Source organism: Notamacropus eugenii, chromosome 3 (genome assembly GCF_028372415.1).
Source record: "Notamacropus eugenii isolate mMacEug1 chromosome 3, mMacEug1.pri_v2, whole genome shotgun sequence".
Classification (NCBI taxonomy): Eukaryota; Metazoa; Chordata; class Mammalia; order Diprotodontia; family Macropodidae; genus Notamacropus; species Notamacropus eugenii.
This window is the reverse complement of record NC_092874.1, coordinates 332,135,321-332,257,216: the sequence shown is the minus strand read 5'-3', so window position 1 is coordinate 332,257,216 and position 121,896 is coordinate 332,135,321. Positions and strand designations below refer to the sequence as shown.

Sequence of the window (121,896 nt, the reverse complement as noted above, 5' to 3'; positions counted from 1 at the left end):
TTTCTTCCCCCCTGGGAATGTTATGTTCCTGGCTCAAGTTTCCTAATCTATTAAATAAAACTTCTTTCCACAGAGCATATATGATAAATTGGGCTCTGGGTCATTAGATTGTGTAGAGTGCTATGAGTTCAGATATTTCTGTATGTAAAGCTAAATGACTTAAACAGGGATAGGATCCATGCCTTTGGCCTGGCCAGTATTGGGAGGTCAAGTGTGTCACCATCATGTCCTTTCACATCTACTCCAGGCCCTCCCACCTTCCACCCTGTACCTTGGTTTCACACACACTCTCTCACACCATGTTGCACTGGAATAATATTTATTTTTTTTTCTTGGCAAAAGTCAAGTGCTACATTTTTAAAAACAGAGAATCCCCAAACAATCAAATGCATTCCCCATTGCAGAAGAGGGTCAGGCAACAGGACAAAATACCGTACTTGATCTTTTTTTCTTTTTTTTTTTTTTGTTACAAGTATTTTTTTTTCCTTTAAAGTGATAGAAGTTCTTTGAGAACTAAGTAATCTACAGCCTGTAGTTTAATACTAGGAGAAAAAAAACAAATTAAGACAGTTAAAGATTTGTAGCATCTAGCATTTTGCTTAATTCCCTGTTGATAGCACCTATTTCTCTAGGTTAGAAAGGGAAATTTCCATAACCAGTGGTGTTTCTGTCATGTCATGAAGTCAGTGTAGACTTTTAAGCAAATAACTTCACCTTCCAAGCTCCCTGGGCACAGAGCATCTCTGCAGCCTCCCCTCATCAACTCGGATGATTCAGGGAGAAAGGGAGATGACAGCTTATTCCCAGGAAAGGTTTCTGGCGGCTAATTGGAGTAAGTGCTCAAAGGAAAAGAGGGAATCATCAAATCAGGGGAACAGCCGTTGTTTGCAACATGATGAGTGTAAGAGCAGGGAACAACAGGATATATGGCAAGTTTGTCACTGCTACATTCAAAAAAACTTGGAGCCCAAACATACAAATTGTGAAGGTGGGGGAAGGGAATAGGAAGACTATTCCCATTTACTAATGACATCAATGCCGCTACATGCACCACACTGCTGGCCAGCCCCTCTGACCCAGGCAAGCACGAGGAGCACTCAGGTGAGTTGGACCTCAGCCCGGGGACTTGGGGGCCAACCCCCTCCCCCACCACACCAAGAGACTACTATTTTACACACGAGGCACACACTACACACAGATACTCAGCCCCATCCCCAGACTGAACTTGCTTCAAAAGGGAAAACCAAACCAAACCAAACCCATCAGGGTGATCAGAAGAGGGAAGGAAAAAGGAACAAAGACTTTCCCCAAAGCCAAAGGAGACCCCAGGTTCCTCTGGCTGGCTGCAGGCCTCCAATCTGGACCTGTTCTTTTTTGTTTTTTTTTAGAGGGGGAAGAAGGAGGAGAGCTAATGGGAGGTAGGGAAATCTGGCATAATCCAGTACTTGAACTTCTAACCCTTTTCTAAAAGCTCCATCAGAGGCCTTGACATTCTAGAGACGCAACAGCAGGCCAGGGGAAGGGGAAGTGACACATGGGAAGAAGCCTTCTCCTTAGGGAGCCATAGGGAAGGGAAAGGAAAGGGAGCATTTACCCCCTCGAAGACCCTGGAAGCCCTAGGAGATAGGGGAACCCCAGGAAGGAGACCCTGACATAGGGCTCCAGGGGATACCTGCAATCTTTCTCAATGGTTTTTCTGGGTGATGGGTTTTTTTTTTTTCTGTTTTTGTATACAGTGTCATTAGACTTGTACTTTAAAAAATAAGATAAAACCAGTCCCAAAGCTGGACTCTGTGGATAAAGTAGTTTCTTTTATAAATATTTTAATTACAAGTAATCCTCACTCCATGTAATTTCAATGACACACATAGTACCTGTGCGCGCACACCCACACCCACACCCACACACACACCCACACACACACAGCCCCCAAACTTTCACAGAAAGTCTGACAGCAACCACATAAGTATAAAGGAATCCTACCTCACAACAGCAAAGTAGGGATGAGTATGACTGTGTCAGCCTAAAGCAGAAGCCAAATAGGGGAAAGTGTGTGTCACTTAAAAAGGAAATACAATATGGGATTAACAAAAAATCCTTTGGATAAGAAACAAATAAAAAGCCAAAAAAAAAGGATTAAAGCACAATTCTGATTGCCAAAGAGGGGAGAAAAGAAAAAGCCACTTTAGACCAGCGTACGGAGCCTGTGTCAAAGGCCCAAGTCCAAAGCAAATTCTGGTGTTCCAATAAGACAAGGGCATCACACAACTGAAAAATGAAAAGAAGAAACAAGGAAACTGAAGATGGAAGTTAGTGTAAATCTCTGCATTTCAGAAGAGTTATTCATTAGCTCCAGAGCCCGGCATAGTTCCCATGGAGCCCTGAAGGGAGGGGACCTCCTGCCACAAAGAGCTTCGTTCCAGACGAGTCGTAGCAGTGGGTGTAAACAGCATTGGGGAAGAAGTCAATGTCTGAAAAATAATTCCTCCAAGTTTCATCATGATTCTGTTGGGAAAAGGAGACAAAGAAGTGTCTGTTAGCTCCGATGCCTTGGTAAGGAAGTACAGTCACAGGCGACGTATCATATTGCATTCAGAACTGAGGCCAGGAACCTTGGCCTCAGAAGAATGAACAGGAATGTAAATCCCATTCCTAACTTTGGTTAGGAAATGGGTAAAAAAATTCCAATGATGGGGCCGTCTTATCATTGCTTTATAGCAATGCTCATAACATTTGTTTCCTCAGATCCACCAGCGAATGGCTGCCCCTGGGTAAAGCATTTAATTTCACACACCTGTAAGATGGAGGCAGTAATCTCTACCCCTAACTTGACCACAAATATGTAAAGGTAAATCAGAGGATAAGATGACGGGGCCCAGCCCACCTAGGCTTTTTGCTCCCATGTGAACCAGTTGCATAAGCAAAAACGTTCATCACAGCAAGGGAGCTATTTTCCTGCTGCTGCCCAGGCCTCCCCCAGTGCCTGCCTCTCAATGGAGGCACACTCACCAGCCAGCCTTTACCAGTGGTCAGCTTCAGGTTTTCCCCTGCGAGCTTGGGCTTGGACCCATAGCAGGATAAGTGCTTCTCTTCCAGAAACCTCTGGGCCCGGATGTCGTAAAACAACAGGGAGCCCTGCCCTGTGCCCACAGTGATGATGTGCTCGTAGAAGCTCACCGAGCGGATGCCTGGGGCCAGGGGAGAGGAAAGTGATCAAAGAGAGACCCGCAATCATCTTCAAACAAGGCATGGAAAACCCGTGATGGTTTTCTCCTGTCTGCTGTAGCAAATGTGAACCTTATACTGTGGCCTTCTAAGATCATCGGAATGTACCCCTGAGTCAGCCCAAAGGGCCACCTGGCCACTGATGATGGTCCTAGCAAGAAATCAAGGGGCTCTGTGTCGGAATGTGGTGACAGAGACTCTTAAAAAGTCTCACATTAAAAGTTCCAGTCACATCTTTGACTTTCCTTAGTAATTCACAGGCTGACCTGTGTTTGGCTCCAGCCTGAACGGCCTTTCAGGTTTATGAATCCTCCACATACTCTGTTCACCGTATAAAACTGTGATGTTTAGTTGCCACAAAACTACTCTCATCATGCTTCTAGGGAGTTGTGAATATAAACTAATGAGAATGATTTCTAAAAACAGAGCTTATACATTATTCAAATGAGTACCCTTCAAAGCAGTGCTCCTGGAAGGCAAGTCATCATTTATACATCTATTCCCGTGATGCTCTCACTTAGGAACTCCTCTTTGGGAATTGCTTTAAGGGGTCTACTTACAAGCCAGGCAACAAAATCAGATATGACAATTATGCCTTTTTTATGATAAAAACCGGTATTCTCTAGCTCAGTTCCCTACTTTATATATAGAAAACGGCTCTAAGTAACTCACGGCATTAACTAAAAACTGAACATATTTTCAGAGGATGAAGATTTCTTGCCACTGAGGCTATTCAAAGGATGACTCCAAAGTAAATTCTCAGAAAGGTCCCAGAAAGGTTTGGAGCAAGGGCAATAACACTGAGTTTGTGGCCTCCCCAGGAATCAACAAGGAAGGACAACACTCACTTGGATAAAAAGTTCTTTCATATTTGTTTAAAAAAACAAAACCCTAGAATGATATCGCTGTCATACTTCTTATATTTATTCACTCAACAACTATATGATGAATGGCAACCAGGTACGAGATGTTATCCTAAAAATTAGTGCTGGGAGGAATAGACAGACACAGAAAAAGTCATGGTTCCTGAAATTTACAACCTAGTTTCATGAATTGCCATGGCAAAGAATTTATCACGTAGCAGGTCAGCTCACTGGTGGTAAGCTTCTCTGTACAAAGCTAGGCTGATCTTTGTACAGCAGAGTTAAGTCTATTGTTATGACCACAGGGGAGAAAATTGATGAACATAAATGACTAAAATAAAAGGTGATATGTCATAAGTGCTGTTAATTATGCCAACAAAGTGCTATAGCTTAGAATGGGAAGAATCCTTCAAGATGAGTTGCTCAATCCATGAACGCTTCTAGAAGGATATAACATTTGAACTGCATCCTGAAGGTAGAATTTTGGCAACTAGAGATAGGAAATAATGTCATGTCAGCTAGATGAAATGGCACAACCCAAAGCACAATACTGGAGAAACTAAAAAGGTGTTTGGGGAAAGGGATAATCCAGTCTGACTACAATCAATGTAAGCATAGAGGAGAGATAAGGCTAGAAAAAACTTGGGATAATTTTGTGGAAATCTTTAAAGATCAAGTTAGGGAGTCAGGACTTTAATTTACAGACACTAGGTTCTTGTGCAAGAGAGTGACATAATTTGAGAAGTGCTTTGATCTGGTGCTTATATAAGATACTACAAAGTGGGGGGAGTAGAAAGAGGAAAACTAGTTAGGAAGTTCCTGAATGGGTGTTCAACAATGAAGTCAATAACAGATATGAATAGAAAAGAATAAATGGAAGTGATGAAGAGGGTGGAAAAAAGCAAAGAGATGGGACAAGTCAAAGAGAACTCTTAGGTTTTCAGCCTGGGTAACAGAGAAGGGTGGTACCACTGACAGAAAGGGAAATAAGGAAAATGAGATGATTTTGTGGAAAAAATAACAAGTTTGGATTTTAAATAGACTAAATTTCAGATGCCAGATGGATATGAGGTAGAAATGTACTTTGAAAATGTGAGACAAACTTGGAAGATGGTTCAGTGATGAGGTCTATTTATCCAGGGAGTTATCCACTGAGGGGGCAATAGCTAAAGTCATGGGTACAGATGAAATCACATTTAGGGGGCATGAAGAAAAGAAGGCAGTTGGAAAGGAGAATGTGTAATAAGAAAAGGTTGTTGGATTGATACTGAGGTCACCAGCAGCTTTTGAAGCTAGGTTATATGGAGTCAAAAGCATAGAAGTTAGACTAGATAGGATCAAAGAGTGAAGGGGTAATGGAGAAGAGGTAAACATAATCTAATCTATGTTTATAGATTCAGGCCACATGTTCCCCACCCCTGGATTAGACTACTGATTGATAGACTACTGACTAGAGACTGATGACCAGAAGGAAAGACAGGACAGTAGCTAGAGGGAAATTCATTTTAATTTAATTTATTTAGGATAAACTAGAGGGAAGGAAGGCAGTAGAGCGCATTTAGACAATAGAGTAGTCTCAGAAACAACGAGGATGTGAGCACAGGAAAGGATTAGCCTTAGAAACAGTTCTCTTAGACACAGAAGGGAAAGATGAGTTAACACAGAAAAATTTTAAGATGAAGAAGACAGAGCTAAATTTGAGAGATGGCCTAAATGATAGTAAATTAGAGGCCATTTGCTTTAAATAACGGGTATGAGGGAGGGAGATGGAGTTTTGAAGAGCATGTTAGGAGTTTCAGAAAGTTACTATATTAACAAAAATGCTGCTAGCAGTGAGATTTCAGTTGGGGTAAGAAATCTTGAAATTATGTCAAATGAACAGTTCAGAAAATGGGGCTCTTTAGTCTGAAGAAAGGACTTAAAGGGGAGAGGACAGCTGTTCTCAATATCTAAATGACTATCTCGATGAAAGAGGCTTATTCGGTTTTGTTCCAGAGGGAAGAAGTAGGACCAGTAAGTAGAAGTCACAAGGTAGAAGACTTCAGTCCAATGTATTTTCCAGCAGCTAGTAAAAGCTATAAAAAATGGAACAAATTGGAAAAAAATCTCCTCTATTAACAAGGTAATTATCCAGCTTCTCCTTCAATATTTGTTCAAGTGAAAGGGAATTTATGTGACATAAAAGGTGACACAACAAAATGACAGTAACGATTCATACAGCGCTTTAAAGTTTGCAAAGTGCTTTACACACACTAACACCTCATTACGGGGCGGTTTATACACTTCTGGACAACTCTTATTATGGGACTCTTTTTAACATAGAGCTTAAGTCAGCTTCCTTGAAATGTCTCCTGACTAACCTCCGGTGGGCAGCTGAGTAATACAGCGGATACAGTACCGGGCCAGGAGTCAGGAAGGCTCATCTTCTGGAATTCAAGTCTAGCCTCAGACACTAGTTGGGTGGCACTGGGCACGTTACTTAATCTCCATTTGACTCAGTCTCCTTAACTGTAAGGTATAACAACAGAACCTATCTGCCAGGCTTGTTGTAAGGATCAAACAAATAGCTGTAAAATGCACACCGCCTGGCACATGGGAGGCCCTTAGAAAACGCCGATTTCTAGGGCCCTTCCCTCTGGGCTGAACAGAATAAGAAGTTCCCCCTTTCCCATGGCAGCCCTTCAAACATTTTAAAGCAGTGGCTTTTCTTCTCTCTCCACTTTAAATCTACTCAGTTCCAGGCTAAACATTTCCCCTCGTTTCTCATATGGCATTTTGGCCATGCCCTTTCTCAACCTGTCTGTACTTCAATTTGTCAATGTCACCATTGAAATATGGCACACAGAGATAAATGATATTCCAGCTACAGTCTGACCACTCCTGAATGGGATAGAACTGTTACCTCCCTGAAACAGACACTAAACTTTTATTCAGTTTTAAAATCCTTGTGTATTGCTTGCTCATAGCGAGTCTGTGGTTGACTAAAGGTCTTTTCACAGGATTCAGCTTGTGCTGCCGACTTTTAAAAACTTAAGCGCAAGCAAGCTATTGTATTTCTTCTTGTTAACTTTCACTTTGTTAGCTCTGGCTAGTTGTTTCAGTTTACTGAGATCTTTTTGAATTCTGTCTTCCAAGAGTATCAGCTCCTCTTAGGTTTGGATGATGGTTCACAGTCTTCATCTTTCCAGGATGAAGTATTTTTATAGCCTGTCCTTCAATGGCAGCTGCTCCACCCCTCTGGATTATTTAAAAAAAACCTCTTGGGGACTTGTTACAGTCCTACGATGTCTGAATGATAACTGGAAAAGTCCACAGTAGTCGAAGTTTGTATGTACAAGGTAAAGATAAAATACTATAACAGAAAGAATGCTAGGCTTAAAGTCAGAAGACAACTTAAGTTCAAATTCTGACTCAACGCTAATTAGCTATGAGTTCCTGGGCAAGTCACAACCTCTCTCAGCTCTGATATACCTCACGTAAGATGGTTTGGAGAAAGCCCTTTGCATGCTCAGTATGTGAGCCATTGTGTTACACGGAGAAGTTTGACACAAGAGTAAGTTGCTGTGGCTTTGTTTCCAAATTCTTTTCTGAGTATTAATACCCTATGGCAGACCTTTTTGGTTGTATCAACACATACGACTGAAGTCTTCTGAGACATCAACAACTATGGATTCTCTTCCTGGATTGTATCTCAGAACTACCATTCACTACATGTTATAATGTTTCAAAAAATCTTAAGTTGTTAGAGAAGACTTTGAAAATCATCTATCTATTCTTTTGTAGTCTGCCCGATCATTTGCATAATTATGCAAATCTGTACTTATACTAAATACCTGGTTTGTGAAGAAACAAAGAATCCTGCTTGCCTACAAAAGCTAAGATTTAAGATTGAGAAAACCAAAATTAAAAAGAGGAGTTGATTGTAAAGGTGGGGGTTGGGCGGAGAGAAGCTGTGATAGAGGACAGGGAAAGATAAAACGTTTTTGATCAGATAAAGACTACAAAAAGGCTAAACAACAGCCTTTCACACAGCCAGAAATAAGTGAGTTCAACTTCGGTCAGGGTGAGATCTGGCGGAGTCAGGGAAACTGGATTCAACCAGAGCTATTACAAGGCATTTGTATGAACCTTTCTGCTTCAGAGAGAAGACTTTAATGGCAATGAAAAAATGCAGATTTCTCTCCCTGTACTGTCATCCTTAGTTTCACCTCACAGGCTTACATTCTCCTCTATCCATGCGCTCCATTCTATGAATAAACTTCCCCTTCCTCTTTGAACTTTTCACTTCACAGACTAGCTCCTAACACTCATGGAAGCCTGGCTTTCCTTTGAAGATACTATCAATCTCTTCACTGCCATCCAAACTTCTCGTTGGGCATCTAGGCGGTGCAGTGAATAAAGTGCAGGGCCTGGAGTCAGAAAGACTCATTTTGCTGAGTTCAAATCTGGCCTCAGACATACACTAGCTATATGACCATTGGGCAAGTCACTTAACCCTGATTGCCTCAGTTTCCTCATCTGTAAAATGAACTAGAGAAGGAAATGGCAAACCATTCCAGTATCTTTGCCAAGAAAATCCCAAATGGGGTCATGGAGAGTTGGATACAACTGAAAATGATTCAACAATACCAAAAAAATTCTTGTTGCTATCACTGATTTATCAAACTCCAGAAAACCTTTCAACTTCCTTTAATTACTTCACCACACTACTAAAAGTCTTCCCCTCCACTCTAACTCTTGTTATTCTCCTTGGTGGCTTGGTGATGATCATGAATTTGTGCTGATGAGTATCTGCCTGGCTTCTCCATGATCTCTTGCTATATGCCATCCCAGCCACCCATGGGGGCAGTCCTCCACTTCAAGACCCTGAACTCTTATTAAAGTTCCTTCTCTGATCGTTATCTCTTATATTTCTACCTCTCCCACTGGCTCATTCCTGAATCTGTCCTCTGTCTTCTTCATGGCATCTGTCCAAACCCCTTCTGACTTTATTTTTTCCTTCTTTAGACCTGACCCTGTAGTCAGTTATCTCCACAAAGCATGGCCCTTTACTCTAGAATTACTTGCCCCAGTGTTCTTGGTCTATTCCTGGCCTATTAATACCCAATCCTAGCTTACCCTTTCCACCTTTTCCTGAGCCACTAACTGAAGAAATTAAGAATCCTCTTTGTTGACTAGGTCCACTAAAACTCATTTCTAAAAATAGACAAAAAAATGATACATTTATACAGTGCTTAAAAGTTTATAAAACAATTCATATATATTATCTCATTTGATCCTCACAATAATACTTCAGGGTAGGTAATATTAACTAATTGTTAAGATTTTTAATTTTTAAAAGAAGTAAATTGAGGTTCAGAGAAGTTCAGTGGCCTGTCTAAAGTAACACAGGAGCAGATGTTTAAGGCAGGAGTTCAACCCAGGGCTTTCTGAATCCTGATAGGACCTTCTATCCAATATATACACTCTCTCAGCTCTGCTGTAGGGTTATTTTATTCATCTAACATCAACTCTCCTGGTTCTCACTACAGCCACTGCAAATGTTCTCCACTCCGTGCCCTTAAATCTAAGTGATGATGACTGATCCTGAGCTCCCTTCTTCCCTTCTTCATACCTGAGCACCTTCTCTGTCTTCTTTCCCTTTGGTATGGTCACAGAGGATGAAGTGAGCCAGCTCCTTGTGAAATTCGTGCCCTCAATCTCAATCCCGGCCTTGCTCAAATTTCCACTTGAATCTTGTTCTTTTGACCTATGAACACCTCCCCAAAGTCCTTCCCCCTCCTTGCTCCCTTACATCCCACCAGTCTTTCTCCTGATCCCTTCTCCTCAGCCTACAAATAAGCTCTGGGATTCTCCATATTAAAAAACAGAAAACCTTCTCAATCCAAATACTCTGTCAAACTATGATCCCACATTTCTCCTCCCCTCAAGTAAACTTGTAAAAAGAGTTGCCTATAGTATTATAGTATTGAGGCTTACACCTTACCTCCTAGTCACTTTCCAAATCCTTACAATCTGGCCTCCCAAACTAACCACTTTCTTGATATTAACCTTGCCAAGTTCCCCAGGCTTCATTTATTTCCAGTTCCAGTGACCTTTTCTAAGGCCTATTTCAGCACTGGACATTGTGGATCAGCCTCCCCTGCATCTTTTCTCATCCACTCTCTCTGGTCTTCGGTAGCACTGATTGCTCCTGGTTCTGCTGCCAGCTGTCCAACCATTCTTTCTGTTTCTGGTATTAGTTGGTCTTCCTCCTCTTGACTTCTAAGTGTTGGCTGCTCTCAAGTCACTGTCTTCAGATTTCTTTCTACAAATATACTTATTCCCCCGGGGAAATGTCATGTCATAGATTTATCCAAATGAGTACTTTAATCTCCTGGGAGCACCACTATTGGATTTCCAATTACCTAGGGAAGATTTCTACTTAATCCTACCAATACCTCAAATCAACAGGTCCAAAACTGAATTTAGCCTCTTTCCCTTAAAACCTGCCCTTCTCCCCATTCTTTCTATTTGGGTAGAGGGTATCACTATTTTTCTAGTTACACAAGATTAAAACATTAGATTCATCTTTTATTCTCCCTTCTCCTTTACTTTCCAAATCTTATTCACTTTATCTCCATAATATTTCCAACAACCATCTCCCCTTTTTTCATCTTCATTCTTATCCCCATCATTAGGGTCTTCAGCTATGGACTATTGTAACAGCCTCTTAGCTGGCTTCCCTGCTTCTGGTGGTCTCCCTTCTCTACGCCTTTCCTCACATAGCTGCCCAACTAATCTTTCTACTACATAGGTCTATGCATTTACTTTCTCAAAAGTAATCTGAGCCTCGCACTGAAAATCTTTCCCAACCTAATTTTGACCTACTCTCCTTGCAATCCATTTTTTTTTTTTTTTGCCAAACTGGGCTACTAGTTATTTTATATCTTGCCTTGCTGTTTCCTATCTCCTTTATAACTGGCTATACATTCTATATCCTGATTACTATACAATTGATATAGTATACTGAAATATTTCAAGATCCAGCTTCAACGCCTTGAATGCCAACCCTTCCATAGAGCTTTAGCCTGATACTTTCTTCTGGTGGAGGTGATCTTTCTTTAAATTAACTCATAGAACTATGTCTAGATCTTGCCTTTGCCCTTATCACATTCTACCACATACTGTAAATATCTTTAAATATATCTAATACATTTATTAGACCATAAGCTCCTTGAGAATAGGGGCTATTTTTAATCTTTGAATTCTCAGGGTCTTGCACAGTGGGTATTTAATAAATGTCTACAGAAGTGAATGAAATTACTTTCAACTCGGAATTTAACAGCATCTGTAGCCAAGGTATTCATCACACTGAGGGAAAACAGAAAGTACTGTTTCTAAGGCTGACTATTTCTTGTACTCAAATTTCAGACCTATGCTCTGAGCCTGTAATTATTTATCTACCTGTAGTAAAAGTTTCCTGTTTGTATTTAAGAAACCTGGCCTGAAGATGTACTGTCATGCTCATTTACTATAAGGAAGGGGAATGGAAATAAGGAAGGGCTATGTTCCTAAGGCCGTAAATCACAAAGGTGAAGTCAGAGCCTGAGAATGTCAGTCAGGTACTGTGCTAACACACACAGTTTACATTATTTTCCTCTTAGGTCACACATATCATAGCTCTGGAGTTGAAAAAGACCCGAAAGGCCATCGAGTCTAATCCCTTCATTTTAGAGAGAAGGAAACTGAGGCCCCAAGGTCACACAAGTAGTAATAGTCAAAGATGGGAACTGAACTCAAATTTTGCCTTTAGAGATATTGCTCTTTCTACAATACTATGGGGTCTTCCTTATATAAGTGTATTACTTGACACTTGCACACACTGAAGTTCACCTGATACTTTTCTGCCTACTCACAGAACTTTGAGAGATCTTCCTACTGTTTTCTTAGTATATTCACCATTTTCACTATCTGAAAGGGTCAAGTGTCCTTGGCAGCCTTAGAAATTTCACCATGTATTCCATTTTCAGTATGAAAATGGGTAAGGACTACTTCCTGGGGCACTACCACCTCCCAACCGGTAGATGAATACTTTTTTGGAGAGACAATAATTATCCTGATGTTAGGTTTCCCATAGTTAAGTTCTCTGAATATGGAAGAATATATCCGAAGGTCTCTACCATAAGTTAGGATTTTTTCCCCCACAATCACCTTTGCTGTACAGCCTTTGGTGTCATGGTTTTGTAATACAACCCTAAGCTTTAACTACCCATATTATGGAGAAGAACCATACTCTCACACCCTACATCCCATGGCATCATTAAGTCAGTACATAGACCATAAGAATCACAGACTGGAGTTAGGAGGCTTTATTCCATTCCAACCTTTTCCCAAATGATCAATCCTGACTTTAACATTGCTGAAAATTGGTCATATCGATCCTGCTTTTAGACCTGCAATAACCAAAAGGTCAATTACCCTCCAAGTCACTCCTTCCAGGTCTGGACAGCTCTAATTCTTAGGATGTTTTTCCGTGCATAGAGCCCAAATCTGACTCCACTAACTTCTTACCACTGTTCCTAGTTCTCTCTTTTTTATAAAACAGACCTCCCAAGAACTTGAAAGGAGCTATTACTGTCTCTCCCAGGCCTTCCCTTCTCTTCCCCAGTTTCTTCATCTCATTCTCATGTGGCAGAGTTTCAAGTGCCTTTACCATTCTGGTCGTCCTCCAGCTTGTCAATGTCCCTTCCAAATGTGGTACCCAGAACCATACAGAACACTCCAGGTGTGGTCTGACTAGGTCAGAGTACAAAGGGACCATCATCTCCTTGGCTCTGGATGCACTACCTTTTATCAATTTAATCTAAGATTACATTAACCTCTTCTGCTGCCACTTTACAGTGCTGCTTCGTATTGAGTTTACAATTCACTAAAATGCCCAGGTGTCTTTCATATGAATATCCTGTGCCATCTCTTTCATCCTGTACTTGTAGGGTTTTTAATTTTTTTAAAATACAAATTCAGGACTTTACATTCATTCCTACTTAGTTTCATCTCAATATCTTCACTATACAATCCCAATCTCTTTCTATCTAAATTTAATTCAATTTATTTAACTATTTCTATCAACTTCATGTCATTTGAATTTGTTTAGAAAATATATGCCACTTTCGCCATCATCCAAGTCAGTGATGAGGAATAGGGACAAGGGCAGATCCCTGGAGTAGGGTACTCCAATAAGGAACCACCATTCAGCATGACATCAGTCTACTGAATTGTATGTATGTACACCACTCAGTAAACTCATTCTGAACCAACCTAACTGAACTATCACCTAGTCCACATCTCTCCATCTTGTCCACAAGGATATCATGAGAGACTGGGTTAAACACCTTGCTGAAATCTAGATCTACTCTGTCCACTGCATTCCCCTGATCAACTAGTATAGTAACCCTGTCAAAAGAGGAAATGGGTTAGTATAGCATCCCTAGTTCCTAATGAACTCATACAGGTTTATTACCTATTCCCTAAAAGTTCAAAAATCCTGTCCTTTTAGTACCTTGTTCTAGAATTTTCCCTAAATTTATATCAAATTCATTGGCTTCTGATTTGAAGTATCCATCTTCTTTCAGGTTTTGAATATCAGGACAATGTTTACTTGGCTATCTCCATTCCCTTGGCATCCTCCCACCCCCACCTCCCTTTTCTTTGTTCTTTGAATCACTGAGAAGAGTTTGGTAGCCACATTTGCAAGCTATTTCAACACCTGGTATCCATTTTCAGCAGCCAGCCATTAGCACTATGCTATAGTGCTAGTGAGGTCCTCTGAACCTTAGCTTTCCCATCTATAAAACCACTCACATATGAAACAACTTGTCTCATACAAGGTTATTATAAAGTTCAAATGAGATAACATTTGTGAAAATGCTTTGATAGCTGTAAAATACATATAAATGCATGGTAGTACTATGTTGTCATTATTATGGTTTCTAAAATACATTAGGAAGGGGGAAAGAGTGAGAACAAGAGTGGGACAGAAAGATAAAGATAGAAATGGCAGGGAGTGGGGAGGAGAGGACTTGTTTATTCTTCACTGAAACTGAGGATATTCTCCAAGCAAGAGTCCCAGGTAGAGGAAGAACAGATGTTCCTATCACTTGGGGCTCTGAATATAACAGAATTAGAAACTGAATTTGTCCTGCTAATCCAGTGTCAATGAGAAGCAATGTGGCACAAAAGAAAGAGAGTTGGCTTCAGAGTTAAGAAGACCCAAGTTCAAGTCCACCTCTTACACACATACTGGCTGATGACCCTGAGTAAGAGATCAACCTCTCTGTACCCAAAGCAATTAAACAGTTATAGTTATGGTCTTAAGCAAGACCATAAACTGGAGGGTAGGTATGGATTTGTATTGGTAGAAAGCATTTCCTCAGTAGGCATTTCCTACACCAATGAAATCACAGGTCCAATAAAAAAAAAAAAGGCCAGTATCTCAGTTAAGAATGACAACAATATTTAACCCAGGAGTCGGGAACCTGTGGCCATGAGGCCACATGAAGCTTTTTAGGTCCTTGGGTGTGGCCTTTTGACTGAGTTCAAGTTTTACAGAACAAATCCTTTTATTAAGGAGATCTGTTCTGTGAAGTTTGGATTCAGTCAAAGGGCTGCATTGGAGGATCTACGGGGCCACATGTGGCCTCAATGTTGCAGGTTCCCTACCCCTGAACCCTATTGGTCTCAGAGGGCTAATACTGAAACAACACACTTACTGTTTGCTAGTTTACAACACGGCTCTGAGTATGGCTTTGGATATAACATGATGTTTAGAAATAGTTCTTTTCTTGTTGAAGTGTGGCTGTGTTTCACTGTCACACCATAAACCCGCCTAGTTTACTCACAAAGAATAGTATACTTGTATTTCATCACCCTGAAAACTCAAAACATATCTGCAATATTTTTGCCCAGATGTCTCTTGGCCTCATGGCTATGCTGGCCAAATAAGGTAGAGGGCAATAAGGAGTGTGAAAGCTCATATACATGTGTATGTTGTGGGCAAAGCAAGCATGCCCACACCGGGGTTCTCACCACTGCCTCGTTCTCTGGAGCAGACTGATTTGACATTGTGTGACGGTTGTCGTGGGTCCAAGAAGGAAACATGAGCTTGGGAGCCCACTGCGTACACAGACCACTCATGGCCATAGGCCAGACACACATTCTCACGACAGTATGGCAGCTTGATGGACAGGAGCTGAAAACCAACAGAAAGATGATGAACATATGACCCAAAGAAATGGCAGACAACCCCTGATCCCAACAACTTCAAAGGGCAAGATGATCAGCAGGTAAAAATATAAACCATCAATGAAATAAACCCATAAAAACTCTTTCTTCTGTGTCTCTAGAGAACCAGTCCTCAGAGTTCCAGAAGAAAAAGCATGTGATCATCTTTAAGAAATGAAAATAGCTGGATATTGGTGAGAATAAGGCAGGAAAGAAGACAAGCCTTAAATCAAAGTTTAGAGGAACCTGTTTTCCTACTCAGAACGACCTTTCTCCTCATTATAGGATAAATACAGCAATCTCATTGCCTTTAACCAAGTCATTACATTCAGCAGAACTTCTAGGACAGACTAGACTACAGAAGGCAAATCAAAAGGGCAGTGTATGTATGGGAGGACAGGAGAGTAACCCATTCTATCCCCTTTTACCCTTCAATAAGAAACTCACTGGAATCTTGCCAGATTCATTCATTCATTCACATAAATTTTTATGGAGTACCTGTCTAAGTGAAGCACTGTGCTACCATCCTGAAGAACAAAATCTTGTAAACTTGCTAAGAGAAAAAGGACTTTCTGAAGTGCTGCTTCCGCCTGAGAAGTAATTACAACACAGAAGTTGCAAGCAGCAAAGAATGTCTGATTATGGAATTAAGAGGAAGATACTATTTCAAATATAAGTGAATTTAATTCATTCTAGAAAAGTTGCATGTAAAATGAATCCATCTTCCCATTGATTTACATTATTATTTCAAAGACATTTTATCTTTATTTATAATTGATATTCACTTGCCATTGGCTAACACTTTATTTGCCTTCAGTGCCTTAATCAAGTAGTTAATTATTTATAAACACTTAAATAGATTAGGAAGGCTACTATTTAAAAGAAGATAGCAGTGAAATTTTTTGTAACATTAAAAATTATCTTCTAATTGGGCCATTTAACATCTAGGATTCTCAAAAAGAAGGATACACTTGGATTCGAATGATCCAAAAGTTAAATTCAAGTGGTTTCTACAATTTCCTCAAGCTCAGTTGTAGGCAAAAAGGTACCTAGAGATTTTCTATAGCTGAATATCTCCAAATTGATTAGGAGACTAGGAAAAAGTCATGAAGCACCATGGCTACAAGGTTAGCTGAGTTTCATACAAAGTCCCAAAGGAAGTATTGTGATCACACCTTGGACAGTGTATGTTCTGCTTTCCAGAGATGAAAGTAGCCATCAAGGGACACTGCTCCAAGCTCCTGGAAGAAAAAATGAGAAGCAGGTTAAAGATACCTTGACAACAACTCATGTCCCATAAGCATTAAAGGCAGAACTGGGTGAGTGGTGCCTAGAACTAGGCAGCCATGATTTCCCATTCTGGTCCCTCTACCCCTTATTAAGGTTTTTGCTTCACCATGGAGAGGTAATATGGCCTAAGAGAAAGAGAGTTGGGCTTGGCGAAGTCAAGAAAAATGGATTTGAATCACAGGTCTGTGACTATGGGTAAAACACATTTACCTCTGAGTCTCAGTCTTCTCATTTAGAAAATAAGGATAATAATAACGATATATTTGATGATATTATATATATAATATATTATATACAGCATATACTTATTATATATTGTATATAATAGCATCTCTCTTTAAGATTTGATAGGGTAAAAACATTTTGTAAACTTTTAAGTGCTACAGAAATATGTCATAATAATAATTATTACTACTAACTGCTTGGTCCCCACTTTTGAAGACCTTTGTTCTTCTTATGATTCTTCTAGCTTTGTCCCATGCTACTGCTACTTTATTTCACGCTTCTGACTTGGAAGATCTAAGTCAGCTTTGGAGTGTAAGTCATCAGACAAGGAAACAGAATAAGGAGACTGATGGCTCTTAGGGTCACAGTGATGGGGAGCTTGGGTAAATGCGCTTGGACCCCAATTCTAAAACCACATTTCTCTTTAAAAATCACATTTCTCCCTAGCCTCAAAACACTACCCCAGGCAGTTTCTCCCCAGCCCAAGGACACAGTCTGCCCCAGCAACAACCGTTATCTCCCTTCCTGATACAGCAGCCAGCTGCACCCAAAGAACTTATTAGACTGAACTAGCTGAACTGGCTGTGCACTGGGTCATAACAACATTTGCTACTCACTGACCAATCATATGCATCCTAGACTTAGACATACGCATACTCCTTTACATTTATCTTGTCTAACAAGACACTGACGAGAGCAACCTGGTATTTCTGAGCCAGCCTTGACTGCTGGGTGACTTAGTGATGTTTCAGGCCTAAAACTACGCCTCCAGGTAGCCCTCCTTGGGCTATTTCCTGATGAACTGATGAATAAAATATCTGTGCAGTAGATACCAAAAGTGAATGTTCCTTTAAGAACTGATCACTCCTTAACCACTCCCTAATCTCACCCCAAAACACCTATTTGTGTTTTGTTTGGCACATGTTTCCTATAGAATATCCTATATAAATTTTACCTGTCCCCCTTTAAGATTGCAGGTTCTCTAAGAACTCCTGCCTGCTGAAAAGCGTAATAAATCTTTATCTTGACCTCAACAATGCTTGAGCCCGTGAATTCCTTCCAGGCAGCCTGCCCCTGGTCTTTGTGGGGGTGTCTCATCACACCCCTCATCAATAGTAATAATAAAATATTACTGTGAAAATTTGTCTAAGAATAGACTATAGCATTAGCGAGAGTTTATATCTAGAGCAGGTAAATGAATCATCAACAAAACAAGCACGTACTTGTGCATGTACATAAGTAAGTCCACAGGACTCTGGGAAAACAGGCACCAACCAAATATAAACTACCTAAGGCAGGGACTGCATCAGGGAAATGAGAGAAGTACCAATACAAGTCTTATTTGCTGATTTGTGCACTATTTCAGTTGTTCCCACCTCTCCAGGCTGGACTTATAACTTTATTATTATTTCTGGCAAATATTTCTCTTCACTTTAGGGAGAAGCAACCCAATCGGGCACTGCTGGGAACCCGGAAAGACCCAAGTTACTTGATTAGTACTGACTCTAGCCCAAGATGTAGATGCGTCCTCATCACTGGAAAGCTGGTGAAGCCTGCTTTTAGCCCTGTTCATTGAAAGCTGAAGAATAAAGGAAATGTTTCCTAAATTGTCGAACAATAATAAAAAGCAAAAACAGATTTCAGTCATTTAAACTTCCCAGCAGCACTGGTATATTCCTGTAGTTTGTCTACACTGGTCCCTGGACATGCTCCTCAGACCCCTGCAGACAGCATGCAAGCGTGCGCATGCGCGCACACACACACACACACACACACACACACACACACACACACACACACACACACACTTACTTTGTTTTTATTGTTGAAGGCCAGAGCCCGGACCTTGCAGTTGTCAGGATTAGTATTTTCCTTAGGGATGTCTTTTAGGGCCCTATGTGTGATGTGAGCATAAATAGGGACCCGGGATACATTGTGCCTGGCATCGCTTTTGGTCAACACATCTTCTGTCACCTCCCAAAGTCCCATGGAACCATCCCGTGAGCCTGCAGAGGAAGCAAGTACTCAGTTTGGACAAACACAAAGCACTGACTAACCTTCCCCTCAACCAAACGGTGGGTTTTACTAGTTCAGTTCTGCAGAAATGAGGACAACTTCCTATCCCCTACATAAATGTTTCTACTCTTAGAGATCTTGTGATGTAAGGGGTAGGTTGCTGTGCATCTGAACTAGCCAGGAATATATGAGTTCAAATCACACCTCAGACACTTCCTAGTTATGTGACCCACCAGTTTCTTCATTTGTAAAATGAGGTAACAGATTCAATAGCCTCTAAAATATCTCTCAGTTTTAAATCCTTTGTCCCTTCTCACACTCACTAATATCCTAGTAAGAGTCTACCAAGAATTCAGAGTCCTGAAATGGGATTAGTTGAGGGCCACAGTGTTTTAATTTGCATTGTCATACAAGCCTGATTTCCTGACTGCTTTTTCCTCAGGCCTTGATTCTGTGCTAATTCTTATAAACAGCTAGTCTAGTCTAAATCAGGAACACCAAAGGAGAAAACCAATAACATGTGAGCCTCACACACAGTTCTGTCATATGAATTCACAGCAAGGATCAATGCTAAAGGCCTCAGTTCTGAGGGAACAGGAATACCTACAAAACACAGAGCTGATGTGGAAGGGAAGGGCCAGGTGTGGGACAGAGAATGAAAGAAACAGCCTCTGCGGGAGGTGAGAAACTGTTACTCCGAATGATGAGGCCCTAGAAAAGTTCTGATTCACTTTCATTTTGAGAGCCTCAATTCTAGTTACAGGTAGCATAACGATCCTGACTGAGACATGTGCATGGGTACAAGTCACAGCCTCTGTGATCCTCAGGGTCCTCATCTGTATAAAGGTGATGATTCTTAAATACTAGTCACCTACCAGGGCTACTGTTAAGACAATTCCTTGTAAACTACAATATTGTAATGCATTACAAGTGTGAGTTGTTTGATACCTAGGGGTAATAAAATATCTTACATTTAAAAAACTGCACTAAGAAATTGCTTTTGAAATAAAAGGCTTTTATTTCAAGGAGTAAATTATCTTAGAGATTTTTAACTTAACACAGCCAAAACCAGGAATGTGGCATAGGACAATGTCAGTAAGGCTTACTTTTTCCTACTCGAGACTCTTACGGAACTGTTAACACCATCCCCATTTTTACTGTCTATTCTTTTCATAGAAAGGGGCCACATCTGAGTCCCCATTTAGTTTAGATTATTTTTCCAGTTGCTGAGATGGATACACATTTATTCATTCTCACTCGGACCCATTTGTGACCATCAGCACAGGATTAGTGCCACAGTTTTGCCTTATTCCATGGCTATGAAATGTCTTCCAATATCCTCCTTGCTATGCTTAAAGGGCTTTGTAAAAGTAAATGGTTCTCTTTTTGCTTGTCTACTCTTTCAGTCTTCTTTGCAGGTATCTTCCATCTACTTCTTAAACTTTGGTATCCCCAAAGATCCAGGCCTGGGCTCTCTTCTTTCTATATCTTGCTCATCTTATCAGCTCTACCCAGACGATGCACCAAACTATACATCCGACCCTAGCCTCTCTCCTGAATTTTAATCTTGCGTAGTCAATTGCCTGCTAGACATTTCTAATTTGATGGTGGCATCTTAAACTCAACATAACCCAAACTGAATTCATTATGTTTCTTGCTAAACTGGACCCTCCTCCAAAGCTTTCTTATTTCTCTAATAGTTATTTATCATCCTTCCACCCATCTACTTTCATAACCTTAGATTTAACTTTGACTCTTCCTTCATCCCCATGTACATCAGTAGCCAAGCGTTATGGAGAAGTTCATTACCACACCCTTCACACCCACCCCTTCTCTACACTCACACAGTCTGAGCCTTAGTTTAGACTTTCATAGTCTCCTAATTGGTATCCTGGTTCTGTTCTCAAATCCTTCCCAAATCTATCCAAATGGAGTTGCCAAAATAGTCTAAGGCATGGGCTTGACTGTTTAGTCTCCTCGTTCTTACTGGCCTTCTCTTGCCTCTTGGCAGTATCCCCAGCTTTTCATTCAAAGCCCTCTATAACCTGGCTCCAGCCTATCTTTCCAGATGAATTTAATATTATTCTCCTCCCTTAACTCTATGTTCTACCTTAAGAGGCCTACTAGGTATTCTGTAAACTCTGAACCACAGTCTGTTCCACATGCATGGAACACAGTCCCCTGCTCCTTACCTCTGTCTCTTAGACTCTATATACATTCAAAGACTAACTCAAGGACCACTTCCCTATGTAAGGTAGCTTCACCTCCCCCAGTTAGAGATCTCTACCTTCTCAAAATAACATGCTTTTATTCAACTGCCTAAAAAAAGTAAACCTCCAAGAGGATAGAAAATCCCCGAGGTCAAAGAATATTTAATTTTTGTCTTTGTATTCTTAGTGCCTAGCACCGTACCCCATACAGAAGCACTTCAAGCAATCAGTTGACAAGTACTTAAAATGGGGCAATATTTCTATTCTACTTGCTGCCTTTTGTCTTTGTATTCCCAAACAGTACTTGCCCTAAGGGGGTTACATTCTACTGGAGGAGAGAAACAGCACATACACATGTAGGTATATATAAAATATATGCAAGATAATTTTGGAGAGGGAAGGCACTAACAGTCATAGAGATTAGGTTCATGTAGTAATGTATAATAAAGCTTGAAAATGTAGGGTGGAATTAAATTTCGAAAGGTCTTAAATACCAAATAAAGGTGCTTGTACTTGATGCTAAAGGTTAAGAGGGAGTTACTTAATTGAGTAGAAGATTGGCATGGTCAGATCAGTGCTTCAGAAAAATCACTCCAGCAGTTTTGTGGAAGATACATTTGAGAGGGCAGAGCCTTGAGGCAGAGACTACTGAGTCCAGGTGAGGGCCTGCACAAAGCTGGTGAGCTAGTGATTAGACAGAACAGGACAGATGTGAGAGATATTGTGGATGTAGAATTAAGACTTGGAAGTTGTTGGATTGTAGGATAAGGGAGAGTAAGGAGCTGAGGATGATTAGGAGGACATAAAATTGGTATTCAGGTAGCAACCTAAATAAGCTTCATGTCACTTTCCTTCCTTAGGGATAAGACAATGAAATTCACCTCCTAATCACCTTAAGTAACATCCTTAGGTGCTACTCTTCTCACCTTAGCACCTAGGTTTGGAAGAGACACAGGAAGGCAAATAATATTTAAGAAAAATGTGAGAAATCAATAACTCAGACCTTGGTAGGTCTTAGCCTCAGGTAGGGTCCCAAAGGGAGACAAGGATTCTTGTATTTGTGCCTATACTTCTTAGTAATCTGGTATAGAACTAGGTCAGTGGTTACTGCCAAACTCAAATGAAAATGTTACTCCTGGCTAAAAACAATGTATGTAGGATTGTGAACAGAAAGATGAAGTTCTGGGGATCCTTTGCTTTCCTTTTTTGAGTTTGCTGCTGGCAATATTAAAATAAATACTTGACTAAAACATTTTCTCTATAAGTACAACTTCTTTCAAATGCCAGAGCCTGAAAATCGCATAGCCCTAGATTCTCTCCTATATTTAAATCCACTTAAAAAAAAAATCCTGCAGCTTCCTGAAAGAAAAAATTTTGTCATACAACCAAGGAAAAGAGTAAAGAACTGATCCAAAGAGAATCTTCTTTCCAGTCTCATTGTACCCTTTTCCTTCCTCTTTGCCAACCCCTCAGCCTCAGCTCCAGCCAAGCTGACCTTTCCCTTGTTCCTCCCAGGCAGTGCTCCACTTCTCATATCTTGTCTTTGCACTGACTCCCCAATTTGCCAGGAATGCACTCCCTCCTCATCTTCACTTCAGAGAAGGCTGCTCTTCAAATGCAGTCAAGCACCATCTTCCGCATGAAGCCTTCCTTGATCCCCTCAGCTGCTAGTGCCTCCCTCTCAAATTACCTTATATTTACCTAGTTTGTATTTATTTGTACTTATTGCCTTTATACTTTTTCAGTATATAATGACAAGGTCCTTGTAGCCATTAGAATGTAAGCACCTTATAAGCTGGAATGTTTCACCCACTGTATTTTGTATCCCATGGTACTTGGCACACAATAGATATTTAATAAGTACTTGGTGATTCACTAATCACTCGCTCAAGTCTTCTGGATCCTACTCTTATATATTCTTTATTGACTCTACCACTGATAATCCTACTCAAAAATGACTCTAAGGAAAATGTACAGATTATATCCTACTACTTTATTTAGGCCTCTAAGCTCTTCCTAATCAAGCATTCTGTAGTTTTTATCAATTGTGTGATGAGACTCCCTTAGCCAGAAAGTTTCAAAAGATCTTACAACATAGAAAATCATCTTAGAATATGATAACTTTACCAGAAACTGCCATGGTATCGCTGATCCATGCAATAGAGAATATCCAGTCTTTGTGTCCATCCTTGAAGCAGGGGAGAGAAGAAAAGAAAATCATTGAGGAAAATAAGGCTCATCCCACTGATTCCATTATTTTGAGTCTGTGAGTCAGCAAAAGAAAACCTACAAATCAATCTGCTAAAATCGCAGCTACGGAAAATGGCAGCTACGGTCTACCTTGAAACACATCTGCAGAAATGATAAATGTAATAACATTCTAATCAATGGGGGCTGACACAAACATCTCCAGATCTCTCCTGAAGCTGAGAGGAAATCCATTCTCTTAAGTAAATGGAGGTGTCTGGGAATCAGTAAATGAGTTCAGCTGGCATTTATCTCAAGTCTTTGTTTGATTCTCCCTTACATACTCCCAGGAGAAGTGTTCATGTTTCCTAAGCAAAAACATAATAACAAAACAAAGTACAATGCTAATAGCCTCATTATTCAAAATTAATTATTTATCTTGACCAGAAATGTGTGGTTCACAAAACTCTGGTTGAGAATATAGAACCAAATTAAAATGCAATAAATAAATAATTAAAAATAAATAAATAAATAAATAAATAAATGAATATTATGGTACAATATAGATAATGGTAATTTGTGGTTTTCTAAGTCATATGTGGCCTATAGGAATCTGTTTCTATTTGAGTCTGACACCACTGATCTTGACTATCACCTCATTAATAATTGTTTCCATTTATATTAATACTATATTTGCTTACTTAAAGCAGAAATTTGCCTCACATTTGCATCTTTTATTCCTTGGGATAAGCAAAGTTAAAAATAGCAGGATTATTAATAAAAGCTCTCATCCCATCTAAATCATCCAATCTAAATTCTGTATGACTACCTAAAGTCTGTATGACCAAGAATGACCTCATCTTCTTGAAGGGTCCTTAACACTGTTTTCAGATTTAATTTCTGGTCCCAGAACTTTTTGAGGATCAAGTGAGTGTTTTAAATGGGATGGAATGGGGAACTTTCCAGAAAACTCGGTGAAAAGTGGAGAGAGAAGAGGAGCTGTTGCTGCCCCAGCTCCACACAAAAGAGCTCACCCCACCCTAATTTTCTCTTTTCTCCATTTGCTCCCCCCAAATCCTATATAATTCACTGGAAGTCCCTTTTCTACCCCCAGACACTGACATTTTGACAGTGGCATATCCTAAGCATGGCTCTCCAACCATAGAAAATGGGGTAGAAAGAGGTATTATGATGTTTTTTGGAGTAAAACCCAATGTCTCCCAGAAAGACCTAAAAAAGTTATATATAAAGGTATCCTTGACATATCACCTAGATAAGAATTCAAATGAAGGAGAAAAGTTCAAATAATTCTCAGCTTATGAAGTACTTTCTGATGCAAAGAAAAAAGACTTATATGACAAAGGTGGAGAAGAAGCCATTAAAGAGGGTGGTTCTGGTTGTGGCTTTGGTTTTCCAGTTGAAATATTTGATGTTTTTTGGAGGAGGTGGAAGAAGGAAAAGGAAACAGAGAGGTAAAAAGGTTCTTAATCAGTTGCCAGTGACCTTAGAAGATTTATATAACGGTACAACAAGAAAGCTGGCTTTGAAAAGAATTTGATTTGTGATAAATGTGAAAGACAGAATGGTAAGAAAGGAGCTGTAGAATACTGTACCAAATGCAGAGATACTAGAATGCAAATAAGAATTCATCAGAAAGGACCTATTCAACCAATTTGCTTGGAATGCCAAGGGCATAGAGAATAAGTCAATCCTAAAGACAGATTTAAATGCTGCAGTGGAAGGAAAATTGTTCAAAAGAAAAAGATTCTGGAGGTTCATAATGACAAGGGCAGTGAAGATGGTCAAAAGATAACATTTCATAATGAAGGTGACCAGAGGCCAGGGCTTGAACCAAGAGATATTAAGATTGCTTTGGATCACAAGTACCACACTCTACTTACATGATGAACTGAGGACCTTTTCATGTGTACAGATGTGTTTGGAAATCAATATCAACTCTTGACAAAAGACCTATACATTCATTCCTTCTTGACCTGATCAGACTATTAAATGTGTGCTGAATGCAGGCATCCCGATTTATTGCCGACCTTATGAAAAAGGGATTCTAATAAGTGAACTGAAGGTAAACTTTCCAAAGAATGGCTTTCTTTCATCACATAAGTTATCTTTGTTGGAAAAGTTAGTGTTTGAAAGAAAGGAAGCAGAGGAGACTGAAGAAATGGATCGAGTAGAACTAGTGAACTTTGACTCATCTCAAGAAAGAAGATGACATTACAAAGGGGACTAATAGTGACATTTATAAGGAGGTGTTCAGTGCCAGACCTCTTAAGGGGAGCCAGTGAATATTCTTTGTTGTAATGCTGGCTTTTGTATGCAATAATGCAATGAAAGACTACAATCATCTTAATATACTCACTACTAGTCATTGTTTTTGTTGTAATATTCAACAATAGTTATGTTTTGTTATGTTGGTGTTAATGAAGAAAGTTAGTAATATAAAATACTGACTTTGCAATTTATGATGATCAGAGTGCAAGATAGTTTAACATTGTTAATTATTTCCTTATGGTAAAGAAGCCCCCAAGCAATTTTTCATGATTTGTTTCAAAAACCTTTGTTTCAAAGTGTATATTCAGCGGCTTAGATTGGGGTTTAATTCTTGACTAAAAAAAAAATACATGAGCATTTATAATGGTTAAGCTGTGAAATTAAATTTTCTACAGAATTTTTAAAAGAGCAGGATCGAACGAGACAGGTGCCTGTGAATCATTATTGCGGACTCAAATGCCTCTCACCAGCAGGATGTTATCTTGCTCTAATTTAAGTGTTGTATATAGGATTAGATTTTGGATTTGACTTCAGTGCTTTCCGCCTGGTGCCACTGAATCAGTCCTGAAGGACTAAGTTTACCTGGCCTATTAATTCACAATATGAACAAGAAAGTTTTGCTCCCTATAGAAGTAATAAAGAAGTCAGTTTGGCTTAAGCCTGAGTTCTCACAAAATGAGATTTTTAATAAAGATGGGGAAGAGGCAGGAAAGGACAGATAGGAAGAGGAAAGACTGGAGATCAAGGAAGAGGATGGGACACCTTTTTTTGGGCTTAAATTGGAAGGTCAGGAGAAAGCCCTATGCTAAGAAGGCTGCTTAGGGTTAATGCCAAAATGTGGGAAGAAATGAAAAGAGAGAAGTCTTGTAGAATCATTAGATTGTAGAACCACTAACAAGGCTTATTTCCTTGTTCTCACCAGAGAGGCGGGGGACAACTAGGGGAAACTACAACTGATATATATCATCAGGTATGGTCATGATACTGGCTAGCTTTGCTTAACTGTTTTTCTTGATTACAAGAGAGAGTTTAATTCTCAGAGTGGGTGGAAATGATGGATACAAAAACAAAATGTATTAATAAAGTCAAGTTGTCTTTTTTTTAAAAAAGGCTATTTTTCTTCCCTTGTGTAGTTCTGTCATTTTCTCTGCCAATGCGATCTACTTTGGGAGAGAAAATTGGGAAAACAGAGAAGAAGTTTGCCCCTTGGCATTGACTCTTCACTCAATCACACAAGGCTTAAATGATGTAAATGACATGCTACGACGGCTGCATCTTTCTAAGAGGGCACAGAAGCAGAGCCATGCTCTCACATCTATCAGATCAGCTAAAATGATAAAAGGGGAAAATGACAAATGCTGCAGGTGATATGGAAAACTTTGGACACTCATACATTGCTGGTGGAACAGCAACACTGTTCAAAGAACAAGTGTGAAGGACTAAGTTTATTCTGAGCGTTATAAATACTCAAATCAGCTCTAAAGGACTTAGGACAGAAAGTGCTATCTACATCCAGAGAAAGCACTGATAAAGAGACATATGTGGTTTTAACATATATACATACACACACATACGTACATACATACACACATATATGGAAGCACAGAAAATGTAGCTTTGAAAATTATGTGGAGTATTTATTACATAGTTTTTGTAAACAGTATGAAATGAAGATTTATGGTTTCATATTGAATCCTCCCTTTGTGTTGTCCTACGTAAAAGAAACTGGTTTTTGTCTTTTTCCATTTAAGTTCAAAATGAATTTTAAAAAAGAACTTGAATGGGGCTAGGAAAGGTTATATTTTGCCAAAGTGGCTGACTGCTCTAAGTCTGACTCTGCTAGACAACGAAATGCCGGGCATTATTGGGGAAGCCTGGAGACAGAAAACAACTGCACTTAGAATACAATGTATAGCTTTGGTTGCTGTCACATAACAGAGCTGGAGAAAGTCCATAAAAACAACCAAAATGATCCGGGGTGAGAGGGCTGGATGAGTTTTTTTTAGAAGAGAATAAAGCCCTTTAGATTCTTCAACATGGAACAACAAGGGAGAGATAAGTCTACAAAGTTATGAATGGTATGAACAACAAATCCTATACCCAATCCCAAAGTATTAAGAAATACCAGTCATAGCCACACCCTCAGAATCTGAAATAGATAAATTTACACTTAATAAAGAAAAGGAGAAACTGATACTTAATGAAGCAGGAAGTAAAATAATGGAATTCATTTAATAAGTAGTACTGCCTAATAACACAAAAGATCCAAGATAGGGCTCAATCAACTCCAAAATGAGATATTAAAGGAATGCTTAGAGTTATGCTCCAAACACATTTTAATGTTCATTCAGAACAAGTTCTCGGTATCATTTTATGGTTCCTCAAAGAAAAAATTGAAACGGGACAAAGTGAAATAAAAGTCTATAGCCTGGGCTCTACAAAAGCCAAGAATCAACTGATTTTAGATGATTCTGAGATTAAACTGATCCTGTATCATTTTCTTATTGATCCCATTTACAACTAATTGGTTTTGTTCTGTTAACTGTTTTTGTCCTGTAAATGGTTAAGTCATGACTCTTTGTCTCTAAACTTATTAGGATGTGGCTGGCCTGTAATGGGTTAAGTGTAAAAATCCAGCTCTCTTACTAATCACAGGTCTATTTGTTCCTCAAGGGACTTAGCTGACCTTGGGGGATACATGTGAACACAAGGGAGTTGTGTGTAATAGCTTTACATCCAAAACTATCCTTTAAGGATCTTTTGTTTGTTATCTTGCACCAGGAAAGAAGGAGGGGCTTGTTGCTAGGCCCCATTACTTCCAACCAATCATGCTGTTCCTTGCCCCTCAGCTCTATAACCAATCATGCTATCCTCAACAGTCTACCCTGTTCTGTATTCCCCAAAACCTGTAAAAGGGAAATTGTCCTCTTGCTGGGAGGTCTTTGGCAATAAATGAAGTCAAGACATTGACCCATTTGTCGACAGGAAGCATGGCCCTACTAATAAATGTTATTTTGCTTGGAGGACTGCCTCAGCTTACCCTTTTGTTAAATTCCACTTGCAACAATTCTAACTTGAACAAGTTACTTGCCACTTGGGGCAAATTCCAAATTCTAGGAAATAACTCCCAATTAATAATGACAAATTAAAAAATAAAAAGTATTTTAACTTAAAAATATTCAAGGGTTATTAAATTCTCCCCAAGATCTGGAAATCTGTCAATCTGAAGGTGTAAAAGAAATCTCTAAAGTCATGGATTGAGAAGTTGGATATATCTTCATCTCATGCACATTTTGGCAGGAATTCCAAAAGGAATTAGAGTTTGTGAGTAAATGCAGTAACTGTAGATTTTATTATCTACCACCATCTCTTCAATAGTATGTGACAGCGTATAGCTAACAGTGGGATTCTTCATCCCAAACATATGACTGTACAATATCATCCTGAAAACCCCGAAGAAAACCATCATGTAAGGCTATGTTTGTCTTGCTGGTTTTTAGCTGCAACTTGGGGTAAACCCTGACTTTCCTAGGCCCATACTAAGTGAATGGAGCTCAATTCTAATACTGCCCCAGGGGGAAGGGGGAAGGGAAGATGGACTGCATACCAGAGGAAGGTCCACTCCACAGAAATACCTTATAAGATCATCTTTGGATCCTTCATTATGTGGCTACCCTATCTTGGACCACACAAGGGAGCTTATTTTCTAAATTCAGCTTCTAGAGCAAACAGGAACATGGTGAATCACACGTGTATAATTCCATTCCATATCCCTCTTGGATATTTTAAACCAGGTGCCCCAATCATCATGCAGGCATATAAGTCCAAGTCTGATGTCAAAGTCTAAGTAAACCTCAAATAGATAGCCATTACAATAGCTGTTTCTTCTCCCTCCTACACAATATGAAAATTTAGGCAAACTTCAAATATATGACCATCACAGTAGCTGTTGCTTCTTCCTACTATATATCCCCAGTTACACTGAGAAACAACTTACATCTCCTACACACACAGGATCTAACGTAGGCAGCCGATAGATCGCAAGGCTGTTGGGGTTGTCTCCTCCAGTGGCCAGTAGAGTTCTTGAGGGGTTCAGCTCGATGGCATGGATACCACAGCCCTGCTGGGTCACCACTCCAGGTTCTCGATCTTTCAGAATGGGAATCTTGGTGATCTGGCCTGTCTGGACATCGACCACAAACAACTAAAAGAAAAAAATGGGACAGGGAAACACCATAAAAGAATAAGCTTAGCAAATGTCTTATTTTTTCAAGGTTGTAGATTACAAGATCATAGCTGCATCAGAAAGACCTGCTGGGTGAAATGCTTTCAAATAACATGCTGATACAAAAAAACCCTTATTGCAGGTCTTTTTGTGGTGGCAAAAAAAAAAAAAAAAAGAAAACCAAAGGGAGTACTCCTTAATTAGGGAGTGGCTAAACAAATCATGATGAGTGCAGTTTTGGAGAAACATGGAAAGACTTGTATGAACTGATAGAGTGAAGTGAGCAGAACCAGCAGCACAATTTATGTAACATTGAAAAGACGAACAATTTTGAATGACTTAAAAACTGACCAATGAATGCAATGAGAAGCCATGACTCCAGATGGCCTTATGATGAAACATGTTACCTACCTCCTAAAAGACAGACAATGAACTTAGACTGAGAATTTTGGTTGATTATGCAGATTTGTTACAAGGGTTTTGGTGGTGGTGTTTAAATAGGAGAGAGGTAGTAGGAGGGAAAGGAATTTTTTTGCTTTTGTTAATTGAAAATTTTTTTAAAAAATCATGATGGTAATGAACAGATTCTCCTCTTAAGGTAATCCTGTTCAGACTCAAGTTCTCTCTACCACTGAGGTTATAGTATTTGCCTTAACCAGTCAATATCAGAAAACTTGGAGTCCAAGTTAGTCTTGAACATGTTCATTCCAAGTGTCCTGCTGTGTCACCTGAAAACTCCATAGGGACCAGCAAACTATGGCCTGAAGAATGGTTTTTACATGTACAGTTTTGTTTTATTTAAAGCTGTAAAAATAATTCTTAGCTCACAGGTCAGACAAAAACAGGTTAATCACACTGCAAGTTGAAAAACTCAGAAACTCACACCCTTCAGCACCCCTTGATCCTGGACCTCTTCCTTTTCTCAGGCTGGAGAGGGCAGGAAGTAAACATTTGGAAGTTGTTTCTTGATCTTCCTCATTTAAGGATGGCACTCAGGGGATTTTCATCACTTGCCACCTAGCTACTTTTCTGGACTTCATCATCTTCAGAAACTCATTATTTTGCAAGATGAAATCACTTCTGAAACTAACACCTCCTCAGGTCATTTCCCTCTCCCACTGCATGACTTTATCATACCCTGTGTCAGGTAACCTTTTCAAAATTCCCCTTTTCAGCTTTTTACGCATGGTCTCCCTTCTCATTGGAATGGGAGCTCTTTGAGGGAAGGGACTATCTTATGCCTTTCTTTCCATCTCCAAATCTTTAGCACTATGTGTGACACAGAGTAGGCACTTAATAAATTGACTCTGACTTGGGATTTGTTCTTTGGGCTATTGTTTGCCATCTCTGACTTCAGAAGGCTACAAAAAAACCATATTAAAGATCTAGTTGGATAGAAGTGGAGTAAGTCACAAAGTGTAGTCCTGCACCATAGACCATTTCTATCTCTGTTCAGTTCAGATTTCATTAGAGGGAAGAAAAGAATGAATGACTGCATGCTCCAAAAAGTCCACATGTCCTATACTCGCTGCCATTTTCTGAATGGCTAATACAGAGATCTAACCTAACAAATGGGACGTTTCCTTCCCTTTGTCCCACCCAGCCTCTTGTCAGAACCCTTGGCCTCCCTTCATTTAGAGAGAGGAGGAGATTAACAAACACTGCTAAGCACCAGACATGGTATACTCCAGAAAACTTCAGAAGTAGGCAAAGGAACTCAACTAAATCAGGTCACATAAATGGCCTCAAAACCAAGGAATGATAATATCAACAAATAAATATACAACAAAATATTGAGTAACTACCATTTACTGAGCTCCCTCCACATGACAAAAAGTCCAAAGTGGAAAGTGAGAACTAATTCAAACACATATTTAAGCTCCACCTAAACTAGGCACTTGGGACATAGAAGGTCATGACATACGTATAAGAAACTATAATATACAATATTATGAAATACAAAGAGAGCACACAACAAGGTGTGCTCTGAATTCTCTTAAAGACAGGCAGTCATGGAACATCAGGTAAGGGTTCATAGAGGTTTGCTTCCATCCAGACTCTGAACTTTCTCCATCATGCCACAAGAGCCTTTGCTACTTGGAAAAGCACTCAGAGTCTGCAGCCTTCTCACCCCGCAGTGCACCCTGGTCCTTTGTATCCTCACTCTAATTGGTTGGTTGCTCCCAGAACCCTTACTTTGGAGAAAGTGCTCAAGGCATTCACATCTTCATTCATTCCTCTCCGGGCTCAGTTCCATTTTCCCTCCCTCCCCCCAGAATACTCCCTCTTTCTTTGGATTGTTTTTGTATATGTGGTATCTCCACATAAGAATGTAAGTTCTGAGGGCAAGACCTCTCTTTCTGCTTGTATATATATTTCCAAAGCTCAGCACAAGAATAAGCACTTAAATGCTTGTTAACTTGAGGCATCTGAGTTAGTCTTTAGAAGAGGGAAGGGATTCTAGGAGGTGAAATGGGAAGGAAATACTAAGCTCCCACCCTCAATAAATTTACTGTCTATTCAGAAACAACATACAGCTATAGGCATAAAGCATGTTAAGAGAAAGCAGAGCCAAAATGGCAGAGTAGAAACAGGGACCTGACTGACCATTCCCCCCAAACCCCTCAAAATACCTGTAAAAAAATGACTAAATAAATTCTAGAGCAGCAGAAGCCACAAAATGACAGAGTGAAACAGATTTCCAGCCCAAGACAATCTGGAGGCTGACAGGAAGTGTATTGCAGCAGGCTTGGAGTGGAGTGCAGCCCAACATGGGAGAGTGGAGCAGGCCTCAGGGCACTGAATCACTGGCAGTTGTAGTGGATTTCAGACTTCCCAACTCACAAACACCAAAGATAGCTTTAAAGGTCAGTGGGAAAACTCTTGCACCTGGGTGAGAGAGGAACATGAGATTTGGCCCCAGGCCCAGCCCCAGGGCAACAGCAGCTACTGCTATAGTCACAGCTTCTTCTGGAATTCTCAGCCTACAGACTGTGGGGGAATAGAGCAGCTGATCTGGGTGGCAGTTCCAGTTAGAGGAGGAGTGCTGGCATGGCAGAGCAGCTGGCAGCTGTGGAGAGGGAATCCTACTTGCAGTTCCAAGGCAGAAAAGAATACTTGTGATTGCTCACAGAATAGAGCACAGACCAAGAGAGGAGCAAACACCTCTCCTTTGATCATACCACTTTGGAGGAACTGAGAATTTACATCTCCCTAGAGATATCCCTGAAAACAGCTGCACAAAACCCCTAAAACATGGGGCAATACACCCTCCACTTAACAAAGAGCTCAAAAGTCAATTAATTGGCTGGGAAAATGACCAAAAGGGGGAAAAATAATACTATAGAAAGTTACTGTCTTGTTGAAAAGGTATTATCTTCTGATGAGGAAGATCAAAGCATACAACCAGAGGAAGACAGCAAGGTCAAGGCTCCCACATCCAATGCCTCCAAGAAAAATATGAATTGGTTGCAGGCCATGGAAGAGCTCAAAAAGGATTTTGAAAATTAAGTAAGAGAAGTAAAGGAAAAATTGGAAAGAAAAATGAGAGTGATGCAAGAAAATCATGAAAAATGAGTCAACAGATTCAAAAAAATGCTGAAGAAAATAACACCTTTGAAAATAGACTAAACCAAATGGCAAAAGAGGTCCAAAAAGCCAATGAGAAGAATGCCTTAAAAAGCAGAATTAATCAATGGAAAAGGGGGTCCAAAAGCTCAGTGAAGAAAATGATCCCTTAAAAATTAGAATGGAGCAAATGGAAGCTAATGAGTCCATGAGAAATCAAGAAATTATAAAACAAAACCAAAAGATTGAAAAAATAGAAGACAATGTGAAATATCTCATTGGAAATACAACTAACCTGGGAAATAGATCCAGAAGAGATAATTTGAAAATTATTGGTCTACCTGAAAACCAAGATTAACAAAAAGAACTTAAACATCATCTTTCAAGAAATTATCAAGGAAAACTGCCCTAATATTCTAGAACCAGAGTGTAGTAGAAATGGAAAGAATTCACTGATCACTTCCTGAAAGAGATCCCCAAAGTAAAACTCCTAGGAATATTGTAGCCAAATTCTAGAGTTCCCAGGTCAAGGAGAAAATATTATAAGCAGTCAGAAAGAAACAATTCAAGTACTGTGAAAACGCAATCAGGATAACACAAAATTCAGCAGCTTCTACACTAAGGGATCAGAAGACTTGGAATATGATATTCCAGAGGTCAAAGGAAATAGGATTCAAGCCAAAATCACCTACCCAGCAAAACTGAGTACAATACTTCAGGGGGAAAAAATAAAATTTCAATGAAACAGAGGACTTCCAAGCATTCTTGTTGAAAAGACCAGAGCTGAATAGAAATTTTGACCTTCAAATACAAGAATCAAGAGAAGCATCAAAAGGTAAACAGGAAAGAGAAGCCATAATGGACTCATTAAACTTGAACTGTTTACATTCCTACATGGAAAGATGACATTTGTAACTCATGAGACCTCTCTAAGTATTAGGGTAGTTAGAAGGAACATATATATGTGTGTGTGTGTGTGTGTGTGTGTGTGTGTGTGTGTGTGTGTGTGTGTGTGTGTGTGTGTGTATATATATATATACATACATACATGTGTATGTGTGGGTATGTATGTTATATATATAGAAATATGTGTATGTATATATGTACATATGTATATATGTGTATGTGTATATACGTGTATGTGTGTATATATATATACATACATATACATATATATATATATATATATATATATATATATATATATATATACAGAGAGAGAGAGAGAGAGAGAAAATTAAGTGTTGACAGGAATGTACTGGAAGAAACAGAAAGTGAGAGGTATAATGTAGTAAATCATCTCATATAAAAGAGGCAAGAAAGAGCTTTTACAATGGGGGGGAAGAGGGGGCAGGTGAGAGGGAATAAGTAAGCCTTACTCTCATGGGATTTTGCTTACAGTGAGAATAACGCACATTTAATCAGGTATGGAAATCTATCTTACCCTGCAGGAAAGGCAGGGGTAAGGGACTAGGAGAGGGAGGATAGCTGAAGGGTCAGCAGACTGGGGGAAGAGGTAATCAGAAGCAAACATTATTGTGGGGGGACAGGTCAAGGGAGAGAACGGAAGAAATGGAGGATAGGATAAGATAGAGGGAAATCTGGTTAGTCTTGACTGTTATGGAAGTATTCTGCATAGCTACACATATATGACCTAAACTGAATTACTTGCTTTCTCAAGGGTGGGTGGGGAGGGAGGAAGAGAGAGAATGTGTAACTCAAAGCTATAAAAATGAATGCTAAAAACTGTTTTTGCATGCAACTGGGAAATAAGTTGTAGAGGCAATGGGGTGAGAAAAGGGGGGGGGGGTAATAGAAGGAAGGACAGATTGGGGAAAGGGGTGGTTGGGGTACATGATGCCCTGGGGGGGAGGGGAAAGATGGGGAGAAAAGTTGGAATTCAAAATCTTGTGGAAGTGAATGTTAAAAACTGAAAAGAAATATATTTTTAAATTTATTTATTTTTAGTTTTCAACATTCATTTCCACAAGATTTTAAGTTCCAAATTTTCTCCCCATCTCTCCCCTCCCTCACCTCAAAATGCCTTGCATTCTGATTACCTGTTCCCTCAATATGCCCTCCCTTCTATCACATCACTCCCTTCCCTTATCCCCATCTTCTCTCTTTTCTTGTAGGGCAAGAGAGATTTCTATACCCCATTACCTGTATTTCTTATTTCCCAGTTGCATGCAAAAACAATTCTCAATATTTGTTCCTAAAACTTTGAGTTCCAACTTCTCTCCCTTCCTCCCTCCCCACCCATCCCCACTGAGAAGGCAAGTAATATAGGCTATATATGTATAGTTTTGCAAAACACTTCCATAATAGTCATGTTGTGTAAGGATAACTACATTTCCCTCCCTCCTATCCTGCCCATCTATTCTATTCTCTCTTTTGACCTTGTCCTTCCCCAAAAGTGTTTACTTCTAATTACTCCCCCTTCCCATTTGCCATCCCTTCTATCATCTCCCCACTCCACTTATCCCCTTCTCCCCTACTTTCCTGTAGTATGAGATTTTCATACCAAATAAATTTGCATGTTATTCCCTCCTTAAGCCAAATGTGATGACAGTAAGCTTCACTTTTTCCCTCTCACCTCCCTCCTTTTCCGCTCCACTGGAAAAGCTTTTTCTTACCTGTTTTATGAGAGATAATTTGCCCCATTCCATTTCTCCCTTTCTCCTCCCAATGTATTCCTCTCTCACCCCTCAATTTTATTTTTTTGGATATGATCCCTTCCTATTCAACTCACCCTGTACCCTCTGTCTATATGTATATAATCCCTCCAACTACCCAAATACTGAGAAAAGTCTCAAGAGTTAACAAATATTATCTTTCCATGTAGGAATGTAAACAGTTCAACTTCAGTAAGTCCCTTGTGATTTCTCTTTCCTGTTTACCTTTTAATGCTTCTCTTGATTCTTGTGTTTGAAAGTCAAATTTTCTTTTCAGCTATGGTCTTTTTATCAAGAATGCTTGAGAGTCCTCTATTTCATGGAATGATCATTTTTTTACCCTGAAGTATTATACTCAGTTTTGCTGGGGAGGTGATTCTTGGTTTTAATACTAGTTTCTTTGACTTCTGGAATATCATATCCCAAGCTCTTCAGTTCTTTAATGTAGAAACTGCTATATCTTGTGTTATTCTGATTGTAATTCCGAGTACTCGAATTGTTTCTTTCTGGCTGCTTGCAATATTTTCTCCTTGACCAGGGAACTCTGGAATTTGACTTCAATATTCCTAGGAGTTTTTCTTTTCAGATCTCTTTCAGGAGGTGATCAGTGAATTCTTTAAATATTTATTTTACCCTCTGCTTCCAGAATAGCTGGGCAGTTTTCCTTGATAATTTCATGAAAGATGATGTCTAGGCTCTTTTTTTGATCATGGCTTTCAGGTAGTCCCATAATTTTTAAATTGTCTCTCTTGGATCTATTTCCCAGGTCAGTTGTATTTCCAATGAGATATTTCACATTGTCTTCTATTTTTTCATTCTTTTGGTTTTATGTCTTAATTTCTTGGTTTCTCATAAAGTCATTAGCTTCCATCTGCTCCATTCTAATTTTTAAAGAACTATTTTCTTCAGTGAGCTTTTGAACCTCCTTTTCCATTTGACTAAATCTATTTTTTAAAGCATTCTTCTCCTCATTGGCTTTTTGGGCCTCTTTTGCCATTTGAGTTAGTCTATTATTAAAGGTTTTATTTTCTTTAGCATTTTTTAGGATCTCCTTTAGCAAGCTGTTGACTCGCTTTTCATGAATTTGTTGCATCACTCTCATTTCTCTTCCCAATTTTTCCTCCACCTCTCTTACTTGATTTTCAAAATCCTTTTTGAGCTCTTCCTGAGCTCAATGGCCTGAGACCATTGCATATTTATTTTGAAGGTTTTGGATGCAGAAGCCTTGACTTTGATGTCTTCCTCTGTTGGTATGCATTGTTCTTCCTCATCTGAAAGGCTGGAAAAAAATACTTGTTCACCAAGAAAGTAACCTACTATAGTCTTATTTTTTTTCCTCTTTTTGGGCATTTTCCCAGTCAGTTACTTGACTTCTGAGTCCTCTGTCAAGAGGAGGGTATACTCTGGGGACCTGTAAGTTCTTAGTTCCTCCAAGGTGGCACAATCAAGGGAGAGGAGTTTATTCCTCTCCTGGCCTGTGCTCTGTTCTGAAAGCAACCACAAGTTTTTATGTACAGGATCTAGGAGTAGAATTCCCTCTCCAGAGCCTCCATCAACTCCATCAACCAGGGCTCCTCCTCACCTCAGGGTGGCCACTCAGGGCTGAGATCCAGATCAGTGGCTCAATTCCCCCAGGGTCTTTAGGCTGAGGGCTCCAAAAATGGCTGCCATCATCTGGGGCTAGGATAGGACCCTGCTCCCTCCTCACCCAGGTGAAAGAGCTTTCTCACTGATCTTTGAAACTGTCTTTAGCATTTGTGGGTTGAGGAATCTGGGAACCACAGCTGCTGGCAGTGGCCCTGAAGCCTGCTCTAGTCTTGTCCCTACTGTGCCTCGTGCCCAAGGCTGGACTGTGCTCTGAAGGCTGCACTCCACTCAGAACCCAGTGTGATAAACCTGTCCTGTCAGCCTTCCAGGTTGCCTTGGGTTGGAAATCTCTTTCATTCTCTCACTTTGTGGCTTCTGGTGCTCTAGAATTTGTTTAGAGTAATTTTTTTACATGTATTTTATGGGCTGTGCGTGGACAGCTTCTACTGGTCCATCCTTCTACTCTGCCATCTTGGATCCTCCCCCGAAAATAAATAAATATTTTTTAAAAACATGTTAAGAAATGGGTCTGCACCATTTTGCTAGCATAATTAGAATACCTCAAGGCAGATGGAGTAAACTCAGGACAGTCTTAGTGGAGATGAGTCTTGGGTAAGGAAGGATATGGTATCCAACAGGAAATAGAGGCAATTACAAAAGGTAACATATATAACTTTAATTATATGAAACTAAAAGCTTCTTCATAGAAAAAATTAATTCACTTAGGGAAGGAAAGGAAGAAGTTGAAAGAGAAAAAAGTTCTCAAACGAATTCACAACCACATAAAAGAATACTCCAAATGACTGAGAGAAATGCAAATCAAACAACCTTGAGGTTTTACCTCACAAGCCTAAAAACTGGCAAAGAAGACAAAAGATGGCACATTAATCCCTTATTAGTGGAACTGTGAAAAAGTACCATTATTTTGGAAAACAAATTTGGCATTATACAAATCAAGTGACTAAAATGTCCATAGCTTTCAAAAAGAGACTCCATTGCTCGGTCTTTACCCCAAGAAAGTCTTTGGTAAGAAGAAAGTCCCCATATACACCAAAAATATTTGTGCACCACTTTTTGTGATAGCAAAGGGTTGGAAAACAAAGTAGATGCCCATTGATTGGGAAATGGCTAAGCAAATCATAGATTATGAATGTAACTGATTGCTACTATGCTGTAAGAAATGAAGTATACAATGCACACCAAGAAGCGTGGAAAGTTCCATATGAATCAATGAAGGATAAGGTAAGCAGAACCAAAAAAACAATGTGCACAGTAACTATAGCAAGATAAACAGAACAATCACACACGTAAAAAGAGTATGTAACAAAATAATAAAGATCAAACGAATAAAATAAGAAATATGGGAGGATGTTCCCAATCCACCCCTTCATGGAGGTGGGAAGTTCATAGGTGTTACACACACCAGAGTGTACTACATGTTACTGTACTTTTTCCATTATTGATTAGAAATCCCTCCTCCATTTCTTTTTTGTCTTTAAAAAATATTATTTCTCATATAGGATGGCTCTCTGGGAGAAGGGGAGGGATATCAGGAATTGCTATGACTGGAAAAAAAGATATCAATTAAAACTTGTTTTTTAAAAAAGGAAGGATATGGTTTGTTGAAATAGAGGCACGTGCACTATTAGCAAAGCTGTGGATTGGTCCAATCATTTTGGAAAATAATTTGGAATCGTATAAGTGAAGTTACAAAACAAAGGGCAGTGACTCAGCAATTTCCTAATGGCATAAAAGACAGAAACAAAGGTCTCATATTAAAAAAAAATTTCGTAGCATAATGTTTCACAGTAGCAGAACAGGAAGAAGGTAGGTGCTTATAAAAGAATGGTTGAAAAAACTGTAGAATATGAATGTTTTTATTATGTTATGGTCTTTAATATGCTGTGCTTAGCATTTATGTTTTTTTACATTTATTTAAAACTTTTCCATGCTAAGAGCCAAGATTTAGTTTTGCAAATAATACTATGTAGTTTAGAAAAAGATATTCTTTAAGGTTCTGATTCAAAAGATGCCATATATGTGTGGGTGTGTTTATGTACACACACATTTAGTATTCATGCAGTTCTTTTTTATAAGTACAATTTTCTTATCTCCCTTTTATGCTGTGAATTTTTATTTTTGCTTTGTCTAACATAGGAGTTCTTGAGATCCATGAAATTGATGTCTTGAAGCATTTTGAGAGCTATATTTCAGCACTCTTGGCTTCCTTTGTAATGTTGTTTTTCCTTTATAACGCTATACATTTTATTTTATGCACTAAAAAACATTATTTTGGTCCACAGATTTCAAAAGATTGCCAAAGGGTTCCACAACACAAACAAAGATTAAAATCTCTGGTCTGACACTTCTGTTTTACGCTCTCATTTTTCTTTTACATGCCTTTATTCTTAGATGTTTCTTGTACAGGCACTTCTCAGAGATCCTGTGGGTTCTGTTCCAGACTGCAGCAATAAAGTGAATATTGCAGGAAAGCAAGTCATGAAATTTTTGGTTTCCCGGTGCATATAAAAGTTAAGTTTACACTATATCGTAACCTAGTAAGTGTATAATAGTATTATGCCTAAGAAAACAATGTACATATCTTAATTAAAAATTAATTTTATTGATAAAAAATGTTAACTATCATCTGAGCCTGTGGTGAGTTGTATCTTTTTGCTGGTGGAAGGTTGATGGCTGCTCTGATCAGGGTGATGGTAATGGTTGTTGTGGCAATTTCTTAAAATAAAACAATGAAGTTTGTTGCACTGATTGACTCTTTCTTTCACTTGAATGCTTAGAGGCCCCTGTATTAATTGGCCTCATTTCAATATTGTTGCATCTCAAGGAGTAGAGAAGCCCAAGCCAAGAAAAAGAGATGGGGAATGGCTGGTCAGTGAAGCAGTCAGAACACACACAATATTTCTTGATTAAGTTTGCTGTCTTATTTGGGCATGGTTTGTGGAGACCCAAAACAATTCCAAAAGTAACATCAAAGATGTTACTGATCACAGATCACCATAACAGATATAATAATAATGAAAATGTTTGAAATATTGCAAGAATTACTAAAATGCGACACAGAGACACAATGTGAGTACATGCTATTGGAAAAATGACACAGATGGACTTGTCTGATATAGGCCTGCCACAAACCTTCAATTTATAAAAAACAAAATGTCTATGAAGTTGAGCACAGGGAAGAGCAATAAAATGAGGTATAACAGCAAATTGTTGGATTTTCTTTTTCTATCTAGCATGTCATTCTCATTTTATTGTATTACTTCTTAATCCATTCACATTTAAGATTATAATTGTTAGGCTTAGACTTCTTCATTTATTTCTTTTATATTGATTTTTAACTCCCTCTTTTAAATCAGTACTTTGTCCTGGCAATTAGTTCTGTTTTCATGACTCTGATGCTGCTCAATTCCCAAGGCTTTCTCCATGTTTCCATTCACCTGACATCCTAAGTTCCTGCAATTTACTTAAGTTAGTTAAATAAATAAAAATTATTTATTTCTTCCCCTCTTTTGACTCATCCCTTTTCATAGAGTATAGGGAAAAGTCTTCCCTCTGCTCATTACCATCTTATTTACCTGACACTTAGTTGCTAGGTCCTTTTCTAACAAGTTTTTCTTTGCTTTGTTCTCATTTCTCTTAACTTCTAACTATTCTAACCATTTTCTAATTCAGGGGCTATAGTCTTTCTTATTATGCATCCTTCATGAGCAAATAACTTAAGTATCAAGTTTGGCCTCTTCTATTCCATTTCTATGTTCCTGTATTTTTAAATCTTATTACAATCCTCCTTATTTTCTACTCTGCGTCACTATTAGAAATATAAATTAGGACTTCAGAAAAACCTGGGAAGACTTATAGGAAATGATGTTGAGTGAAATGAGCAGAAACAGGAAAACACAGGTTGTACACAGTAACAACCACATTGTGTGATGACTGATAGACTTAGCTGTTCTCAGCAAAGCAAGGATCTTAGACAACTCCCAAAGACTCACAATGGAAAATGCTGTCTACATCCAGAGAAAGAACTTTGGAGTCTGAATTCAGATGGAAGCATACTATTTGTTCTCCTTTTCTTCTGTTGCTTTATTTTGTTTCTTCTCTCTTGTGGTTCCTACTATTATTTCTAATTCTTCTTTACATTATGACTAATGTGAAAGCATGTCTAATATGAATGTATAAGTAGAGTCTATACAGATTGCACACCATCTTGGGGAGGGTGGAGAAGGGAGAGAAAATTTGAAACTAAAATATTATGGAAGTGAATGTTGAAAATTAAAAATAAATAAATTTTAAAAATTAATATAAATTAATGAAAGAAGACTTTCAAATAGAAAACAATGTCTTATGTTGGTAATCACGCTTGTGTCCAAAATTGAGTCTACTCCTACTCACTGCTCTTACCATAAGTTGAGAGACTAAAAGAAATTATTAACCTTTATGTATTCAATTATGACTTGAGATAAGTGGAGGATAGAGGTGGGGAAGAGACACATGCATTGGTGGCTTTCCTTTGCCTTCCCTCTTCCCTTTCTTGAAACCTCCCACTATGTCTATCATATCTTACAAACAATAATGACTCACTTAAAGGGAGTAATAGGATTTAGTCCATGAAATATTTATTTCTTCCTTCCATAAAACTTGTCTTTTAAGTTCCAATTAAATCTTTAGCCTTTCACATAATTGTTGATTCCTCTTCACTGGCCTTCCATACAATTTCTTATTTTTAAATAGCCTATGAGAGAATTTATTTCATTATTTAATCTTTTACTGGTAATTACACTTTTCAATCTTTCCTGTACTTTAATTGTATATATGTTTACAAGTTGAATATTCTTTTCATCTTTCACTTTAAAATTTTTGGCAGGATGCCTCAAATTTGCTCCTTCAAACTGCTTTCCCTGCTTCCCTTTCTTACAAATGTCCAATTTTCTTTACTGATAATTAAGCTAACTTTTGCAGGATGAGTTATTTGGGGTTGCAGCCTGGGTTTCTTTGCTTTTTGGAGTATCTATTTCTTCTGATTTCTCATGATTCTGGGGCAACTGTGGATTACGCTTTGGCCCCTGAGACTTCCCAGGGAAAGGTGAATTAGTTTTAGTTTCAGCCCATAGTACTCCTCCTCTCCCTCCTACCCCAAAGACAGTGGCCTCCTTGTTCTTGATACTTCTAGGAGAACACTGTATGTAGGCTGCCAACCTGTGATTTTTGTTTTTAAGCCCTGAGACTTCCCAAGGAGCACTCTGTGAGCTTCAGGTATAGCTTACCTCCCCATGGCCTCTTTGTTCCAGGACCTTCTCAGTGATCCGGTTATTCTCAGACCACACCTGCCTCACACTGCCAGCTCTTGCCTCATGTCCAGACTCCCATGGTCATACTTTGTCTGAGACTGACTGTTGTAAAGTGGACTTTGTGGTGCTTACAAGAACCATCATCTGCCATAAGGCTGGACATCAATGGAGAACTCTGAACAGGTCAATCAACTTCATTCTCCAATGTCCTTCTTTCCAGCCACTAATAATCTTTTTGTACTCAATCCTCAATGGTTCATATTTTCACCCCATCGGACTCTTCCCTATTCTGTTGATTCTGAATCACCAGCTATCATTATGCAAACCTCATTCCCTACCCCCATGACCCATTCCCTTGTTCCCACCTTCCCCAATCTAACACACCTTTTACTAATGTCATACTCTAAAGCTACTCACTCCCTCCCCCCCACACCCCCCATTATGCTCTCTGGAACATCTCTTCCACAATTAAAGGTATCCTTTTCCACTCCCTTCATTTTTTGGCTTTCACTGAAACCTGGTTCCCTCCTGATAACACAGTATTTCTGGTCCTTTCTGGTACTGGTTGTACTTTCTTCTTTTTCTTAAAAGTAACTTTTATTTGTTTTGCAGTTATGAATTCTCTCCCTCTCTCCTCTCCCTCCCCCACTCACTGAGAAGGTAAGAAAAACAAAATGAATTACAAATATGGATAGTTAAGCAAAACAAATTCTCACACTCAATTCTTCTATACAACATGATTAATGTGAAAATGTTTAATACGAATATATATGTAAAGCCTATATTAGATTGCAGGCCTTCTTGGCGAGGGATGGGGAAAAGCTTAAAATTTATGGAAGTAAATGTTGAAAACTAAAAATAAATAAATTAACTTAACAAAAAGGAAAAAAGATTTGAAAAAAAATCTCACACTCAACATTTCTGAAAAAATAAAATATGTATAACACTGCATTCTGAGTCCATCAGCTTTTTGAGGTAGATAGCATATTTCATCATGAGACCTTTGGATTCGTGGTTGATCATTGCAATGATCAGAGTTCCTAAGCTTTTTTGGAATTGATCAACTTTACAGTATTGTTACTGGATATATTATTCTCCTGGTTCTCCTCTTAGTTTTAATAGATATTACTTATCATTTTAAGGAAAGGTCCAATTATTCCTATGCTTTCTAGTGTTTTTAACAGGAATGGTTGCTGGATCATCTCAAAAATCTTTTCTGTATTTATTTCTGCATCTACACATATTTATAGATATATCTATTAAGATACAATTTTTATTATTAATGTTCATAATTTTCCTAATATTTAACCAGTACTGCATTTCTAGTCAAATCAAGATGGTTTGCCACTCATGGTCAAAGTGCATTATCTTTATAATACATTGTTAGTTTCAATGCTCATATTTTATTTAAAATTTTTGCACTGATATTCATTAGAGATATTGGTCTCTGGTTTTCTCTGTTTTGGCTTGGATTTAGGCAGCAAAATTTGTGTCATAGAAATAATCTGTCAGGACCCCTTTTTTTCCTACTCCTCCCCCCACCCCCAGTTTACAGATTATTGGAATTAACTGCTCTTTAAATGTTTGGCAGAATTTACTTGTAAACCCATCCGGTCCTGGGTCTTTCCCTGCATTGGGAAATAATTTGTGTCTTGTCCAATTCCTTTTTTATAAGATTATTTTCTTTTAAATTTATTTATTTAACATTCACTTTCACAAAATTTTGGGTTCCAAATTTTCTCCCCACTTGTCTCCTCCCCCCACCCCAAAACATCGAGCATTCTAATTACCCCTATCACCAATCTGCCCTCTCTTCTATCATCCCTCCCTTCCCTTGTCCCCATCTTCTCTTTTGTCCTGTAGGGCCAGATAACTTTCTATACCCCATTGTCTGTATTTCTTATTTCCTAGTAACAAGAACAGTACTTAACAGTTGTTCCTAAAACTTTGAGTTCCAACTTTTCTTCATCCCTCCCTCCCCACCCATTCCCTTTGGGAAGGCAAGCAATTCAATATAGGCCATATCTGTGTAAGTTTTGCAAATGACTTCCATAATAGTCGTGTTGTATAAGACTAACTATATTTCCCTCCATCCTATCCTGCCCCCCATTGCTTCTATTTTCTCTTTTGATCCTGTCCCTCCCCAAGTGCTGACTTCAAATTGCTCCCTCCTCCCATTGCCCTCCCTTCCATCCTCCCCCCCACCCTGCTTATCCCCTTCTCCCCTACTTTCCTGTATTGTAAGATAGGTTTTCATACCAAAATGAGTGTGCATTTTATTCCTTCCTTGAGTCAAATGTGATGAGAGTAAACTTCATGTTTTTCTCTCACCCCTCTCTTTTTCCCTCCACTAAAAAGTCTTTTACTTGCCTCTTTTATGAGATAATTTGCCCCATTCCATTTCTCCCTTTCTTCTCTCACCCCTTAATTTCATTTTTTTAAGATATGATCCCGTCCTATTCAATTCACTCTGTGCACTCTGTCTCTGTGTGTGCGTGTGCGTGTGCATGTGTGTGTGTGTTATCCCACCCAGTACCCAGATACTGAAAAGTTTCAAGAGTTACAAATATTGTCTTTCCATGTAGGAATGTAAACAGTTCAACTTTAGGAAGTCCCTTATGGCTTCTCTTTGCTATTTACTTTTTCATGCTTCTCTTCATTCTTGTGTTTGAAAGTCAAATTTTCTTTTCAGCTCTGGTCTTTTCATCAAGAATGCTTGAAAGTCTTCTATTTCATTGAAAGATCATTTTTTCCCCTGAAGTATTATACTCAGTTTTGCTGGGGAGGTGATTTTTGGTTTTAGTCCTAGTTCCTTTGACTTCTGGAATATCCTATTCCATGCCCTTCGATCGCTTAATGTAGAAGCTGCTAGATCTTGTGTTATCCTGATTGTATTTCCACAATACTTGAATTATTTCTTTCTAGCTGCTTGCAATATTTTCTCCTTGACCAGGGAACTCTGGAATTTGGCCACAGTGTTCCTAGGAGTTTCTCTTTTTGGATCTCATTCAGGTGGTGATCTGTGGATTCCTTGAATACTTATTTTGCCCTCTGGTTCTAGAATATCAGGGCAATTTTCCTTGATAATTTCATGAAAGATGATTGTAGAGGGCTGAGCTCTGGACCATGGCCCCCTGGTGAGCCCGGAGACGCCCGGGGGTGAGAACCCACCTTCGGGTGCTGGGAACGCCCCTTCCAGAGTTGAGCTCTGCCTCCAGGGCGGAACATGGGAGGAGCTATGGTGGGGGTATATAGGGGGGAACACAGGAAGGTCGGGAGGACTGGGGTAAGCAATAAAGTGCAGTAAGCAGCCTCCTTGGGTATACTGTTTGGTCATTCCCCTCCCCCACAGGAGGGGGCCGGAACCACTGGAAGACTGGTATAGTGGGTGGCTTACAGGAGAGGTAAGCTTTTAGGCCATGGCTCGGGGCAGGCCCTGTGCAGATGATGTCTAGGCTCTTTTTTTGATCATGGCTTTCAGGTAGTCCCATCATTTTTAAATTGTCTCTCCTGGATCTATTTTCCAGGTCAGTTGTTTTTCCAATGAGATATTTCACATTATCTTCCATTTTTTCATTCTTTTGGTTTTGTTTTGTGATTTCTTGGTTTCTCATGAAGTCATTAGCCTTCATCTGTTCCATTCCAATTTTGAAAGAACTGTTTTCTTCAGTGAGCTTTTGAACCTCCTTTTCCATTTGGCTAATTCTGCTTTTGAAAGCATTGTTCTCCTCATTGGCTTTTTGAACCTCTTTTGCCAGTTGAGTTAGCCTATTTTTCAAGGCGTTATTTTCTTCAGCGTTTTTTTGGGTCTCCTTTAGCAAGGTGTTGATCTGCTTTTCATGCTTTTTTAGCATCTCTCTCATTTCTCTTCCCAGTTTTTCCTCCACCTCTCTAACTTGATTTTCAAAATCCTTTTTGAGCTCTTCCATGGCCTGAGCCCATGGAATATTTATTCTGGATGTTTGGGATACAGAAGCCTTGACTTCTGTGTCTTTCCCTGATGGTAAGCCTTGTTCTTCCTCATCCGAAAGGAAGGGAGGAGATATCTGTTCACCAAGAAAGTAACCTTCTATGGTCTTATTTTTTTTCCCCTTTTCTGGGCATTTTCCCTGCCAGTGACTTGACTTCTGAGTGTCCTCTCCACCTTTTATAAGATTATTAAAGCATTCTATTTCCTGTTCTATTAATCTGGTCAATTTGCAATTGTATAAATACTCCTCTATTTATTTCTTATCAATTGGTTGTGAATTCACCTTTTTTATTTTTGATACTTGTACCTTGGTTTTCTTCTCAATTTCTGAAAAATCAAATTAGCTAATGGCTTTCTATTTTATTGTTATTTCCCCCCTACCAAGAATAGCTCCTACTTTTATTTTTTCTTTCAAATGTCAACCTCTCCTTTGATTCTCAGGATTTCTATTTTGGTATTTAATTCGGGAGGAGGTTAATTCACAGTTTTCTAGTTTTTAGTTGCATGCCTCTTTTATTGAGTGCTCTTTCTTTTATTGATGAAAATGTTTCAAGATGTTTTCCCCCTACACATTGCTTTTGCTGCATCTCCAAAATTTTAGCAATGTGGTACACTGTTACTATCTTTAAGAATGACTATTTTCATGATTTGTTCTTTGACCTACCTATTCTTCAGGATTAAGTTATTTAGTTTCCAATTAATTTTTAATCTCTGCATCAAAGACCCTTTACTGAACATGATTTTTATTGCATTATAGTAGGTAGGAAATGACTTTAATATTTCAGTTTTTCTGCATTCTGAGGTTGATTTTTGTGAAGGCACTATGCACAGCTAATAAATATCTTTCTATTCCCATTCAATATTCTCCAGATATCTATCATAGCTAACTTTTCTAAAATTCTAATCAGGTCCTTCATTTGTTTTCTGTTTAATTAGATTTATCTATTCTGAGAGAGGTAAATGGATTTTTCTCAGTACTAAGAGTTTTACCATCTATCTCTGCCTCTAGTTTAACTTTTCCTTTAAAAATCTGGATACTATGTTATTTGGTACACATATATTTAGTATTTATAATAATTCATTTTCTATGGTACTTTTCTAGCAAAATGTAGTTTAGCTATTTGCCTCTTCAAATTGGGTCTATTTGAGTTTAGATAAATGGAGTTAATAGCACCTAGGTGGCATAGTGGGTAGCATGCCAGGCCGCGAGTCAGGAAAATTCATCTTCCTGAGTTCAAATCTGGCCTCAGACACTTATTAACTGTGTGGCCCTGTTTGTCTCAGTTTCCTCATTTGTATAAATGAGTTGAAGAAGGAAACCATTCTAGTATCTTTGCCAAGAAAGCTCCAAATCAGGTCAAAAAGAGTTAGACATGACTGAAAACCACTGAACAACAACGACAACAGTCACGTTAGAGGGTTGTGAAGATCAAATGAAATAATATTTGTAAAAGTGCTTACTTAACACATGGCCTGGCACAAAGTAGGCACTATACAAATGCTTATTCCCTTTCTTTCCTCTTCTCTATTTTTGCTGTTCCTATGTCTGAGATCATGATTACCCTTACCTTTTATACTTCAGTTGAAGCATAATAGATTCTACTCTAACTACTTACTTTAACTCCATGTTCATCTTTCTGTTTCAAGTATGATTTTTGCATATGACATACTGTTAGATTCTGGTTTCTAATTCATTCAGCTACCTTCTTTCATTTTATGAGCGAGTTCATCTCATTCACATTCAAAGTTATGATTTTAATTATTTTAATCCATCCTATTTTCTTATATTTTTCCTTGTTTTCTGCTCCCTCTTTAAAAGTATGCTTTGCTTCTGACTAACCCCCTACCCTCAAATCTACCCTCTCATTTATTCCTCCCATTTCCCTCAACACTTTTCCTACTTGTTTCCCTGTTGGGTAAGATGTGGTTTCTGTGCTCAACTGTGTGTATGTGTATATAGTCTTCCTTCCTTTAGCCAGTTAAAGTAAGATTCAAGAGTTAACCTTTCCCCCTCTTCCTGGTTGTACTTACACACTCCATTTATGTAAGATGATTTCCCCCATTCTTCTTCTCCCTTTCCAGTGTCTTTACTCCTACTCACATGCTGCTCAACAGAGCTGGAGAAAATCAGGAAAATGTGTTGACTAGGTCCGTCACAATTTTATGTTACATAGTCTCAACTAGAACCTCAGTGAGGAAAGGCAATTCCTGTATTTTTTAATAGTATTTTATTTTTCTCCCAATTACATGTAAAGATAGTTTTTAACATTCATGTCTGTAAGATTTTGAGTTCTCTTTCCTTTTCCTCCCCTCTCCCCAAGATTGCAAGCAATCTGATGTAGGTTATACATGTGCAATTATGTTCAACATAGTTCCACATTAGTCATGTTATGAAAGAAGCAATAGGGCAAAAGAGAAAAACCCTACCAAACCCCACCCCCACAAAAGTGAAAGTAGTATGCTTCAATCTGCCTTCAGATTTGCAGAGTTCTTTTCATGGACATGGATCATATTTTCCATCATGAGTCTTTTGGAATTGTCTTAGATCATTGCATTGCTGAGAAGAGCTAAGTCTATCATAGCTGATCATTGCACCATGTTGCTGTTACTGTATACAATGTTCTCCTGGTTCTGTTCACTTCACTCAGCATCAGTTCATGTAAGCATTTCCAGGTTTTTCTAAAATCCAAGGCAATTTTTTATGGCTCCATAACTGATTTGCTAATACACTTACCACAATTTTTTTTTCCAAACCTTCTCATCTCTTCAAATCTTTCACGGCACCCCCTTTTCCCACTCCCTTAGCTGAGAGTCTTGACTCATACTATATTGAAATAAATAAATAAATGAGGTCATCACCAAGAGCTTCTCTTCTCCTTTCCTCATCTCAGCTATCTTTCCTTTCTATCCCCCTCCTTTACTCATGTCACATGAAGAAGTAGCCCTTCTCCTTTGCCAAGGTCAGCTCCTTTACATGCAGCCTTGATCCCACTCCATTTCAGCTTCTACAGCAGAATTCTTCCTTTATCATCCTTATTCCTCACTAATCAATTTTCTCTGTCTATTGGCTACTTTCTTACCAATTCCAAACACACTTGGCCCACTTTTCCTCATCTAGGCATCATTCTTGACTCTTCACTTGCATTCATCCTACATAGTCAATCTGTTGTCAAATCCAGGCCTTTCAATCTTTGTTATATCTCAAATTCATTCCCATTCTTCCACTTACATAGCCATCACTGTGATGTAAGCCCTCATCTCATGCTTGGACTATTCCAATAGCCTTCTGGTTGGTTATCTTACCTCAAAGTCTCTCCCCACTATTCCAGTCCATCTTCCAACTTGGCTGCCCAAAATGATCTTCCCAAAGTAAAGGTCTGACCACATCACTTTACTAACTCAATAAACTCCAATGGCTCCCTATTGACACCAGGATCAAATATAAAATCTGTTTGGCTTTTAAAATTCCTCACAACCTGGCCCCTTCCTATCTTTTCAGTTTTTTTAATACCTTTTCCCCTTTCACATATTCTATGATTCAATGACACTGGCCTTCTTAATGTTCATCTCACATAGCACCCGGTTTTCTATTGTCTTTTCAATGGCACATGACTACTGTGCTTTCCCTTTTCTCAGCTCATGACTTCTTTGGCTTCCTTCAACTCTCTGGCAAAATCTCATTTTCTGTAAGAGGCCTATCCTGTTCTATTATCCCCTACCTTGTCCCTCAACCTCCTTATTGTTTTTTCTCTGAGATAACCTCTAATATTCCCTGCATATATCTTTTAGAATGTGAGTTCTTGAGTTCAGGGACTATTTTTGTCTCTTTCTGCTTAGCATAATGCTTGGCATATAGTAAATATTTAACATATGTTTGTTGAAGATTTTTGTAATAACACAAGAACTTCTGAAAAAAAAAAAAATCCCAATGGTGGACCTCAAGGCAAAATGCCTTCCACACTCAGAGAGAGAAATATGGAAGTCACTCACATAATGTAGCAGATCATGTTTGTGTATGTGTATCTGTTTGTGTATCATGTTCTGATTTGTTATACGGATTCTTTCATTTATCTTAGTCTGACTACATAGCATGACTATAGTGAAAATATACTCAATAGGAAAGTATATGTAGAATCTATACAGAATTGTATGCAGTCGTGGGGAGGGAGGGAGGTAGTGGGGGGTGGGTGGGGAGGGATAAAATCGCAATTGTATGGCAGTGATTGTTAAACATTAAAAAAATAAAAAAATTTAAAAAAAAAAACAAAAAACAAAAAACATATGTTTGTTGACTTGACTTGTCTGTTTTTAAAAGCTTTTGCATGTATTCTTGTATTTTTTCCTACAGTATGTTTATACGGGTTTGGTTGGTTATATTTGTCTGGGAAATCTTTAAGTTATCTCTGTGCTATTATTATTATGTTATAAGAAATGACAAGCAAGATGACTTCAGAAAAATCTGAAAAGACTTAAATGAACTGATGCCAAACGAGGTGAGCAGAACCAGAAGAACATTGCACACAGTAACAGCACTAATGAAAGATGAACAACTGTGAATGACTTAGCTATTCTCAGCAATACAATGATCTAAGACAATCCCAAAGGACTTATAATGAAAAATGCTATCCACTTCCAGAGAAATAAACGATGGTGTCTGAATACAGACTAAAGCATATGATTTTTCACTTTCTTCCTTTTTTAGTTCAAGTTTTTTCTAAAATAACTAATATGGAAATGTTTTCATAATTGTACATGTATAACCTATACCATATTGCTGACCATCTCAGGAAGGGTGAGGGAAGGGAGGGAAAGAATAGAATTTAGAACTCAAAACTTAAAAAATACAATAGATATTAAAAATTATTTTTACATGTAATGAGGGAAAAATAAAAATATCATTTAAAAAAAGTTATCTCTTATTCCTATCTTCAAGGTCATTTACTTTGGCATGTTATTTATACATCTCATCAAAATACTTATAAGCAATACTTTTTATGGTATTAAAGAACTGGAAACAAAATAGATGTCTTTCAACTGGGCAATGGTTAAACCAATTATAGTACAGGAATTTAATGCACTACTACTGTGCTTTAAGAAATGACAAATATGAATAAGGAAGAGAAGTATAGAAAGACTTCCATGAACAGATGCAGAGTAAAGTAAACAGAATGGAGAAAATAATACATACCATAAGTACAATAATATAAATGGAAAGAACCAAAACCACAGAACCATTAAAAGTGAATGTTACAAAATCACAAAGAACAAGCATGACCTCAAATAAGAGATATGAGGAGTAATATACCTCTCCTTTACAGAGGTAGGAGGTCCATGGGTGTGGAATATTGCATGTTTTAAGACTTATATGTTCCTTTAACATTTTCAATACTTTTTTGGGTCATTTTAGAGTTTCATGCACCCACCCACCCTCCTTCCTTCCATAATAGGTTGAGTCTGCAGAATTCTCTTTGAGAAATTTTGGGTCATTTTCCTTCACACTATATTTGTTCACTGTGCTCTGGTATATCTGACTTTTTACTTACTACTTCTTCTGTTTTATTTTTCTCTTTATGAACTAGGTTTGTATTCAGCTTTCTCACTTTGGATTTTGATTTTGGACTAATTCCAGTATTTCTAGTCGCTTGTTTGAATGTACCTCACTTTCAACAGCTGTACAGATGAGTAGCCTCAGGCTTCCTTTGAAGGGTATGAAGTATGTGGGTCCAGTTCCCTGAGTAAAGTAAATTCCACAGGGAAAAGAGTGGTCCCAGCCATATTTCTAAGGGAGTTACTTTCACTCTGGTTGTTTCTGTAAGGCCCTTATTCTTCTGATTCACTCTCTGTCAGTTGCTCTTCATTTCCTTTATTTGGCCAAGCAAAACTGGTCCCTAATACCTCTTGTAGGGAAATGTATGGAGGTCCCGTTCAAGTTACAGAAGTGAGAGAACTGGGCTGGGATCTCTCCACAGATGGATCATGAAGCACAAGAACACAAGAATGCATTCTACATGAGTGGTGGGGACAGGTCACGGGAAAAATACAAAGTGAAGTGAAAGTTCTCATCTTATTTCATACCGTTTTTTAAACCTTGCTTTTATCCTCTGTTTTGTATGTTGGCAGAAAAGGGAGAAAAGGGAGAAAAGGACTGTACTTTCCTTCATAAAAAAAATACATTATAACTTCCTTTACCCTAGTTTTTGTGCACAGCTAACTAAAATACAGAGTCCTCCCTATTTCCCAAAGCCAATGAGAGAGAACACTACAGAGTCTGTCTCCTCTCCCTTGATACACAACAGAATGTCCTGAAATAAAACAAAATGCCTTCAACAGCTGATCAGTTGTGAACCCAATATGATTATGTATTTCTGTACAAGTACCTAGGTGAAATGACTTATTTCAAAGATCATGTGCTCTATCCTTTATTTGTGGTCAGCTTGGCAGTGCAGTGGACAAAGCACTGGGCTTGAAGTCAGGAAAATCGAGTTCAAATACAGCCTTTAACACAGGAGTTAAATCCAAACTTTATAGAACAAATCCCCTTAATGAAAAGATTTGTTCTGTAAAACTTGGACTCACTCAGAAAGCTGCACCTAAGGACCTAGAAGGATGCATGTTCTCCACCCCTGCTCCGACACTTACTAGCTGTAAAACCTTGGGCATGTCACTTACCCTGTTTATCTCAGTTTCTCACCTGTAAAATGGGGATAATACTAGCATGTACCTCACACGAGTGTGTGTGTTGCATGTGTGTGTGTGCACGTGCGTGTGCCATCTTGGAGTTTCATGTTTTTTGTTTTTATTTTACTATCTTAAGAGTCTATAGAATTCTCTTTGAAGAATTTTGACTCATTTTAGTTCATTAGATATTATTTACATATTATATATAATACATACATATGTCAACTGCTACTTCTTGACTACTGTTCTTATAACTTAATGTACAAAATAAAACCTTTTAATGACATTCTAAGTTATAACAAATGACTTTACTTGTCATAATATTTCCTTATGGATTCAGCTTTAATTATTCTAATAATTTTTTTTCTATGATTTTTGGGCTTATACAGGTTTATTGGAAAAAAATGCCCCCAACACCTTGCCAAACATGTGATCAAGTACTTGGGTAAAGGAATGTATATAACAGGAAATCATTGCTTCATAAAGAATGAGGAATTCAGAAGAATACAAGAAGGCTTGTATAAACATTGGAAAGAAAATAGGACCAGAAAAACAATACACATAAGGCTAGGCTTGAAGGCACATTTCTATAGTTAGGGAGAGGTTAAGGCTTGAGGATCACTTCAATCTGGTACTAATATGGCAAGTCCTCAGCAGTAGGGGGTTACCAGTCTGCCTGGGAAAGGTAAAATGGCCCTGGTTGGAAATGGGGCAAGTCACAATTTCTCTGTCAGTAGTTGGACTGGGTTTATACATGGCAATTTCACTTTTATCTTGGATAAGAAAAGCAGAGCCAGTCCCATAAAGCTCCAAACAAACTCCCTCTCTCTCTCCATATATGTGTATATATATATATATATATATATATATATATATATATATGAAATAAGATTATCTCCAATTTATTCTGCATACATCTTATTTGTAACATAGTTGCTTTCATGTTGTTTACCCACCATTGCTGTGAGTTCCAGCAGAAAGTTTTTGCCATTTTTTTTTTTGTATCCCCAGTGCTTAATACAAGTGGCTAGCACACAGAAGGTGCTTAATGTTTGAGTTGACTCAAATTAAAATAATGGAAGTGAAAACAACACTAAAAGACATCTGAACTCATATTAAAAGAGATGATTCCAGAGGGCAGAAGAATATTTTCCACTCTTTTGGGTAGGAGTCCTCATAATGGGGTGATGGGGACTAAACATACTAATTGTTATATATACTGTTTATCAAACAACTTTAGATTGTTGGTTTGATTTCAATTTTTCTTTTAAAAAACTATACATTTTTCAATCAACAAATTATCTGCCTTGCCTTCCTTCCTGCCTCACCCCCAACTGAGAATGAAAAAAAACAAAACAAAACAAAACCCATGTTACAAATATATGTAGTTAAGTAACAGAAATGTTCACATTGGCCATATCCAAAATACTATGTCTCACTCTACCCTTGGAGTCCTTCACCTCTTTATTAGGAAATGGTAAGCATGTTTCATCATTGGTTCTCTGGAACCGATGGTCATTACACTGATCAGAGTTCCTAAGTCTTCCAAAGTTATTTGTATTTACTACATTGTTAGCATTGCATAAATTGCTATCCCAGTTCTGTTTGCTTCACAGTGCATCAGTTCATATAAGTATTCCTAGGTTTTTTCTGAAACCACTGCTTTCATCATTTCCTTTTAGTAAAATAGTTATTTCATCACATCCATATACCATAACTTGTTCAGCCATTCCCGAAATAATGAGTATTCTCTCACTTCGCTATCAATATTTTTGTATATCTTTAGAATTTGTTATACTTAGAACAAATCCCTCCCTTAACCTATCCTCCCTCTAATTTCTCCTTCTCTTTTTCCCCCTTTCCTACTGACTGAAATGTACTTCTTTACCCAAATCCGTGTGTGCGTGTGTGTGTATGTGTGTGTTCTTTCCTCCTTTGACCAATTCAGATGAAAGCAAGGTTCAGATATCAGACATTCTCACTCCCCCTTGTCCCTTCTTTCTTGTTTGTACGAATGTCTCCTTGTTCACCCTGAGTACGTGAGATAATTTCCTCTACCCTTACTTCTATTTCCTGCCTAGTGTACTTCACTTCTCTTCTTTCTATTCTTCTCTTAAATTCATCAAGAAATAACAGAACCATGGTCAGGTCTTATCTAATTAGACATCCTCTTAGACACCTGAGGAGGGAGAGAAGGTTCAGAGGGGATATAATTTCCCCATGTTAGAGTGTAAGCCATTTATCCTTATTTATTCCCTTACGATTGTTTGTTATTACCTTTCATATTTCTCTTAACTCTCATGTTTGAACTTCAAAGTTTTCAACACAATTCTGTTCTTTTTTATTAGGAACAATTGAAAGTTCTATTTCATTAAAAATCCGTGTTCTTCCCTGTAGGATTATACTCAGTTTTGCTGAGTAACTTATTCTTGGCCATAAGCCTATATCCATTGCTTTCTGGATTATCACATTTTTTGTTCCTTAACAGCAGAGGATGCTAAATCATGTGGCTATGGTTTCTCAGTACTTGAACTCTTCCTTTCTAGTTACTTGTAGTCTTTTTTCTTGGCCTGGAAGCTCTGGACCTTGGTTATCATCCCCAGGAATTTTCATTTGGGGATTTCTTTCAGGAGGTGACCAGTGGATTATTTCTATCTCCATTTTGCCTTTTAGTTCTAAGAGATCTGGGCAGTTTTCTTTTACGATTTCTAGAAATATCACATCTAGGCACTGTTTTTTTAGGTAATAGTTTTCAGGTAGTCCAGTGATTCTTAATTTTTTTTTTCCTATGATCTTTTTTTGCTATGAGTTACCTTACATTTTCTTCCAGTTTTTCTGTCTTGATTTTGTTTTAATATTTCTTATCTCATGGAGTCACTGGTTTCTCTTTGGTTCATTCGATTTTCAACTCTTTGAGCCAAACTGTTAATTCCCTTTCCAATTCTTTCTTTCACTCTCATGTCCTTTCAATTTTTCCCTCTTTGATTCATCTCTTCCATGAATTCTAGTTGGATTTGTGTCCAAGCTGTCTTTTTCTTTGTGGCCTTGCTCAGAGATATTTGGGGATTCATTTTCTTCTGGTTTTTTTTTTTTTGTCTCAAAGGTTTCTGTCATCATACAAAGTGGAGTTCATTTTGTTTGTTTGTTTGCTCATTATCCCAGCCTATTTCCGGACTTCACATTTGATGTTAGTGCCAGGCTTTGCACAGTTATGGAGGGAAAATCTGGGCTGGTCCTACTGCTGCTTTCTTGGGCTATTTATTGAGTGGTGTTATAATACATTATAAGTGATAGACTGAGTTCCAGGATCTCAGAGGCAACTCAGGTTGAGGACCTGCAAGTTTTCAGTGCTCCCAAAATGGTTTGGTCCACCACAATGACTGATTGCTACATAGCACAATTCTCACATCTGCGGTCACCCCACACCTAAGCTCAGCAAGTTCCTGACCTGGATTTGGATCTGCTGCTGGGCATACTTGCTGTTAACCATCTGGGAAGCTTTGCTAGTGCAGGCAGAACTGGAGCTTCTTGGGTCTGGGACTCCGGCCCTGATTATTCCTCTGAAGCCTTCAGTCTGGACACCACGCAAGGCCTAGGAACTTCTCTTTACCCTGCACTAGTGCCTTCCTCAGTCTGCCTTGGATCTGTGTGGGGCTCCTGGCCAGACTTCATCCCTGGTTTTCACACACCATTCTGTCTCTCTCCCTAAGTTGACCTGTGCTAGAAAAAAATGACTGTCTAAGATTAAAAAAAAATTATCCATCAAGTTTTGGTCTGGTATATAGACGCTGGATCCAATAAATCATGGTTCTATAATTCCATAGACAACTATGGGGTCCAAAAAATAAGAACTAATAACTCAAAGTACCTGATTGTAGGGTTGAAACTGGAAGCAGACTCAGGGAATCACTTGCAACTAATACTCTCAGTTGATGCTGAGGAAAATTGAGGCGTAGGAAGAATAAGTCCTGTACAAAAGAGTACAGGAATTGGAAGCGGCTTTAAGATTACTAAGTTCAAAACCATCACTTGACGAAAAGGACAAAACTGTGACTCAAAAGTTATTCTGTTAGGCTTTCCTGAATGTCTTACTAGCTGTCTAACAACAGGCAAATCATTTAACCACTGACTCATTTTCCTCATCTGTAAAATGGACATAATAAGTAGCAGCACTTTATAGAATTATTATGAAGATAAAATGAGATATCTCATTTTGAAAACCTTAAAACTAGAAATGCTAGATAGTGTTACTGTGGTTATTGTCATAGTGTATGTGAACCAGCCTTAGCCACAGGAACACACTGATTCAAGCATTGTTTCTGGCACATACTTTTTGTGTGACCTTGGGCAGGGTCCCTTAACCTCTCAGTGTTAGTTTCATCATGTACCAATCTCCTGCCTTCTTCAAGAAAAAGGGAAGGGCCATTCCATCTCATCTGATCTGTCTGGCCTCTAACCTTCCTAGGGAAGTGAACAAACATTATTCTACTGCGCACCACTGCACACTGCCTTTGGGGTAAGGAGAGAAATGCCATTACATCATACCAGATCTCCTTCCTCAGGAATGGAGAAACACTCTTCCATCATCCTGTTTTCCTGCCTTCCTAGGGAAGTAGAGGAACACAATTCTTTTACACAAGCATTTTGAAAAACCCTGACAAGTCTCCAATTAGTCTCCTGCCTTCCATGGAAAAGGAGAACGCCATTACATTGTGCCAGGTTTCCTGTCTTTCTGGGGAAAGAGAGAAACACTATTCCATTTCACACCATGCCTTTGGATTAAGGAAAGAAGTCATTCAGGGGAAAGGGTGAAATGTCATTCTTTCAGCTCCCATTTTAAATGGTCCTCTCACCTGAGCTGCCTAAAACCCTGAGGCCAAAACTCTAGAGATGTTGACAACCTACCTGAATTCATTTCTCAAACTCCCACCCAGTCTATACCTTCCCCATCTCAATGATTTTGCACCCTTGGATGTCATTCAGATTCTGTTCTCTGCCTGCCCACTTCCTTTATTCCCATTTTCCTCAACCAAAATTCCTACACTGCCCCCCTCTAAAGCTACCCACAGCTTCCACAGTACTCTCTGGACTTGCTTCACTGTTAACAAACATGTTTATCTTCAATTTTTCCCATTTCTTCTTCTGCCTCTAAGATATGGCTCCCTTCTGATGACACTGCTTCCTTGGCCACCCTTTCCAGCACTGACTTTGTATTCATTCCCTCAATTCACCAGTTGAGGTGAGGCAGTGAAATACTCCTTGCTCTCCAATTCCCCTACCAGGCTGTTTCTCTATCTTCATCATTAGATAACTGCTCTTTCTTTGAGATTCACTCAATTCATATTTACTATCCAGTCAAAATTCTGGTATCTTTTGTGGAGAGATGTGCCAGATATTCATCTTCTTTTTAAAATTCAGTACCCAGCTCTGGCTTTATTTCCCCAACTTCTGCCTTCAACATACATATTGATATTCTCTCAAACATCCTAACTTCAGAGTTCCTCAACTTACTAATTTCACATGGCCTAACCATCCAAACCACCTTAGTTATACACAAAAATGGTCATACCCTTGATCTTGCCTTCTTTTCCATCACTTCCATGGTTATGACCTCTGAAATTTCCTTGTATATTGTCATTCTACTTCTCCCTCTCCTCGGAACCTCTCATTTTCACTGGGTCCTCTCATCCCTCAACCCCTCGCTTCTTTTCCCAGGTCATGACCTCTGCACTAGCTATACTTGCTTCCTTTCCCTATCTTAACCCCTTGGTGAACCAGTTCAACTCTATACTCTCATCTTCTCTTGAATCCCTTGTACTCTTATTCTATTACTGATCTTGCCTGGGCAGGCTTCACCCTTAGATTTCTCCCACTGTACGCTGAATTTGCTCCTATTCCTCTCATCCTCAAAAACCTCTTACTTGACCCTTTCATCCCTGCTAGCTATGGTCCCATATCTCACCTCCCTTTTGTGGCTAAACTCCTTGAGAAGGCAGTCTATAATCAATATCCACACTTCTGTTTCTCTCAATTTCTCTCAGCTCTCTATAGTCATGTTTCAGACCTAATCATTCAAACTTTCTTCAAAGTTACCAATTATCTCTTATTTGCCAAATCTAATGACTTCCCCCCCTCCCCAATCTTCTCTGTAGCCTTTGGCATCATAAATCACCCTGTTCTGTGTCTCCAGGTTTCTGAGACACTATTACAATACCAGTTCTCCTCCTATCTGTCGGACCACTTTTTAATCTTCTTTGTTGGAGGTTCATTCCGATCATGCCTGCTAATGATACAAGACCTACAGGGCTCTGACCAGTTCTGGCACTTCTTTTCTTTCTCTATACTATTTCACTTGGTGGTGTCATCAGTTCCCATGGATTCAATTTTTCATTATTAAGCTGATTATTCCCAGATCTACTTATATAGCCATAAACCTCTCTGCTGACCTCCAGACTCCCATTTCCAACAGCCTATTAGACATCTCAAAGACATCTTGAACCCAACATGTTCAGATCTGAATTTTCTTATTACTGTCATGGGCCCTATCATCTTCCCAGTTTCCCAGGCTTGCCACCTACTCCCATATCCAATTTGTTGCCAAGTCCTATAGATTTTGCCTTTGTAACATTTCTTATATATCCCCTTCTGTTCTCTGACATTGCCACAACCTTGGTACAAGCCCTTATCATTTCATGCCTGGACTATTAAAGTAAGCCCCCCAACCCCACCCTGTTCATTCCCATCCTCCACTTAACTATCAAATTAATCTTGCAAAAATACAGATGGACAGTGGTGGAGTCAAGATTGTGGAGTAGAAAGATGCACATACTCTAGCTCTTCCCCCACAGCCCATAAAACACCTATAAAGAAAGACTTTCAACAAACTCTAGAGCAGCAGAAGCCACAGAACTACAAAGTGGAGGAGATTTCCAGCCCAGGGTGACCTGGAAGGCGGGTGGGAAAGGTCTGTCAAGAATTGTTTTTGTGTACAACTGGGAAATAAGAAATACAGGTAATGGGGTATAGAAATTTATCTTGCCCTACAGAACAAGAGAGAAGATGGGGATAAGGAAAGGGAGAGGTGTTAGAAGGGAGGGTACGTTGGTGGAAGGGGTAATCAGAATGCAAGGTGTTTTGGGGTGGGGGGAGGGAAGAAGTGGGGAGAAAATTTGGAACTCAAAATTTTGTGGAAATGAATGTTGAAAACTTAAATAAAAAGATTAATGATAATTTAAAAAAAGAAAATTTAAAAAAATACAGATGGACCATACCAAGCTACCCCACTCTCCACTCCCCCATTTAAAATTCTGGTGGCTCTCTATCACCTCTCCAGGATCAAATATAAAATCTTCTGTTTGTCATTCAAAATTCTTCACAAATTGTACCCCTCTAGCCTTTCCAATCTTCTTCTACCTTATTACCGTCCCCCAAGACTCAGTGATCTAGTGACACTGGTTTCCTTGCTATTCCTCTCATAAGATACCTTTTATCTAGACTCTAGACATTTTCACTGGCCATCTCTCACATCTGAAATAATATCTCTCCTCATCTCTGCTTCTTTCCTCCACCACTGATTATCACCAATGTATATTTTTTATATCTTGTTTGTACACATGGAGAGTTCTTGTTGTAAATGGTTAATTAAGGTGATTTTTACACATGCAAATAGAGAACAGCAGGTGGGGACAGACACATACTAGGAGCACAAACAGACAAAGACAAACACTGGGGACTGACACATGGGCAAGTGAAGCAAAGGTCTTCCCCTCTGCTGATCTGGTGGCATCCATTCTTTTGCTTTGACTTGGAGAGTTTTTTGGGGAGACAGGTGAGAGGTCATGGAGCATCACATGGAGAGAGAGCATAGTACAGTATTGTAACATTAACACAGGTTTTTTTTCTAATGCAGATTTCTTTCAGAATTCTTTAAATAAAGTCAAATTTGCATAATACAAATTTAAGTAAAGCGAGAACTGTCTAGTTGTTTGCATGTTGTCTCCTTTGCTGTTGGAAGCTCTCAGAGAGCAAGGACTTTCTTTTGTCTTTCTTAGTATGCCCAATGCTTAGCCCAGTGTCTGTCCATTTAATAATCACTTAATAGTCACATTTAATAGTCAATAAATTCTTACTGACTGATGCTGCCTGACAATTTACTTGAGTACTGTTAATGATGGTGATAAAGACTCTGATAAAGATGGATAAACACTCTGACCAGATACAGAAAAAAAAATACCAGCAAAAGAAGAGATTTGACTTAATTAGCTAGCTGCATGGAAGAAACACAGAAGTAATAACAGAAGCTTCCATGCATTAACATGAAGCATTCTCATCACACACATCTCCTTCCCTCCGCCAAATCCTGATTTTAAAGAACCAGAGTTCCACTGCTTTCATTTATGCTTGCTTTAGAATAAACCTGTTTGGCCAAAAATAGCAAAAGAAGGGGAAAAAAAAAACAGAAAAGAGCCAAATAGCTTGGTTAAGTAGGGAGGTTCTCTGGTTGAGAAGCAAGGTACCTGGGGCTTCACTCCTAGCTCTGTATAAGGGGTTCAAATTAATTTCCTCTGAAGTTCAGCTTCTCATTGGAGAAGGTAAGGTAAGTATGTCATCAGAGAACAATGGAAAACATTTCACAGAATATTATTGGCAGCAGCTATAGAAAGTTACGTTGACTTGGTATCCCATTGTTCTCAGCCTTGCTTATCAATCAGTGTTGGGGGAGGATCTGGTGCGGAGGGAAACATCAAATCTGCAGCTTTTATCATCACTGGCTCTTTGTCATGTTCTTGCTACCTTGGAGAACTGCGATGCAAAGGTCCAATTTCTTCTGCTGCTGTGGACCAATCTCAGTTCTCTTAAAGTTAGCTATAAAAGCTGTCCCTATCTTGAAGTCATGGTTGACCTTCAGTAACCAGCCAGTCAATGTGTTGCTATCTTGACCTATTTATAATAAACTCCTTTTAATTCTCACTGTCCTGAGTCTTGCCACATTAATCAGGGTGAATAGCCCAAATGAAGAATTTTTCTTTTCAACAAGTGGTGAGCAACAGCGTGGAGTTTTTTGGTTTTTTTGTTTGCTTTTTTGAGGGCTTTTTCACTCCTGGCTTTAACTGTGGGAGCCTAAAAGCAGACTGGACTGGATGCCGCCAGCAGGTTAGTTAGAGAATTTAGCTCCTCAGAGCTAAATGGGAAAGAAAAACAGATCCCAGAATCTAAATTTTGATATACATACATACATACATGTGTATGTATGTATGCATATATGCATATATGTATGCATGCATATCTATCTATCTATCTATCTATCTATCTATCTATCTATCTATCTATCTATCTATCTGTTACACACAAAGCAAGACAAAAGAAAAAACATGCCGCAGTGTGGAGCAGGTGGGTAAAGGCCTTGCATACATTTTCATGGAAATACTAGTATTCATAGAGACAGCAGGAATCCTGGGAACCAAATTGTGAGAGCTTGGTAAAATCCTACCATTTAAGTCTGTAACTATGAGATAATGTTTGGTAGGAAAACTATAAGGGGGGAAAAAGTGTATGTACACATATGTAAAATATACACGTATGTACATACATCTATACATACACACATGCATACATGCATACATACATATGCCAGAAAAAGAATGGGACCTTGGTTATTTTATTCAGGTGAACAATTTTAAGCTTAATTTATAGGTCTAAAGCCTAGGCTAGCATGGAATTTTCAATGCTGTAGAGAGGGAACAACTATTACTCCTCATTATCTTAGGGAAAAGATCAGAATACCACTGAAGGTAAAAAAAATGGAGGGAAGAAAGCAAAATGAAGATTTAGAAAAAATACTGTGGAGGAGCAGAAGAGAGACCATTCAGTCTCAACCTCGTCACCTGACAGATAACCTACCTCAGCCCCGCTCAAGGCCTGAGCCCAGACTGGTTGAGGATAATGGGGATAAATACTCACAATGAGAGGGGAGGGAAGATGCTTGGAATTTTGGGAAGCCTGGAGTAGAACTTCCAGTGCTTTTAAAAATAAAGGCGAGTCTCTCCTCTCCCTTTTCTGACTTGCCGCTAAAGTTGCAAAGAAAGACTGGAAACAGACAGATAAGAGAAATAATAGAAACTAGTGGAATAAAGTGTCATCTGGGATGTGATTGGTAAGAGACATGTCAAATCAGGATGTGAAAGAAACAAGACAGATGTAGAGTTGCTTTTTTAAATAAGCTAAATTGAAAAGGAAGCAGGAGGTAAGGAAGTTAGAGATAAGAGGAAATGTGTAGAAAGTTAAGTTGTGTAGTCTGAGTAAAAGGATTTTGGAAAGAGAAGTGAGAAAGGGTTTTGATATTCAGATAAGGATATGGGAAAGTATGTAGCTACTTGGGATATGCAGCTTAAAATTCTTGGGGGCTAGGAATTAGAAGCAGAATACTTAGAGTAGCTCCTTACATTGAAAGGCTCAAAGATAGGTAAAACAGGCAGGGGACTAAGAATTGATCCAGCTCTTTGAGGAAATAGGAGATAAGGTTATAGAAAGGTGGAAATTATCATTACATCTTTTTTAAAAAATGAGTTTATGACAGAAAGACTTCAGAGAGGCCTGGAAAGATGTATATGAACTGATGCTGAGTGAAAAGAGCAGAAGCAGAACTTTGTACACAACAACAACCACAGTGTGCGAGGACTTTTTCTGGTAGACTGAGTACTTCATTGCAATGCAAAGACTTAAAAAATTCCCAATGGTGTCTTAGGGCAAAATGCCTTCCACATCCAGAGAAAGAACTATGGAATTCAAATGCAGAATGAAGCAGATCATTTTCTTTTGTGTTACGTTTTGTTTTATGATTTCTCCCATTCATTTAAATTCTTCTATGCAACATGACTAAGGTGAAAATGTATTTAATAGGAATGTATGTGTAGAACCTATATAAAATTGTATGCCGTCTCAGGGAGGGAGGGGGAAGGGAAGGTGGAAGGAGGTGGAGGGAGGGGAAAAAGATCTAAGATATATGAAAGTGACTGTAGAACACTGAAAACAAATAAAATTTAAAAAAAATTTAAATGAGTTTATGAAAAATAATACGTTCTCTTTTGAAATACTAACAGTAGATGGGTGCTGGATAAATTCATATTTAAATGTTACAACTACCAGGAGAACTTTGCACACAGCAACAACCACAGTGTGTGAGGAATTTTTCTGGTAGACTTAGTACTTCATTGCAATGCAAGATTTATAAAGTTTCCAATGGACTCTTGAGGCAAAATGCCTTCCACATCCAGAGAAAGAACTATGGAAATGGATCGTAGAATGAAACAGACCATTTTTTTTTGTGTATTATGCTTTGTTTTATGGTTTCTCCCATTCGTTTTAATTCTTCTATGCAACATGACTAATGTGAAAATGTATTTAATAGGAATGTAAGTGTAGAACCTATATAAGATTGTACACCATCTCAGGGAGGGAGTAGGGAGGGAGGGGAAAAAAATCTAAGATATATGGAAGTGATTGTAGAACAAGGAAAACAAATAAAATGATTTAATAAAAAAATGTTACAACTAGAGATTATAAATCTGAATTTGATTTGGTTGAAATCTGTCCTGAAGGAAACTGAAATGGGGTCTAAGTGTGGTCTCCTATCAAGATAATTGTGGTAAATCAGAACCCAATTTAAACTACATTTGGTATTTGGCATTGACATTTATTAGACATATTTATTAAGCAAGCTACCTTATGTCTATTTATCTGTTTACTAATCTGTAAGGGGATAATAACAGCTCCTCCCTTCCAGGGTTGTTAACTGTTATTATTATTTCTTTAATTAGATGTAATTGCTTCATACTTTATAATTCTATATGGGGTTTTAGATATGATCAGTATACAATGGTAATAGTGATGAGATGAATGATTTTCTGTGTAAAGTAATTTGGACATGTATTCAACTGAATTAAGGTAACCTGACGGGTAATGAGTTTGTTTCAAGTTTCAAATACATAATATTGTTTATGGTATTGTTATGTTTCTAAATTTTCTGTTATTGTGAAATTTGGTAAACTATTAGATATGCTTTTCTTATAAACTAGATGTTGTTAGATTCTGAATTGTACTATTAAACGGAGGGAAAATGTTTGAAAACTGTTGTCATTTTATCAGCCCTGCTGACCTTGTATCATAATATTCTGAAGTACTGTAATTTAAGAAATTATAAACTTCGAGGTTTGCCTATATTTAAGAAGAAGTTTCACCTAAAGTTATTTGGGAATCACTTATGAAAATCATGAGATTGTTAACGAAGTTATTTGGGGCTGCTGTCATAATGTTAAATGCTATCAAGTATTTATGTAGTTATTTTAAAAGGGAAAATTGACAATGGATTACAGTATGGGAAAAGGCACAAAGAACAGACTTCATAACATCTCATTTGTAAACTTGCAGTTTTCTTGGGACTGTGCAAGAGCTTGTGGTGTTGTGGAATTCCTATGGAGTAAATGGGATAAAAACACTTCGTGCACAAAATAGGGGTGAAATTTTCAAGCCTTTTTATAATATAGAGGGAATTTCATCTAAGACTATTTATCACTTGTAAAGGTTATTTACATCTTGAACCAACTTGAACAAGTTTAAACTTCACTCTTAAAGATTTATTTTGTTTTAAGGGGTGAATACAAAATACCTTTAGAGATAGAATATCTATTATCTGGACATTTACAGCTACTGATCAGTTTTGTTTTTCTAAGGGTTTGAGTGAACTATCACATATTCACTATGTAGGATTCCAGAATAGAACTATTTTCTTGATTTCTAGTGATGTATTTTATACCAGGATGAATTTAGACTTTAGGAGAAGACAAAAGGAAGAAAAGGATATCAAGTAAATTTTTAAAGACCTTGCTATTTGAAGTGAAATCTCATGGGACTGTAATCTAACATTATTCTTAATTATGACTTCAGGTATGATTGTCTGTATTGTCATGAGGCCAAAAGTCTTCTATTCAAAGGGGATACCATGTGCTACCCAGAGGGAGTGCAGTCTGGAAATTATTACAGGTAGGATGTTTCTATCTGGCTGAGAGGACAACTTTGGCACTAGAATCCTTTCAACTTGGAGTTCCCACTGTGTTACTTTTGAACAGGAATATTTCCCATTCAGTGAAATCCTGTATCTGGCTTTAGCACCCTGTAAATGGAAGTGGGACTCTGTATGATTGGTTGTAGGAACTTAACTATGGCTCCTACCCGAATTCAAGCAGAGCTAAGGATGTGATGTACTATTGAATGCTGAGTCATTCAACATAACAGGTGTGGACCTAGAGGACCATTTCTGATGCTGTTATAACCATGTCCCTGCTTTTTACTCTCATAGCAAATTTTTATTATCAGAACAGATGAACAGTAGAAGTTTGTCATTGCAATACTGAACCTATTAGTTATCAGATTAGTACTAATGCATGCAAACTACTTAAGAATCACCTTAAAGATATTCTCATTGTTTAAAGGGCTTCTGAAACCAGTAGTCTACTTTGATGTCTATCTGAATATTTTAAATAACTGAACATATTTTTACTATAGACAATACGTTTTAAATAAATTCTTCTCTATATACAATTTGGGATTATTATATTTCGTTCCAAGTCTTTTGCTATTGTTATTAAACATCTTAGAGCAAATTAATTTGTGTAATGCTGAAACTAGGAATGAAAAGCATCTACTTGCCATGAGTACTGTCAGCTCTGTACTCATATATGGTGTTAGATCCTTAGGGGGAAATTAGCAGGAATAGAAAGTTTTAAGAAAGTAACCACATTAGATGAGTTATATGCCAAATAAATTATTCTAATGGAATTATATATATATATATATATATATATATATATATATATATATATATATATATATATATATATATATATGTGTGTGTATGTGTGTGTGTGTATATATGTATATATATATGCTTTGGGAATGTTATAATAACAAGTTCTGAAAAGGTCTTGTGCATGTTATGATAAGTTCTAGAGGTTGGTTTAAAGATTTTACATATAAAGTCACATTACTTACAAAGAAGATAGAAATAGCAAGTAGTATGTGATAACTGAAATTTTCTAAAGTTTCAAGTGAATTATGAGCTCCTAAATCTGATGTTCTTATGGCTCTATTGTTAATGAAACTAGAGCCATGAGATTTGAGCTGATTCTCACTGTAGGACCTGGTTATTGGAAAAAGCAAATTTAGGAGGGTGACTAAATTGTATTGAGATCTGTTTCGCAAAAGATTTTCCTGGAGTCATGTAAGACTCTGCAGGTAACCTGGAGCTAGAGAAGAAAATCCAGTGGAAAGAGACTATGCCAGATGTGCCTAAAGAGAAGGCTTATCCTGGGATGTCCAGAATGTTTCCAGGTCCCAGACAACTGCACGTGACACATGGGACACAAGATGAAATGTGCTGATTAACTGAACATTGGGAGTGGGTTACGAGGAAGATTGCTGCTATAAGATATTGACCATCACACTGTATCCTAGTATTTATGCTTACTGAGTTTTCTGGATAACTTGGCTGATATGCACATCTCCCCTCGCCCTCTGAGTGGTTTGGTCTGTAACATGCCTTAGTTTACATACACATTTAACAAGACTTGTCTCTTTGGGGGATACATGCGATTATGACTGAATTTCTTCAGTTTTATGAGACTTATGGTTTATGACACTTGTTTCCTACTGTGAGTTCAAGTCCCTTAGCTTATTGCCAGGAATCTGACACAATTAGCAGTAGATAGAGATCAGGAAGAAGCTGGGGATAAAGGTGCAATGTGAGATTGAATGTGGTACTGAAGCACAGATATTTTGTTGTTCAGTCATTTCTATATATATGGTTAATATCAAATGGGGGAACTGCTGAAAGTTATATTGACTCAGTAGCCCATTGTTCCCAGGCTTGCTTATCAATCAGTGTTAAGGAAGGAGACATCAAGTCTGCAGCTTTTTGTATTATGTGCTCTTTGTCACACACCCCTACCTGCAAATTGTCATATTTTTGCTACCTTGAGGAGGAACTGAAATGCAAGGACCCAGTCTCTTCTACTGAGATGGATCTGTCTGGATGCTCTTAAAGTTACCTTACAAAAGCCATCCCCATCTTGAAGAGACAGTTGATGTCCAGTGATCAGCCAGTCAATGCGTTGTTACCTTGACATATTTATAATAAACTCCTTTTAATTCTCTTTGCTCTGAGTTTTGCCTCATTAATCCAGGTGAAAAGCTCAAATGAATAATTTTCCTTTCAATACAGTGATAGAAAAGGAAACAAAGGCTCAATAGTCAATAAACATTTATTAAGCATCTAACATTTTTCAGGCGTAAGTACTAAGTACTAGTGATCCAAGTAAGACAGTCCCAGACCTAAGGGAGCTTATAATCTAAAAAGGAATACAATATACAAGAAGCAGTTGAAAGGGGGTAGTGGAAGTCAGTTTTTAGGTTCTTTCTAGACATCAACTGAGCTGCTGATGCTCTAAATATAAGATGCTTGTCCAAAATCCAGTAAGTATTCATATTACTGGAGGAATAGCATTGATGTGCTGATGATAAACATAATCAAGAGACAAAAGGGAGGAATGAATGACACAGGCTCTCCTCAAAGATGCATATAAAAAATTTGAGAGAATTTTATTGTGTTCAAAGACAACAAGAAAGGTGTGATATTTGGTGATCTCTGACTATAGTATTCATGACAAATATCTGTGGTAAGACCACTACGAACCTAATTGTAGCTTGTACATCAACATCTGTTACAAAGGAAGAAGTAATCTTTTAAAGAACTTGGTAAGACCCCCCAAATTAAATCAACATGTATTTTAATACTCAGTGGTTTCAACGCAAAGTGAGGGGCAAAATGAGGATGATGGAAAATGTTATAAAACAATTCAGACAAAAGGAATGAGAGAAACAGTTATTTGTAGATGTAAAACTTGTGAGTATATATGTAAAATAAATACCTCACACTATATAGTATACACACACACACATATTTTTGAGAAAAGAATAAGAAGGCAATAAATACATTTGGTATTGAATAGCACCACAAAAACTATTGTATTTGAATGGATAGGATGATATGGCAATCATTTCTAAATTAATTGTATGAAAAGTTATAGTCATGAAACTATTGAGACAACATACCAAAACTTCTGGGATTAAACAGAAATTTCTCTTTAAAGAAAATATACAACCCACATAAATCATCAGTATTCCTATACATTGCCAACAAAGTCCAGCAGCAAGAGATAGAAAGAGAAATTCCATTTAAAATAACTCTAGACAATATAAACTACTTGAGAGTCTTCCTGCTAAGACAAACCAAGGAACTATACGAACATAATTACAAAACACTTTTTACAGTTACAGTCAGATCTAAACAACTGGAGAAATATTAATTGCTCATGGGTAGGCTGAGTCAATATAATAAAAATTACAGTTTTACCTAAATTAATCTATTTATTCAGTGCTATACCAATCAAACTATCAAAAATTATTTTAAAGAGCTAAGAAAAATAACAGAATTCATCTGAAGAACAAAAGGTCAAGGATATCAAAGGAATAGATGAAAAAAATGTGAAAGGAAGTGATCTAGCCATAACAAATCTCAAACTGTATAATAAAGTGGTAATTACCAAAACAATCTGCTACTGGCTAAGAAATAGGGTGGTAGATCAGTGGAAGAGATTAAGTACACATTACACTATACTAAATGACTATAGTGATCCAGTATATGATAAACCCAAAGATCCAAGCTTTTGGAACAAAAACTCATTATTTGAAAAAAACTGCTGGGAAAACTGGAAAAAAGTATGGCAGAAACTAGGTGCAGACCAACATCTTATACCATATACCAAGATAAAGTCAAAATGGGTACATGATTTACACAGAAAGGTTAATACCATATGCAAATTTATTTGTCAAATCTATGGATAAAGGGAGAACTTAGGACCAAAGAAAATACAGAGCATTACAAAAAGTAAAACATAATTTGGATTATATAAAATTTAAAAATTTTTGCATAAACAAAATAATGCAACCAAAACTAAAAGGAAAGCAGAAAAATGGGAAAAAAATTCAAACATGGTATCTCTGATAAAGACCTTATTGCTCAAACATATAGAGAACTGAGTCACATTTATAAAAATACAAGTTACTCCCCAATTGATAAATGGTCAAAGACTATGAACAGCTGGTTTCAAAAGAATCAAAAGCTATCTATAGTCATCTGAAAAAATGCTCTCAATCACTATTGATTAGAGAAATGCAAATCAAAATAACTCATAGGTACAAGACAAAACAGGAAAATAATAAATGTTGGAGAAGATGTGGGAAAAATTGGAACACGAATGTGTTGCTGGTGGAGCTGTGACCTGATCCAGTCATTCTGGAGAGCAATTTGGAACTATGCCCAAAGGGCTATATAACTGTGCATACCCTTTGATCTAGCTATACCATTACTAGGTCTATATCCCCAAAACAGCAAAAAAAAGTGGGGAGGGGAAGGACCTATTTGTACAAAAATATTTAGAGCAGGTCTTTCTGTGGTGGCTAAGAATAGGAAACCAAAGGGATGCCCCTCAATTGAGGAATGGCTAAACAAGCTGTAGCAAATGATTGTGATAGATTATTATCGTGCTATAAGAAATAACAAGCAGAATGATTTCAGAAAAACCTGTAAAGACTTAAACGAACTGATGCAAAGGAAGTGATCAAAACCAGGAGAACATTGTACATAGTAACAGTAATACTGTATGATGAAGAATCACGAATGACTTATTCTCAGCAATACAATAATCCAAAATAATCCCAAAGGATTTATGATGAAGCATCCTATGTACCTCCAGAGAAAGAAGTGATACTATCTGAAAACAGATTGAAATATGCTATTTTTACTTTCTTTCTTTCTTTAAAATTTGAATCTTGTGCAAAATGACTAATGTGGAAATGTTTTACATGACTGCACATGTATAAACTATATCAGATTCCTCACTATTTCAGGGAGGGGAAAAGAGAGGGGTAGAATTTGGAACTCAAAACTTTTTGTAAAAATGTTTAAAATTGTTTTAATATGTAGTGGGGAAAATAAAATATTACATATTAATAAAAGAAAATGTATGACAGAAGAGACCAGTAAACTGAGCAACCAAATAAAGAAAATAAAAACTACCTTAGAAAAACGAATTCAAAACTCACAAACAGCCCTCCCCCATTCTAAAAGTCAAATAGATAAAAACGAAATAACATTTAATTAATAAATAAAACTAGAAGTTTAATAAAGTAATATACAAAGCATTAACTAGTCTGACCTCCAAAAGAAAAATCAAATTAACAATATCAAAAATGAAAAAGGAGAAATCACAGCAAATGATATAGAAATAATGGCAATTGCATATGACCAACAAGATAGAGAACTAAATATTTCCTCTAATCCTCAGGATCACTCTAACTTTTCCAAAATATGAATCATGTACAACAGACAAAAGAATTTCCATTGTTTTCATGGTCTAGGATACCAAGAACCCAAATGAGATTAAAAATTTGAATTAACAGCAGAGAAGGCCAGGTATTCTCCTTCATTGCCTCTCATGCACCAGACAGCAGGGCTGCACAAGCCAAGTCACAGGCTTACAACAAATCTCAAATCCACTCCTAGATCTTTCCTCCCCAAAACAAATTCCAGTCAGCAAAAATTTGCTTAGCCTATGGAAATCACATGACAATGTTTTGTGATGCAATAAAGTTCTGCCGGAGAGCAGAAGTATAAGAAGGAAAGGCAGAAGGACACACATCCTAGGAGTCAACTCAACAGGTGTCAACTCAATTCCAATGCCTCTCCTCCTTCTAGTGTTTCAAACTCCCAATGTGATTCAAACTCAAAAAACAACAGAAATTTTCTAAGGCATATGGCAGCACTTGGTGCTGCTGAACCAGAGAACTAAGAAACAGAGGGAATATGTATCATGGACTGTGGGTACCCCACTAAGTCTGAGAGAAAAAGCATCCACCATCCGCCCAGGGCCACTTTTGTCCCTCAAAAGTCATTTGTGGCAGATACCTGGGCAGATGAACTATATAATGCCAGTTTGGGAAATCTTGGGAAGAGGCAGAGGTGCTTTAAGATCTAGCCCCTATGAAAACCACTATTACTTTCTTTTTTTAAATACATAATAAAAATGAGCAATAGGGAAAAGAAGGAAAAAAGATTAAAATTATAAAAAATCATAGGAGTAAGAAAATTCAAAAACCACGAGCATAAGCAGATAAAACAACAGGGAATACATTAACAGAAGGATATATGACCTTCATCCAGATCTAGTATAAAAAAAAATCAGGGATGTATAAATTAATAGCAAGACAAGAGAAAATGAACCAATAGCTGATTAGGCAGATGATCCTGTGGATTCCCAAGAGAGAATGGAACCACAGGATGTTCCTGAATGGTTTAAAAGAGAAATAAGAATTATAAAATTGGAATTTATGACCTGTACAGCAGGAGGAGGAGGAAAAGAAAAATTTGAATCCACATTAGCAAGTCTCACCAAAGAAACAAAAGAGCATAACTGATTACGAATGCAAATACACAAAAGTGAAAGATAGTATGGAAGAAGAGAAGCAAAAAGCAAAAATATTAAAAGAATGTTCTTCATATGAACATAATATCTTGATCTCAAGGAAAATAAGCATAGAAACAACTTGAGGCTTATGGGTCTTCCAGAAGAACACAAGTTCAAAAATCTGAATACTATAATGCACGAAATAATATAAGAAAACTGTTTAATGCATCTAAACAAAGAAAACCAAAGTGCTAATCTGAAGAATTCATAAATAGCCTCTAGGAAAAAAAAGAACTGCAAGGCAGTAATCTCCAAGAAACACAGCAGTTAAACTTATCATTAGGAAGTAAAAATTCCATAAGCAACCAGGAGAAAGGCCTACAAATACAAGGAAAGGAAATTCAATTGACACAAGACTATTCAGTACCTGCTAAAAATGCAGGAAGGAATAGTTCATGTTTAGAAGAGCAATGGAGCTCAAGATACAGACCAAGGTGACCAACCCTGCAAATGTGAGCCTAGCCATGAATGAAAAAAGACTGATGTTTGAATAATAAAGAAGAATTTAAAACATTCTTACGAAGAAAACCCAAGCTGAAGAGATTTTTGCCTCTCACCAGAAATACAAGAAGAGTATTACAAATAAAGCAACAAAGGACAACACCACAATAACAACAGAGAGACCATTAAGAGATTTCTTTTTAATGCACACAAAGGAACAGGTTGTGGTACATGAGTGTAATGGAATGCTTTGTGCTATAAGAAATGATGAGAAGGCAGATTTCAGAAAAACCTGGAAAGACTTATATGAACTGATGCTGAGTGAAGTGAGTAGAACCAGGAGAACATTGTACATTGTAACAGCAACACTATGAGATGACCAACTTTGATAGACTTAGCTCTTCTTAGCAATACAATGATCTAGGACAATTCCAAAAGACTCATGATGGAAAATGCTATCCATACTCAGAGAAAGAACTATGCTAATCTGAATGCAGATCAAGGCATGCTGTTATCTCCTTTTCTTTCTTTCTTATGGTTTTTCCCTTTTGTTCTGATTCTTCTTTCACAACAAGACTAACGTGGAATATGTTTAATATGATTGTACAGGCAGAGCCTATATCAGATTGCTTGCCTTCTTTGGGAGGGGAGAGGAGAGGAAAGAAGGAAGAAAAAAATCTGGAACTCAAAATCTCAAAACAAGAGAATGTTGAAAACTATCTTTACATGCTATTGGAAAAATAAAATACTATTAAGTGGAAAAAAATTTTAAAAAGCAAAAAACAAAAGTTATTCTAAGGGATGGCTCTGTGGGACAAGGGAAATTAAAGGATACAGAGAGAAATTTAGGTAAAACAGAAACAAAAGGTTTCAATAAAATCTAATAAAACATATAAGGAACAAATTAAATGTTTTATTTATCTTAAAAATATACACAAGGAAATGTGGTTGAAAGCACAAGTTAAAGAGAAGTAGTGGTAGAAAAACGGGCCTGAAACATCAGGGACTAAATCTTATAACATTCTACCTACAAATGAATCACTGAATTTTGGTAAGACTGAATTACAAAATGAGAGGGCCCATAAAAAGGAAAAGGAGAGGAAAAAAGAGGGGAATATGTGACTAGTCAAGTCAAAGACTAATGATGATGGGAAAATAACTTCTTTAGGCACTCAGGAAGAAGAGACCCTATAAGAGAATGGACAAGGAGGTAAAGGGAGGAAGTGAAAAAAGCAGGAAACAGGAAACCTCATTATGACGGTGGCAAGGGATTTGAGAGATGAATGCTCCTATGGGACAAAAGAAATATTCTATACAGGAAGAAAGGGACTTTACAATTGGAATAATTTGTGGGACTTGTTGATTATAGAGACAACTCATTCTACCTCAGTAGAAGGGGAATTAGAGCTTCTGGAAGCAACTAATATCCAGAATTGGGACGGGCACAGACCTAGAGAAGAGACTTTGAGAAAAATGGAAGAAAAATGACTCGGCTTGGGGTGGGTATGGGGAAAGGTCAGTAATGAACTCCACAATTAGGGACACAGCAATAATGCTACCAGGAGGCAATATCCTCTCTATCACTGGCAGGAACTGGTATCTCTAAAGGCACAGCAAAAAAAGATCTCTAATGCAATAATAAGCTGCTGAAGAGAACCCAAAAGAGGTGCCGCAGAAGTTTTAATTTCTGCTCAGAAACTGTATCTCTCGAACATTTTAATCATCACAAATCATCACGGAAAGAAGGAAGAAAAAAAGGAAGAAGGGAAGGAGCAGAAATCGGAACTATATATGGTCAGGATTTGTGGATTGGAATATATTCTAAGTCATTTGCCTGACTATTCAGTTTTATTGAATACGTGATTTCCTAATGGTTTCATGTCTCAAAATTGTTTTAAGTGATTAAAGAATGCCAGAATGAATCCAAAACCTCGAGATTTAAAAAAAAAATGCCCTCCAAGAGTGTGTATTGTTATTGAATATAGATATAAGAAGGCTAGTATTTAAGGGTTTTGTCTCTCCTTCGCTTTTCCAAAGGGGTTCATTTTGCCACTACAATTTCAAAAAAGAAAATCTTTCTGCAGTATCAGCAATGTCAAATATGTGATCTGAATACTGAATATGGCATGCAAATTCCTGAATGAATTCTGAACCAGATTAAAATGTAACTGGAAATTATTTAACAAAATAGATAAACATACCAAAAAATTTTAATTTTATAAGGAATACAGAGAATATGCTCAATGATCAACATTCAAGCTTGAATTTCTGCAACTTCAAGCATTCAGTATTTTATTAGTAATCTCATTTTCATGTTGGCAACTGTGCCCATTGTGCTGCAGAGAAAAAAACGAGAGGCAAAATGTGCACAAGTTTATTTCTTCAAAAAGGAGGAAAATGTTCATAAAAATGAATCCCCTTGAGATTCCCCTTAAGGCTAAAGTAGCCTCTAAAAGGAGAGATGAGGGAATTAAAAGATGGAAAAGTGGCTAAGTTTGTGGGTAAATGAGATAACTCACTCTCTTCTCTAGCAGTGCCACATGGCTCCCTGCTGTTCTCTAAAGGGAGAATCCAGCTCCAAGCTCCTACCAGCCCAGGGACTCACTGGGAGGTAAGTGCTGTTCCTGGGAAGTTAGCTGAATGAGAGATTAGAGAGGGCAGATTGTTCCCTTCCCCTTTTTTTTAACCTCTGGAGAATGACATCACTACCCTGCTCCTCCCCTCCCATCCTGCATTGCCCTTCCTCTTCCTTGCATTTTATGAGTTATTTCATGGTTTCTGTGTTAGGAAAAGTCCATATTATCAGAACTTATGTTTTGTTATAAAGAACTGTATACATAAAATTACATTTTCAGCAAGCTGTAGCAAAAGATTACAGTTTTTGGTGGTCATGGGAAACTAACCCCACATTTTCCCATAGTTTCAATATATCAACATTCATGGATTGTACTTTTGTGCTGTTTTCTAGGAATGTTATCCCCACAAAAGGTGAGGATTGACTATAAATATAAAGGCCATGAATCAAAGAATAAGAGTCTAGATTAGTGAAAAAGGGAAAATAAATAATGAAGAGAATGAGGGAAAAAAATCCCTTCTTGAAAAAGACGCAGAAAATAAAATCTACCAAGTGAACAAAACAAATTGAATGAGAAAAGGCAAATTTGTGGGAAGAGGGCAGTCTTAAAAGATTAAGTTAAAATAACTAAAAAGATATAGTACTATGTTTAATGAGGAATAGAGGGGTTTAGGAGATTTGGGGAAAAAAACAGAAACAAATAAGAGAAAAATATAAGTTGAACCCATAACTTTAAATGAGAATGGATTAAACTTATACAGTAAAACAAAAAAGAAAAGAGAGGCAGATTGGATAAGAAAACAAAACTCCACAATTTGTTGCTTACAAGAAGCATATTTAATAAAGACATACACTGAATAAAAATGAACAAAATTTACCATGTATCAGATGAGTCCAAAAAAGCAGAACTTGCAATCATGGTTGGAGGCAAAGTAAAAGTCAAAATTTCAAAATATAAAAATAGACAAACACAAGGAAACTACACTATGTCAAAAAGAATCACAGACAAATTAAAATCAACATTAAACTCACATGGTCCAGATGCCACAGCATTTAAGTTAATAAAGGAAGAATTAACTGAGTTACAAGAATACATAGATGGAATAGTGCAGGAGATTTGTATTCTCTAAGTTGAATGGAAAGATTTTAAAAATTTTTTTAAATTTTTTAAAAAGGGAAAATATAGAATTTAATAAATTGCTGGAGAAACTAGAGCTAAAAAACTTACAGCATTTTATAAATATGATTGCTAAAGAATATATGCTTCTTACTTGGGAGTCTACCTGCCAAGACATACAAAGGAACTATACGAACACAATTATAAAATACTCTATGCATGAAGAAAAACATATGCATGAAGAAAAACTAATTGCTTATGGGTAGGTCAGGGTGATAAAAATTATAATACTACCTAAACTAATTTACTTATTCAATACCACACCAACCAAACTATGAAAGCATAACTTTATAGAGCTAGAAAAAACAGTAAAACAATTCATCTGAAAGAAGAAAAGGTCATGAATATCAAGGGACTCAAAGAGGGAAAAATGGGAAAGAAAGCAATCTAGTAGGACCAGATCTCAAACTGCACTACAAAACTGTAAGTGCAGCTAAAGTGAGACACAGAGCAGGAAACTGGGGAAAAAAATCTTTGTGGCAAGTTGCTCTGATAAAGTTCTCATTTCCAAGATATATAGGAAATTGAGTCAAATTTGCAAGAATAAAAGCCATTCTCCAACTAATGGTCAAAAGATGTGAATATAATCAATTTTCAGAGTAAGAAATCCAAGTCATCAATATCCATAAAAAAATGTTCTATAATCACTAATAATTAGAGAAATGCAAATTTTAAAAACTAAGGTACCACTCATCAGACTGACTAAGGTGACAAAAAAGGAAAATGACAAATGCAGTGGATGTGGGAAAACAGGAACACTAAATGCACGTTGTTAGAGCTTTTAACTAGTCTAAACACTTTAGAAAACAATTTGGAACTATGTCCCCAAAGTTGATGAACTGTGCATATACTTCCATGCAACAATAATGATGGGGGTTTTTTGGTCTTTATCCCAAAGAAAGATGAAAAGGAACCATGTGTTCAAAAATATGCAGCTCTTTTCATTGTGACAACGAATTAGAAACTGAGGGGAAAGCCATCAACTGGGGCATGGCTTAATATATGAATGTGATGGAATACTACTGAGCTGCAAGAAATGATGAAGAGGATGGCTTCAGAAAAACTTGGGAAGATTTATATGAACTGACATAAAATGAGGTGATCAAAACCAGCAAAACAATTTATACAATAACAGCAATACTGTAGAGATAGTCCACTATGAAAGACTTAGGTAACTGATCAATATAATGATCAATCACAAAGAACTCATGATGAAACACGTCATCCACCTCCAGAAAGAGAGCTGATCAACTCAGAGTACAAATTAAAGAATATTTCCTTCTCTTTCTTAAGACACAATCAATATGGAGATTTGTTTCAAATGATTATACATATTTGTAATGAGTTTTGTTTTTCTATTCTTCTCAACAGGTAGAAAAAAGGTATTGAAAGGGAGAAAATTAGAATTTGAAAATAAATTAAAATTGAATTTACATTTTAAATACATATGTCTCTCAGAACTATATGAACCTTTAGAAAAACTGACCACATATTAGAGCACAGAGATATTGAAACAAATGTTAAAAGGGTAGAAATAGTAAGCACATACTTTACAAGACCACAAAACAGTCATCAGTACAAGGACCACAAACAAAAGATACAGACCCAAATGATGTACATAACAATAAAGTCCTTAATAATGAGTATGCCAAAGAAGCAATTATGTGAAAGAAAATTATAATGATGAAAAAACATACCAAAATTTCTGGGATTCAGCTAAAGCAGTCCTCAGAGGAAAAATCATATCCCTACAAACATACATTAACAAAATAGAAAAAGAGGGTTAATTAACTGAATGTGTAGTTAAAAAATTAAATAATAAGCAAACCTAAAATAAACACAAAAGAAGAAATGTTAACATGTAGAGGATAAATTGATAAACTAGAAAAAAATCCTATAGAAGTGAAACTGAAAATGTGTTCTTTGAAAAGACTAATAAAATCAATAAACCCTTAGTCAATCTGATTTTTAAAAGAAGGTAGAAGATCAAACCAACAAAACAACAAAACAGAACAACCAATACCTGTATTGCACAAATTATTCTCAAAAATTGATAGAGATCCCTACCAGAATCATTTCTGAGGCAAATACAGTCCTAATACTTAAATCAGGGAAAGGTAAAACACAGGAGAACTATAGACCAATATCACTAACTAATACCATTCAAAAATTTTAATAACATTCTGTCAAAGAGACTACAATTCATCCAAGAAATCAATCATTATGACAAAGATGGATTTATACTGAGTGCAAGGCAGCTCAACATTAGGAAAACAATCAACAATCATAATTAAAAACAAAAATATCCCAAGCCACATGATTATCTTACTAAACACATAAAACATCTTTGACAAAGTACAACACTCATTTATGCTAAAACTCCAATGAAGTAGAGGCAAAGAGGGGCCTTTTTTTCAACATAAAAAGTATTAATCTAAAACTAAAAGCAAGCATGATATGCAATCATAATCTTTTTCAATAAATAATGAGAGTAAAGCAAAGATGCCCACTTTTCTCAGTGTCAAAGGAGTTTTTGACTCCTTTTCGTTATCCACTACTACTTGGAGTCCAGAGCTCCCATTTTTGTTGGAAGATCACAAAACTGGCTGAGGGCCTTTCTTATCATGTGCTAAAATTAGCTGGATTATTTCTTATCTACAGTAAGGAACAAAGAGAGGACTAAACCTCTCTTCATTTATTGAGGAATCCATAGACAGCTCAGGCAGGCTCAATAGTTAACTTTTGGCATTTAAATCTTTCCTTCTCAATTCACCCACAGTAAATTCTCCAGATATCATCCCTGAAGAGTAAATCTTCCAAGTTTAGCTTGCTTAACTTGCTTAAGTTTATCTTAGAAGCAAGCTTCATATTTCCTTCCCATAAGTAATATGTGTGAGATCTCTTAACAAATAAAATAATGAAAATTATTCCTTTGTGTCTCTCATGTAACTGAAAACTATATAAACTGCGTGACTCCTCTAATCAGGACCAACAGTTTATTAATAATTCTGGTCTATGCTTAAGCATAGTTTGCCTCCTAGATCTCTCTTTGTTGAGAGTTTTGATTGGCAACAGTATCTATCAATGAACTCTTGGGTATTTTCCACAACATTAATATGATTTGATATAGTTCTGGAAATGTTAAAAGCAACAATAAGTCATGAGGAAGAAATTAAAGCCATAAAGAGAGGTAAAGAAGGCAAAAAATTAGACCTTCACTGCTGATATGGCAGTATACTTAGAAAACCCTAGTGAATTAGTAAAGATAACAATTGAGAAAATTAACAACTTTAGCAAAGTTGCAGGCTACAAAATAAACTGTCAAAAATCAATTGAATTTTAGATTATAGTAAATTCTAAAAGGCCACAATAAAAAGGGAAATTCCATTACAAATAACTAAAAAAAATTCATAGAGTACCTGGGAATCAGTCTACCAAAGAATGAAAAATATTTAAATAGATTCAATTACAAAGTGTTCCTTAAAGAAATAAAGACCAACTTCAATAGCTACAGGAGTATTCAATGATTATGGCTGGGCCAAAATAACAATACTACCAAAATTTATTTATGCTTTTGAAGCTATACTCAAACTATCAAATAGATACTTTATAGAACTAGATAAAAATATGAAAAGTTCACTTGGAAAAATAAAAGACCTAGAATATCAAGGGAAATTATGAAAAGAGGGATAAAGAGAGAGTGACATTACTTACTGTGCTTATTATTTGCTGATTATTTCAAAAGCACTTAATTCAGGAAAACAAACCAGAAACATAAAGTCTCTCCTTTAAAGAGTGTATTCAGAAGCTTCTTTAACTTTGTTTACAAACTTCTCACTATTAATAACCAGTGAGGTATAATACAAGGAAGTGTAAAAAACGTCTTCTTGACTGCATCAAGCTCTGTAATATCCAAAAATCTACTAGATAAGACATGCAACTATTCAAAAGGAATTTGACTTAACTATCTATGCAAGAAAAACAAGTGGATGAAAAATGGCTATTGTCCAGCCTACACTATGCAGTATCATAGACAATGTATAGAGCTCATCTACCAAAATACCCGCAGACATATACCTACTTCTTGGATGGACAATGCATCTTAATTTAAAAATTAAGCCCAGAAATGAAAAGGAGGAGCAAAGCAATCTGGATTGCCTTTGGGAAATTGCAATATTTTTTAAATAAGCACAAGCTTCTTGAAGAAACAAAAGCTATCTTTTAAACCGAAATATTCTTCTGGAGTTGTGAGTCATGTAAAGCTATGGTCTCAAAAAAAACTGAAGTTGAGGATTACCTAAAGAGCAAAAGTGAGGAACATGGTGGGTATGAACAGGTTGTAACACACTCAAAATGAAGAATTACAAAGGAGGAGCAATGTGAAGGATGTCAAAGTAGAAGATCAAAAAAGACAAGTGGATGACTGCTGGGAGGTCCTAGTGTCTACCACTATCTTTGGAAGACCAAGAGAACTCAAGGAAGACTCCCTAGCATACTGGCTGGACACCTTTGGAAAATTTAGGAGGTTGGAGGAATGTCTGTAGATATGGATGGGTTGCACTCTGGGGAGTCAACCACATTGATAAAATCACATAACTATTGGAAGGCTAGCATAAAGAATTTATAGCTAGAAGGAGTCTTAAGAGATCAGCTGTTCTCAACCTCTCATTTCCAGATGAAGAAATTAAAGCCCAAGAAGGTAACATGACTCATCAAAGGTCATAATAGGAAAACAACAGAAACAGATGAAAACTCAGGTCTCTCACTTCTCATTCTAAAGCTCCTTCCATGGAACCACACCTAGTACAGTAGGCTAGAACCAAAGTATTACTATTATAACTTTGTAAATAAGCTTTAAAAAAAAAAAAGGGCCTACAACATTTTTCCTCTTAGCATCAAATATAGTTTAATCAGTTCCATGAGCCACCTCCTTTTTATTCACAGCCTTACTATCATTCCCCATGGCAGCAGCCTAAGAGAACACAAGCATATGCTTACTACTACATGGTTTTTAATGATAACTATCAAAACTAGATTTATTACATTTTATTAAGCCTTGTTCCTTCTAGACTTTGGAAACATGTTAATTGACACAGTTTTCTTATTGGAATTCAACCCTACCAGTGGTCTAAAACACTCAAACCATACCCACATTGCATGTACAGCATGTTATTTTCCAAGTATCATTTTCTTTTTTTAAGCTAGAAGTTTAGCATGAAGATACAGAATTAAAAGAAAGGGACAGATACAATAAAAATAACAGGCTCAGAGAGAAAAAAGTGGGATGGGGGGGTCATAGACAAAAGACAGGAATGAGAAAGGTAGGAACGGAGGGATGTTGGTCTGTGGATGATTTAAGTAGGTGAGCTGAGGTAACGGCTCACAGATTCACAATATATGGCTTGTACAATAGCAAACAACTATCACAGTAGCAAACAAACATCACTGTGCAGTAATAATAAGTAACCATCTACTATATAGAATATATGAAAGGAATCAAGAACTCAAATTATAATGAGCTAGAATGGAAGACTGACTTTTTATCTTTCTGAAGGGTTTTATTTCCCTTTGATTTGCCAACACTTCCCCAACCATGTTCCATTCCACAACAACCAGCCTATGGAATCTTAGACAGGCAGCAAAGCAAGACCCTATTTTTCACTATTCAAATCAAATGAGACTTTCTCCTAAAAACTTGCCAGAGAGGAGACTCCATAATCTCTCTTGTCTGGTATACAAACTAAAATCTTCATGTTGCTTTTTTCTGAAAATTTTTTAGTTGACAAACAAAGCTGGATCTATTACAAATATATGTTACGTAATCTCAACTGGGCCTTTACCGCAACAAAATAATCTCTTCCTTCTTGCCTGATCAATTCACTACACCACTCACTACAGAAACTCTTCCAAACCTTTTTATCCCTCCTCACATCTCCAGTGGCTCTTCATTTCAACTCTTTCAGTTGAAAATCTTGTCTCAAATTTTACTAAACAAAACTGAGGCCATCTGCTGAGAACTGTTTCTCCTCTCTTTTTCATCCTCTATCACTCATATGCTTTCTACCACTTTCTACCTCCTTTACTCCTGTCTCACAAGAAGAGGCATTCCAAAATACTTAGGAGTCTACCTGCCAAAACAAACCCAGGGATTATATGAACACAATTACAAGACACTTTGTGCACAAATAAAGTCAGATTTAAGTAAGTGGAAAAACATTAGTTGCTCATGGGTAGGCCGTGCTAATATAATAAAAATGACAATTCTACCCAAATTAATATACTTATTTAGTGCCATACCAATTAAACTATCAGACAATTACTTTCTAGAGCTGGACAAAATAATATCAAAATTCATTTGGAAAAACAAAAGGTCCAGAATATCAAAGGGACAAATGAAAAGAAATGCTTGGGAAGGTGGCCTAGCGCTACCAGACCTCAAACTGTACTATAAAGCAGCAATTATCAAAACCACTTGGTATTGGCTAAGAAACAGAGAGGTAGACAAGTGGAATAGACTTGGCACTCAAGATGCAGTAGGCAAGGAATATAGCAACCTTCTGTTTGATAAACCCAAGGACCCCAGCTTCTGGGATAAGAACTCATTGTTTGACAAAAATTGCTGGGAAAACTGGATAACAGTGTGGTGGAAATTAGGCATAGACCCATACCTGACACCGTACACAAGAATAAAGTCCAAATGGGTACATGATTTAGGTATAAAGATTGATACCATGAATAAACTGGAGAAGCAAGGAATAGTGTATTTATCAGATCTATGGAGAAGGGAAGAATTCTTTACTAAAAGAGAGATAGAATGCATTATGAAATGCAAAATGGATAACTTTGATTACATTAAACTGAGAAGTTTTTGCACAACCAAACCCAATGCAACCAAAATCCGGAGGGATGTAGTAAATTGGGAAAGAATTTTTACAGCTAAGCTCGGGGATAAAGGCCTCATTTCTAGAATTTATAGAGAACTGATCCAAATGTATAATCATACAAGTCATTCCCCAATTGATAAATGGTCAAAGGATATGAACAGGCAATTTTCAGAGGAAGAGGTTAAGGCTATCTATAATCATATGAAAAAATGCTCTAAATCACTATTGGTTAGAGAGATGCAAATCAAAACAACTCTGAGGTACCACATCACACCTATAAGATTGGCAAACATGACAGAACAAGAAAATGATAAATGCTGGAGAGGATGTGGGAAAGTTGGAACACTAATTCATTGTTGGTGGAGCTGCGAGCGCATCCAACCATTCTGGAGAGCAATTTGGAACTATGCCCAAAGGGCTACAAAAATGTGCATACCCTTTGACCCAGCAATATCGCTACTAGGACTATATCCCCAAGAGATCATAAAAATGGGAAAGGGTCCCACATGTACAAAAATATTTATAGCAGCACTCTATGTAGTTGCCAAAAACTGGAAGTCAAGGGGATGTCCATCAATTGGGGAATGGCTGAATAAATTATGGTATATGAATGTAATGGAGTACTATTGTGCCATAAGAAATGATGAACAAGAAGACTTCAGAGAGGCCTGGAAGGACTTATATGACCTGATGCTGAGTGAAAGGAGCAGAACCAGGAGAACTTTATGCACAGCAACAACCACAGTGTGTGAGTTTTTTCTGGTAGACTTAGATTTTTGTAATAACACAAGAACTTCTTACCAAAAAAAAAAAAAAAAAAAAAAATCCCAATGGAGGATCTCAAGGCAAAATGCCTGCCACACTCAGAGAGAGAAATATGGAAGCCACTCACATATTGTAGCAGATCATGTTTGTGTATGTGTATATGTTTGTGTATCATGTTCTGATTTGTTATACGATTTCTTTCATTTATCTTAGTCTGACTACATAGCATGACTATAGTGAAAATATACTCAATAGGAAAGTATATGTAGAATCTATACAGAATTGTATGCAGTCGTGGGGAGGGAGGGGGGTAGTGGGGAGTAGGTGGGGAGGGATAAAATCGCAATTGTATGGCAGTGATTGTTAAACATTACAAAATTAAAAAAAAAAAAAAAAGAAGAGGCATTCCTTCTTATCAAGCCAATCATTGAAAACCTTTGCTTGATCCTCATTGGCTATGGTCCCCTATCCTCCCTTTTGTGGCTAAATTTCTTGAAAAGATTTTCTATAATCAGTACCTCCACTTCCTTTTCTCTTTTTAACTCTTTACAATTTTGACTTCTAATTTCATCATTTAACCAAAATTACTCATTCCAAAGATACTATCAATGAGATTATTGACAAATCTCATGACTTTTTCCAGTAATCATCCCTCTTGATCTCTCTGTAGTCTTTGCCACTGCCTTTCATCACCTCCTCCTTCATTCACTCATCTTACTTGGCACAACTCCATCCTAATGCTCCTCCCACTAGTTTGACTGCTCCTTCTCAGTATTCTTCATACTGATTATGCCAACAAATAGTGGGGGTCCCACAGGACTATGTCTGGGGCCCTCTTCTCTATATTATTTCACTTGGTAATCTCATCATTTCCCATGGATTTAGTTATCATCTCTATGTTGATGATTCTCAGATCTACTTAGATAACCTAAGCTCTCTGCCTTCCAGATTCACACCTACAACTGCCTATTAGATATCTCTCAAACTGGATATATCATAGACATCTTAAATTCAACGTGTCCTAAACTTAACTTGATATCTTTTCCCCAGAATCTCCCTCCCTTTCTAATATCCTATTACTATAAAGCATCCCACCATTCCCCCTACTCAGGTTCACAACCTCATTGTCATCTTTAAATCTTTAGTCTCTCTCACCCCACATTATCCAATTTGTTGCCAAGTCCTACAGTATTTCTCTTTATAACATGTCTTGTATGTCCCTTTTTCTTCTCTGACTCTATTTCAACTCTGGCACAAGCCTTCATCACTTCATGCCTGGACTACTGCAAGAGCGAAGCACCTGGTCTCCCTGCCTCAAGTTTCCCCATTCCATTCCAACCTCCACTCAGCTGTCAAATTAATCTTCCTGAAATGCAAATGTGACCATATCACCACTCTATTCAATAAGCTCCCTATTACCTCCAGGATCAAATATAAAATCTTGAATGCCTTCAAAGTCCTTCATAATGGGGCCTTCTCCTAGCTTTCTAGTCCTCTTCTACTTTGCTGCTGCCCTACCTCCCAAATACTCTGTGATCCAATGACACTGATCTCGTTTTTGTTCCTCCTATAAGACACACTGTCTCTAGACTCTGGGCATTTTCGCTGGCTGTTCCCCATGCCTGGAATTATCCTCCTTCTCATCTCTACCTCCTGGGTTCTTTCAAGTCCTAGCTAAAATCTTACCTTCTACTAGAAACCTTTCCTGACTCTCTCTAATGCTAGCACCTTCTCTCTGCTGATTATTTCCAACTTATCCTATGTGCATCCTGTTTCTCAACAGCCGTTTTCATTTTGTTTCCCTGCTATCAGATCGTGTGTTCACTGAGTAGGGATTGTCTTTTGCCTTTGTTTGAATGCCCATCACTTAGCATAGTGCTTGGCACATAGTAGGCACTTAATAAATTCATACTGACTGATAATTTTCAGAGGTTAAGAAAAAAATTGCTATAGATTCTACAACAGCTGAGAGAACTGAATGGATTTTATAAAAAGATAATGGGAAAATGCTGGAGGTAGCTAAGGAAGAGACCTTGCCATGTTTTGATATTACCCGTGCTCTCTAACATCACTAAGATACCCAAGCCCAGCCCTGCAGACATTCTATGAAGTTTCCACTGGAGAGGATGTGCTGGTTTTCACATGACTGAGGAACATGCCCTTTAAATGACAACTGATAAGCTTCAAAAGAAGAGGTGGGCCAGACCTACCTTTACAGATATGCTTACCAACAGTTTCTAAAATCTTTCAATTTCTAATTTGATCTTAGACTTCTTGAAGTCCCAAATATTCTTAGCTAACCCAACCTACCACTTCTTATCTAGTAACTTTCTCAGTAAGGTGATTCCCTCATATTGACTCCCTCCTCCCCCAAGTCCAAAGTGTCCATAGTATAGAGGTTGGATTACTCCCTTCTAAATGTGCTGTTCCCTGGCTTGGATGATCATTGACTATTCTTGACCTTCCCTAGATCCTTTTCTCTATTGGTTAGGTAATTACAGAATTTTAGAGTTGATTATCAGTCCAGCAGTCCACAAACTTATTGGTCTCAGGACCACTTTAACAATCAAAAATAATTAAGGACCCCAAAGACCTTTTCTTTATATGGGCTAAATTTATTTATCATATAAAATATTAAAAATGACAACTTTTAAATATTTATTAATTCATTTAAAATAACAACAAAGCCATTATGTGTTAACATAAATATTTTTATGAAAAATAGCTATTTTCCAAAACAAAAAAAAAATCAGTGAGAGCACCATTGATTTATATAATTTTGCAAATATCTTTAACGTCTGGCTTAAGGGAAGACATTTAGATTCTCATATTTGTTTTCGCATCCAATCTGTTTCAATATGTTGTTTTGCTTGAAGAAGATAAAAGAAAATCTGGGCTCATAGAGATGTAATGGAAAAAGGAGGAGAATTTTAAAAGACAAAATACATTAGTATTATTATAAAATAATTTTAACCTCATGGAACCCCTGAAAGTGTCTCTGGGGCCCCCCAGGGAGAAGGACCGCACTTTGAGACTGTAACTCATACCCAAAAGAAATTTACATTATAATATACTCAGCAAGTGATCATCAAGACTCTGAATATCTCCGATGAAAGAGAACCCTCCACCTCCTGGGGCAGCCCATTTTGGAAATCTCTGTTAGAAAGGTTTTTTTTTAAGTTTTATTGATCATTTTTATACCTTAAACACATACAGATTACACTCACTCCCGGAAGTATCTTGTAACAAAATAAAACAATGAACTAAAACTGATATTTCAAAAATGCTTGTTTTAACAGTGTTTTTACTGTATAAATTATATTCATTGCTTTGCTCATTTAATTCTTCATCAGTTTATTTAAATCCTCACAATTGTCCATTTTTATATTAATGTTAAAAGCATAAATTGGTCTTCTGGTTCTGCTTACTTCACTCTGTATCAATTCCTCTAAGCCTTTCCATAATTTTCTGAAATCATCATTTCCCTCATTTCTTACAGCATAATAGTATTCAATCACATTCATATACTATAACTTAATTCAGCCATTCCTCAACTGATTGGTTTCATCTTACACATAAAGGACCTTTTCCTCTTTCTTTGCTCTCTTTGGGTATAGACCTAGCAGTGGTATTGCTGGATTACAGTGCATGCACTGCTTAGTAATTTTTGTGTATAATTCCAGACTGCTTTCCAGAACAGTTGTACCCATTCACAGGTCCTCCAACAGTGCATTATTGTTTCTGTTTTCCCACAACACAGTTCCTTCAACATCTGCCATTTTCTTTTGTCATCGTTGCCACTCTTGATTGGTATAAGATGGAATCTGAGAATTGCTTAAATTTGCATATTTCTTCCCTTTAGAAGTGAAAGTTCATATCAATTAGAGAATGGCTTATTCTTATAAATTTGAAACACATCCTGATAGATAGATAGATAGATAGATAGATAGATAGATAGATAGATAGATAGACAGACAGATAGACAGACAGATAGATGTATAGATATAAATCTCTCTCTCTCTCTCCATATATATATGCATATGTGGTAAATAACAATGATACTCCTGTATCAGAGAAACTTACTATGCTACCCCATTAATTCCTTTTTATCTTAGCTTTATTAAATATGTCTGTTCAAAAACATTTAAATTTTATATTATCAAAACTATCTGTGATCCAAATTTTTTAGTCATGAACAGGCAATTTTCCATTTCTCTAATTTGTTTATATGTTCTTTTGTGTCTAGGTAATATAATTATTTAAAGCTTATCTTTGTTGAAAGTGTGAGGTCTTGGTCTAAATCTAGTTTCTTCCACATAGCTGTCCAATTTTTCCAGCAATGCTTGTGAAATAGTGAGTCTTTACCCCAGTAGCTAGGGTCTTTGTGTTTATAGAATACTAGAGTATCATATACATTTATTTCTATATGCTGTAGAGCTAATCTGTTCCACTGACCAATCTACTTTTTAATCAGTACCAAATTATTTTAATAATTCCTGTTTTGTAGTAGTTTGAGATCTAGCCTTCTCTGTTACCATTGCTTTTTACTATTGCTCTTAAGATTCTTGATCTTTTTTCCCCTTTCATATGAACTTGGTTATTATACTTTTTAGTTCTTCTGTTTCTAGTTTAATCCTTTGGTAATTTGACTTGGCACTAAATAAATTAATTTAGATAGCAGTGTCATTTTTATTATATTGGTTCATTCTATCCATGAACAATTGATATTTTTCCATTTAGATCTGATTTATTTCTGCAAACAGCTGTTTGTTGTCAGTTTTTAAAAAAATAGTCACGTATATTTTAAAAGATAGACTCAAGTATTTTATACATCTAAGTAATTTTAAATAGGCTCTAGCTTTTCCTATTGGTATCATATAGAAATGCTAATGATTTGTATGGATTTATTGTATGTCTTGCAAGTTTGCTGAAGTTATTATTTCAGTTAATTTAACTGACTCCTCAGGGTTTTTTAAGTATACCATAATATCTGCAAAAAGTGATCATTTTGTTTCCTGTAACTGGTTATTCTTTTATTTTTTTTCTTGCCTTACTGGTATAGTGAGCATTTTTAGTGTTATGGCAAATAGAAGTGGTAAAAATGGCCATCCTTTCTTCATCTCTAAATTACTAGCAGGATTCTAGTTTGTTTTTGTTACAAATAATGGTATTTCTTGGTTATAAACATACTATTTATCATTTTAAGGAAAGGCCCATTTTTCTTATGTTTTCTAGTGTTTTTAACGGAAATGGGTGTTGTTATTTTGTCAAAAACTTCTGCACCTGTTGATATAATTACATAATTTATGTTGATTTTTGTCATTCATAGATTTAAGTTTATAATTTTGCTAATATTAAACCAATCTTGTAATCCTGATAGAGACAGCTGGGTGGCACAGCAGATAGAGTGTCAATAGACTCATCTTCCTGAATTCAAATCTGGCCTCAGACACTGGCCCTGCAATGGTCATTTAATCCTATGTGCCTCAGTTTCCTCATCTGCAAAATGAACTAGAGGAGGATATGGCAAACCATTCATGTATCTTTGCTAAAGAAACAAAATAAAATAAAACTGAATGGAACCACAAAGAGTTGGACACAACTGAAATGACTGAATAACAACTAAAGTACTCCTGGTATAAATCCAACCTACTCAGAAAGAATAATTTTTGTGATATGTTGTTTTAATCTCTTTCCTAGTATTTTATTTAAAAATTTTTGCATCTATGTTCATTAGGGATATTCATCTTTAGGTTTTGTTTTTGATTTTCTGCAGTTTATGTATCAAGACTATCTGAGACAAAGAATTTGGTAGGATCTCTTCTTTTGCTATTTATGCAGACAATTGATATGATTTAGAATGAACTATTCTTTGAATGTTTGCTAGAATTTACTTGCGAATTCATTTGGTCCTGGAGTTTTTTTCTTTGGAGTTTTTTCATTCATTTCTACAGTTCATATGAATTGCATCATTTATTAAATTCTCTATTTCTTTTTCTATTACTTTGGGTATTTTATATTTTTGTAAATATTCATTTCATTTAAACTCCTCTCTATTTTTTCATAATCTTCTTCTCTAGGTACATCTCTCCTAAGTTAATAACTTGTTTCAAGTCACTAAACATTTTTCTCATTTACCCTTCTCTCCACTCTCCAATATAGTTAGACAAAATAGTTTCTAATAATATCTTCATTTCTTCTTCATTCATTGTGAATTCTTTTTCAATTTTGATGTCAGCAATTTACTTTTCCTCTTCCTTTAAATCAAATTAACCAATGGTTTACCTATTTAATAGGTATTCCAGTTTCCCCCCTTCAATGTTATTAAGTTCTTTAATTTTCAGGATTTCTATTTTGTTGTTTAATTAGGTTTTAAAAATTTGGTGGCTTTCTATTATTTTTAGTTGCATTTTCAATTCATTGATTTGTTCTTTATATTTTTGTTAATAAAAGTATTTCAAAATATATATTTTCCCCAAAAGATTGCTTTGTCTGAATCCTAAAAATTATGGATATTTTTGCATAGCTGTCAACATGTTTAATGAAATTATCAATCATTTCTATTTGTTGTTTGACCCAGCAAGTCTTTGGGAAGGAAACAAGCAGTTATTGAGCATTTATGTACTATAATAAGCACTGCAGATACAAATATAAATAAAGAAGAAAGACTAGTCTCTGTCCTCAAAAAGCTTATATTCTACTGGAAGGGGACAATACATAGAAGGGAGTTGGAAGGAGGGGTAGGAGAAGAAGGATACTCAGTGAGGGGGCATGGTAAGTTCAGAAGCCAAGAATAGGTCCTACAGGGGAGTGAAGGTTGGTCTGAGCCCCTACACAAAAAGGTGGAACTTACCAATGGGAGAAAGGTCCAGGACATTTCAGGTTGATAATGATACAGGGATAAGTTGTGTTTCACAGTGAAAAGACCTCAGGCACTGAGGGAAATTTCAGGATAAGAAATAATGTTATGGAATTCTGGAAGCCAAGAACAGGGTCAAGAGGAGATTAAGGTATTTAGCATTCAGCTGATTTCTTTAAAAATACATTTTAATTGGCATTTTCTGTTTCTTACATCATCACAGCTATCCCAACTATCCCCCTTCCCAGAGAGCCTTCAATACTACAAATGATATTTTTTAAGACATTCAGTTTTTAATACTATTTTTCAGGAGCCTTTTAATATAATTTTTATTTCACTGTGATCAGTAAAGGATGTATATGATATTTCTGCACTTGTCTGAGATTTTTATGTAGTGATATGATCGATTTTTGTAAAGTTGCCATGCACAGCTGTGAAATATGTACAATCCTTTTTGTTTTTATTCAGTAACTGGCAGAGGTTTATCATACTTACCTTTTGTAAAATTCAAGTCCTTAATTTCTTTCTTTTTTGGGGGGTATTTAGAGTTACCTAGGGCTAAAAGGAGTAAATTGAGTCCCCCACTATTACAATCTTGTTATCTATTTTTCTTCATAATTCATTTAGTTTTTTAAGTATCTAGAAGCTATATGACTGGGTACATATATGTTAAGTATTGAAATCAAGTCACTGTCTCAGTTAACTTTCAGCAAAATGTTTTTTCCTTCTTATCTCCTTTAATTAAGTCCATTTTTGCTATTTTTCCTTGTTTGAAATCATAACTGCTATCTTGTTTGAAATCATAACTTCTATCTTGATGTCTGTGTTCAGCTGAAGCATAATAAATATGTTCCAATCTCTTATTTTAATTGTGTGATTCCTTGTTTCAAATGTGTTTCCTGAAAACAACATATTGTTGGATTTCGCTTTCTAATCCACAGAGGGAGTTGATGACCCAGATGATCAGAGTGCTCAGCCAGGCATCAGGAATATCTGAGTTCAAATCTAATCTCAGACACACACTAGCTGTATGACTCTGGGCAAGTCACTTAACCTGTTTGCTTCAGTTTCCTCAATCATAAGATGGGGATAATAAAAACACCTACCTCCCAGGGTTGTTATATCAAATGAGATTTCTTTTAAAAAGTGTTTTGGGGGGGCGGAGCCAAGATGGCGGAGTAGAAAGACGCACATACGCTACCTCCGAACCCACAGCCCATAAAATACCTGTAAAAAAAAGAACCACCGGTGAATTCTGGAGCAGCAGAAGGCACAGAACGGAGTGGACAAGATTTCTACTCCAGAGAGCCTGAAAACCTCTCGCAAAACGTCCCTCGTGCCCTGGACCCAGAGCAGAGCCCAACCCTGTCTCGGCGGCGCAGCGCTGAAAGGAGCAGATCTGAGCAAGCTTCAGGGACGTTATCTCCAGCAGACGCTTGGGTCCCGCCACTCACAGGCGACAAGGGTCGGTGAGAGGGTCTCTTTGGTGGGTCGAGAGGGGAGTGGGGTGCCCCCGTAACTCAGGCCCCCTCGGGAGGCAGCAGCAGAGGCGGGAGCAGACCAGGGCTCCCCAAGCAGGCAGGAGCCCGGATCCATTGTTAAAGGTCTCTGAGGGAAGGGAGCCTGTGAGGCGGCCCTGCCCTGACCTGAGCACCTGAACTTAATCTCACACTGAATAGCAGCCCCACCCCCGCCCAAAGCCCTGAGGCTGGGAAGCTGCATTTGAATCTCAGACCCCAAGTGCTGGCTGGGCCAATCTGGAGGCAAGGTGGGGGTGGAGAGGACACTCAGAAGTCAAGTCACTGGCTGGGAAAATGCCCAGAAAAGGGGAAAAAAATAAGACTATAGAAGGTTACTTTCTTGGTGAACAGGCATTTCCTCCCTTCCTTTCTGATGAGGAAGAACAAGGCTTACCATAAGGGAAAGACACAGAAGTCAAGGCTTCTGTATCCCAGCCCACTGAATGGGCTCAGGCCATGGAAGAGCTCAAAAAGGATTTTGAAAATCAAGTTAGAGAGGTGAAGGAAAAACTGGGAAGAGAAATGAGTGACATGCAAGCAAAGCATGAAAAACAAGTAAACACCCTGCTAAAGGAGACCCCAAAAAATGCTGAAGAAAATAACACCTTGAAAAGTAGGCTAACTCAATTGGCAAAAGAGGTTCAAAAAGCCAATGAGGAGAACAATGTTTTCAAAAGCAGAATTAGCCAAATAGAAAAGGAGGTTCAAAAGCTCACTGAAGAAAATAGTTCTCTCAAAATTAGAATGGAACAGATGGAGGCTAATGACTTTATGAGAAACCAAGAAATCACAAAACAAAACCAAAAGAATGAAAAAATGGAAGATAATGTGAAATATCTCATTGGAAAAACAACTGACCTGGAGAATAGATCCAGGAGAGACAATTTAAAAATGATGGGACTACCTGAAAGCCATGATCAAAAAAAGAGCCTAGACATCATCTTTCATGAAATTATCAAGGAAAACTGCCCTGAGATTCTAGAACCAGAGGGCAAAATAAGCATTCAAGGAATCCACAGAACACCGCCTGAAAGAGATCCAAAAAGAGAAACTCCTAGGAACATCGTCACCAAATTCCAGAGTTCCCAGGTCAAGGAGAAAATATTGCAAGCAGCTAGAAAGAAACAATTCAAGTATTGTGGAAATACAATCAGGATAACACAAGATCTAGCAGCTTCTACATTAAGGGATCGAAGGGCGTGGAATAGGATATTCCAGAAGTCAAAGGAACTAGGACTAAAACCAAGAATCACCTACCCAGCAAAACTGAGTATAATACTTCAGGGGAAAAATTGGTCTTTCAATGAAATAGAGGACTTTCAAGCATTCTTGATGAAAAGACCAGAGCTGAAAAGAAAATATGACTTTTAAACACAAGAATCAAGAGAAGCATGAAAAGGTAAACAGCAAAGAGAAGTCATAAGGGACTTACAAAAGTTGAACTGTTTACATTCCTACATGGAAAGACAATATTTGTAACTCTTGAAACTATTCAGTATCTGGGTACTGGGTGGGATTACACACACACACACACACACACACACACACACACACACACACACGCACACACACATAGAGACAGAGTGCACAGAGTGAATTGAAGAGGATGGGATCATATCTTAAAAAAATGAAATCAAGCAGGGAGAGAGAAATATATTGGGAGAAGAAAGGGAGAAATGGAATGGGGCAAATTATCTCTCATAAAAGAGGTAAGCAAAACACTTATTAGTGGAGGGATAAAGAGGGGAGGTGAGAGAAAAACATGAAGTTTACTCTCATCACATTCCACTAAAGGAAGGAATAAAATGCACACTCATTTTGGTATGAAAACCTATCTTACAATACAGGAAAGTGGGGGATAAGGGGATAAGCAGGGTGGGGGGGATGATGGAAGGGAGAGCATGGGGAGGAGGGAGCAATTTGAGGTCAATACTCATGGGGAGGGACAGGATCAAAAGAGAAAACAGAAGTAATGGGGGACAGGATAGGATGGAGGGAAATATAATTAGTTCTTACACAACACTACTATTATGGAAGTCATTTGCAAAACTACACAGATTTGGCCTATATTGAGTTGCTTGCCTTCCGAAGGGAAGGGGTGGGGAGGGAGGGAGGAAGAGAAGTTGGAAGTCAAAGTTTTAGGAACAACTGTCGAGTACTGTTCTTGCCACTAGGAAATAAGAAATACAGGTAAAGGGGTATAGGATGGAGACAAGGGCAGAGAGGGATGATAGAAGAGAGGGTAGATTGGCAGACAGGGGCAATTAGAACACTCGGTGTTTTGGGGTGGGGGGAGGGGACAAAAGGGGAGAAAATTTGGAACCCAAAATTTTGGGAAAATGAATGTTAAAAGTTAAATTTAAAAAGTGTTTTGTACAGTGCCTGGCACACAATAGGCACTATATAAATGTTTTTTCCCTTTCCCTCCTCCTAGTCTGCTCACCTCTTTTATGGATGAGTTCATTCCATTCACATTGATGATAGTTGATTATTTATCTTCCTCCTTTCTATTTTCTCATAATTTTCTTCTCTATGTACATCTCTCCTAAGTTAATAACTTGTTTCAAGTCACTAATTTTTTTTTTTTTGCATTTACCCTTCTCTCCACTCTCCAGGCTTAAGGTTTGTTTTGCTTATAAGTAAATCTCTCCCTGAATTGACCCCCTCTCATATTCCCTTTCCCCTCTTCTTATTCTTGTCTGTATCCCTGCTGAGTTGAATATATTTCTATACCAAACTCTGTGTATGTATGTGTATTTGTTTTGCCCTCTTTTATGAAAGTAAAGTTCAAGTAACATTTATTCCCCCAATTCCTTCCACATTTACATAGAATTATACTTCTACAACCCAATTATGTTTTAACAAGGTCCTCTATCTTCTTTTTTTTTCTTACAATGTCTTCAAAATATAACAAAACTATTTATAAGTATTCAGTTTTAACTGACTACCTTCATGACTCCTTGTCAGTCAGTCTATAAGAATGCATTAAGTACCTATTAAGTGTCAGGAACTGTACTAAGCAATGAGGAGGCAAGACAGTTCCTGGTCTTAGGGAGCTCACTATATAATGGAGTGAAGGAAGAGGAAATGACAACACAAAAATAGCTATGTACAATCAAGATATACAGAGGATAAATGAGAATGTGAGAGAGAGAGAGAGAGAGAGAGAGAGAGAGAGAGAGAGAGAGAGAGAGAGAGAGAGAGAATCCATAGTGGGAAGGAACTAGCACTAAAAGGGATCAGGAAAGGCTTCTAGTAGAAGACAGGATTTTAGCCAGGACTTGATGGAAGCCAGGGAAGCCAAGAGGCAAAGATGAAGAGAGAGAGTATTCCAAGTTTTCAGAGTATTCTAGTATTTCAAGGAATAAGCCAGTGAAAATGCCTAGAGTCTATAGATGGAGCATCTTATGAAAGAAATAGCAAGAAGGCCAATGACACTGAATCAGAGAATATTTAGGGTATGGGGAGAAAGGTGTAAGAAAACTAGAAAAGTAGGAATGGGTCAGATTATTAAGAGCTTTGAGTGCTAGAATTTTGTATTTGATCACTGATGTGATACTGCAGCTTACTAAATTAGGGGAAGAAAGATCAAACTGCTAGTAATTTAATTCATCTAGCATTTATAAAGGAATGAATAAAGTGCTTACTATGTGCACAGCACTGTGCTAAATGCTGAGGATACAAATAGGAAATTGAGACAGTCCCTGATCTCAAACAGCTCACACTGTCATGGGAAGTCAACACATAATAGAAGGTTTCAGTTAACAAGAAAGGTAAAAAGCCCCAACAGTCCTTAAGGTACAGAAAAAGGAAAAAAAAGTCAAATGGTAATGCATCTTCTTTAGTTTTATGTCTATGAATTAAACCATATTCACTGAACCATTTGACAGTGCTAAGGAATTTAGTGGTGATGATTTTCTTTTCTAGGTCTTCAGTAGATGTGGCAACTGATGCTTACTGGAAGTGTAGTGGTGGGGGTGGAGGAGAGATTGGGAGAGGGGAAGATATATTCAGAAATGAAGGTGATATAAAATCACAAAATGTCAATTCTTTTAAAAAGCAAATTTAATTAAACAAGATATCTAAATAGAGACTTGGGTCTGAATTCTTCCTTCTGGATTCTAAATCTGAATCTTAGTTTTGTCTTGAAGTGATTTTAATAACCATTTCAAACTTGTAAACTGTAGTACCTGCAGAGTTAGTTACTAGGTCAAATTTCTACAAGAAATGACCCCTGGTCAACGGCTATGGTGCCCAGGCTAGAACTGGAGGGCAGATGCAACAATGGGCAACAAGTCAGAGATCACAAATGTGCTGTTTACCCCAAAAGGGCAATCAATATCTCATGGATGGATAATACAGGAGAACTAGGGGGGTTACCTCAAAAAAATGGGATTAAATATCAATTTTGTGAATTATGGTATTGGACATAATGTTGAGGTAAAGCTGGTTTCAAAGTCAGAGATTTAAAGTCTCACCTCTGCCATATTGGCTGACAAGTTACTTAACCTTTCAGTGTTCTAGGAAACTCTTTAAGACTGTAAGTTGCAGAAAGAGTGCTGACTTGCATTGGCAGATTTGAGTTTCTTCATGTAGGAGTTCCCTACACTAATGAAATAACTGGTCCAATCTCTCTCTATGACAGGCAAGAACTAACTCCAACCAGTGCAGCAGTTTAGTCTCAGAACTGAAACACAGAGGGAAACTTGTGGGCCATAAAGTATTTAATAAAAAGAAGTTTACTCAACCATAAAAAGGATCAATAAGAATACACTGATTAACGTGAAGAGGGCTTCCCCTCCACCTCTATTCACCACGATGGCAGTAAATTCTGCCAAAACTAGGGAGCATTAATTCCTCACAGGTTGGGGTTTTTTTAATGCCTTGATGACCTGGCAAACATACCAATAGTTCAAATAGCCTCCCTGACTACTTTTAAAAGGGAAACCAGTCAAGTCTGAGTAAAACAGATGCTCTTTCTACCAGAGACTAGCAGTGTGATTTAATGATGGGAAAAAAGCACTTACATTAGAGATTAAAAGTGTCGTCATGTTACTCAACATTTCTTGGAAGACAAAGGACTGTTGCGTTATTCAATAAAATATTATCTAGAAATGGCTGGTAAATTTATTTTTAATCCATGACTTTGGAGGCCTTGATTACAGACTTAACATGCTCTTAAAGTTTTATCCTTTGGTGGTCCTAAATAAGGATTACAGATAATGTCTGTAGGCTAGTCATGGGTAAATGTCCGTTCTATAGATATAACACTTTTGCCCTCAGAATCGCCAATCTGATACTCAGTCACAAAGTAGCTGGTCTAACTTTAGAATCCTCTATCAGTGTAACAGTTACAATACTCTCTAAGCTCCTAGTAATGGTGGGGTGTTTTTTTTTTAACAGTAACAGTAACAGTAACATAAACATAACATGCATTGGTTAGTTTCATTCAACTGCTTTCTTCCTTCATCTTCTTTTTAATCTTTGGTTACAAAGAATCGCTTGCCAGAAGTGTAGGGGTGGGGGTGGGGGTGGGAGAGAAGAGATTGAGAGAGAAGATATATTCAGAAATGAAGGTGATATAGAATCACAAGATGTCAATTTTTTTTTTAAAAAAGCAAATTTAATTAAACAAGATATCTAAATAAAGACTTGGGTCTGAATTCTTCCTTCTGGATTCTAAATTGCAATTTTAGTTTTGCCTTGAAGTGATTTTAATAACCATTTCAAACTTGCAAATACTGCATTTAAAACAGAACACGGAAGCATTGCTCTTAAGGCTTATTTCACATGATTCTTAATCATTTTTTGTGCTTTCTATCTCAATTAAAACTTCTTGGTTATTAAAGACAGATCATTTTGCTGAAGTAGAAAAGAGAATAATGCCTTTACAAAGCCCTTGCCTTCTCCTTGTTAGTCCTTCCCCAAATGAGGGCCTTCAGCCCTGAAAACCTAGGATGCAAAGTGCTAACGGGCAGAAATGATGTTGGTTGTACAGACACTATGATCTTTTAACATATGAGAATTGTTAGCTGGATTATAGTTATTTTGATAATGAATCTTTTCCTTTACTTTTTGTTTCCTAGCTATTCCTACCATGCTGCAGGATATAAAGGCATGGCTAGGGGTTTTTTAACACAACTTAACCTTCCCCCCACCACTTAGGATATATAGGTTGTTCCACTCTTACATCCATCAAGTCACTAAGTAACTTAGAGAAAACCAATTACCAATTACTTGGTGCTGATCCTGATGAATATCTGGTCACTGGATTCAGATGGCTCTGGAGGAGAAGTTAGGCTGGCGACCTGTAGAGTCCTCCCTCACTCAAAACAAAGTCAAGTGCAAGTCATGTCATTATTTCTCTGATGGCATGGCCTTCTTCAGCAACGAAGGACAAACACAACAACAGCTGATTCTACTGTTGCACTTATAAAGCCCTGTTATAATCCAGCTAAATAAATAAACATGCCATGAAAATGCCAAATTTTATCATTTCTCTATAGCCAAGTGAATCAGAGGAAAGGGAAGAAAAGGTGGAGGGAAAAAAAGGAGGGGAAAATTATCTGGATGGTGTGTTTTTAAAATCTGATATGCCCACAAAATGAAGCTATGACACAGCTGATACAACGATATTCTTCCCGTCCATTCAAAATCTGACCAGGGTGAAAGTAAGTACATCCAAAGCTCAGAATCAAGGAATGGATTCTAAAACTCTTTTTACAAAGTAAAAAATACAACCAAAAATATTAAATATCTACCACATGTATAGCACTATTCTAGGAGCTAAGAAAAAAATAATATAACAGAAAGATACAACAGGAAGAACCCTTATTCTACAGGCTTGAATCCTGGCTCTGAGACTGACTAGGCCCTGTGTTACCTTGGGAAGATCACTAGCCTTTGTGAACCTATTTCTTTATCTGTTAGATGATGTGGTTGTGACTAGGTGGTCTGAGGTCCTTTGCAGTTCTAGATTAGAAACACAATGCTTCCCCTCAAGGAGCTCAAAGTCTAGTAACAGATAAAACAAACAAAATGGAATGGAAAAAGCATCAATTCAGGCACATACAAGTGAACAGAGGTTGAAAAGGCTTTCATACAATACAGTGCAAAAGAACAGAAAAATACTCAGAAAATAAAAAAAGTTTATTATTAATTCATTGCTGTCATTGCCTATTTAACTCTAAGTCAATGGTTGTTAACCCTGTTTATATCATGAACCCTTTAGCAGTCTGATGAAGTATTTGGACCTCTTTTCAGAATAATATTTTCAAGTGCATAAAATACATAATATTGCAAAAGAAACCAATCATATTGACATAGTTATCCAAACTGAAAATTTTAAAACAAAAAAATGAGCTCATGACCTCCAAATTAAGCCTTACCCTAAAGATAATTTGATGAGTACCAGCATTAAAAATATATATATATATATCACACCAATAGCAATGGAAAAAGCCAAACAAATTCATCAAATGATAGTCACTTTCCAAAGCAAATGGTTTGAGTCAACCAATGTGACAGTAGGAACTTCATATGGCACCGTATTTTATACCTCTTTAATTCTAAATTACAATCAAATAAGGAGATAAGGTAGAGAGATAACCAAACTCCCAGACACTGACTTATCTAAACTATATCATTTTCTTGTGCTTATTAAAATGATCAATTCATGGTTGTAAAATTGAACCTTACAGGCTACTTGTACATAGATATATAATAATTATACATACACACACAAACTAAATTTACAAGAAAACTAAGGATGCTGTCATTGAAAGATTGAGATCTCTTGAGGGTAAGAACAAATAATGTCACTATTTATCCCAGTAGACCTACTTACTAGTATTTACTGGTGTGGTGGTTTGAGTACAGGAAATGCTCAGTAAATGTTTGCTGAATTAAAAAAAAAGTTATTAGGTCACTGACTAATAGATGAAAACCAGAAAGGATATGAATTTGTTGTTTCAACACAACAATAATATAATTGAAGTTGCATAGTAAAAATAGCTTAGCAGAAATTTAATGGTGTTAGACACTATTTGCATATGCTTAAAAATCACATTCAGCCTCATTAAAAGCAAGATTAAAATAAGCAAAAAGCAGAGGTGACAGCTTACTTCAGATTTGATTGACTAAATTTTCTACATGACTCATCACCAAATATTGTCTCAATTTCTTCATGTAACAACTGTGTTAAAGAAAATAGGTGGAAAGAGTTATCAAATATTTTTACAAATTACTAAAAAAAAGTTTGATTCCATGAAGTCCAGTGAAACCAGGAGACAGGACTCTCCCAGATGACCCTACCCTAGAAGGGAAGAAATATCCCAGAGTGGGGTATAAATGGCCCCATCCAGTGTGGTATGTTCATATTTCTCTGTTATTTAGCTATTTTGAAACTATAAAAACAAGGTGGTTGATGAAACTTAACTAGTTTTTCCAAACAGTTTTACAACAACCTGGTCTTGAGACCAGTAGAATGAAGCTTAAAAAGCTTAATGCCTTCATAAAAGATTCAGTTGCGTCCAACTCTATATGACTTACATGGACTTTTTGTCTTCTTGGTAAAGATACTGGAGTGGTTTGCCATTTATTTCTCCAGGGTACTCCTCATCTCCATTTTAGAGATGAGGAACTCAGGCAAAAGGAAGTGACTTGCCCAGGATCAGACAGCTCGTAACTATCAGGCCAGATTTTAACTTGGATGTTCCTGATTCCAAGCCCTGCACTCTGCCCACTGCACTCCTAGCTCCTCCATAAAAGATTACTAAGTTGATTAAAGTTCTATTGATTTTGTCCTTTTGATCTGTAATTCTGAACAGCTGATAAGACAGCACTGAGTCTTTAAGAACCATGAACAAGGTAGACAGACCAAAAAAGAAGAGACAAGGCTACAAGGAAACCCTCAGAAATTCATTAAACCTGTGCTTACCAGTGCCCTCCAGCAGATTCTAACACAGTCCTGGAAAACAAAGAAGATTCATATAGATACTTGTTTATAACTAGTGCTAGAAAAAATAACTGCCATGTATCAAGCCCAATATGCAGGAATTAAGATATCTAACAACTTTTCCAATTGGAAAAACTGACACACTGCTAATACATTTGCCTTGGAAAAAAAAAAATCTCTTTCCTCCTTTAGAGATACATGGTAGCCATTTTTTACCACATGATAAAAAGATTGAAGGAAAACTGGAAGATGATTATTTCCCTCAGACCCACCAAATCAGTGACACATTCAGCACTTCATTTGAGTATGCCTGGTATATTACCAAAGCTCAGATGTGGAAATGTTGTCAAGCATGCGACTTCCATTTCCTTGATGAAAGGCTCACCAAGTAGGACAATCACTATTTAATATTTATGGGGGCTTATATTATTAAATATAAAGTGGACTAGGTGCTATCAGTCATTGAAAAGAGGTAAAATTTCCTCCCAAAGAGCTAATATTCAAACTCAACATAAGGGCTCCTTCAATTTTTACCACCCTACTTTTTTCATCCATATGCACCAATAGAGTCTCATCAGCAGTTTTCCATCAACTGATGAACATGTCTAGACAAGGTAATCTACTATAGTGCTGTAACTGTATTGATTGGAAAAAACCCACATTAATAAAATAATAAATTCTTCAAAATAACTTTATACAAAATTACTTACTTTCTCCAGATCTTAATTTATCAATTTTTAAAAGACAAGGCTGGATGAGGATCGAGAGGTTACTTCCAGCTCTAAAATCATGATTTTTTTTTTTACATTATTACAGTATCTGTTTGATTAATGAAGATTTTTAAAAAAAAAATTTAAAACTCCACAATTTTTCATCTCGTATTCCTTCTCATGCCTTCAATAGCATGAGTATATTTCGTTTGATTCCTACCCTTCCTCTACAAGATCTATTCAAAAGAAAGTACCACTTTTATCTTCTCTGAGGAATAGGTGGCTTTCAGGAATGAATTCAAAGTCAAACAAAACCTCTGAGAATAATCTAACTTCAAAAAAATAACTACAGTAGCCCAAATGTAATCCTGAACTGAATCCACCATGACAGGCTCAAATGGTAACTGACCACTCATAGGTTCCCTCTCTTCCTCTCAACGCTGAGTCTGTAGACACAACATGAACCTTGGCAAAACTTCTGCTTAAAGTACAGACAGGAAAAGGACATTTCTCTGTGACAGAAAGAGTGAACTCACTTGTTTTCCTAGTCCATCCTCCCGGGAAATAATAGTCACCTTCATTTCAGAAGAAATGAAGATCCTTGGCCCCAGATTGCCTTAACATAGGCACTTATGTCCCCAGAAAAGTCAGTATAACACTTCATATACACCTGACTATTCCTACCTCCTCATTCATTCTAATAACTTATATACTCTACCAAGAAAGAAAAACAGTCCTTTTACATAAAGTTTATCAGGCTCCATCCTTCATCTGATTGTTTCTGTGTATAACATAATATAACATAAGATAATGTAATATAATGTAGCATAATACATAAAGTAACATTGTAACATAAACTAGCATAACCCTCTTGATGCTACTGATTTCCCTTCATTATTGTCTCCAATTTATCCTGAACACATCTTGTTGGTACCTAGTTGTTGACATGTTTTCTCCCTCATTTGGTTCTTAGTGCTTACTGTTCTCTTATCTTCTCTTCACCTTCTAGCACTAGGCAGAGTGCCTGACACATGACAGATGCTGGATAAATGTCTGGTGACTTTGACTTGACCCTTTGAAGGTAGGGGATGCTTTATTTTTGACACTGTAATTGCAACACTCTTTAAATAACGGGCAATGAGTAATTTTTTGTTGAACCGAACCGATTGCTTTTACATCCTAGGATTCTTATCCATTATTACTCTCACACATTCTTCAGCTACTGAGAATCTAACAGTGTCAGCAAAGTAGCACATTATAAAGCATCCTTGATGCCTCTACAGCCAAGATACAGAATTCTGTAAGGGTGGAGGTGGGGTGAGGGTGAAGGTCAAGAGAAATAGGCAGGGCCTGGCACCCTTTACCTCAAACTCTTGCAATCAAAGGCACCCTCTGCACCTTCACACCTAAAGAAAATTTGGTCTAAGTGGCCAGGTGAAATGAAAATTAGTCATATATGCCATACTTAAAGCTGGGAGGAATGTTAGAAATCATTTACTACAAGACCTAATTTTCTAGGTAAGAAAACTAAGGTAGGACATGTCCAAGGTCACAGAGCAGAGCCATTATAATGCCACAAACATAGTCTCTAAAAGCCACTTCATAGCAAAATTCTAATAGGAGTAAATACTCTAAAAACAGAACAAAATGGGTTAAATCTAGAAGCCACAATACTTCATCTTAAAAAGTAAAAAAGTATTCCTTAAAAAGAACTGAATAACAAATATAATTGTGAACCAACAGTCTATGGATCAAACAAGCAAGAGAGTTGCCAACTCACTAGGACAGATGAGATAAATAAGGTAATATATATTATGAAAAAGATATTTCATCAGAAACCAGCCAAAGAATTTTTAATGTTTTAGCTATTTTAAAGATTAAAATCCAATTTTCCAAATATCATTTCTTCCTTTAGAGAAATAAAATAATTTAAAACACTGAAAAAAATCTGATCTTGACCAGTCAAGTTTTTTGTCTTAATTAATCTTGCTTCCCAATGAAATTCTTTATCTTGTTTTGATATTTTCAAGACATTGCAAATAAGTTCAGCAGATAGTTTACAATGCAGATCCTTCTTCCCTACTCCTCCGCCACCCCAAATTAGGTTGCTCCTAATCTTTGTACCTTCTCAAGGTCATAGATCATAAAATTCTAATTCTAATGGTGACAGGCACTTTATAGGTTCTTTAGTTCAATCCCTTTATTTTATAAACAAGAAAACAAACCCAAAGACATGACAGAGGCAGGATTGGAGTTCATTCTCCAAATCCAAATCAAGTTCACTTTTCACTATAACAAGCTGCTACTCTACCTTATCTGAAAAAAATAAACTACCTTGATCTTTCCAGTTTTCAATCCCACCTTTACTCTTGCCTGTCAGGGCTCTTTTGAAAAAAAGAACTGAGACCAGGGGCTCCCCAAACTGATGACTGACTGGGAAAAAATCAGCCTAACAACTGTGACTCAGAAGACCATATGTTAATTATAGTACATACTGCTTCTTTTAAAAAAAAGTTTTTTTCTTATTAAAACTTGACAAACATGAACATTTTGATAAATGAAGAATGAAAAAGAGGACTGCTTATTAAGTTGAACTTCGGTTATAGATTAACGTTGTATTAATTTTTTTCAAGAATTATAGACCTGACAAATATCAAACATGAAAATTTCTATTTACAAGAGATATAGAGGACTATATATAATACAATTATATATTATGAAGAATTATATATGAAATTAAATCTTTTAAGAGATTAAGGATTTTAACAGGAGCCATTCCACAATTGATAAATGGTCAAAGAATATGAATAGTTTTCAGAAGAAAAAAAAATCAAAGCTGTTAACAGTCATACTAAAATGCTCTAAATCACTAATAATTCAAGAAATATACATTAAAATAACTCTTAAGTATCACTTCACACCCATCATATCAGCTGAGACAACAGAAAAGGGGAATGGCAAACGCAGGAGGGGGATGTGGAAAACTGGTATATTAATGGAGTTCGTGGAGCTGTGAACTAACTCATCCATTGTGGAGAACAATTTAGAACTATGCCCAAAGGGCTGTAAAACTGCACATACCTTTTAATTCAACAATACCAAAACTAGGTCTATACCCAAAGAGATAAAAGGATCCATATAAACAAAAGTATTCAAAGCAGTTCTTTTCGTGGTGGCAAAGAATTGGAGACTAAAAGGATGCCCACCAATCAGGGAATGGCTCAACAAGGGATAATGTATGAATGTAATGAATTACTGTTGTGTTGTAAGAAATAATAAAGGGGTGGCCTTCAGAAAAACATGGAAAGACTTATATGAAGTGATATAAAATGAAGTGAACAGAACCAGGAGAACAATCTATACAGTTACAGTAATACTGTAAAGATAATCTGCTGTGAAAGACTTAGTAACTCTGAGCTCTATGATGATTCACCACAACTCCAAAGGATTCATGATGTAAAATGATATCTATCTCCACATACAGAATGGACAGACTCAGACAGCAGCCAGAAGCATATCTTTTTCCTTTTATTTTTCATTTTGGGGGAGGAGAGATGCAGAAAGAAGGAGAAAAATGGTTAATGCAGAAATGTTTTTGAACAGGTATTACATTTCTTGCCTTCTCAATGGGTGGGAAAGGGACTGGAAGGAAGAAAAGAATTTTGATCTAAGAATGCAAGTAAAATTTAAAAATAATTTTTAAAAAGATTAAGGTTTTACAAAAATATATATTACAGCTAACAAAAGAGTAACTGTTCTTATTGCCCATGTCCCTTTCTGAATGTCCTTCCACATTCTACTGTGTATTTTTAAAAATATTTCACTGAAGGTTTTTTTTTTTTGGACCACTGTCAGTGGTCCCATCAACTCTATCTGCCCAAACTCCATAGAAGTCCTTCCTTCTAACTAATATAACCAAGCAAAACAATCAGCACATTATTTATGTCTATAAATGTATCTCTTTCTGAACCGCTAGCCTATCAACTCTCTTCCAAGAGATTGGAAACATGTCTTTTCATCAGTCTTCTAAAATCCTGCCTTCCAGAGTCTTGGGAGAGTTATATGCATTGATCCTACTATGGGAATTTCCATGTCCTAGAACACCCAACTAACATAAACTTTCAGGGAGGCCTTACAACAGCACTCTGTTACCTTTACTCATTCAGAACAAGTCCCACTAGAAATCTAAATGCTCCTTAGTTCAAAGACTAATTTGGAAATCATCTGACTTAAAAGTTATCTATGTGGCATTTGGATATGGTCTGAAAAACATCAAGTCAAGAGAGATAAAATACATACCACGCAACATTTCTATAACCTATGGATAAATATTAGTATATAGTCTTATTCTATGACTCACTGGACTTTGCTCATTTCAAGTAAAAGTTCTTAAGTATTTTATTAATGGCAAACTCCAACAAGTAAAATACCTAAGTAAGCTTGGAAATGCAGTGCTATACAGCAAGCTCTTTCCCAATAGCCCTTACTCTCTCAAAACACTAGCCATTATGCAAAGAAGGTCTTATTTACTTGATTTTCCTCTAAAGACAAATGAAATCTCAGTAGGAAAATATAGTTTCAGCAACAATTGCTACTTATTAAGTGTCTACTATATGCCAGGCATTATGCCAAGGATGTATTAGATTGCTTGAGGCCATATTTTAGAATACCAACACTAGTATTTATGCATAAACAAGTATGGCACAGGGAAATCAAAGTGCTTTGTAAGATCTTTAATTTCACACCCACAGCATTAGATGGGCCAAGAGTGATTGTCTAAGGGAGGCATCAGTATCTTCATTTTACAAAATGAAGAAATTAATGCACAAAGAAAAGAATATAGCCTGTGATTCTAAAATTGATGGAAGGAAAAAAGATACTCACTAACCATAAACAAAAAAAGAAAAGGAGAAACGGTAGAAGACCACTACTCTCCCACATTTTAAAGTCCTTGACAGAAAGTCAGAAGCAGCAGGTAAGAAATTACGTGGTTTATTTATTATTTATATATTTAGATCAAGTAACTTGTTCTACGCAGTAAAGGATAATAATATCACTCAATTCCAGGGTTGTTGCGAGGATCAAATGAGATAATATATGCCAAGTACTTTTCAACTTTAAAATCCTACATAAATGTGAAGATATTGTTTTTAGTTTTCAAAATATAACTATTCCAAATATAATTCTATGGCTTTGAAAAAGCAAAAAAATTTGAAAAATAAAAAAGGGTAAAAAGGAAGCATATGAATTAACTTCCTCAAACAAAGACGACAACCTTCTCTCACCAATGACAACAGATGATTTAAAGGCAACTATTATTAGCAGGCAACCAGGATGGCATGACCAAAGAGGGTGTTTTATAGAAGCCTATTCATTCTAAAAGACTTCTGTTTGACTGTACTTGTATAAGGTGAGTCACATGCAACAGGAGGTGAAGTAGGAGTTCACTTCTAATTAATATGGTATTATTCTCTCCCCTCAAAATTTAAATTTTTGCTGTAATTATTTTTAAAGGACAAGGGCACTTAGGCATTCTACTTTACATAGTACCCTCTCTTCCCCTCATCCTGTCCAGTATTTAAATTTATCTATTTACATAACCCTAAAATACAAGAGAGAAGGGAATATAAAAAACCTCAAACCTAGATACAGCTGTCCTCCCAATACCTTACCTCTTAGTATCTTCTAGTACAATCTTCTTTTACTAGCCTTCTTTCCCATCATACACTTCTTCTTCCTTATTTCTAACTGTATCTTCAGTCTGACTTTTTTATAGTACCCACCAATATACTGATACATTTAAATGCTAAATAAATACTGTTTGATTTTTTTCCCCTCTTCCCAATACGTAGTCTAGTGAGAAGAGCACTAGCCTAGGAACCAAGAAGCCAAGGGTTCTTGACCATGCACCTCTGCTCTTTTATCTGTATGACTTTGGAGAGAATGTAAGCTCCTTGAAGGTAGAACTATTTGATCACCATCCTTGTATCCCCGGTGTCTAGCACACATCATCTAGCTTAATAATAGTTCATTAGATTGTGAGTTCCCTAAGAACAGAGACTCTACTTTCTCTTGCCTTTCTTTGTACTCCCATGCTTATCCCAGTGTCTAGCACAGAGTAGGGTTAATGATTAACTGATTAACTACTGTATATTAAATACAATAGGTACTTAATAAATTTCTGTTGATTGATTTGCTTTTTCATCTCTAACATAGTATATGCCACTTCTGTCCTTCCTACCTCACAAAAGTTGTGAGAATCAAATTAGATAACACACATAAAAGCTATATGTAAGTCATCAAAACAATAAAAATGTGTTATTACAGGATGACCTTGGTTAATCCAAAAGTCAAACAGATGATATGGTCTGGGAAAAAATTAGAAGGAATAAAAGTATTGGGACTGAAGTCATCTCCAAAGTGGATAGGCCAAGAGAAAATGCAGCAGGAGAAAAAGATTCTGGTTTGTCTTGAACCTTACGTTTTAACACAGGTCATATAAGAAAATGATTGTCCATCCATACAGCTGCAGAAACCACAAGAAACAAGGCTTCCTGCTTACCGTGTTGCATTTTGTGCCACACACCACTTGCCGGTGATTCAGCCACTGAGATGCAAACACTTTGTTAAGGGTCCCAAGGTGAAACTCTCTCTCCTTCAGGAGACTGGGAAGATGCTGTGCTGCATAACCATGCAACACTCGGTAGTAGCTGGACTCATTCTGCAACCTGACTTCTCTGCCTTTCAGGTAGTAGACCAAGGACCTCTTCACTGGAGGGAGTCTTTTCCTTTTGTTTAGTGAATGATCCCAGCCAAACTGTGGAAAGCAATATCAAAAATCACAGGCTGCAGCCACTTGTTCTTCTGAATATAAAACCCTATAAACATCAATGAAAAGTGGTAACCTGACCTACAGTTTTTTAAGTAATCTGCCCCGAATACAACGGAAGAAGAAACTTAATCCAGAGGTCCCTATTTTAACTCATACCTCCAATAAAAATGCTAATAGCCATATTGATATGTAAGGACCACAGATGTGGAAGAACAAAGGAAAATAGAGAGAGAGAAAGTTTATCCCAGAACAGGCCCAGGACTGTCTACAATCATCTTCCAGCAAGACACAGTCAGACGGAAGGGACTTGGGGGAGAGAAGCATCTTTTCAGCCATGGAAGGAAAAAGGGATGGGGTGGGTCCCATACCGACCTGGGGTACATCTCTATCCAGCCCCCTCCTCCCTCTGCGTTTGCAATCGCCACGAAGCATCGAAAGGGTCGTGCGGGACCAGGCCGGCCTAGAAAGGGGCAGGCGAGCCTGGGTCCCTAGGCCTTCCGAGCGCCCGGGCAGCCCTGGTTCCCTCGGCCGCCGCCCCCGCGTTCCAGGCAGTTGCGGGGGTTCGAAAAGTCAAACACAAACACGAGACCGGGAGGGGACCCGGCCAAGAGGCCGCGGGGAGAAAAGGACCAGACTTGGGGGCCCCGTTTTTATCAATCATCCTCTCCCAAAGGGGCAGCATTAGCTGGGGGCGATGGCCGGGGGTGAACTTGGCCTTGAGCTTCAGGCCGCAGGTGAGAAAGGTCCAGCCGGAGGGCGGGGGTGGGGGGGTTCGGAAACCCCATTATTTGCTTGGGGGGGTCGGGAAGAGGACTTCTCGCTGACATCGAAGGAGAAGAGGGTCTTTTTTGAGGGAGGGGGGCGAGGGCAGGGCTCGGATCCGCCCTCGGTGACAGCCTAGACCCGGATCCCGGCCGCTGTCCACCTTCCGCAGGCCCGCCCGCCCGCCTTCCCAGGGGAGCCCCGGCCTAGATCGGCCTCCGGCTGACGACGCTTCGGGCCTGCCCCCGGTTCCTACGCAGCCCCGACTCCCCTCTCCCCCCGCGGCCCTCAGGCCCCCCTGCAGCCTCCCCCACCCCCGGTTACCTGCTGGCCCTGGGTCCCGCTCCCGGTCCCCGGCGCCGCGGGCGCTTTCCGCTTCCTGCTAACTGTTTTCCGGGCCATAGTGGGAAACGCCGCGGCGGCCCCGCAGCCACATGGGGCGGCGGGACCGGGGGTAGCGGGGGGCGGCCGCGCTGCGGGGCATATACTGGGGGAGGGGGACGGGGAACTGGGTAGGGAGAGGTGGGGGGGGAGACGCAGCGGAGGCTGCGAGGGCGGGAGGAGAGAGGCCTGGGGCTGGAGGGAGGACAGGGGCAGGGGAGGGGGAGAGGAGAGGACAGAGACGCGAAAGCGACCAGAGAAGGAAAAAGGACGGCGAGCGACAGGCACCAAAACGCCCTCCCTCGCTCCCCGTCACCCTGTCACCAGCTGCGCAGCCGTGCTTTACGGTGCGTTGCCATGGAGACACCTCCCGGAAGGGTGCACCGGAGGACGGGGACAAGCGTTCGGGCTGGTTGCCTAGATGCCGCCCCGCCCCTGCTAACCCCCGCCCCCTGGAAGTAGGCACTTCCGCTTCTTCTGGCTTCCTCCTCCTTACCTTCTCCCCACACCTTCACCTGGGAAGGAGGGAGGAGGGAGGAAGGAGGGAGAGCCCTCGCGCATGCGTACCCGTGTCGGCCAGGTCCGAAAAAGGACCTTAACTCTTAACTAACCCCGAGTCAAACCTCTCTCTCACGTCATCATCTCAGAATAGAAACAGCTATGTCACCGAATCGGAGCGTGAAATGACGTAATCACACAGACCCTAATGGATGGAGCATTGACCTAGAAAGTGCCCCCCCCCCCCGTACCCTACAAGGCAGCAGAGTCGTCCAATAAGAGCCCGACCTGGGAGGTCATTTGGTCCAGCTGATTAGTTGACACTTGAGAAATTAAGGCCCAGAGAGATTAAATCGTAACCTCAAAGCGGGAGTACTTAGTAACCATATGGATTGGAACCTACTTGTCCTTTGACACCAACTTAAAGACTTAAGGTGCTTTCTTCATTTAGCAAACTTTGGTACCTACCCTGCTTAAGCAAAGCAGTTGGCTTAGGTCCGAAGAAAATGAGACTCAGTCCCCACCCTGAAAGAATTTACTTAATACACTAGCAGGAAGCACCCGCGACATCCTCCTCCGGCATTAGAGGGGCTCAACAACCTGCCGTATGACATCACCTCATATTTAGGCGATAATGACCATGACCGCAAAGAAGAATGCCCGAGGAAGAGCCATGCCAGGGCATCACGCTAAGGGCACTGAATCATTGTGATTAGCAGAGGAACACACCCAACCAAACCACCAGATGCCTACACACCATCACAAAATCCTGTTGAACTTGCCCTTAGGACAGATGGGCTAGTGGAAAGAGTTTTGGACCCAGAGTTAGAAGCGCTGACTCAGATTCTGGTTCTGATGGTTACTGATTCAGGGATCCCAAGCAAGTTACTTCATCTCCCTTAACCTCTGTTCCCTCTTCTGTAAAATGGGTATAATATTTGCACTGCCTATCTCACAGGGTTGTGAGGAAAATGCTTTATAACAACTATTAACATATAAATATCAGCTACTATTTATGGACAGGATTCGTGCCTCAGCTGATAGATATGGTGAGGAACGTTTAATTTTATTCCAGTTGCGGTTCTATGAAGTTTTGGAAGGGAGCTATTATGTCATTCCCCTGCTAAAAATCTTTCTACAGCTCCTCACAGACTATAAACTAAATCCAATCTCAGAGCGTTCAAAGACTTTGTCATCTCCCCCATTCTGAACCACTTCTCCCTGTTCCTATTCTCTTCCTGCTTCTGTTAACCCTGATCCTTCTACCTAGGTCTGTCTTCTTCTTCCCTGACTATCTAAATCCTACCCATAGTTCTCTGCTCCAGTGCAAGTCCCCTTCTTTCATGACTTCTTCCCTTCCCCTACCCCTCTAGTCTGCTGAGATCTCCTATTCTGCATTCCTATTACATTGATTGTACCCCTTGTTTCAGCATTTAGTCTTGTACTGCCTTAGACTGTTATTTAACTCTTCGGATTATATCTATTCTTCCCAAAGGGATTATAAGCTACTACATGGTAGGTATAATGTCATACACTTTTGTATCTCTCCCAGGACCTAGGATAGCACAGATGCTTGATATTGATTTAGTGAACTATTTTAGTGGGGGACTGATGAATTTTAAGTATCTTAGTGACAGAGGCATAATTAGAAATATTTTCACCTGGGATAAGAGAACCATAGTTGATAGTGTTGGAGAGTGCTCCTTCAACAACTTCCATTATCCCTCTAGGGGGTTGTAAGCAGTATGGGGGTCTCTATATCACAAGGGGAAGACATCTATTCTAACTTCAATGTCAATATCTGGCACAAAACTTCTGCAATTTTACCCTTATGACTTTACTTAGATGGAAAAGGGAACTCTCAAAGATCATTTCTTTTTCAATAATCTCCAGAATCTTATTATGTTTGTGCTTAAATTCAAAAGTAATCATTCACCCAGTCAAAAAACAAAAAAAGTGGAGGATTAGGGGAGGGGGACTCTTATAAAGAGAAGCTATTCTAGGAGTCAGTAGTTATTTGCCCTTTGGTGATGGCCATAATGGCCTCACTTAGGTGTGACTAAGTTACCTGACTGCTAGCTTCGGGCTTCAGGCCCCTTATACTTCCAGGAAGGCTCGTTTGCTCATTTGAAGAGTGCCTACATGATGAATTTGTTTTTTTCAAAGTGAATAAAAAACAGAATGGTAGGCCACAGTCTTTTCTAGTGTAGGTCCCCCTCAGGCTGAGTATCTGCCATCCCATAAAACATGGGTGATGGAGTTAAGTTAACTCTCTCAGTTCAGGCAATGAAGTCTGTCTGTCTGCCACCTCAACCCCTATTTCTACATTTGATATAGCTCTGGTAGAAAATGCAGCACAGTCTTACTTGGCCAAGGTTTTCCCTCAGAGACATGCACACAGTGACTGGCAAGAGTTCCTCAGCTTCCTCCTTTAAACCTGTCATTCTAGTTCTGTCTTGCCTCACAATGCTCTGTACAGCATATTGAATAACCATGAAAGAGTTTGGAATGTTGTCAAGAACCCATGAACATAGGTGCATACCTCTACATCACAGATATCTTAGTTCAATATTAATCTAATCTGTTTCTAATTTTCAAAGTCAAATTAGAATACATCCTTTTATTAGCATAAATTTAATGTTCCCAACAAATAATAAAAGCAAAACTAGAGTAAATCTCCAAATAAAATTTTAAAATTTATTTTGATTAAAAAAACTATACTAAAAAAGATAGATATCATTATACATGAAATATTTAAAAATCTAGAGAAAGATCTTTCAATGTGTTGGGTAGGTCATCAGTGGAGGCTTTATAGAAGCTCCTGAACAAGAATCACACAAAATAGGTTTAGATAGGCTGTGATCCACATTGGTAGAAGAAGTATCTATATTAAAGAGATCACAGATCCGTTATCAAAGAAGCATGCATTTTAACATATATTTTTTAAAAATTCCATTTCCTACTTTGAATAATGATTCACTTCCTTTGATTTTTTTTTGTTGGAGTCAATATGTATGCTGTTTTTCTTATTTCTGTAATTTTATTTTACACAAATTCATTTAGGACTTTACATATTTGCTCATATCCTTCATGTTTTATGGTTATATAATATTCTATTATTAACATACCTTATCAGTCAGTCCCCAGTGGTTGGATATCAGGGTTTTTTCTAGTTTTTCCTTTTTACAAATAAAGGAGGAAAGAAAGGAAAGAAGAAAGAAAAACGAAGGAAGAGAAATGATTGTTCTTTCACGTATTAATAACTAATTATTGAATCAGGACCAAGTTTTTCCCTTTTTTCTACTTCCTCATACAGAAATCAACCAGTGTGGGAAATCTTGGGCAAAGATTTACCTAGGCTAAGATCTAATTAGACAAAAGAAATTCGAAGTTTAGGCCATTCAGTCAAAGGGCTGCACTTGAGAACCTAGAGGGTCACATGTGGCCTTGAGGTTGCAGGTTCCCCACCCCTGGTTTCGGTTAATGGGTGCAGTCCTACTCATTGTGTTTGCTCAGATAGGTCTGGAAAAATGTGGATTCTCCTTTTTGTCAGACAGGTGACATGGAAATTGATGTCTCTTTGACTTAGATTTGGGTGGTGCAAGTGTACCTGAAGACTCTCATTGTAATATAAGCCATCTCTCATAGTGTTCATTCTCTCATTGATGGTTAACCAGTCAGAATTGACTGCTACCTTCAGGAACACCAGCTCTTCCAAAGGCATATAAGCCTTGAGCCTGCTGCCATGGAAGTCTGGCATTCAAGAGTGTCACTGACCTCTTTTGATTAAAAACATGATAGTTTTATTGATAAAATGATTAAATTATGTTTTGAACATAAACATCACAGAATGAAGGAAGGAAGTGACCTCAATATATGCATGCATAATCTGGCAAAACAAATTTTCACACTGGTCATGTAAAAAACCAAAAACATGTATCTCTTTCTGCATTTTAAGTTTGTCACTTTTCTGGCAGATAGTGAATAGCATGTTTCATCTTTATTCTTTTGTACTTGTGATTTTTGTTGTGTTGATAACGAATTCTAATTTTTTTCTGTTATTATTGTATAAAACATACTCCTACTCAAGTTGTTCATAATTTAAAAAAGTCTTCCCAGATTCCTCTGAAACTGTCCATTTCATCATTTCTTATGGAACAATAATATTGCACTACTCCACAATTTGTCTAACTATTCACCAATTGAAGGACACCCCCTTTGTTTCCAATTCTGGCCACCACAATAAATATTTTTATACCTATATGCTCTTTTCCTCTTTTTTTCTCTTTCTTTGGGGAATATAAACCTGGTAGTTGTTGTTTGTGTGTTTGTCGTTCATTGCCAAAGAAGACCGCGCCATCAGAGAAATGATGACATGACTTGGACTTGACTTTGCTTTCGGTGAGGGAGGGCTGTGCAGGTCACCAGCCTCATTTCTCCTCCAGAGCCATCTGAATCCAGTGACCATATATTCATCAGGATGACTGGAGATAGGCCTGGATGCAATGGGAGACCTTGGCTCTTTTAGGCCAAGACCTATTTACATAGTCACTTAAATTAAGGTGAGGTAATGCCCATTCAGTGAATAGGCCTGTTGAAGAAGTTGTCAGGGGATGGCCCCTTTAATGAGCCAAGGAAAAATAACTAAATCAAGCTAGGAGGGAAACAGCAACAATTACTACTGATAATCACTCTTAAGCTAGGAGGGTCCAGAAAACATCCCTAAAGTGTAGCTTGGGCAGGGAGGGGCCTAGTGTTGTAAAATCTATGGGTTTCAGAGTGTAGTATGTTCAAGGAAAGGGGAGGGGAGGACAGGGGAAGGGAGGGGAGAGAAGGGGAGGAGAGGGGAAGGAAAGGAAAGGAAAGGAGAAAGTGAGTAAGGAAGTAGGAAGTGTTTTGAAGACGTATTATTATAGAATTTACATTCTGAGACATAGTATGAGGTAGTGGATAGAGAACTTGAATCAGATTCAGGAAGGCCTGAGCTCAAGTCTTACCACTGCTATATAATTTGAGTGTTATTGTAGAGAAGTCAATTAATACCTGTGTGACCTTGGGCAAGACACTAGAACTTAGCTTTCTAATCTGATATTGGTTGGACTTTATGGTCTCTGACATCTCTTCCAGTTCTAAATCTATGATTCTATGAGTCTATGATCCTAACCACAACTCTCTAAGACAAGTTTGGATAACAATGACTAGTTTTCATTGGCAGAGGGAATTTTCTCTCTCGGAGTTCAATATACAAATGAAATCACAGGTCTGGAACTGTACCCCTCCCACCCAGCATCAACAACACACTGATTAGAGCACACAAATGCCCAGTCATTTATTTACCAGATCAAACACCAGACTCAAAATTTGAACAGCAGCAATATTACAACTAATCTGCCTTTTTAGCCCACTTTGTTGTACATGATCCTCATTGTACTAGCCCAAATCAGCTGGCTTTCTCTTTTTGAACTACTGATTTTTTTTAAAGAGGAAAAATCATAGCAATTTTATTAACTCCTTTATATTTAAGTAAGTATTTTAGCCTGGTAGTAATATAATTAGGTCAAAGAGTATGCAGAATTTAGCAATATGGAGAGGAGTATAGTTCCAGATTGCTTTCCAGAACCATTCACAGCTCCACCAACAGTGCACCAGTGTAATTCTTTTCCCCCTCCCTCCCACCTCAGGCCCTCAACATTTGTCATTTTCCTCTGTTGTCATCTGTGCCAACCTGATATGTGTGAGATGGAACTTCGAAATTGCTTTAACTTGTATTTCTCTATAAGTCATTTAGAGCATTTTTTCCTATGGTTGTTGATGACTTGTATTGATTCCTTTGAAAAATGCTTGTTCCTATTCTTTGTCCAGTTATCTATTGGAAAATGGTTCTTAGTGTTATAAATTTGAATAAGTTTCTTATGTATTCTGGATATAAGAACTTTATCAGAGAAGCTTACCATAAAAAATTTTTTCCCAGTTATTTGTTTTCTTGCTAATTTTAATGTTATGTTTATTTGTACAAAATATGTTAAATTTGATGATCTTTTATTTTTGATCCTCCATGGCTTGTTTAGTCATGAATTCTTCCCCTATCCATAGATCCCAAAAGTGATTTTTTCCTTGCTCCTGTAATATTTTTACAATGTGACCTTTTATATCTAGGTCATGTAATCATCTGGAGCTTAACTTAGTGTATGGTGTGAAGTATGGCAAAATCCTAATTTTTGCCAGATTTCTGTCCAGTTTTCCCAGCAATTTTCATCAAAATAAGAGTAATTCCCCCAATAACTTGGGACTTTGCATCTATCAAACACTTGACTACTATATTTGCTTGCTTCCGTATGTTGTATATGGAATGTCTTCTACTGATCGACTTCTTTTTAATCTAGCATCATATCATTTTAATGATTACTTTGTTGTATAATTTGAGATCTGCTACTGATAGACCCCTCTTCCTTTCCACTTTTTTATTGTTAACCTTGAGATTTTTTTACCTTTTCTTCCTCTGTATGAATTTTATCATTTATATAGTTTCATAAAACATTCCTTTGGTATGGCACCAAAAAAGTAAATTAATTCAGATAGTATTGTCATTTTTTTATTATATTGACTTGACACTTTTAGATAGGGTTGTTAAGATATTCTATTTCTTCTTTTGTTAATCTGGGTATTTTATATTTTTGTTAGTATCTATTTTCTGTAAGTTATCATTTTTGCTAGCACATAATCACATCCAGAGAGGTCAAATGGTTTCCCCATGGTCACACATGGTCACATATCTGAGGACAAAATAACTTCTGGTCATTTCCTTTATTTCTTTTCCAACCATTTGCTTTTTCCTCTTCCTTTTTCAAAATAAGATTAACTATCTTTTTTAGCTGTTTTTTTTCTTCAAAAAAACCCAGATCTTCATTCTATATATCAATTCAATGATCTTTTTTCAATTTTATTAATCTCTTTTTAATTTTAATAAATTCTTCTCTGTTAATTTGTGTTCACATTTTTAAAAATTGCATTCCCAGTTCATTTAAAGATATATATTTTCCCCTCAGAACTGTTTTAGCTACATTCCATATGTTTTGATATTTTTAAAATTATTGTTTGGTACTATTTAAAATTATTTTCTTTGATGATATTTTCTATTTTTCTACAATTTGTTCTTTGAGCCACTTGTTCTTTAGAATTATACTACTTAGTGTTCAATTACTTCTTAATTCTTTGTGTAAGAGCCCTTAAATAAATATAATTTTGATTGCATTAGCATTACTGGATGATATGTTTGTTATTTCTGCTTTTCTACATTTTTTTGGTAAGGACTTTATATCCCAATATATGATCAGTTTTTATGAAAGTGCCATGAACATCTAACAAGTATGGAATTTTCTTTCTGTGTCCATTCAGCAATTGCCAGAGATCTATTAGCTTTCATTTTTCTAATTTTCTATTCATATCCTTAACTGCTTTCTTGATCATCTTTTGGTTAGATTTGTCTAGGTCTCAAAGGAATACATTATGGCTCCCCATTATTATAGCTTTACTTTCTATTTCTGTTTCTAATTGAATTAGCTTTTCCTTTCAGTATTTAGATACTATACTATTAGGTGTGTGTGTGTGTGTGTGTGTGTGTGTAATATTGACATCAATTTATTATCTATGGAGCATTTAAAATACTATAATTTCCTGTTTATTTCTTTTTATTATGTCTATCTTTACTGTACTCTTATTTGAAACTATTTTTGCTACTTCTGCTTTTTAAAGTACAACTGATGTTAAAAGAGTTCCAGTACCTTATTTTAACCATGGGAATCAAATTTCTAACTGGAAGAGATTTTAGAGGGCATCAAGAGAGGAAACAGAGGTCCAGAGAGGTCAAATGGTTTCCCCATGGTCACACATGGTCATATATCTGAGGTAGGATTCAAATTCAGGTCTTCTTTACGGCAGTAGACCAAGCTACCTCTTAGGAGAAAACAAGCAAACTCTTCATATTTGAGTGAAACTGGAAGCTGAGGTCAAAAGATCTGCTTTCAAACAGTTCATCATAGCACTGTCCAGGTCACCAGGTGTGGTGGGGCATGGGAAGGCTGAGGGCAAGTTATTAGAGTCAGTCTCAAACACACACACACACACACACACACACACACACACACACACACACACACACACACACACACACACACACACACACACACCAGCCAGCTTTCCATGTAGAGTGGGGGTGAGCACGATAAAAGGGAGGAGAATAAATAAAACACATTTCTTGAACGCAGAACTGGGAATTAAGGAAATCCTTAATGGGAGAAGAACCAGCATGGTTTCAAGTAGGTGAATCTACTACACATTTTTCTGATTAGGAGCCCAGTCAACCTTTTATCTGAAAGGATTCTACAGAAAAGCTTCCTTGTGTTTATATACCTGTTTGGAGATGTATAGTTGCAAAAGGATGAATAAAGGCACAGGATTTTATTTCTCTAATTACTGGAAAACCATCTATGTCATGCCCTTGATTCATGTCCTTGCGACAAGTGAGCTGAACACCGACTGAATCCACATTTTTCCAACCCCCCAGTTTGTCTCCTTCACCACCCACATTCACATTAGCAAGGACAGATGGAAAATTTGGGGCTTTCGATAGAAAGCTCTCTCTCCAGCTAGGCAAACAAAAACAACAGTAAAGGGAATATCTCATTTGCTTCAGAGTTGTGGCAGGTCTAGGGACTGGAAGAGGGAATATCTGCCCCACCTAGCTGTCTTCCCCAGTAATCCTAAACTGAGAGCAGTGTATTTATGTACAGACCCAATTTGGCTGGTGGGGCTTGATTCCTTATCTTTATTTCTGCAGACTACACTGAGCATAAGGCTGAGTCACTAGAGCGAAAAGAGAAAGTTTGTGATGAGTTATTCGTGAAGTTGTTTCGATTTTCTTAACCACAAACTAATCCCAGTAAGGCAAAATGCCATCCAAGGCCTGTAATAATAGGAAATTCTTAATTTGGTTAAAATAAACAGTTTAAGAGGATGGAACAAGTGCTTTGCAAACCTTAAAAGTTTTTTATTATTAGCTATTTAATATTAATGATTAAACATTAGTATCAGTTAAGAGGTAGGGGCTACACCAATAGAATGCTGCATATACTGGTCCCATTGTCTCACTTTTGCTTACCTTTGTTGTTGTTGCAAATAAAGGTTCAAAGGTGAAGAGAACAAGAATGAAAAGACATAAATAAGAAAATTCAAATGAAATAAGGATGTTCCAGAAAGGAAAATCCTAGAAACTTAACCCTAGAATTAGAATTAGTACAAAGACCAACCCAAGACTCTTGACTACCAGTCCAATGCTTTTTCATTTTGGTTGTTGAAATTTGACCTCCCTCAGCACCTTGGCCCTCCCAAAGCAGCTGTCCCTGATCTGATGGCCCAGGACTAGGCAGCTGGTAGGGAGGGAGGAGTTTCATAGTAGAAAATGATGATAAAAACAGCTCCTAGCAAAGTACTTTGTACATAGTGGACTTTCAAATAAATATTTGTGTTAGGTGGTAGAACAAAATAGGGATCTTCCTGCCTCAATGTGAACTGTTGCAACTATCGCCTAGTTGTGTGACCTTAGGCAACTTGTTTCACCTCTCTAGGTTTTAGCTTTCTCACTTGTAAAATGAGAGCTGGACTTTCATCCCTTACAATTGTAAATCTACAAATGACCTATGATCCTGGTCCTTGACTTTGATTTTTCAAATGAGAAAACTGAGGCCCAGAAAGTCAAGAATTATTTAGGTGTAGGGAGTGCCTTCAGTCTTCCCAGGGACAGCCTGGTCTGAAGCTCCCCCTGCCCCGCTTCCAGTCAGCAAGAACATTTGAAAAGCTTGGGAAGCCAAAATTTACAGTAAAAATAAATGACCGAGGACTGGCTCCCTCTCTTGCCTTAACTCTTTCCTCTCCAACTCCCTGCTGATACAAACTGTGTTGAGAAGTAGCTGAGAACTACTATCCCTAGGGAACCATTATCCTTTCTCTGCAACAGTCTGTCTCATCTCACCCACCGGGCCTGGCTGTCCTACAGGGCCCTTTGAAGGGCCATTGTTTCTAGCACTGAGAGAACTGGCTCACAAGACCAGGGCCAGAGTAAAATTTGGTCTCCCTCCTCAGCCCTAGGCAGAGTCAGTTTGTGTCTCAGGACACAACTAAGTCAATAAGCATTGATTAAGTACTTACTGTTCACCAGGCACTATCCAGTGCATGGAAGAATACAAAGAAAAGCAAAAACTGGGTCTTTGGCTTTAAGGGGTTCACATTCTGAAGAGGGAGTCAACACTGAAATAGCTATGGACAT

The 121,896-nt window shown here is 37.7% G+C and overlaps 2 protein-coding genes across 5 annotated transcripts; one reads left to right on the top strand and one right to left on the bottom strand.

Moving 5' to 3' along the window:
* Positions 1-302: 302 nt before the first annotated feature.
* Positions 303-114,029, bottom strand: DCAF12 (DDB1 and CUL4 associated factor 12). Of its 4 annotated transcripts, none has more exons than XM_072596975.1 (9): positions 111,021-111,454; positions 109,665-109,919; positions 29,565-29,771; positions 23,219-23,279; positions 18,678-18,871; positions 16,526-16,591; positions 15,156-15,318; positions 3,010-3,188; positions 303-2,505 (listed from the first exon to the last, which is right to left on the bottom strand). In XM_072596975.1, exons 1-9 carry the CDS (start codon positions 111,096-111,098, stop codon positions 2,347-2,349), a joined length of 1,362 nt encoding a protein of 453 aa, XP_072453076.1. In that variant the 5' UTR covers positions 111,099-111,454; the 3' UTR covers positions 303-2,346. The 4 variants fall into 4 exon arrangements, with proteins under 4 accessions (XP_072453076.1, XP_072453077.1, XP_072453075.1 ...); XM_072596976.1 differs by lacking the exon at positions 111,021-111,454 and adding an exon at positions 113,942-114,029 and having other exon boundaries at positions 1,807-2,505; XM_072596974.1 differs by lacking the exon at positions 111,021-111,454 and adding an exon at positions 113,644-113,981 and having other exon boundaries at positions 1,807-2,505.
* Positions 24,816-25,526, top strand: DNAJA1 (DnaJ heat shock protein family (Hsp40) member A1). Its single transcript, XM_072650247.1, is given in 3 exon segments — positions 24,816-25,214; positions 25,217-25,254; positions 25,257-25,526. Coding segments are annotated over 3 exon segments (612 nt in total). The 5' UTR covers positions 24,816-24,910.
* Positions 114,030-121,896: the final 7,867 nt, after the last annotated feature.

Coding starts and splice junctions, on each gene's coding strand:
- DCAF12 (XM_072596974.1), bottom strand. CDS start 113,817: ATGGGATGGCAGATACTCAGCCTGAGGGGGACCTACACTAGAAAAGAC. Junction 109,920..113,643: donor AGCCCGAAGCTAGCAGTCAG/GTAACTTAGTCA, acceptor TGCTTTCCACAG/TTTGGCTGGGATCATTCACT. Junction 3,189..15,155: donor CTCCAGAGAACGAGGCAGTG/GTGAGAACCCCG, acceptor CCCTGGCCCCAG/GCATCCGCTCGGTGAGCTTC.